The 141,060-nt window shown below is 47.3% G+C and overlaps 7 protein-coding genes and 1 non-coding gene across 8 annotated transcripts; 3 read left to right on the top strand and 5 right to left on the bottom strand.

Annotated features, from left to right (window-relative positions):
* Positions 1-8,057: 8,057 nt before the first annotated feature.
* ZCCHC3 (zinc finger CCHC-type containing 3) lies at positions 8,058-10,752 on the bottom strand. Its single transcript, XM_040981683.1, has one exon. The coding sequence runs from the start codon at positions 10,684-10,686 to the stop codon at positions 9,457-9,459; it is 1,230 nt and encodes a 409-aa protein (XP_040837617.1). The 5' UTR covers positions 10,687-10,752; the 3' UTR covers positions 8,058-9,456.
* An 8,518-nt stretch (positions 10,753-19,270) lies between these two features.
* Positions 19,271-25,652, top strand: CUNH20orf96 (chromosome unknown C20orf96 homolog). The gene is made up of 9 exons (XM_040981259.1): positions 19,271-19,277; positions 20,260-20,375; positions 21,233-21,391; positions 22,219-22,318; positions 22,985-23,142; positions 23,241-23,342; positions 23,493-23,579; positions 24,296-24,414; positions 25,574-25,652. The coding sequence occupies exons 1-9, from the start codon at positions 19,271-19,273 to the stop codon at positions 25,629-25,631; spliced, it is 906 nt and encodes a 301-aa protein (XP_040837193.1). The 3' UTR covers positions 25,632-25,652.
* A 23,481-nt stretch (positions 25,653-49,133) lies between these two features.
* On the top strand, positions 49,134-51,383 carry DEFB128 (defensin beta 128). The gene is made up of 2 exons (XM_040981258.1): positions 49,134-49,182; positions 51,145-51,383. Exons 1-2 carry the CDS (start codon positions 49,134-49,136, stop codon positions 51,381-51,383), a joined length of 288 nt encoding a protein of 95 aa, XP_040837192.1.
* Positions 51,384-55,482: 4,099 nt separating this feature from the next.
* Positions 55,483-58,158, bottom strand: DEFB127 (defensin beta 127). Its single transcript, XM_040981257.1, has 2 exons — positions 58,110-58,158; positions 55,483-55,742 (listed from the first exon to the last, which is right to left on the bottom strand). The coding sequence occupies exons 1-2, from the start codon at positions 58,156-58,158 to the stop codon at positions 55,483-55,485; spliced, it is 309 nt and encodes a 102-aa protein (XP_040837191.1).
* A 10,362-nt stretch (positions 58,159-68,520) lies between these two features.
* Positions 68,521-72,387, bottom strand: DEFB126 (defensin beta 126). Its single transcript, XM_040981255.1, has 2 exons — positions 72,299-72,387; positions 68,521-68,858 (listed from the first exon to the last, which is right to left on the bottom strand). Exons 1-2 carry the CDS (start codon positions 72,354-72,356, stop codon positions 68,521-68,523), a joined length of 396 nt encoding a protein of 131 aa, XP_040837189.1. The 5' UTR covers positions 72,357-72,387.
* A 3,636-nt stretch (positions 72,388-76,023) lies between these two features.
* DEFB125 (defensin beta 125) lies at positions 76,024-115,957 on the bottom strand. Its single transcript, XM_040981254.1, has 3 exons — positions 115,900-115,957; positions 110,967-111,231; positions 76,024-76,132 (listed from the first exon to the last, which is right to left on the bottom strand). Exons 1-3 carry the CDS (start codon positions 115,955-115,957, stop codon positions 76,024-76,026), a joined length of 432 nt encoding a protein of 143 aa, XP_040837188.1.
* A 4,712-nt stretch (positions 115,958-120,669) lies between these two features.
* LOC121157524 lies at positions 120,670-120,773 on the top strand. Its single transcript, XR_005884046.1, has one exon. It is a non-coding gene; the product is annotated as a U6 spliceosomal RNA (small nuclear RNA).
* A 2,172-nt stretch (positions 120,774-122,945) lies between these two features.
* Positions 122,946-125,425, bottom strand: DEFB115 (defensin beta 115). Its single transcript, XM_040981253.1, has 3 exons — positions 125,332-125,425; positions 123,225-123,377; positions 122,946-122,986 (listed from the first exon to the last, which is right to left on the bottom strand). Exons 1-3 carry the CDS (start codon positions 125,423-125,425, stop codon positions 122,946-122,948), a joined length of 288 nt encoding a protein of 95 aa, XP_040837187.1.
* Positions 125,426-141,060: the final 15,635 nt, after the last annotated feature.

Below are 141,060 nucleotides of genomic sequence, written 5' to 3'. Positions count from 1 at the left end.
TTTTAATCCCAGCGGCCCCACTTTCCATCCAGCTCCCTGCTTGTGGCCTGAGAAAGCAATGAAAGATGGCCCAAAGCCTTGGGACTTTGTACCTAGTGGGAGACCCAGAAGAAGCTCCTGGCTCCCAGCTTCAGATCAGCTCAACTCTGGTCATTGTGGTCACTTGGGGAGTGAATCAGTGGACAAAAGATCTTCCTCTATGTCTCTCCTCCTCTCTGTATATCTAACTTTGTTAAAAAAAAAAATAGATCTTAAAATAGTTTGGGGTATTGGGCTGGTAAGGGTTAAACAGGGATGGAGGTGGAAGAGGTCTCATTCCTGGGAGAGAGGAGTGGGAGGCAGGTGGGAGGGAAGCCAGGGAGAGGGGGAGCGGAGAAGGGGGCCCTGGAGGCCGGCTAGGCGCCAAGTAGGAGTCCAGTCTTTGAAGGTCTTGGAGCAGGGGAGGGAGGCGATCAGATTTCATTCTGGGTCGGATTCCTCTGTGTGGAAGGAGAAGCTGTGTGGAGAAGGGTGAGTTGCCTGCAGCGGGAGATCCTCAACTTCTTCCATCTAAGCTCCTGTTTTCATAGAAACCGTAAATAGACACCGGTCCTTGCAAAATAGACAGGGATGTCTGTCAAGTCTTGGGCTGTGTGTTGCCTTGCTTTCTGGTAAAAATGTTTGCTGTTGTTAGGGATGACACACGAAGTAGTTACTAATAAACAGACAGGCTGTATAGAGTGAAAAGCTGTTTTCCCTTTACCCCAAAGTGCAAATACCCGGCTCTCCGCGCCTATCATTAGGGGCGGTTTCAGGAGTGTCCTTGCAGGCTCACCAGCTTCTTAAGTGACCCCCATGTATGAACTTAGCCATCGCTTATCCCTGTCAGCCCACTGCAGACTTCGGGCCAGCAGCTACGATGCCGATGCCCATGTCCCAGGCGGGCAGGAGTTTCTGGATTCCACACTCAGTTTTGGCTCCCAGTGCAAGTTTCTCCCTAATGCCAACCCTGGGAAGTAGCAAGGATTGGGTTCTGGCCATCCACATGAAAAATCACTTCTGGGTTTGGGGAAGGTACCCTGGAAGGGAGTTCTCTTTTTGCCTGCCTTGCAAATAAATACAGATGCAATTTACTAAAGAAAATGTTAACTGAGGCAGGGTGTTGTGGCACAGCCCAATAAGGCTCTGGTTGTGACTCCAGCATTCCATGTAAGTCCATGCTGTTTCATAACCAGCTGTTCAGCTTCCATCGGTTCCCTGCTAATGTGCCTGGGAAGGCAGCAGTAAATGGCCTAACTACGTGAACACTTCTGACCCATGTAGGAAATCCACGTGGAGTTCCAGGCCTGGCCCAGCCCCAAGCCCTTGTGGCCATTTGGTGAGTCAATGGCTGGAAGATCTCTCTCTCTCTCTCTCTGTCCTTCAAAGAAACAAATACATATCTGAAAAATTTTATTTATTTTTATTGGAAAGATAGATTTACAGGGAGGGAAGAAAATACAGAGAAAGATCTTTCATTCTCTACCATAAATAAATAGATCTCTTTAAAAAAGGAGAAAGAAAATGTCAGGGCTGGTGCTATGATATGTGGGTAAAGCTGCAGCCTGCAGTGCCAACATCCCCTATGAGCATCAGTTTATGTTGTGACTGCTCCACATTTGATCCAGCTCCCTGTTAATGCGCCCGGGAAAGCAGGAGGACAGGTCAAACCTCTCAGTCCCTGAGCCATGTGGGAGAGCCAGCTGAAGCTCCTGGCTCCTGGCTTTGGATTACTTCAACTTTGGCCACTGTGGCTGTTTGGGGGAGCGAGTCAGAGGATTGAATCTTTGTCTCTCCTTCTCTCTGTAAAATCTTATAAAATACAAATAAATCTTATAAAAAAACATCAACTAGAGTGCCATGAATTGCTTTTCCCCTTTTGTGTATGACTTAGAGACATGTTTTCTCATGTTTTCTCTGTAGTAGCATCATTATCCCAGCATTTGGATGTGCCCCAGCCTCTGTACCTAACAGTTCCCCATGGACAGCTGATCCAGTGGGTGTCCAGGTCCTAGAACTCTGAGTGACCCTGCAATGAACTGCCTGGCACACATGTCTTTTTTTTTTGGCACACATGTTTTTGTACCGGAATATGAGTTATGCCACAGATTCATGTCCTGGAAAGCTGGAAATGATGCTGCTATGTTGAGCATTATATGAATTTTCCATCTTGGTAAGACTGCCAAACAAATTGTTTTCCAAAGTTGTTAGTCTGGCTTGATTTAGACACCCAGTAAAGTGTGCCTTCTCCTTCATTAGAATATCTATATTTATTTTCATATCATCTGTCCTCCCCCAGATCTTCTGAGTCACACTGACACCGCAGCAAGAGCTGCTTGCCCCAGGGAAGCAGCGACTTTCCGCATGCCCACCCATGCAGCTCCACCCTCCGCCTGCCACAGTCCGACCTCTGCTCACCCTGAGCAAGGCTCTGGGCCATCTTCCACTGCTTTCCCAGGCCACAAGGAGGGAGCTGGCTGGCAAGTGGAGCAGCTGGGACACAAACTGGAGTCCATATGGGATCCTGGCACTTGCAGGGAGAGGATTAGCCAACTGAGCCACTGTACTGGGCCCTTGGGTGTTTGTTACACAGCAGGAAGACAAGGCAGATTGCTCCTTTGTTTTGTGCCCCCACCTCTCTGTTTCTAAAAGTCCCTAGCAAACTGCAAATCACCCAACACAACAGGCTGTCTCAGTGCGGGACTCACAGATGTCTGTGATGGTTTTGTAGCCCTCAAGTCAGCTGTGACACACCCACACCCGTTGTGGCTGCCCCCTCCATGGATGGTGTGTCTATGCCTTCTCGCTTTCTTTCACCTTTCCTGCCTGTCCCTCAGTAGGTTGTCACCATATCCTTTTCCAGCTCCAGGAAACTGTCACATGTCAGAATGCTCCACAGGTAGGATGCAGGTTGGTGTATTCTTCTTCCCCTTTGCTTTCTCTTATGACTCATTAGGAGGTCCGTTGCACAGGTCACAAACACATTTACACAAGAATGAAGCGACAGACTCTATCAGAGTGTGTACTGGTATCTAAGTCTGCGGGTGTGGGCTGCCATGGAAAAGGTTTCAGGGGGTGGGTGGTGTTAAGATCTGAAAGCCACTTTTCTGCAGCTCTTCAAGTTCTGTATTTTGTTTATTTACTTGTTTTTATTGGAAAAGCTGATTCGATTTACAGAGTGAAGGAGAGACAATGGCCACTACAGCTGGAGCTGAGCTGATCCTAAGTCAGGAGCCAGGAGTTTCTTCTGGGTCTCCCACAGGGGTGCAGGGTCCCAAGCCTTTGGACCATCCTCTCCTGGCTTTCCAGGTTACAAGCAGGGAGCTGGAAGGAAAGTGGAGCAGCTGGGACATGAATTGGTGTCTATATGGGACCCTGGTGCTTATAAAGTAAGGATTTAACCATTGAACCATTGTGCCAGGCCCCATTTCTGTATTTTAAAAACATTTTTTTTTTTTAATGTTTGTAAGATTTTATTTTGACATTTTTTACAAAGTTAATTAGGGTAAGAAGGTTCAAGGGCTACATGAAAGTGGATAATACTAGTATGTTTTCCATATTGTTACCTTCATGTTTAAAGGGGGTTATTTAAGGGAGAAGGCCCACCCAATTTCCCACCCTCCCCAGGTCCCAGATGTAGGGCATGCTCTGAGGTTCTTGCTCAAGTGGTTTTGATATTGCCACAGTCATGAATCACTGTCAATCTTGCCACTCCAAGCACTATGAGATCTTTGAAAAATCAACTGATTGACATAGTCCATCATAGCTGAGATGGTTGGTTGACCTGTTCTGTCTTCTCTGTTTTCTTTGTTAGGGTTCTGAGTCCAGCATTTAGATTAGGAAGATCTCCAAAGAAACTTCTTGTATGTGCTAACAAGTACAGGGCCTGGCACCGTCCATCGCTCCAATCAGCTGGTGGTTGCAGTTGCTGGGTTGGTACTGTTTTCACTCCCGACTTCCACTGGAACCAATGGGTGTTGCAGTCCAGCCTGGTTCTGCCCAGCACATACTTGGCCCTCACATAAACCAGCGGGAGCTGCAGCCTAGGTTGGAGCGACCCACAATAACCCCCACCAGGCCCACTCCCTACCCTGGTTTGCCAGTAAGTGTAGCAGTAATCCAGTCTGTCCCACACCCCATTCCACCCCAGCCGCTATCTTATTTATCTTAGTTTTATGTCCTGTGAAAGTGGTAACCCAAGAGGGATGAGCCCACTATTTCCCTCCCAGGCCTCTCCCACTCCCAGATTCCGGTTGATGCTGCGTCTAAGCCCAAACAACCCTTGCCCACTTTAATTTTGCTTGCACCAGTAGGAATAATCCGCCCAGCCCGGCTTTTCCCTGATCTGGTCCGCATGAGGCGCACAGGTGTGGTAGCTCTGCCTAGTCTGGTCTGCCCCCATCCCAGCCCATGCTCTCCTGCGGAAGTAGCTGTCCTGCAAAGGAACCCTCCCTTATTCCCCTGCCGGCTCTGCCCACTTCCTTTCTTGTTCTCAGGCTGGTAGGGCGCTGCGGTCCCTTCCGGTACAGGCAACCTCACCTCGGCATTCCATAATGTGCACTAGTCTTTGTTGCGACCAACCCTAGGTCGACCCACACTGGTGCCTGGATTTGCCAGTGGATAATGTGGACAGATTCAGCCTGGTCTTGCCCCCACGTCAGCCAATTGTATGCCAGTGGGTAGGTTTCCATGGCCTTTTCTGGGCTGTTTCCTATCATGTTTCTTGCGTTTACCTGCCAGGTCTGTGTCCTGCCAGAGGAGTTGCCCAGGCTCCTCCATCAGAACCTCTCCCAATGCCAGGTTTCACGCTTACCAGTGGGTCCATGAGCCAACCCTACTCAGTCCACCTCCTGTAATAACAGGAACTGTGGCTTTTCCTGACTGGCCTTCCACCCAATCTGGTTCTTGCTGTTGGATGTTCCAGCCCAGCCATGGTTTGTCTATACCCACATATGGCTCACACATGGCTCAGTAGGGGTTTGAGACCCTGCCTGGTCCATCCCACATCTGCCCTGGTCCTCCAGAACACCAGGGGGAGTCGGGGTCCGGCCCGGTTTGGTGCATCCAATCCCAGTCCACACTTGTGCCAAGGGAGACTACAACTGCTTCCAGATCAGAACGCAGCTCCCCTTCCAGGCCATATGCCTCTTGGTGGGAACCTCAGCCCAGCTAGGGTTGTCCCCTTTGCTCCCCTAAAAACATTTTTTTTTATTTGAAAGAATGATAGGGAAAGAGAGAAAATGGGGGAGAGAGAGATCGTCTGTTAATTCATCCTACTTTACCCCCAAGTAGCTACAGCAGCCAGGGCTGGAGCAGGGAGAAGCCAGGAGCCAGGAGCTCTACCCAGGTTTCCTACTTGGGTGCAGGGGCCCAAGCACATGGGCCTTCTTACACTGCTTTCCCAGGCACATTAGCAGGGAGCTGGAGCAGAAGTGCAGTAGCTGGGGTTTGCACTAACACTAGGATATGCGATTCCGGTGTCCGAAACTCTAACTTGTTGCACCACAACTCTGGCCCCTCTATTTCTCCAGCCTAGAACTCTCCTGTGTACCCAAATGCCTGGTGCAAACTCTGCTTGGACATCTCCCTTGGAGATCTTTAACCTGACACCTTCAGAATTAACTTAAGACCCAGGCCCCAAACGTGGGTTTTCTCTTCCACTCTGCATTTCTGGGAAAGACCTCCTTGTCTATCCAGTTGCAGCTGCTGGGATCCTGGACATGGTGCTGGCCACTCACTCTGCTCTCAGTGGGTCAAACACAGCTCCACATCTTTTTTTTCTTAAGATTTATTTTATTATTTTTAAAAGATTTATTTATTTATTGGAAAGGCAGATATATAGAGAGGAGGAGATACAGAAAGATCTTCCATCCACTGGTTTACTTCCCAACTGGCTGCAAAGGTTGGAACTGAATTGATCTGAAGCCAGGAACCAGGAGCCAGGAGCTTCTTTTGGGTTTCCCACTCTTGAATGCAGAGTCCCAAGGTCTTGGGTCATCTCCACTGCTCTCCCAGATCACAAACGGGGAGCTGGATGGGAAGTGGAGTAGCTGGGACAAGAACCAGCACCCATATGGAATGCTGGCACATGCAAGGTGAGGAGTTCAGGCAGTAGGCTACCGTGCAGGGCCCTGAATTTTTGTTTTTAAAGCAGGGGTTCCACTGTGTAGCAGTGGTTTCTTTCACTGCCTTATCAAAACCTTCATTGCTATTTATGTCACTTTCTAACTTGAGTCTCAGGGACTTCTTTTGAAAGGCTGATGGTCTTCCATCCACTGGTTCACTCACCAAATGTCCCCAACAGCTGGGCCTGGACCAGGCTGAGCTGGAGCTGGGGGCTCAAGCGCTGGGGCCACCTTCTGCTGCCTCCAGGGTTTGCAGGGAGCTGGGGTGTGGGACGCTGCACCCCAAAGGCCAGGCTGAATGCCAGCACCATTCTCAATGTGGCTTTTAAGTTGGGTGTTTTCTTGTCCTTCCCCTGACCCCACAAACACTCTGTGCTCCAATATGTCCGCAGCTCCTCCTGGCGCTTACACTTGTGCCAAGTCATGTTCTTTTTCAAGAAATCTTGGGTCCGGCATGGTGGCGTAGTGGTTAAGGTCCTCGTCTTGCACACCCGGGATCCCATATGGGCGCCAGTTCTATCCCGGCAGCCCCGCTTCCCTTCCAGCTCCCTGCTTGTGGCCCGGGAAAGCAGTCGAGGACGGCCCAAAGCTTTGGGACCCTGCACCCACGTGGGAGACCCAGAAGAGGGTCCTGGCTTCAGATCAGCATAGCATCGGCTGTTGCGCTCACTTGGGGAGTGAATCATTGGACGGAAGATCTTCCTCTCTGTCTCTCCTCTCTGTATATCCGCCTTTCCAATTAAAAAAATAATAAAAATAAATCTTAAAAAAAAAGCAATCTTTTAAAAAAAGAAATCTTTCAGAATTTCAGACAATTTCTATTTAAGTGGAAATTTTTTTGAGGGGGTTGATATGAATTTTGTTATTACAAAGATAACTGTACTGGTACTTATCCAAGCACACTGCCTGGGACCCATGGTTACACCTGGAGGCTGGCACTCCTGCCACCCACGTGGGAGACCCCTCCATGGAGTTCCCTGCTCCTGGCTCCAGCCTGGCCCAGACCCGGGCCTCTTCGGCCATCTTGAGTGACCTCGCTTCTCAAAAAAAAAAAAAAAAAAAAGCAAACTTTTTTTCACGGCAGCCACTGTGCCTCACTCTAATGGCGCTCAGCTGAAGTGGTCTGCGCCTCTGCCAATCGGGTATCCTCCGCCTCCAGGCCCAGCAACAGCGTGCTTTTGTACCTTGGGAGCTGCTGGACCAGGAGAGGAAGCAGGGGTAGGTCTGTTCTGCGGCAGCTGGGGGCCAGAAGGGAGGCTCTGAGGCGGGGGATGGGCCTGGAGGCAGCCTCTTCCTTCTCTCCCTGCAGGAGAGTGGTGGGGAGGGGCGGAGACAGGCTCCCCTGCTTGGGGCCAGCTTGGCGGAAGGGGTGGGGGGGGCAGGAGAAGGCAGCCTGCCTTTCTCCGGCCCCGAGGGAAGGAAGGAGGGATGGGGGGAGGGCGCAGACTGCACGAGGCCAAGTGTCTGGCAGCTGGGGGAGGGGGAGCAGCCAGGAGGGGTTAGAGCAGGCTTTTTCCAGGAGCTCTGGCAATGGCTTCAGGCCCTGCCAGGGAAATCAAGAACCTTGGGAGCTTTATTCCCGCCTGGAGCTCTAGCCCTGAGGGGTCAGGAAGGCCTAAAAGTCCCTCCTATCAGGAAAAGATGTTTTCCTAAACTCAAGAACAATTTGTCTCCTGTTTATGGCCCCTAGAATGCCACTCTCAGGTCTGGTTTCTAACTTGCCTGTAGGCAGTTAGGCAGGCCAGCCAGGATCAACCTTGGCTGCCCACGGGAATGCTGGGGGCTGGGTAGGGGCCCTAAAGGCCTGGCCTGCTGCAGTAGGTGTGGAGTGCTGCCTGCAGGGAAGTGCCATGAACTCAACTGGCCCACTGTGTGACTGCGCCAGCATGGTAAGGAAACACTGCATGCAACGTGTCAGCAATACAAAAGATAAATATTTATTCAGAACAAAACTTTCAACCATTGATTTTACATTCTAAGCCACGAGAAAATAGCAAAACATGTAGCAAAGGATAAACAAAAATTAAAAAGCAGTGTACTGCCTTTTCTACTTGAACTTAATTAACACTTAGTTGACCATGCCCTCTGGCCTGTTTCCCAAGAACGGTTCAGTGTGAACTGTCCACTCATAATTCTGGGGGAAAGCGGCCTGTGTCCGGAGGCAGGAGGTCAGAGGTCGCTGTGGAGCTGCCGCTCAGGGTGCACGAGTGGACCTGGGCAGGGCAGGGCACCCCCATTTCTCACAGATGGCAATGAAATGAGCGGGAAAGGGGGAGGCCTCCAAGGGTCCCAGCCATACTTGAATCCACAGGTGGTACCTTGGGAAGCAAGCCGTGAGCCCTGGATATCACCTACACCCAGGCAGTGCAAAGCCCCTTCCGGATGACTTCTCAGCAACTCCGGGCACATTCTGGAGAGATGAGCCTGTTGGGCCCACAAAGGTTGAGGAAATTGTTGTGAAGTGTGAGAGGTAGTGGGATGAGCACCGGGCTTGGGGGCAGGGAACTCCACTAGAGGCTCACTCGGGCAATAGACAGCTGTGTGACTTCGAGCCAGCGCTGGCTACCTTCCCAGGGGACTACTGTGTTCTGGACCAAGGCTCAGGCCACAGAATCCTATGAAACACCGGCTTTGGAGCCACGCACAGAGCTGTCCCAAGTCCACCCATTTCTTATGCCATTAGAGAGGCCCTTGGCCACCATTCAGAGCTTATTGATTCAGAGAATATACACTTCTAACAACACTGATTTCACAGATTCTCAGACCACGGAAGCAGCAAGTGATAGGGGGATGGGGGAGGGAGCTGCGCAAGGCAGACACACTGACTGTTTTCAATTCAACAAACACTGATGGAGTGCCTACCACGTGCTGGGCTCCCTAACCTAGTGCGGGGCCTGGCAGCACAAGGGTTGAAAACAATCGGGGGAGAAGACAAGGCCTGGGCAGTTTGGTACCAAAAAAAAAAAATTAATAATAATAAAAATAATAAAAAATAATAAAGGAAACCCGAGATACAAAAACGAAAATAGAGTTTAAAAAAAAACGAGGGAGGGGACAACCGTGTCTGCACGCTCCTCCAACTTTCCGTAGTGGCTGCTGCTGACGGAAGTCACCAACTCAACAGCTCCGCAAATGCAGCAAACTCGGTGTTAAGAAGGCATAGAGATGTCTCTCGTAGGTTTTTAAAATATCTCCTTCAAAAATGATAAAAAACGGTTTGAAAAAAGGGTTTTGGCACTTAAGGGGGTGGGGTAAGCTGGCTTTAGTGTTCACGAGGGCGGGCGGGCGGGCGGACGGACCGACAGGCGGGCGTTCAATGTCCGGCCACGCCGGTGAGCTGCGCTGCAGCCACCGAATTGTGAACTGCTTTGGGACACTGGGCAAACGCGTGTCCCCGCTTCCCACAGAGGTTGCATACGATGCCCTTTCGGCAGTAAGGGCTCAGGTGCCCTTCCTCCCCACACCTGAAGCACCTGTCTTGCGTGCAGTTGCCGCTCATGTGGGTCCGGGAACCACATTTAAAGCACGTCTTGGGCTGCCCCTTGTACCAGCTGTAACCCCGCTCAGCCCCAAGGAAGAAAGCCCCCGGCAGGTGCCTAACACCGCCCTCCCCCTGGCGCAGCTCGATCTCGCATTTGTACTCCCCGGTCCAGATCCCAAACCTATCGGTCACTTTCACGGGCACGGCCAGCACGTCGCAGTGGCGCTTGAGCCAGGTCACGATGTCCTCCACGTCCACCGTCTCGTTCCGGAAGAGGATGAAGAGCGTCTTCAGGCTGGACTTGCTCCGCCCCAGCACCACAAAGTTCTCCCAGCAGTCCTCCTGCTCGCGCTTCTCCTCGTACACGCGGAGGAACAGGGCCAGCTTCTCCGCCGAGCGGAAACTCACGTCGAACTCGCGGCTGCCCGGGATCTGAATGACCGCGAAGATGTCGCTCGGGTCCATGCCGATGGAACGCAGGATGAGCGCGCCCACCACAAAGTCCCGGGTCGGGCAGGCGCCTTCGTCTCCCTGGAAACAGATACGCACCAGAAAGCGACCCTTGCCCGGGCCCCCAGCCGCCGCCGCCTGTTCCTCCTGGACCGATGGCTCCGCGTCGTCCTCGGCCGCGCCGAGCCTCGCCGGGGTCGCCATCATCGCCGCCGTCTCGGCTTTCTTCCTCCTGCCCGCCTCGGCGGCGCCCGCTTTTTTCTTGCGGGGGTCTACCCCCTCTCCGGAGGGGTCTCTCCGGTGGCCTTTCGGGTCGCCGCGGCCGGCCGGAGGGAAGTCGCCGAGGCTCGGTACCGCCAGGCCTGCGGGGGCGCTGAGCCCGCCACCCGCGCCGCACGCGCCGCCTTCTTCCTCCCGCCGCGGCGGCCGAGACTCGCGGAACTCGCCTTTTTTCTCGGCCAGGTTCTTCACCACCTGGGCCCAGCCCAGCTTCTCGCGGCCGCCGTCGGCCTCCTCACCTCGGGCCGCCGCTGGCCGCGCCAGAGGCAGGAGCTGGGGCCTTGCCCGCTTCCTCTCCTCTTCCGCGCTGCCGCCGCCGCCGCCGGTGGCCATGTTACCTCCTTCCCAGCATCCTCCACTCACTCCCGCAGCCGAAAGGCGCCCATCGCGCGCGCCCGCCCGCCCAGAGCTGACGGGGGGTTGGGGCTTTTTTTTTTTTTCTCTGCTTTTTAAAAAAAAATCGGACGCTTTTCTCCCCGCCCCCCGAAAGGTATTTCCTCGCGGCGCGGCGGGGTCAGCGCCGCCCCGAGCGCGTTGGAAGGTGCCGGGCGGGGTGGGCGCCGCGCCCGCCGCATCCCCAGCTCCTCTCCCCGGGCCGTCGGAGGCGCTCGGCCGCGTCCCTTCTCCCCCTGCGCCGACTTGGCAGCGTCGGGCCTCGCTCTCGAGGATTTGGGATTTCGCAACCGGCCCTCGAGGCGGCGGTACTCACGCCCTCACGGCCCGAGGGCGGGATGCAGTTGGACGCGAGTTGGCGGCGAGTCTCACCCATTTTGTTTTCTCTGCCTTTCTCTGTTTAAAAAGCAACGAGATTGGGTTCCCGCTTCCCTCGCAGCGTGCCGCGTGCAGCGATGGGTTAAGGATATTTTCAAGCGTAGTTAGAAAAGTACTGCAACGAACATTTCTACTTTTAACTTTTTCGAATTAAGTTTTTTAGTAGTTAAAACACAAATTAGATTGATTTATTTGAAAGGCACAATTACAGATATCAGGCCTGCGCAATGGCACAGTGGTTAAATCCTTGCTTTCCACGCGGCGGGGATCCTATATGGGTACTGATGCTTCATTTCCCACCCAGCTTCCAGCCTCTGGCCTGGGAAAGCAGTGGAGCACGGCCCAAAGCCTTGGGACCTGTAGCCGCGTGGATGACCTGGAAGAAGCTCCTGGTTTCTGGCTTTGGAGGGCTCAGCTCCAGCCGTTGCGGCCGATATGTCTCCTTTCTGTACATCTGGCTTTCCAATGACGATTTTTAGAATCTTTAAAGAAAATTACATTGTCCATGCCCACAATAATGGACATATGACTGTGTATGAAGAACTATACTATAGTAATGATATAGGGGAGCTCAGTGAGGGGGGGATTGGGATAAGGGAAATCCCAGGGCCTATGGAACTGTATCGTAAATAATAATAAGTAAATTTTTAAAAATAAACAATTTTTAAAAATTACAGATCTAACATCTGTAATGGCACTTGAAGGTGGAAGAACAGCGCATTGAAACACAGCATCAGCGAGGAAGGATGGCATTTAAAAAAATATACTTTATTTTAATTGGAAAGTCAGATATACAGAGAGGAGGAGAGACAGAGGAAGGTCTGTCCTTTTTTTTTTTAAAGATTTATTTTTGTTATTTTTTCATTGGAAAGGCGGATATACAGAGAGGAGAGACAGAGAGGAAGATCTTCCGTCCGATGATTCACTCCCCAAGTGAGCGCAACGGCCGATGTTATGCCAATCCGAAGCCAGGAGCCTCTTCCTCCAGGTCTCCCACGCGGGTGCAGGGTCCCAAAGCTTTGGGCCGTCCTCGACTGCTTTCCCAGGCCACAGGCAGGGAGCTGGAAGGGAAGCGGGGCTGCCTGGATTAGAACCGGCGCCCATATGGGATCCCGGGCGTGCAAGGTGAGGACCTTTAACCACTTGCGCCACCACGCTGGGCCCAGGTCTGTCCTTTGATTCACTCCCTAAGCAGCCAGCCATAACAGCTGAAGCTGTGCCGGTGTGAAGCCAGGAGCCAGGAACTTCTTTCTGGTCTTCCACATGGGTTTAGGGTCCCAAGGTTTAGGGCTGTACTCAACTGCTTTCCCAGGCCACAAGCAGGGAGCTGGATGGGAAGTGGGTCTGCAGGGATTGGAATTTGTGCCCCTATGGGATCCTGGTGCATGCAAGGCGAGGACTTCAGCTGCTAGGCCACGGTGCCGGGCCCCCTGAGCTGCTGCTTTCTAAGAGGAAACCACTCGATTTTCTCTGCAGGCATGAGGGTTGTGTTTTTGTGCAGAGACCCATGGGATGTGTATTTATAACGTCATTGCTGGGTCTCACAAGACTATTGTCTTAAAAATTCACCTGCCATGTACTCAATTTTGAGTCCTTGCTGCTGTTGCCTTCGCAGAGCCAGACTCAGTGCTTTGACAGTTCTTGGATATGCTCCCCGCCTCTAATGGGAAACCTTCCCTGATCAGTGTCTCCTCTTTGTTGGGATCCTTCAAGCAAAGTTTAAGACTACTGATTTACCAGAAACTATTTTTAAAATGTTATTTATTTTTATTAGGCAAACTTACAGAGAGGAGACACAGAGAGGAAGATCTTCCTTCTACTGGTTTATTCCCCAAGCAGCCACAATGGCTGGAGCTGAGCTGATTCAAAGCCAGAAGCTTCTTCCTGGTCTCCCACGCAGGTGCAGGGTCCCAAGGTCTTGGGCCGTCCTCAACTGCTTTCTCAGGCCATAAGCAGGGAGTTGGATGGGAACTGGGGCAACTGGGATCCGAGCCAGTACCCATATAGGATCCTGGCGCTTGCAAGGGGAGGACTTTAGCTACTAGGCTATCACGCTGGGTTCCAGAAACTATTTTATAGGATTGGAATTGGAATTGCATGGCATTTGTATGACCACCTGGTAAAGCAAAGTCTTCCCATCTATGATCCTACTTTCTCATTTATTTGGGTCTTGTGAATTTCAATAAAGTTGGTATAGAGTTGTATTTGTAAAGGTCTTGCATAATTTTGGTGACTTATTCCAAGAAAACCACATGGCTTGGTTGTATTATAAGTGTAGTGATTGTAAATGTAAAAAAAAAAAAAACAAAACACATTGATTTTCATTTTATTTTAAAGCGACAGGTCTTCTTTTAAAAAGCTTTAAAAAAATATCTTGATGCAGATATAGTTTCAAAATGCATTTGTAATGTGGAAGAGAGATCGTAGTCATGTTAGCTCACTCCCCAAACACCTGCCACGGCCAAGGGTGAGTTAAGTGCATCTTTGCTGCCTGTCAGGGCATGTGTGGGAGGGCAATGGAATAGATGGGACAAGAACAGGGCACTCCCCTGTGGGATTCAGGGTTGGGGTTGCCCCAAATGATGACTTGACTGTTGTGTCAATCCTTGTTGGTGTTTCAGAGGGAATGCAGTTGAGTTTTTAAAAACACTTACTTACTTACTTGTTTTGAAAGGCAGAAAAAGGTGTCTTCATCTGCTGGTTCATTACACTCCCCAAATGGCCACAATGGCTGTCCCCAGACACGCACTTGGGAGACCCAGGATAGAGCTCTTGGCTCCTGCTTTTGCCTGGCCCTAGCTCTGACTGTTGTAGCCATGTAGGGAGTGACCCAGCAAGTGGAAGGATCTCTGTTTTTGTGCCTGTCTCTCTGGCCACACTGCCTTTCAAGCAAACCAATCAACCATTCTTTAACAAAGTCAGTCTGGAGGTCGGTAGCTCAGAGCTGAGATTGTGACTTCTGCGTGTTAGGAACCAGGATTCTTCTGTTTGCTCTATCCTGTGTGTTCAACATTTCACGGTCCAAATGGATACTGAGCTTGTGCCATCCCCTCCCATTCTAGCAGGTGGAAGGAGGGATGGAGGGGAAAGACATGCCACTTCCCTTGAGGATACTTCCTGATGCATTACATGGACTTGAACTTGGCTGCATCCACCTGCACCTCAGTCCAAGTTCTTATTGGTGGAATTTTTGGGACTTGCACTAGTTTCTTCTGTTTTCCTGAAACAGAAAATGAAAGAAGGAAAGATGAAGGGAGGGAGATCCAAAGACTGAGACTGTGCACAGGAGACAGAGTGGGGAGAGAAGGAGGACACTAAGTTAGGCTAAAGCTGAGAATCAGGAACTTCATCCAGGTCTCACATAAGGTCACCTGCTGCCTCCCATGGTCTGGAGCCAAGACCGAGCCTGGGCACTCCCCACGGGGCCTTAACTGAGAGAAGGAGACACACAAGATCGGCTGGAATAGAACTGATCCAATCCAAAGCCAGGAGCCAGAAGCTTCTTCTGGGTCTCCCACGCAGGTGCAGGGTCCCAAGGCTTTGGGCCATTTTCTGCTGCTTTCCCAGGCCACAAGCATGGAGCTAGATGGGAAGCAGGGCTGCTGGGATTAGAACCGGCGCGGTCAATGTGAGGACTTTAGCTGCTAGGCTATCGCGCTGGGCACAAGTTATTTATTTTTATTGGAAAGTCAGTTTTACAGAGAGAAGAGACAGAAAGAGCTTCCGTCTGCTGGTTCACTCCCCAAATGGCTGCAATGGGAGCTAGGACAGAAGCGGCGCAGCCGGGACACAACTGGAGCTGACATGGGATCCCAGGCCTGCAAGGTGAGGATTCAGTTGTTGAATCATTGTCCTGGGAACCCACAATGATTTTCCTACTGAAAGGTTGAGTAAAGCCACCAGGGAGTGGACAAGCAAGTGGCGGAGAAATATGTGACTTTTTAGGATAACAGGCAGATCAAATTGAGGGGTATTTGAAAACAAGGTTGCAAAGACAGCAAGTGTGCAGCATGCTTTGCCTGGAGAGGTCAGTCCCTCCAGGCCATCCGTAGTGTCCTTGGATCGCGTTTCCTTGGAGACCGAGACGCGAGGCCAGTAGTGTGTCGAATTGGGAACTTTTAGAGTGGCCCGTTTATTACGAGATCCACGCCGAGATCCTTCTTCTTGTGGAGAAGCCGGTAGGAACTCCAGGAGCTCAGGGCCTCCCGGACTGACGCCTCTTCTTCCATCTTCCCTAATGGCGAACAGCATCCAGAAGTGAGTGAAAGGCGCCTTGCAGGGTGGCGGGGCGCATGCGTGGTCCTCTCCGCTAGCCTTTCCACTGCCCCGTCCTGGCCCCGCCCACAGCCCAGAGCCCCGCCCACTCGCCCTTTCCCGCTCGGGTCGGGATGCCGGGCCGCCTAAATGGCCATTTCCTATTCCAGACTCCACGCGGGTCTCAAAGTTGCTTCTCGCAGTAGCAGAGGCTGGCGATGATGGAAGTTCTTTCTCTTCCCGATTCTTTGCAGACCCAGCCACTCTGAGACGCACTCCACCTCCCGCAAATTGCAGGTTCTGGTGAGTGCTGGAGGGTTGGGAAGAAGGGGCTTGCTGACCCCCGCAGGCACCTGCTCTCCCGCCCGCGGTGGTTGTTGTGACAGCTCCTCCGCAATTCCAATTTGCAGTGGGATGCGAGCCTCGTTAGCATTTTCCTGCAGCTTCGTCAGAGTGTAGGAGTAAATGGTGCTGCTGTGTTACTTTCTGGTTTCCCAAGCGTGGGACTGGTCCCAAGGGCCGGTCTCTGGTTTCCCAAGGGTGGGGACTGGGTCTTTTCCGTTCCTTCTGCTTCTCATAACGCTTGGCACTTTGTTGCCTAGATGCGATCAGTAATTTCTAGCTATACTAAAAAGCAAAGCAAAACAAAACAACCCCCAAACCTCACAGTTTGTGGAGCGCCTACAACGTGTTTTGCAAATGTCATGTGTTGGAATTCTTTCGCAAGTCTTCAGGACTAGAGTTTATGATTAAATCCACCTCAGAGGTGAGAAAACCGAGGCTCAGGAAGGGTGTCGGTTGGTAGAGGTCCCAGATGTCTCTGAAAGGTGGGACTTGGATTGGAACTCCTTGCTTGGTGATGGATGGGTCATGTTCTGTTACAGTGGTCAAAGAAGAAAACCAAGCCCCCTCTTCTGCCTCCACTCCAACCACAAGCTGGCAGCGGTGGCCACAATAAAAGCAAAATCAAGACTTTCACCAAGTTCCAGCCAGGTGGGCAGAAGCCTTTGGGGGTTGGTGTGGGGGTCAGGGGCCCCGGTGTCACTGTTGCTGTGAGGTTAGGGTAACTAGCGACTTCCAGATTTGAGCATCGGTGCACCTCCCGCTTCTGTCCAGGGTCATTTCTGGGCCTGGGGGTGGGGCACCTGTCCAGGGTCCTTCGGGAATCAGCCCCTTTGGCCTCTGGCTCCCGCTGTGTCCTAATGCCCATCTTCTGCTGGAGAAGGGGCGTGGAGAGAGAACAGGGACCTGGGTGACCTCATGGGCAGTGACTTCTGTTCAGGTTGCAGGGGCTGTAACTCTGTCCCATGATTGCCTGCTGTGGCTCCAGGAAGTGGACATGTGGTTGGGTGAATTCACAGGATGGTCTCGGCTGTGTTGTGGTGGTCATGCTTTCCAGGGCATTTGGAGACCGCGGCTCAGGTGGACACAGGTTCAAATCTTGACCTCCCTATTCATCGCTTTGGAATCCATGTCTCTCTCCACCTCGGTCCTGGTGCTATGAGGAATTGGAAGGGCTGGAACATTCTTCAACAGGCCCCTTTCCTAACACGTGCTGTGTAGCACTCCTTTAGTGTTTGGGAGTGTACCTCACGGATTCTAGAACGTGTACACACAAGGTGCGCATGTCATTACATCCCTGGAGGCCCCGGGTAGAAGATGGTGCGGGGTGCAAGGACTGAATGGCAGAGCAGCTCCACTTCTCACCATTTGTTCTGCCTGGTAGAGGTTGGAGTTTAGCTCCCCTGGGGGGAAACCTCTGCTCAGCTCCTTGGGGGGAGGCCTGTACTCAGCTCCTTGGGGGACCCCTCTGCTCAGCTCCTTGGGGCAGGGGTGACCTCTGACAGCTGCTGGCAGGACCAGTGCAGGTGCGGGCAGGGGGACAGATTCTCCTTACACAGTCTCAGGCTCATTACCGCTGAGCGAAAGTGGAGATTGAGCTCACTGCCCAGTTGCACCAGTACTACCTGCCGGTTGGGGACTGGGAGATGCTCACCCAGCCTTGTGAGCCAAATCGCCAGCAAGGACCTGGAGAAGCACAGAGGCTGAGAATGGAAGATTAGCACGCCACCTCACCCTCTGTGCTACCCAGCAAGAAAAGGGAGCAAAGCCATACAAACAAGCCTGGCTGATTTAAAAAAAGAAAGATTTATTTATTTTTATTGGAAAGTCAGATATACAGAGAAGAGGAGAGACAGAGAGGAAGATCTTGCATCCATTGATTCACTCCCCAAATGGCCGCAACGGCCAATGCTGCGCCTATCCGAAGCCAGGAGCTAGGAGCTTCTTCCGGGTCTCCCATATCAGTTCAGGATCCCAAGGCTTTGGGCCATCCTGGACTGCTTCCCCAGGCCAAAAGCGGAACTGGATGGGAAGCAGGGCTGCCAGGACATAAAATGGCGCCCATATGGGATCCCCATGTGTGCAAGGCGAGGACTTTAGCCACAAGGCTGCTGTGCCCAGGTTCTAACTTTTTTTAAAAAAATATTTATTTATTTGAAAGGCAGACTTACAGAGAGGGAGAGATCTTCCACTCACTGGTTCACTCATACTCCCCAAATGGCTACTGCAGCCCAGAGCTTCTTCAGGGTCTCCCACATTGGTGCAGCAGTCCAAGTCCTTGGGCCACCCCTTGTTTCTTTCCCAGATGCCTTAGCAAGGAGCTGAAGCAGAAGTGGAGCAGCCAGGACTCCAACCAGCACCCCATGGGGTGTTGGGGTTGCAGGTGGATGGCCACAGTACCGACCCCAAAAGCAAATCTTGATTAAAGTCCCACAACTTACACAAATCAAAGGTGTCGGTGTTGTCCGGTAGGTAAGCTACTGCCTGTGACAGCAACATCTCAAATCTTAAAAAAAAAAAAGCAAAGAAACCCTGGTGCACCCCACTGTGGAATGCCACCCAGCACCCAATACGCGAGCGCTGTTGGCACACTGGGTGCGTCTCTGGAGAATGCTGCGCTGTGAACAGTGATCTGATTCTACTTCCGGGAGTGACAAAATGATGGAGAAGTGGAGCACAGTGACAGGTGCTGGGGGGAGGGGGACTGAAGGTGGGGGAGGGAGCAGGAGGCAGGACGGCCGTGGGGGCGCTGCACCTCTTGCCAGCACCCTGGCTGTGACACTGCACTGTCCATCAGCTGTGGTGCCTTGGGGAAATGGAGTGAACGGCACACACAGCCTCTCTGTCCGTGTCTCTGGACTTGGGCTAAAATAAAAACTTAATTACACAACAGGGCTACTCCCATGAGAGCAACACTATTTTTTTTTAAAGATTTACTTATTTTTATTGGAAAGTCAGATATACAGAGAGGATGAAAGACAGAGAAGATCTTCCGTCCGATAATTCACTCCCCAAGTGAGCGCAACGGCCGATGCTATGCTGATCCAAAGCCAGGATCCAGGAACTTCTGGGCATCCCACATGGGTGCAGGGTCCCAAAGCTTTGGGCCATCCTTGACTGCTTTCCCAGGCCACAAGCAGGGAGCTGGATGGGAAGTGGAGCTGCCAGGATTAGACCCAGCACCCATATGGGATCCCTGTGCATTCAAAGCGAGGACTTTAGCCGCTAGGCCACACTTCCGGGCACAACACTATTTTTTTTTTTTAAGATCTATTTTTAAAAAATTTTATTGGAAAGTTAGATATGCAGAGAGGAGGAGAGACAGAGAGGAAGATCTTCTGTCTGTTGATTCACTCCCCAAGTGGCCACAATGGCTGGAGCTGAGCTGATCCAAAGCCAGGAGCCTGCGTCTTCTTCTGGGTCTCTCACATGAGTACAGGGTCCCAAGGCTTTGGGCCATCCTTCACTGCTTCCCCAGGCCACAAGCAGGGAGCTGGATGGGAAGTGGAGCCGCCGGTATATGAATTGATGCACATATAGGATCCCGGAGATGGAAGGTGAGGTCTCTAGTCACTAGGCTACTGTGCTGGGCCCTGATACAGTTTTTTATATCTAAGAAAGAAACTTCCCAAATGTGGGGAGTCTTGTATTCTCTTAAAAGTTTGGGCCCAATGTTTGGGCTCAATTCGCTAATCCTCTCGCCTCAAGCATCAGGATCCCATATAGGTAGGTGTTGGTTTATGTCCTGGCTACTGCATTTCTGATCTAATCCAACTCTTTGCTTGTAGCCTGAGAAGGCAGAGGAGGATGGCCCAAAGCCTTGGGACCTTGCACCCGAGTGGGGGACCCGAAAGAAGCTCCTGGCTTCAGATCAGCTCAGCTCCGGCCGTTGTGGCCACTTGCCCGATGATCCACCGGATGGAGGATCTCTCTGTGTGTCTCTTTCTCTCTGTATATCTGCCTTTCACAAAAAAAAAAAAGCTTCAGTAATTTACACAGATGAATAATAATGCCTTAAATGGTTATCTTTCTAAAACACTTTTTAAAAGAAAAAGATTTATTTATTTTTATTGGAATGGTAATAAGGATTCCCCCATCCACTGACTGACTCCCTAAATGCCTGCAACAACCAGGGCTGGGCCAGGCTGAAGCCAGGTGCCTGCAGCTCCGTCTGGGTCTTCCCTGTGGATGGAGGGGGTGACTTCCCATTTCTCAGGGTGTGCATTAGTGGGAAACTGAAATCAGATGCTTAGCCAGGACTCGAACCTAGGAACCTCCTATGAGGATCCTGGGTGGCACTGCATCAAACGCCTGTCTCTCTGGATGCCCCTGTGCTCGGTCGCCTCCTTCGTATGTTCCCATCATCACTGCGTCCCCCCTGGGCTCGCCCTGCCCTCAGCCCAGGGCCCACCAGCCTGTTCCATTCTCTGGTGTCATGTCCTAAGGCTGTGACTGCACTGGGCTGGGGACCGGAGCCCCCTCTGGGCACAGCCTTCCCGGTGCCCTCACCTCTCCCTGTTCTTTCCCATCTGTCCTCAGTGTCACATCGCAAGCCCACTGTGGCGCCAACACGCCAGCCAAGGACCCACTCGGACCCATTTGCCAGGGAGACCACAGATGGAAGGAAGACCCAGGCCCAAATCCGGCTGACTAGGGTGCGTGTGGCATCTTTCCATGGGGCCCAGGGTCCGGGTGGGTGGTTCTGCCACAGGACCCATTGCGTTCTCCCAGCAGCTGGCGCCTCTGCCTGTCATCTCGGCTTAGAGCTGGGTTGCACAGCGCTGGGGCCAGAGCCGGTTGAATGAAGCATTGGCAGAAGAATCAGAATCTTGTTTTATCTTGCCTCTCAAGGAGCATCCTGACGGCCTGAAATTTCCAGGGAATGAACCTGCTGCCCAAATGGAACGCCTCAGTGCAAGGCTTATAGCCAGGCTTTGCATATCTGTTCACATGTGGAAAATCTCTCTGTCTCTCCACTTAACATCCAGGTCTTAACTCACTGCAGGGCTCAGCCACACCCTGCAGTTAGTTCTAAGCTTACACAAAATTCCAGTGTAGCAGACAGACAGATGCTGGGACTCAGAAGTGCCACCTTCCAATTCCAGCGCCAGCACTTGGTGGCTGTGTGACTCTGGATGTGCCCTTCAATCTTTCTGAGCTTCCTGCAGCTTCACCTGTCAGCAGGTAGAGTCTGCCCGCCAGGAGCAGGAGCTGACAGCGTGTGCCACCTGCACAGCCACTGTCAAGGTCTGCACCTCAGACTGCCACCGTCCCTCTTAGCAGGGGTGCCTGTTGCTACTTCTAGTTCTCACTGATCCGAAAGGACCATTTGATATATGAGGTGCATGCATCTTTGCTTTATTTACCCAGCTACCGGCCACCAGCAGACAATGGGGAATTGCCACTTCCGGAGGAGGCCTGCATGGGGCAGGCGTCCTGCGGCGTCCCCTGAGGCCTTGGCCAAACTCGACCTGACCCCGGTCCGACCGCCTCCTCCTCCCTCCACACGCAGACGATGCTCAGGAACCGACGGGCCGCACTGCAGGAGCTCAGCAACCAGGAGCACTTCCTGTCCAAGCTGAATGAGGAGCTGATGAGGACCATCCAGGACATGGAGGACAGCACGGCGCTGAGTGTGCGGGAGATGCTGCATCAGCAGGACACGCTCGCGGTGAGGCCCAGCCCGGCGCTCGGGCGCCCCCTGCTGCTCACTCGCGGCCGGCGCACCGCCGATTCACAGCTGTCCCAGCTTGGGACACACCCCGGAGTCCCCCTTCCCCGCGCGAATAGGCCCAGAGAGGCCCGAGCCGGCTGGCCAGGGGCACATGCGAGATTGGAACCCAAGATGTTGGGAAACGCGATCCCTGCTCTTTGCACCACGCCCCGCTGGCGCCTTTCGGTCAATGGGTGCAGAGGGCAGAGGGGTCTCCTGGCACCCAGGGCCAGCAAATGGGGCTCAGTGACACAGGCTGCCCAGCAGGGAGGGACTGAGCCTGGCCAGGGTCTGTTTACACTTGAGGTGTTCATCCCAAGCATCTCCTAATGGTCGCTAGAAAGCAGCTGTCAGTGAGACAGATGCTGGTTGTGGTGGGACTACAGACTGGAAGCTCTGTGTGTGTGTGCGCCTGTGACTCAAACATGGAGAATCATGAAGGCTGCTTGGGGAAAGGGCTACCTGGCCAGGAACCCATAGAGCAGGTCTTACCTGGCAGAGTCTGGGAAGGTTCCAGGTGGAGGAAAGGTGCCTGAAGACGAGAGAGGGCGTGGCTCCGAGAGCTCTTCGGTGACACCTGTGCACCATGGTGACATTTAAATGAGTGTGGCTAGTAGGGCCTGGCTCCTGGGTTGAGCCTGTGTGTTGGGTGTGTGACAAAGCTGTTAGCTGGGGAGGGGAAACAGTAAGAGAGGGGACAGTCCCACTGGACCTCAGCTCTCTGGGCTGGTTGCTGGGCCAGGGAGGCAGCAAGACTAGGGTGAGCTGTGCCTACCATCCTGCAGGGCGTTGTCAACATCCTGGAGTACTCCAACCAGAGGAGGCTGCAGCAGCTCAAGGCTGAGTTTCAGGAATGGCAAGACCAGGAAAAGCAAAAGATCAGCTGTGAGAATCCCACCCCTCTCCCCAGCCAAGGCCTCAGGCCCGTCCTCTCTGCTCTGGGCAGAGCTAATGGCTCACTCAGCACTCAGCGGGCCCTGGACAGGGTACACTCTCATTCTCTCCCATTTTACAGACAAGGAAACAGAGGCTAAGAGAGGTGAAGCAGCTGGCGGAGGGGAGCTCCAGCCTGGCTCTCATTCTTGTGGCTGGACCAAGGCTGGGTCTCCTGGTTCTGTCCTGCCCCCTTGACTTGTGGTTTCTTCACCAAGTGGATCAGATCCTCCTGGGTGGGGTGGGGCAGGGGAAACAGGCGGCCTCTGATTCTGGGGGTCCTGATCAGGGAAGGGGGTGTACTGACGCCAAGTTAGTCCTGCTGTGGGCAAGTCCTGGGAGCTGGCACTGCCCCCTCAGGCTGGTCTCCCTCCCCCAGGAGTGTGTGTGGAGGGGAGGGCTCCGGGTCCCGGCAAGGGCCAGCCACTGGCCAGAGGGATCTTACTCCCTGTTTACTTCCCTTCACAGTGTTGCCTGGCCTCCTGCAGGGGTCACCACTCCCAGCCTCAAGTGGGATGGACCCCAGGCCGTTGAGGATAACTTGGTCACTCCGGGACTCTCCTTGGGGGAAAATCCTGAGGGCAGATCCTGTTTCTGTCCTCCCTCCCCCTCTTCCAGGCCTGGAGCAGCAGGTGCGACATCTGGATGCACAAAACTGGAAGATCCAAGACCAGGTGCACTTCCTGAGCACATACACGGACCACGAGTATCCCGTCAAGCTGGTGCAGATCGCCGCCCTCGGGCGCCAGGTGCAGCAAGCCAAGGAACGCCAGCAGGTAGGGGCGCCCCTGCTCTGACCTCCGCCTGCCCCTGCAGTCCATCCCACTCCCAACTAGCCACAGGCCGTGCCGACAGCCCTGTGGCCTTCCCCTAGGACGAGTTGAATGACTTCAGCAAGATGCGCAGGCAGATCCTGACCTCTGTGTGGGCCAAGATCCGAGAGAAGCACCAAAGGTCTCTGAGGTTGCTGGTGGCGGTGAGTGGTTAAGTGGCAGGCTGCGTGGAGGGGTGGAGGGTCTGTCCCCTGTCTCTCTGTCCTCCCCGCCACCCCACCCCGCTGTCTTCTCTACCCTGCCTCCTGCCTCCTGGGTCACTCCGGGCACCAGATGGCTCCTTTGCTCTGCAGAAAACCCAACGTCCCCACGAAGAGGAGCTGTTGCGGAAGATGCTGGAGAACAGGTTCATGCAGAAGTGCTCCAGCAGGTTCCAAGAGGTGAGGTGGCTGCCGTTCCCGTGGGAGGGAGCTGTGGAGTGTGTGTGTGTGTGTGTCCAGGGGGAGTGTGTGTGGGGCATCACTAGGGGCTGTGGGTGGAGGCCTGGGGTGGCTTGGGGTGACTCCCCACCCACTCGCGTCATTCAGCACCCAGCTGGGGCCAAGGTGAATGCTGGCCAACAGCCCCTTGCCTGGGACCTGTTAGCAGCCCTGCCTTTTGCCTCCACGCACTCTGCCCTGACCTGGTGCTTCTCCTGGCCTGACCCTCTTGTGTGCCCTCACTGCGAGTGCCCCTTGCTGTTGCTGCCCTGTCTTGGAAGCCGGGTCTATCCTGTGAACAAGTCTATTCTATTCTCCTAGATGTCTTTTTTCTTTTTTTAAAGGCAGAATTAGAGAGATTCCATGCACTGTGTCTCTTCCCAGATGACTACAATAGCCAGGGCAGGGCTGAACTGGGCCAGGCCGAAGCCAGGAACTTTTTTTGGGTCTTCTGTGTGGGTTCCAGGGGCCCAATTACTTGGGCCGTCTTCTGCGACTTTCCCAGGCACGTTATCAGGGAGTTGGATGGGAAGAGGAGCAACCGGAACTTGAACTCGTGTCCTTATGGCATGCTGACACTGCAGGCGGCAGCTTTATCTGCTCTGCCACAGCATTGTCCCCTCTCTGGGTCGTCTTATTCTCTGGGCTTCTCACCTTCCAGCCATCCTCTGTCTCAGTTTATCGCAGAGTTCAAGAGACAGATACCTGCTCTGAGGACCGAGGTGAGGGCGTTGCAGGCCGAGATGTGGAACCCCCGGGAGATCGTATTTGAGGACATTCTGCTCCGGAGACCCAAGTAGGTGACCTGCTCCTGCTGTCGCTGTGGGTGCTCCGGGCTCTGGGAAGGAAGAGCTTGGAGCTGGGTGTGTGTGGGGGTGTGTGTGTGAGGAGGCCTGGCTTGCCACTGGTTTCTGCTCTGGGTCCTGTTTCTGGGCTTCCCTCCTGTACACAGCAGGTTGAGTCAGAAATGCTGGGTAAAGGCACTCCAAGTTTCTAGATTCCACATGCCAGCCGCGCAGGTGCAGCCCCCTCGCGTTTGGGTTGCAGATGGAGAGTTGAGGGCACGGACGGCTGAAGCAGCGAGTGGCCCAGAAGATGCACAGCAGGTCTCCCCGCCTTCCCTCCCTTAGAGGAGGCCCCACAGTGGGTTCTCCCAAGATACCAGGCACCATCGCAGCACTGGGGTCTGCTATTCATCCCCGCCCCCTCCCCCCACCCGTCCCATCTGTCCCTTCTCCTTTTCCTTCAAGGGAAAGATACTGTTGCATTGACCATCCACAGGGCCAGGCCCTGTGTGAGTGACTGACCCAGGCCCCTGGGGCGCCTTGGAGGGACCCAGCACAAAGTCCGGGTGGTGCTGTGGGTGGTGGGGTTGCGGGGAGGTGGTGGCGGGAACAGAGGCCCAGGAGAACAGGTCCTAGGACAGGCAGGGATGGGTTCCCTGGCAGTGTGGCATTCCACTCAGGGTCTGGAGCACGGGCACACGTTGACTGGCACAGGATGAGGAAGGACAAGCAGATGTAGCTGGTGATGCTGGCTCCCTCGACAGCAGGGACCCATTGTCCCGAACTCCCCGGGCTGGCTGGGCGGGGTGCGGCTGAGCCTTCCAGCTGAGCTTACAGAGTCTGGTGTGCTGGGGCATCCGCAGGGCGCTGAATCGGAAGAGGAGAGCCAGGACCCTGCCTGGTGCGCCTAGCTAGGATGTCGCTGCTGCAAACTGCAGCTTAGCATGCTGTGCCAGCATTCCCGTCCTTGTCCAGTTCAACATTTCGGTTATTTGTGTGCGTGGGTGTGCATGTGTGTGAGTGTGTGCAGAGGGGCTTCCCGGGCACAGGCTGCGTTTTGGGATGGGCTCCCCAGGAAGTTCTGAGCATGTTCTACAGAGCAGGGCTGCCCCGAGCCTGTGCTCACCCCTAACTCTGACACCCCCACACCTGATTGCTGTTTGCTGCCAGGTGTACCCCAGACATGGACATCATCATCAACATCCCCGTGGAGGAGCTGCCGTTCTAGACCTCAGCCTCGCCCCGCACCACCCCAGCCCTCCCTGCTCCTCTCCCTGCTCCCCTCCCCCCCTGCTGGCCGCCTGGTCTGTGGAGTCTTGAGTTGTTTCGCTCCCAGCCCAGCTGGTTCTTCATTCAGACCCTGGGCCGTGCAGTTCGCTCTTCTTTCCCTCCCTCCCTCAGTCCTGCCCTACCCGCCGTGTTCTCTCTGTCCCTGTCTCTCTCTCTCTGTCTCTCTCTCCCCCTCCCCACATCCTCTTCCTTTAGCACTGCTGCTGGGCTGGGCGAGTGGGGAAAATTATCAGTGCGACTTGCCATTCCCTTCTACTAATAAAGTTGGATTTGCACTTGCTGGGCGTGGACTCTGAGGATGTCATGGTAATAGACTTGATCCAAAGATAAGGGATCAAGCCGCTGGGCTCACCATATCGGGCTCCAGGCCTCTCCAGAGCCTGGGCCTGCGCCAGCCATCCACACAACCCGGTGTGCTCTCCACTCTGTGGAGGCCTGTGCCAGGCTGGAGGGCAGACCTGCTGACATGGACATACCCAGGCACTTGCTTGGCCTTCCCTGCTGGTGGTGTCTGGCCATCCAGAAAAATGCACGAGGTTGCGGTCACGGACTCACACAGACCAAGGCACAGGGTGGACCCCTCCCCACTGCACACTTTTGCATAGTAGCCTTTGAGATGCCCCGCCCAGACCCCTCTGCCATCTCAGCAAGGCCTCAAAGATGCCCTGGGCAGCAGTCAGCCTCCTCAAGGACTGCCTCAGGTATGTGAGGGCTGTGTACCCACTGCCCGATGGCTGCTTCACGGCCAGGTTTCGAAGGCCCAGATGGCTTGGCTGTACTGGGACACCCTCTGAGGGGCTGCGCTGGCTCCAGAGTTCCTTGTTCACTCAGCCGTGGCTGCCCTTGGCCTGCAGCAGGGCCCTTCTACTGCCGGTCCCAACCCCTCTCCTCCCTCGGCTGATGGCTCAGAGGACGCGCATTCCTAGACTGGGTCCCATGCTGCGCTGCACCTCTGGGGACCCAGTCGGCTAGGGCACCCGAGAGGTTTGGGTTGTGCTTGGGGCCGGGGTACCAGCCAGGAGGTCTGTTGACAGGTGGCAGAACAGCCTACTCAGATTGTCCTGGGCACCTCAACAGCCTGGGTGAGGCTTCCCCAGAAGGTCAGTGGTGGTATTGTCTGGCACCACATGACTGGTCTGCCTAGGCAACCTCTTCCCCAAACCAACACTTGTATGTCTCCAACATGCTACTTTTGCCGGGGGTTCTGTGCTGTTCCTGGTACCCAGCCTGTTGCACAGGGGGACAATGTCCCTGACTAGATTTTTCAGGCAAAGTTTGGACCCATGCTCGATCTGGGCTCAGAGGAGGAGGGTGCCTGTGGGCAAGGGAGAGGTGGGAGGGGGCAGCATGAGGTCTTGCTGAAGCCAAGAGGTCCTCCCAAAGCCAAGGGGTGCTCCAGCACCAGCCTGCAAACTCAAGCCAGTTAGACCCTATGTGAGGGCTTACATCCTTCAATTTATGAAATCATTATAACTCTTGGTGAGTTAAGTATTTTCCCCCCCACAGATGAAAAGACCAAGGGAGGAAAAAAATAACTTTTCCAAAGTTATCAGGTTAGTAAGTGATAGAAGCAGATTCTTTTTAAAAATGTATTGTTTTTGGACCTTACATATGCCACCATCCCACATGGGCACCTTTTTTGTGTCCTGGATGCCCCACTTCCCATCCAGCTCCCTGCTTGTGGCCTGGGAAAGCAGAGGATGGCCCAAAGCCTTGGGACCCTGCACCCAAGTGGGAGACCCAGGTTAGTTTTGGCTTAGTTCTGTCCGTTGATTCACTCTCCAAGTGGCCACAACGGCTAGAGCTGAGCCAATCTGAAGCCAGGAGCCCAGATCCTCTTCTGTGTCTCCCATGTGGATGCAGAGTCCCAAGGTCTTGGGCCATCCTCAACTGCTTTCCCAAGCCTCAAGCAAGGAGCTGGATGGGAAGCAGGGTTGCTGGGATTAGAACTGGCACCTATATGGGATCCTGGCACGTTCAAGGCTAGGTCTTTAGGTGCTAGGCCACCGTGCCAGGCCTTGGAAAGTTAGATTTTACAGAAAGAAGAAGAGACCCAGAGAAAGATCTTTCATCCACTGGTTCACTCCCCAAATGGCTGCAATGGTTGGAGTTTGAGCTGATTCGAAGCCAGGAGCCAGGAGCTTCTTCTGTGTCACCCACATGGGTGCAGGGTTCCAAGGATTAACCATTCTCTGCTGCTCTCCCAGGGCACAAGCAGGGAGCTGGATGGGAAGTGGAGCAGCTGGGACATGAACCTGTGTCCATATGGGATCCTGGTGCTTGGAGGTGAAGGAGAAGCCAGTGGAACCAGCAACCAGCCCCACAATTTGTTTTTAGATTACTGTTTATGAGGAGGGAGAGGGCAGGTACTTCCATTCACCCCTCCAAATGTCTGCACCAGGCAGCACTGAGCAGTGCTGAAGCTGGGAGCAGGGAGTGGAGAGACCCACTCTACCACCTGAGCCCTTAGCTGCCCCCTCCCCGGGGTCTGCATCAGCAGCTGAAATAGGCAGGAGCCCAAGCTGGGACGGGTACACAGGCCAGCGCATCGCAGGATGCAGGCATTTGTACCGCTAGGCAAGAGCTCAAGTGGGCTGACTGTCATTTGCCACTTACCAGGAAGTGATAGGGCTGGAATGTTGGTGTCCCTCCAGGAGTCCCTAATGAGATGAGTGGCGAGGTGGGCATTGGGGCTTTTTATGAAGGAGACAGGTTTTTAATTTCAGCTGGACCCAGTGAGTTTGTCCCTTTTCCCCCCCCCAGCTTTCAGGGAGTGAGCTGTGACAGACATCACACTTGCTGGCTTCTTAACTTTCAACTTGCTTTTCTGCAAAACAGCAACAAACAAATTTCTGTTGCTTAGAAATTAGCTGACCTGAGTATTTTGCTATGCTTGTAGCAGCCAGATGTGGATGTACCGAACAAGTCCAGGAGATGGCGGTAGAGGCCAATAGACACTCACCTGCTGCGAGCCTGACCAGGCACTGGCTGGCACACAGGAGCCAGGTTAAGGCCTCCTGAGGCAAGGTGTCTTTGGGGATTCCCGCAACTGGACCGCTGGAGTCAAAACTCCAACCACAGGGAAAGTCACAGGATCTGTGGTCTGACCGTGGAGTGCATGTGTCAGAACTGCAAAGTATATGCTTACAATGAAAGAATGAGGATTGGATTTGATCTGTAATACTGCAACAAGGTGGAGAAATCCACCATGGGGAAAGGGTACGGGGAGGGCCTGGGGGAATCCCAGAGCCTATGAAACTGTGTTATAAAATCAAATGTAATTAAACAAACAAACAAACAAACAAACCACTGGGCCTCCTCAGTTGCTGAAGCTTGGGCATGCCCAGATGCACATGTGACAGTCCATTGTGCCTGTATTTCTTTTTTTTTTTTTTTTTTTCTTCCCCATAACGTGCTTTAATAGTCATGCAAGTGTAATAGACATCATACGTATTTAGGAATGAAATGTGATGTTCAAAACTTTATTATTATTTTTAAAAGACTTTATTTTTATTAGATTTACAGAGAAGAGGAGAGACAGAGAGAAAGATCTTCTGTCCTCTGCTGGGCCATCCTCTACTGTTCTCCCAGGCCACAAGCAGTGAGCTGGGTGGGAAGTGAAGCATCTGGAACATGAACTGGTGCCCGTATGGGATCCCGGCACATGCAAGGTGAGAACTTTAACCACTAGACCAACCTGCTGGGCCTTAGTGCCTATTGAAAAAATCGTTTTGAAAGATTTAGAGAGAGGGAGAGAGAGAGAGAGAGAGAGTGAGAAAGAGACACACAGAGAGAGACAGGGACACAGAGAGAGATCCTTTATCTGCTCTTGCACTCCCACAAGGCTGTAATGGCTGGCACTGGGGCAGACAGAAGGCAGGAGCCAGGAGCTTCTTCTGGGTCTCCTTGTGGCTGCAGGCACCCAAACACTTGGACTGTCTTGCTGCTCTTTCCAGGCATGTTAGCAGGGACCTGAATTAGAACCAGCACTGTTCTAGGAATGCTGGCATTTCAGCGGGCAGCTTTCACTGGTATGCCACAATACTGGCTGTCTTGTCTACTTTAAAGAAAATAAAACTGCTTATTTATTTGAAAGGTAGAATGATAGAAAGAGATGAAGAGAGATCTTTCATACGCTGGTTCAATCCCCACTAGCAGAGCTGGGCCACACCAAAGCCAGGAGCTGGGCACGCGTACATGGGTGGCAAGGGCCCAAGTGCCTGGACTGCCACCTGCTGGCTGCCGGGTGCGTTAGCAAGAAGTTGAATTGGAAGAGCAGCCAGGACTCTAGCCAGCAGTGTGAGGGGGAATGCTGGCATCACAAGCAGCTTCTCAGCCTGCTTTGCTGCAGGGCCAGCCCCTCTTGCCTCTTCTTGATGAGTACTCCATCCGTGAGATGCATCTGGACCATCGGAGTGATGCCTCGGCGTCACTGCTGTGGAGTAGTGCAGCGGGTAATTGCACGGACCTCGTCCCTGTCCTGATGAGGGGCGAGCACGTGGCTCTCCTCTGGGGTTACTCTCATGCTCTGAGCATTTTGTATGCACTTTGTCTCTTAGTGCAGAACACATTTTCCCCCCTAAAAACATGTGCATTAACGCCTGCATGTGATTATTGAAAATGGTGGAAGTATTTTACTGTCCTAGGCTATCACACTAATTCTTTTCAAGTCGTTTCTCATAGTTCCTCTCTGTGGTTGTGCCACGAATTCAGAGGATGAGTTAAACAAGTGTCTTTGTTTGTGTGTTTGTTTTAGTGATTTCTTTGTGAAATTTTGATGTTTTGATAGTGAGTGAAAGGCTTCAAAACGATATAGCCAGAGAACTCACACCTGTCCACATCTGATTTCCTCCTCCAATAGACGTAAACATTTCCTTCCTTTTAAAAATAATGTATGCGTGTGTGAGATGCTTTTGTTTCTCTCTCTTTTCCCTTCTAACAGTCTCTTTCCACCGGAAGAGATTCCAGGTTACTCAAGGTCACTGAAACCAACAACAAGGGAGAAATACTAACCAGAGGCCAGAACTTCACGCCCGAAGGAAGGGAACACACCGTGAGAATGTAATGAGGCAGACGGGGCCAAAACGCCCTGCGCCACTGATTGGATTGCATATGAGATCAAAACCTGGGCAGCGATCCAGGCATGATTGGAAGTCTGTGTCGGGTCAAGTGGATGTGGAGCCCTGTTTGATTTGCTAAACACAGTGAGCGCTCAACAGGATACCCAGCACTCAGCACTTGAAACCACACTTTCTTCTCTCTCTCTCTTTTAAAGATTTATTTATTTTTATTGCAAAATCAAATATAGGGAGGAGAGACTGAGAGAAAGATCTTCCATCTGCTGGTTCACTCCTCAAATGGTCGCGATGGCCAGAGCTGGGAGCCAGAAGCTTCTTCTAAGAAGAATTAAGAGCTATCCATGTTTTCTTGTATACATTGCTTATCTACATCTATAAAGATGTGTTTGTTTTGATTTATCTCAAAATCCTTCTTATTTTTTTTGTGATTTCCTGCTTTACCTATAGATTATTTAGAAAGATATTATTCTATTTCCCAAATTTCTTTCTTTTGTTTTCTGATTTAATTACTTTGTGATCAGAAATCTACTTTGTATGATCTCATTCTTTTTGAGTTGTTAATATTTATTTTATGGCCGCGCTGTGGCCTAGCCTGGAGAATGTCCCATGTGTATTCCTTGATTGTTATGTGGAATGGTCTATGGATGTCAGCTGAACTTGACTGGCATTCTATGTTCAGGTTTCCTAGTTCCACAACGCTGTAGTAACCAACATCATAAAAACAGAATGGAGCCCAGAAATAAGTTCATGCATTTATGATCAACTTTTAAAATTAGTTAGCTGATATTTATTTGAAGAAGAGAGAGAGATTCCTTCTCCTGGTTCATTCGCTAAACCCATGGTTAGGCCAGGCCAAAGCCAGGGATCTGGAACTTACTCCAGGTTTCCCACATGGGTACATGGCAAAGACTCAAAGTGCTTGAACCATGATCTTCTTCTCAGGGTGCATATTCACAGGAAGCTGGAGAGAGGAAGGCTAGCTGGGGCTTGAATCTGGGCACTCCAGCATGGGATATGGGCATCCCAGATGGCATCTCAGCCACTGTGCCAGGTGCCGAGCTCTGTGGCCTCTTGTTTTTAGAGATTTATTTGTTTTGGGAGAATCAAGATGGCAGAATAGGGTGAGAACAGGTTTAAGCGGATGGAGAAAAATCAGCTGGGGTGAAGCAGAGAGGGCACATTCCAGGAAGTGGGAGAGGACAGGCCGACAGCAGAGGGACACCTGCAGACTGATGGACACAGAAAGCAGCGGAGACAATGTGTGGTGCTGCAGTGACCCCAAACGCCAGCGGCCTTCAGTGAGCAGTGATTTGAATTGCACCGGCAGCTAAAACTCCAGCAGCAAACAGGTGGCCGGGGGTGTTCACCAGGAACTCAGGAGGTGAACCCAGACACAGAACTACCTGTTCTGCTGGTTCGTTTGATTTGACCAGGAGCAGAGAGAGAGCAGAAGATCCCAAACAGGTGGTGCAGGAACAGGATGGTTATCACAGCCCAAAACCCCACTAGAGCCAATTGGGCGCCATCTTGTGTAGGGAGGCAATGGTTATGGGAAGGGACTGAGCCTGCACTGTGCTGGGAGTGAATCATTTTGGGCTCAGTGAATTGCAACAACGTGGCATCCTTAGGGTTTCACCCAAAAATAGGTCCAGGTGACTCTAAGACCTAATGGCCAGTAGATAAAGAACTACATGAGTTTCACACCAGGTACCAAATTATACAGTGTGGCAAAGATTTAGACAACTGTAAGCTGCACATGCTCTAGCATCCTGGGAACCGCCAGGAACTGGGAAAAACATTGTACAGACAATGGTGCAAAATAGTGTGGAATCACAGTATATACAGTGCTGAGGCAGGAGCTGGACTACACAGACCATGGTGGAAGCTTAACATAAGAGCCCAGATCTGAAACTCACTGGAGGAGTGGCACAAGTGGCTGCAAACAATGAGCTGTGTACCAATTACAATGAGTAAAATCAAACTGCAGACTCATGGGTGACACAGCTTGGAAACTTGCCCTAAGGAGAAGAATCTGCTATCCAGAAGTACAATAACCAAGAGCAAAAGAAGAGACAAAGGCACAATGAATATTATTGAAGACTCCCCTGCAAAGGAACAAAAGTCTTTGCCAACCTCAGAGTTAACTGAAGATACATCGAGAAAATGGGGGATGAAGATTTCAAAACACTTGTTATAAAGCTTCTTATCAACAATGAGAAGCATGTAAGGCAGGAGTTCAAGGAATTTAAGGAATATGTCACACAGGAAATGAATCAAGTGAAAGCTGGTATCTCAGAAATTATGAATATAGTGGAGTAAATAAAAAGTACAGTGGAGAGACTCCAAACTAGAATGAATGAAACAGAAGAAAGAATCTCAGAACTGGAAGATATTTCCTGTCACCAGGGGGAAACAAGCAAAAAGCTGGAAGCAGTGCCAAGTCAAGCTAAAAAAAATATTTAAGAACTGCAAGACACTATTAAAAGGCCAAATATAAAAGTTATGAGAGTTCCACAAGGTGCAATAAATGAATCTGGATATAAAAATGTATCTCATGAAATAATAAAGGAAAATTTCCATAATCTAGAGAAAGAATTGGGACACAACATCCAGGAAGGGCACAGAACTCCCAGCAGGGTTGACCTAAACTGATCTTCATCACAACACATGATAATCAAGCTCTCCTCAATTGAACATAAGGAAAAAAAAATCCCTATATGGGCTCATGAAAAAAAATCAATTGACATATAAAGGAATGGCCATTAAACTTATAGCTGCAAAAAAAAAAAAGAAAGAAAGAAAGAAAAAAAAGTCAACCCAGAATAACATACCCAGCAAAACTTTCCTTTGTCTTTGAAAATGAAATGAAATTCTTCCACAGTAAAAAAAAAGTTAAAAGAATATGTCTCTTCCAAACCTGCCCTACAAATGATACTCAAAGATATTCTCTTAACAGAGAAGAAAAACAGCACCCACCAAAACCAAAGGTAGGGCCCGGCATGGTGGCCTAGAGGCTAAAGTCCTCACCTTAAACATGCCAGAATCCATATGGGTGGTAGTTTTAATCCTGGTCGCCCACTTCCCACCCAGCTCCCCGGTTATGGCCTGGGAAAGCAGTTGAGGATGGCCCAAAGCCTTGGGTTCTTGCACCCATGTGGGAGCCCTGGAGAAAGTTCCTGGTTCCTGGCTTCGGATCAGTGCAGCACTGGACATTGCAATCATTTGGGGAGTGAATCATCGGACAGAAGATCTTCCTCTCTGTCTCTGCTTCTATTTGTATATCTGACTTGGCAATAAAAATAAATAAATCTTAAAAAACCCACAAAGGTAAATATGAAGAACATCCCAGTAAAATAACAGTAGAAGGTTAAGTCAATAAACAAACCGCTACTAAATGACAGGACCAAACTGCCACCCATCCGTATTAACCCTGGGTGTAAATGGCTTAAACTCATCAATCGAATGTCATAGATTAGTGGACTGGATTAAGAAACAAAATCCGGACCCAGTGGCCTGGCCTAGCAGCTAAAGTCCTCACCTTGAACACTCTGGGATCCCATATGGGCACCAGTTCTAAACCTGGCAGCTTCGATTCCCATCCAGCTCCCTGCCTGTGGCCCTGGGAAAGCAGGAGGAATATATGTACACACAATAAGATGCTGTTGGTCCCTAGCAATAGAGATTCAGTCATGGGTGACGCCATTGGTGAACGGGGGTGGGGGGCGGGGGGGCATGCTGTTCAGTGAAACAGGCCTGTCACAGAGGGTGTGACTCCAAGTGGTATTTTCAGTAACCAGTTGCACAGGTGTGGACAGTTGCACAGTGTGGTGGGTGGGATGCCTGGAGAGTTACTCAGCGGGCATGACACTGCAGGTATTCTAGAGGAGTAAATTATTCTTAAAAGAATTTATTTATTGTAAAGTCAGATATACAGAGAGCAGGAGAGACAGAGAAAAAGTTCTTTTGCTCTTATTCCCCAAGTGGCCATGACGGCTAGAGCTAAGCTGATCTGAAGCCAGAAGCTTCTTCTGGGTCTTCCACATGGGTGCAGAGTCCCAAGGCTTTGGGCTGTCCTCAGTTCCTTTCCCAGGCAAGCAGGGAGTTGAATGGGAAGTGGGGCAGTCAGGATTAGTACCAGCACCCATATGGGATTCTGGCACACGCAAGGTGAGAACTTAGCTGCTCGGTTACTGTGCCAGGCCCAGGAGTAAGTTTCAGGAGTAAGTTTTCATGACCTGCTGTACAACATAGCGTTCATAGTTAATGCTGCAGTTTTGTGCAATACAGCATTTGTTGAAGATAGATCTCAGGTTAACACTAAAAACATCCCCCTATCCAGCCAGAAAGCAAAAGCAACCATATATAAATAAACTGGGAGGTGATCAACTCTGTTAGCTTGAGTGTGTACTCTGTCTAACTCATTTGATTGTAGACACTAAATGTGCATCAGTAGCATTGTTTAAATAGTGGCATGCTGCTGTAGTATGACCAATAAAAGAAAGAGTGATCTGAGAATGATGAATTCTGAGATACAATAGGATGTTCATGGGACTGACATGATGGCTCAATTGTCTAATCCTCTCTCTGCAAGTACTGGCATTCCTTGTGCGTGCTGGTTTGTATCCTGACTGCACCGCCTCCCATCCAGTTCCCTGCTTGTGGCCTGGAAAGGCAGTAGAGGATGACCCCAAACCGTGGCATCCTGCACTCACATGGGGAGACTTAGAAGAAACTCCTGACTCCCAGCTTCAGTTCAGCTCAACTCTGGCTATTGCATCTATTTGGGGAGTGGACCAGTAGATGAAGGACCTCTCTCTCTTTTTATGTCTCTTTCTCTGTAAAATCTGCCTTTCAAATAAAAATAAAATCAATCTTTAAAATTGCTTGTGGCCCCAGGACTTCTCTGTGAGTATCATAGGGTCCCACACATAGGGCAAACTCAGTGTCATGGTCCCTAGACCCATGTGGTCACTGGTTTGGGTGCTAGCTTTCTCCTGGGTGCCTATGTGTGAAATCCTGTCCTTTTTGCACTATGCTGCCTCTGCCAGGCTCGCGTGAGAATGATAGCATCACACAGGCTGGAAGTGCTTAAGCAGTATTTATTGAATTTCTGATGTCAGAAGAAACACATCACATTTTACAGGCAGTGAAATAAGGGGATCTTGATGTGGTGGGGGGAAAGCTACATTTCTTCTCGTCTGTTTGCCCCGCTTCCGTGGTGGTGTTGGCAGTGTTTACGGTGGTGGTGGAGGCAAAGCATTGACAGATCTTACACTCTTTTTGGTGTCATTCTTGGCAGAAATAGGATAAGCTGTGATACTATGTGGAGTCATGGGCATGGTTTTTGGGGTGACGACAGCGTCGATACCAGCTGAAGGTTGGGTGCTGTTTCTTGTCGGAATGGGAAAGACATGTTTTGTTTTTATCTTAGCAAAACCTCTGTTAATTTTTAACATTTCTGGGATATCATCGCCGATGACATGGGGCACCTGATTTCTCAGGTAGCTTTTGAGAAACTGAACCACTCTGGCTTCAAGGCAACACCTTTTCTTCTTGCATTTCTGGATCTCTTTCTCCTCCGCGGTGCATACGTTCTTGCATCTCCCGAAACCCATGGCGCATTTTTTCAAGAAGAGAACTTCTGTATGAAGGAAAGAGAAAACCATTGTAGCACAAATAATGAGAGGACATTCCAGCTGCTGGAGGGAGAGAAGTGACATTAGGGGGAAACTTCTTTCTCCAAGTGGTCGGTGTTTGGGGAAGTTGGTGGCACCAACTGACTAAGCCATCACAGTCTTTATGTGTCTCTGGAATCCCAAACAAATTCCTGGCTTCATCTTGTTCCCTCCAATAACTTTAAAAGTCTGAGGACGTAAGATCACTAGGGATCCCAATTCTTTGCTCTTAGAAAAGTATCAGAGATCTCCAATGTAGCAGCTCACAGCTGGGCCAAGCATCACAGTTCCATCCTCGTAACTTTAGAAAATTCCAACCTGGGTAAAGTTGGTCATGATAATTCAGCCAGGAGAGTGGTGCCATGACATAGCAAGCTAATATCTGACTATGGCGCCGGCATTCCATATAGACACTGGTTTGTATCCCAGCTGCTCCACTTCCCATTCAGCTCTCTGCCGGTAGCCTGGGAAAGCAGTGGAGAATGGCCCAAGTGCTTGGGACGCTACAGCCAGGTGGCAGACCAGGAAGAAGCTTCTGGTCATAGATACAGATCAGCCCAGCTCTGGTCATTGTAACTGTGTGGGGAGTGAACCAACACATAGAAGATCTCTCTCTCTCTCTAACTGTAATGCTGACTTTCAAGTAAAATAAGTAAATATTTAGAAAAAGAAAAAAAAATCAAGGGGGGGTGCCCAACATAGTGGCTCAGTGGGTAAAGCTTTCCTCTTGCACGTGCTGGGATCCCATATGGGTGGTAGTTCTAATCCTGGCAGCCCTGCTTCCCAACCATCTCCCTGCCTGTGGTCTGGGAAAGGAATCGAGGACAGCCCAAAGCCTTGGGACCCTGCCCTGCATGGGAAATCTGGGAGAGCTCCTGGAACCTGGCTTTGGATCGGCTTAGCTCCAGCCATTGAGGCCACTTAGGGAGTAAACCTGTGGACAGAAGATCTTTTTCTCTGTCTCTCCTGCTCTCTGTATATCTGCCTTTCCAATAAAAATAGATATATTTTTAAAAAGATTTATTTTGTTTTTATTGCAAATATATATATGCAGAGAGAGAGAGAGAGAGAGAGAGAGAGAGAGAGGAGGAGAGACACCGAGATGAAGATCTTCCTTCTGATGGTTCACTGCCCAAGTAGTCGCAACAGCTGGAGCTGTGACAATCTGAAGCCAGGAGCCAGGAGCTCTTCCGGGTACCCCATGCGGTTGCAGGGTCCAAAGGCCTTGGACCATTCTCCATTGCTTTCCCTGGCCACAAGCAGGGAGCTGAGTGGGAGGCGGAGCTGCTGGGATTAGAACTGACACCCACATGGCATCCCGGAGCACTCAAGGTGAGGACTTTAGCTGCTAGGCCACTGCGTTGGGTCCCCAAATAAATAAATCTTAAATTAAAAAAAAAAAACCCTCACATGGGACAGCATTCGGAAGACGTTCTGAAACGCTGCGGCCTCCTTGCCAAGTGCAGGGATGTTCAGCCCCCTCCTTTCCTGGCAGTCGGCTGTGTGCCTGTGCCTGCTGGGGCATGGTGTTCTGTTCCTCTGAAGCCTGTGGACACTGTGTCCCTCCAGGGCCTCTCCTCATCGCAGCCCTGACCACATCTTTAACAGGACACTGAGCTGTGGTTTGCTGTGGCCCCACAGTCTCTGCCCAGCCCAGGACTTGCTGGTTTTTCCACTCCACTATTTCCTTTGTCCCCCTGACTCTAGAAAGGGCCTATTTCCATTCAACAACTCTTCAGAGATTACAAGAGGCTTAGTTGCATCAAATCATTTTAAAGCACCGCCACATGCATTCCTATATTGTTTCCAAATACAAAACAGAACAATCCTTGCAGTAGAAGTGGCTGTCTTAAGTCACCTCCTTGTGCTTGAGGTTTTGATGCTCTCCACATTAAAAACAATAGGGCCATATTTGTCTCTCCTGTGGTACCCCAATAAAAGTGTCAGAAGCATTGTTGGCTCTTGCACTTTCTTTTCTCTGACTTAATGCTAAGCCTGCCTCACATCTGGGTGATTCCGACATCCTCCTGAAGGAAGTCTCCATCCCTCCCCCGTCTTTTTCCAAACATCGCAGCCATTCTGCTGATGCAGCATTTCTTATTATCCATCCCTAGGGGCCTTGCAGGGCATTGGGGAGGCTCTAGGGAGACAAAAGCCGAGAGAAGGAGTAAGAGAAACATTCTGCAAGAGTTGGAATGGATAACTGAGGCCTGCCAACTGTATCCCGAAGGGAGACTCTTTATGAGTACCTGGATGAGGATCTCCTGGTTGCTACCTTGAGATACAAGCCACTAGGGATCTTTGTATTAAGGGGGGCTCAAGTGAGAGAGCTACATGCAGGGTCAGAAGACAGCATTGCGTGCTGGCTAGTTTCCCTGGGTGTCGGCACTGGCTTCATCTGAGGGAGACAGTGCGTGAATCATGCAAAAGGGGGACTCACCAGTTCCCTGAGTGCCTCATCTTTCAGCATGTCTTTGGCTGCCCCTTGTCCTAGGCAGCCCAATTTCTGCTTCCTTGCAACAACCACTCATCAGCATAGAGTCTCCATTACCTGTGTTCACTTGGTACTGCAGCATGAGACTGGCAAAGATGGGGAAGATGAGCTTCATGACTGTCAGCTGTGCAGCCGCAGGTCTGTCTGGGTGTGCTGGAGCACCTGCCTTTATCAGCCTCTTTATAGCCTTAGGCCACGAGCAGTGACGCTCAGGCCCCAGCTTGTTAGTGTGCCTCTGCAGTAGATGTGGTTCTCTCTGTTGCTGTCTGAGAACAGCATCTCTGAACAGCTTCATGCCTCAAGCTCTCTGCACCTGACCCTGGGGGCAGTCCTAGGACTTGAAGGCAGAAGGGGAGGAACAAACACTTTGGACCTGTCCTTCTTCATGACACAGCAGGACACTGTCTTGTCAGTATAGCGGTGGCTACTCCAGGGTCCTTCCCAAGCATTCTTAGCTTTGCTTTCCCACTGAGGGTATTTGCTAAAAAAAAAAAAAAAAGCTCCTCTTACCCAACTGACATGTATATTTTATGCCTATGATCAACAAAGCTTTTTTTTTTTATATAAGGCGTGCTGGCTGCCTGCTAGCAATAGATGCAGCTGCAACCCCATGGAATAGGTTAGGGCTGCACATCCGATTCTTGATGGTCTGTGTTTTCAGATGCATTAAAGTGACGTTACTCACTCCTCTCTTCTTCATCCAAAAGCTGTGACAGTATTGTGAGTAGCCGGAAGGAGAGAGCCACAGTAGCTATGGAACAAAAGTTTGAGTTGATAAAACATTTGGAATATAGGGACCAGTGCGATGGCTTAACTGGTTAATTCTATATAGATGCTGGTCCATGTCTCAGCTGCTCCCACTTTCCATCCAGCTCCCTGCTTGTGGCCTAGGAAAACAGAGGAGGATGGCCTAAAGCCTTGAGACACTTGTATCCATGTGGGAGACCTGAAAGAAGCTGCTGGTTCCTGGCTCCTCGCCTCAGCTCAGCTCAGCTCCAGCCTTTGTAGCCACTTTTGGAGTGAGCCAGCAGGTGCAAGATCTTTCTCTCTGTCTCTCCTTCTCTCTGTAAATCTACCTTTCCAATAAGAATTCCATGTGTACAATTCCCGGCATTTGTCCTGCTGCTCCTGCCTTCTGTTGTTTCCTGTAACGCCCTCCAGACTCTTCCATGAGGAGTCTCTCTCATTTTATAAGCAATCCCTATGGGCTTGCAAGGAACACAGGCCTGCAGGTGGAGGGGCCTTGTCGCAACCAGATTGTTAGAGCAAACTCGCCTCGTCTCTTCTGTCCTTGTTGACTTGTGCTTGCCTGAGGTTTCAGTTATGTGGTGAAACTTCCTACATGATGATGATCTTGTGCAGTTATCCTTGTATTTCTGTTGCATATTTTAAGGTTATATAATGAAGTAACACATTATTTAGAGTTATATTTTCCTTGCAATCATGTGAAGTGGTTATCAGAACTTTATATCTGATATTTGTTGCCTTCATATCTTTGTAATAGCTATAACTACTTTCTTTGAGCCATTATTACATGTCCCACATACATTTTTATTGGTTACAATAGTCTATGTTTTTATGTATTCTATATTTTTATATTTTAATTTATTTTGGTTAAACGGTTATGTTCTGGTTTTGAAAAAATATATTTGAAAGTCTTAATCTTTTTAGTCGTATGATTGACAGAACCTGTTATTTATTTACTTGATTTCTTCCATTCATTCTGTTTTTTTCTTTCCTTGTTTCCTTTTGACTGATTACCTATTTTTTTCTTCAGAATTTCCCCCATAACTGATTTGGAAGTCATGTGCTGTGTTTTTGTTGATTTGTTAACATTTTATAATACTCACATATTTAATTCTAAAGCTGATCAATATCTTCATCTTAGAGTATTATAAGTTCTACCTCTGTTGACGGAGTCATGATTACTTTTGTATATTTCAGTTGTATCATTTTAAAGCTAAAATATTGATACTATGGTTGCTTTATAAATTAATTTCCCCCTTGGTCAATTCTTGCAAACTTTAGTCATCTTTGTCTAACGTTAACACAGGAGCAGCCTCTCCAGTTTTCTTTTTTAAATTTCACTTTAAAATTTATTTTCATTTATTCGAAAGAGACACAGAGAGCGCTTCCACAGGCTGCTTCACCCCTCCTAACACCTGCAATAGCTGGGGTGGGCCAGGCAGAAGCTAGGAGCCAGGGGACATAACTCGGGTCACCCACAAGGGTGGCAGGAACACAGAGACTTGGCCCTCAGCCATCACGGTTTCCTCCCAGCATCCTCATGAGTAGGCAGCTGGAACCAGGAGGCAGAACCAGGAACTGAATTGCCTGTGCTACATGGAACAGCAGGTACCTTTACCGCTAGGTTGAGTGTCCTCTCCTGATCGAAAAAGATATGGATAGGGAAGTTCATGGTTGGGCAGATGCCAAGAAGGAAGGAGCGGTCTGTGGCAGAAGCTCTTGCCCCTTCCTGCCTTTCCCTTGGGTCTGGACGGTGAGCACAAGGTGGGCAGTGCTCAAGTCAGATGTGCTGTTTGGACTAAGTGGCGTCACAGTTCTTCCTGATGCTATCCGGGCTCCGAATCCCACGCGGCACGCTGCTCAGAGTAAGGAACGAGGAAGATCAGCAGAAAAAGACGAGGATGGTCCTCATGCTTGAGACATACACAACTCCAAAATCTCTCATGCATGGAAGACAAGTGATGACGGCCAAACTTGTTGTCATCATCTGTCACTCTTTTGTGGCTTCCGTAGGTTAGGAGTTCAGACAGGGTTCAGCAGATGGCTTGCCTCTGCATGATAATGTCTGTGACCTCGAAACCTGGTGCCTGGCATCATCTGGGGGTGCCACACAGAGAAGTTGCACAGTGGGTGCTGCCTGTGGCCAGTTGACTGACTTGTGACTTCTCCCAGGGACTTGGGAGGTGGCTGGGGACAGAGAGGACCTTCCAAAGGACTCACCAGAAGCAGTGCTGCTTTGGCGGGTCACTGGGAATCTCTGCTTCTGTGTCATGTTGGTGTGTCTGGGTTCTGGGGGAGGAGACATTGCCCTCCTCACTTCTTGAGGGACACATATCAATCACAGGCCATCAGAATGTTTGACACAGATGTAGCTGCTTCCTCTAAAATGACAAGTTCACCTTTGTCACTGACGTAAGTCTAAACAACTGGAGTTTGTCAGTCATACTTTTTTTTTTAAAGCATTTACAATTTTTAAAATTTTTATCAGAAAGGAAGATTTACAGAGAGAAGGAGAGATAGATAGGAAGAGCTTGCAATATCTGATTTATTCCCCAAATGGTCAAAATGGCCAGAGCTGATCTGAAGCCAGGAGTCAGGAGTCTCTTTTGGGTCTCCCACACGTGCACAGGGTCCCAAGGCTTTGGCCATAAGCAGGGAGCTGGATGGGAAGTGGAACAGCCAGGATATGAAGCAGTGTCCGTGTGGGATACTGATGTCACACACAGAGGCTTACCCTGCTACACTAAGGCACTGGCTCTCTTTGAAAGGATTTTTTAATGTCAGTGTAAATAGTCGTGAGAAGGAAGGGAACAAGATTCTGGAGTCACGAAGTGGGTTTAAATAAGCTTACACTTCTGATGCATTATTGAAACCCTGGAAAAATAATTTCCTAACTTCGAAGCTAAGTTTCCTGATTTAAAAGATGTTGGTTGGGCTGGCACAGTGGCTCAACAGACTAATCCTCCATCTGCTGGTGCTAGCATCTCATATAGGCAGCAGTACACGTCCCAACTGCTTCACTTCCCAACCAGCTCCCTGTTTGTGGCCTGGGAAGGCAGTAAAGGATAGCTCAAGTTTTTGGACCCCATGTGGGAGACCTGGAAGAAGCTCCAGGTTCCTGGTTTCAGATCAGTTTAGCTCCTGCCTTTGTGGCTATTTCACTAGTGAACCAGTGGACAGAAGATCTCTCCGTCTCCCCTTTTTTCTGTAAATCTGCCTTTTGAAGGATCTACAGGCCTTAGGTCACTGCCTCTGGATGGGTCCTTGCTTTCCTCTTCTATTCTCTCCCCTTTTCCTGCCATAGGAGAGCTTATTGTCTCCAGAAATAAAACAAGGATTAAAGGAGTTTGTTTTGACAAATACAAGTTATAGGGTTAGATGCTAGGAAAAAAAATAAAAACGAAACAAGCAAAAACAACCCTCAAGAAGGTCTTTGTGGCAAGATCAACTCCTTCCTCTAGGCTGTCTGAGTGTAGGATAACTCAGAGGTGAAGGTTGCTGGAATGGCAAAGGCAGTGAACCTGGCAGGGGGACTTGGCTGGGCATGACCCCTCTAGCTGGGCATGAGTCAAATTCCTTATGCCTGTGATTGGTCTCTTCTGGTCCTAGTCTAGGCACAGCCTGATCTGCAATCACTCATGTCTGGACACTTTAGCCATGGCCCAGAGAGCAAAGCTCCTGAGAGACTTTTGTTATTCCTCCAGCTATGCAGGTGCTGCTGATGGTGCCCGGGAGTAACTGCGGAGGACAGGGCACAGAATACACTCCCACACTTCCCCCTGTTCCTCGGAGGAGTGAATCCCACGCCCAAGTGTCAGACACAAAATGGGGAACGATTTTACAAGTTTGTAATAGCAGCATGACATGAAAGGAAAAGTTCTTTGTTTTTCAGGACAATGACCTCTTCTGTTGCTTTGGCAATTATAAAGACAGGATAACTGCTTAGTTCAGTATCCTACACCCTGACACTTCCATTGTGTAATCTCAAATCAGTCCGAGTCCTGGTAACCTACAGGTACCATTGCTTGTCATATAGATGCTTGAATTACTTTGGGTCTGTGAAAAGCCAGGAGCCAGGAGTTTCTGCTGGGTCCCCCACACCAGTGCAGGGTCCCAAGGCTTTGGACCATCCTCCTCTGCTTTCCCAGTCCATAAACAAAGAGCTGGATGGCAAATGGAGCAGCTGGGACACGAACTGGCACCCACATGGAATGCCAGTGCCACAGGGAGGAGGATTGGCCTGCTCCTAGTCTTATTCTTGCATTTGGCACCTGAGACCTTTGGCAGCAGACTTCTCTCATTTTCTTTTGCTCAGATTCTTTCAGTGCCTTACTGTATGTGTAGAATTCTACACTTGTGGCAGAGATGACTCACTGCTACCTTTTCAAATTTTAAACATTTTCTTAAAAGTCAAATTTACAGAGAGAAGGAAGGGCAGAGAGAGATCTTCCATCCTCTGCTGTTTGCCAGGTTGTAAGCCTGGAGCATGATGGGAAGTGAAGCAGCTGGAACAAGAACCAGTGCACATGTGGGATGCTGCTGATAGCAGGTAGAGGATTAGCTTGCCATGTCACTGTGTGGACCTCAATTTAGCCTTATTATTATTTTTTTAATCTGAGGTCATGTAGCTTTTTGTCTTTTTTTTTAAAAAATATTTATTTATTTTTATTGAAAAGGTGGATTTACAGAGAGGAGGAGAGACAGAGAGGAAGATCTTCTGTCCAATGGTTCATTTTCCAAGTGGCCACAACAACTAGAACTGTGCTGATCCGAAGCCAAGAGCCCAGAGCCTCTTCCAGGTCTCCCATGTGGGTGCAGGGTCCCAAGCCATCCTTGACTGCTTTCCCAGACCACAAACAGGGAGCTGGTTAGGAAGCAGGGCTGCCGGAATTAGAACTGGCACCCACATGGGATCCCAGCGTGTTCAAGGCAAGGACTTTAGGCGCTAGGCTATTGCGTCAGGCCCAACGTGTTTTGTCTTTTTCAAAAAAGCAAAGCAAATGATATATGAAACTATTTGTAGTGTTGGTGAGAAAAGCCGCATGTGCATATTGGTCCTACTTTTGTTAAAAACAAGCCTCCCCATGTCTGTGATACAGAATGTCTGATGATGGTTCCTTTTGTATGTTAACTTGACTTTACCAGAAGATGCCCATATTGAATGCTTCTGGGAGTGTCTCCAAGGGTGTTTTGGGAGGAGGTTGGCATTTGAATTGGTAGAAACCAACCGGGTCGCCCTCCCCTGCCCCACTCTGGTTGCTCATGAATGCATCACCTCATCTGTTGAGGGCTTGAACAGAACACAAAGGCAGTGGAGGAGGAGGAATCCGTCGCTGCCTTGTTCCACCTGCCTGCCTGCATGGACTGGGACGTGGGGCTCTGCTCTGGACTGGAGCCGCACCACAGGCTTTCCTGAGTCTCCAGCCTGGGGATTGTGGGTGCTCTCCATAACCACGTGAGCCAACTCTTCATAACTTAGCCCTGTCTATCTGTCTATCTATCTATCTATCTATCTATCTATCTATCTATCTCCTCTTAGTTTGTTTTTCTGGGGAATACTGACTAAAACATACACAAGAAAGTACACTCATGCGAATGTTAACTAATTCCAGGTGATTCTAAAATTTGAAAAATTTGTCTGGAAATTATTTTGTATAGAGAAAAATCAAGCTCATTATGGGTAAGCTCAAGATTTGTTAAGCATGATTTGCTCTATACTTAAATCTTTTTCTCTACCAAAAAAAAAAAAAAAAAAAAGAGTTGCGGGGCGGAATAGATCTTTCATTTGAGAATAACAGTTGTGGGAAGAAAACTTGAAAAGTGCCAGATTATCATTCTTTATCTTGAGGAAATACCGTTGCGTGTCCTCCTTCCTGCCTCAAAATAAAATGATTGGTCATCAGATATTATTGGTATAATCACTGCAAATCTCATACACTAAAGCAGCACAATCACTTTGAAAAGAGTTTTCCATTTCCTAAAAATTAAACTGAAAGCGATTCAATTATTTGACGGTGTAATGGTTAATTTACTGCTAGTTATTCACTTTAAAAAAAAGAAAAGAAAGTTCATGTCATTTACAAATAGGGATAATTTCAATTCCTCATATCTGATTTGAATTCCTTTAATTTCGTTCTTTATTCTTTTTTTTTTTTTTTTGCTTAATAGCTCTTGTGAGGATTTCCAATACTATATTGAACAGTAACGGTAAAGTGGACATCCTGTCTTGTTCCAGACCTTAGTGGAAAAGCTTCCAATCTTTCCCCATTTAGCATGATGCTGGTGTTGGGTTTTCCATATATTACTCTGATTGTGTTACAGAATGTTCCTTCTATGCCTATCTTGCTTAAGGTTTTCAGCATGAAGTGATGTTGGATTTTATCAAATGCCTTCTCTGCGTCTATTGAGATGACTGTATGATTTCAATGTGTTGATGTGGTGTATCACATTTATTGATTTGCGATCGTTGAACCATCCCTGCATGCCAAGGATGAATCCCACCTGGTACTGGTGAATGATTTGCCTGATGTACTGTTGGATCCTGTTGGCTAGTATTTTGTTAAGGATCTTTACGTCTATGATCATCAAGGATATTGGTCTGTAGCTCTCCTTTTTCTGCTGTGTCTCTATCTGGCTTTGATATTAATGTAATATTGGCTTCATAGAAAGGAAATATTTTCCAATTCTGAAATTCTTTGTTCTGCTTCATTCATTCTATTATTAAGACTTTCCACTGAATTTTCAGGTTGCTCTATTGTTTCCTTCATTTCAAGTAATTTTGCTTTGTTTCATTTTAGTGTTGCTATTTCCTGTGTGACATATTTCTTAAATTCCTTGAACTCAGGTCTGGTGCAGTGGCCTAGTGGGTTAAGTTTTTGCCTTGTAGGTGCCAGGATACCACATGGGCACTGGTTCTAATCCTGGCAGCCCTGCTTCCCATCCAGCTCCCTGCTTGTGGCCTGGGGAAGCCGTCGAGGACAGCCCAAAGCCTTGGGATCCTGCACTTGTGTGGGAGACCTGGAAGAAGTTCCTGGCTCCTGGCTTCTGATCGGCTCACCTCCAACTATAATGTCACTTGGGGAGTGAATTGTCGGATGGAAGATCTTCCTCTCTGTCTCTCCTTCTCTCTGTATATCTGACTTTCCAATAAAAATAAATAAATCTTTAAAAAAATTCCTTGAACTCCTATATGCGTTTCTCACTGCTGTTTAGAAGATTTATAATGAGTTTTCCGAGCTCTCCTTTTTCTCACTGTATTCCTCTCTTAACTCGGAGGACGACAGAAGCTTTTGCTCCTTTGTAGGGGGAGTCATGTTCAATGTGCCACTCTTTCTCTTCTTTTACTTTTGGTCATTGCAATTCTGGTTAGCAGGTTCTTCTTAGGGCAGGTTTCTAAGCTGTGCTACCCACAGGCCCTGGAGGAGGGAGACAAGCTGTCCTAAGTAACTAGGTTGTCAGAGATGCTGATTTTGCCGACACCTAATGGCTGTTAGGTCTGAGGGCCACCTGGACCTGTTTTCGGTGGAACCTATAGAATGCCATGTAGAAACTATTTTCTCTGGGGGACCAGTGAAATGCACTAAGCGGGAAGTGATTTTGCTTCTGGTTTAGTGCTTCTGCAGCTTGCTGCTGTCCTTCCAGTCCCACAGCGTCTGGTCCTGTGAAAATGGCACCTGATTGCTCCTGTTTTAGAGCATGCATAGCTAGGAGCATGCATGCTCCTCTCATCCTCTAAGCCCTTGCCCCCCTATGCAAAATGGTAGCTCATGTGGCGCTGATGAAGATCCGGGGTTGCTGGCTCTCAGAAACCACACAGAGCCACTGTGTGTGCAACCTGCAGTGTGTGAAGCTGGTACTGCTTTCCCTGTGGGATCAGCGCAGTGTGCTGAACTAGAAATGAGCCCACTCTAAGCCATTCCTTTAAATCCATACTCTCTGTCCCACTACACAAGATGGTGCCTGATGGGCACTAGTGGGAGCCTGTGCTGTGAGATCTACCCTGTTCCTGCACTGCCGCTTGGAGTCTGCTATTCCTTCTCTGCTTGTGTTTAGGTCAAGCAAATCAGCAGAATGGGTAGTTCTTCACCTCCAAAGCTCACGGTGAACTCTCATTCTCATCTGGCTGCTGCGGGTGTTCTGTTTGTCACTGGATCTCTGGCTGTCACTGGAGCTCTAATCACTGCTTGCCACCTGCTGCTAAGTTATCTGCTCACTGCAACATTGCCCTGCAGTCGCCACTGCTTCCAGTGTCCAGGGTTCTCCAAGTACCCCTCTGCTGACTGCTTGACTTCTAACCTTTCCTGGACTCTCACTTGTGCTTCACCCTGACTGATGATTCTCTGTGAGTGCAAATTTGTCTGCACCCTATACTGTCATCTTGTCTGTAGATGCTTTAATCTTAAATCTAGTATATTTGGTTTGTAAGACAATTGGTGAATTCAAAGTACAAGATGAATTTTCCTTTAGAACTATTCTCTTGAAGTGAGTATGTTTCTGACACCAAGAAGAGGACTTGTGGCTTGGTGTTGCTGGGCCAGGAAGAGGTCTGAAGATATGAAAATGATTGAACTTGAATTTGAACAAAGATTAGGAGATTACTAGTCTTCATTAGGTAGAAGGAATGCACACAGCAATATATTTTGTGAAGAGGGACTTGAATGTGAAAAGAAGCAGGTTATAGAAGCACCTTGCTTGTGACATCTGAAACCAGTTTGGCAGAATCCTATGTGATTCTACAAAATGTCCTTGGATAGAACAGGTCAGACTTACAATGTGTTGAAGATGGTCTGGAGAGATTTTGTCTTTTGAAAGATCTCAACTGCAGACTCATGGGTAAGGGTTTTGGGAAACTTTTACTTAGCTAACTCAAAAGCTGTTTTATTTCTAGATTGAATGCCTAGAGGTTTCATACACTAATATATCTCTATCTTATCTCTATCAGTCAATCTCTATCTATCTATCTATCTATCTATCTATCTATCTATCTATCCATCTATCTATCTATACTGGATGTCCTCTGCATTTACCTTGACTCATGATTTAATTTATGAGCCCAAATGGGTTACTTTTATGACCTGAAGGTGGCATTAGCTGAATGGACATTAGAATAATAGGAATAAACCAGGATGATCTCATGCAAACCAGAGTCTATGATCAACAGGTCCTGATCCAAATGGACTGGCAGCCCAGGTAGAGAGAATGTGGATTATTCTTCCACACTCTGAGAACTGGGAAGTGGGTATGTTAGACTGGAACGTTCTGTGACCGTGAAGTCCATATTTAGGGATGGAGGTGGGAGTGGACTTGGATTTCCTATCCCCGTGGGTTAAGATGAGAGCTTAAATGCTGATGGCATTCAGCATTCCAGATCATCTTGCAAAGCTGGGTGACACGGATCACTGGGTAAAGACGTTCTGCTGCCTCTTTCTCTTGGGATGTCTGCAAACATGAAGCTGTGCATGGTTTTCATTCTCCTGCTGTTTGAGGTACCCAAAGGTAACTTGTCCAAATGTACCATAATCAGGAAATATCAGTGATCGTAGGAGTGGGGACAGAATCTTTAAGACTGTTGATATCTACCCAACATCACCTGAACTCCCCATTCCTCTGGGGACTGGTGGAATCTGGGTCTTAGAGCAATCAGGGGAGGGAGAGGATTGCGTTCTCACGAGTTTTCCCCAAGGGTAGCAATGAACTCCAAGTCTAAAATTGGCTTCCTAATCCTAACATGGCTTTTTCCAGAGAACCCTCCAAACATTCTTCCTATTCAAATTCACTTGCCACCTGTTGTACAACCCATTGCTTGGGGTCCCACCAATGTGAAGTGAAAAGAGGCCTCCATCCTTGGCCAAGTGTGTGTATTGAGTGGGTTATTCCTTTGGAAGCTCTTTTTTTCTCAATTGTCCATTGTATGTACTCGCTCTGTTTCCTAACCCTTCTACTTGGCATGCGTGGATGTGGATCACCATCTTCATGGTGGTGGTCCTGGCCGTAGGTTCTCTTCCCCTCTCTGCTGCAAGGCAAAAGGCATAGAGCATAGATGTAAATGAGGATTAGAAACAGAGGCTTCTGTGTACTGGCTGAAGGGATGCCAATTTGAATTTTGAGGAGTATGGGTAATTGTGGAATGAGTTTAATTACTGAGTGATGTGTTTCTCTGAGGTCAGGAAGAGAGTGGAGCGTGAGAGGGCAAGAAAGTGCTGGGTTATGGAGAAGTGAGGCTGAATAAAGGCAGGAGTACTTTTCACTTTTTTTAAATTGAAAAGGCAGATTTATGGAAAGAAGGAGAGCCAGAGAGAAAGATCTTCTATCTGTTGGTTCACTCCCCAGATGGCCACAATGGCTAGAGCTGTGCCAATCCAAAGCCAGGAGCCAGGAACTTCTTCCAATCTCCACACAGGTGCAGGAGCCCAAAGCATTGGGCTACACTTTACTGCTTTCCCAGGCCATAAACATGGAATTGGATGTGAAGTGGAGCAGCTGAGGCATGAATTGACACTCCCATGGGATGCCATACTTGGCGATGGAGGATTAGTCAGTTGAACCATGCTTAAATGACCAATGTGCTTAAATGGCACCACTGGCACCACTTTTTGATCTTCCTCTCCTGGAGCACCAGGAAGAAGTTCTTAAAGATGTTTCTTGCTAAGACCCATGAGACAGGAAAGAAAACTGCTGCTGCTAGATCAGTGAATGTAAATTACCTTAATTACCCTGTGAAGTTGAAACAGAATTCTGTCTGTGATGTTCCAAAGTCCTGAGCTGTGCCAGTGGTGACCCGTTAATGCTTTCTGGGGACATGGGACTGAGGTAGGGCTCAGAGGGTGCTGACATTGGAGCAGAGAGAAGAATGTTTGCTTCTCCAGGGCCCTAGGAAATGCTAGGAATTAAACTTGCTCTGCACTTTTGTCCTTTCTGTTCTAATGGTCTCATAGCCAACCGGGCATTAGATTGGCTTTTTTTTTTTTTTTAAGGAAATATTTATTAAAGACAGAAACCTCCTGCTATAGCAGTCAGGGGAGGAGGGGCACTCCAAGAGAGGAAGACCCAAAAAGTGGTGCCAGTGGTGTCATTTAAGCACAGTTGGAGTGAGCAGAGTGAAACTAACAGTCAACAAGGGGGCAGGGACAAAGCCCATCAGAAGTTCAGAATTGCTAACATTGTGTGGCTTGCTGGGAACACAACAAAAAAGCCAACAGAAGGATGTGATGAGTAACTTCTTGAGTTCTCCTTGATCAAACTAGGATTCAGCAGGGTGGGCGGGCCCCTTCTGTCTGGTTAAAAGCACCTCAGGGCAAAGGGACTGGGAGGTTGAAGGTTCTTTCTAGGGGAGTGATTTTCCAGAAAGTTCAGTTTTCTCTTTGTCAGTGAAACACACACTGAAGGAATCGCCCACAGTGGCTCATGACTTTTTGTTCTCAGAAACTTACCTGACTTGGAGCTATTTCTTACCCACAGATGAGGCACGGACCAAGAAGTGTTTTAACAATATATCAGGCTTCTGCAGGAAAAGGTGCCAAATGGGAGAGATTTCTGAAACAGGATGCCTTGGTGGGAAATTATGTTGTGTGAAAGAAGGGGAAAACCAACGGTACCAGGACGCTCACAAGCCGGCATTGCCGAGCAAGGACGAGTCCAGTGGCCCGCAGGACTACGTCGTGCTGCCCACCATCACACTGCTCACCACCCAGCCGTGACTCAGGCCCTCGTCTCTGGGTCTCTCTTGGGTCTGTAAGGGAAGGGCCACCCAAAGCAGTGGCAAGAAATGCATGTACTTTCTCTTGTGAATTTCATCCCCACATAATAAAAGCCAGTGTTGATCCTTGGATTTCTTTACTGATGTACTCATTTATTTAAAACAATTTAAACATTTTATTTATCTTGCTTGAAAGGCAAGGACACACACATACACATTCTTTCCATCTACCTGTTCACTGCTCAAATGAAAAGTAAATGCATTAGGAAAGTGGAAATTCGCCCCTCCGCTTTTTGTGCAAGACAGCATTTCACAGTATTTCAAGTGTTTCTACCCTGCCTTTAAAAAATGAAATCAGTTTCCCATCCTTCTTTTTTTCCTTCCTTCCTTTCTGCCTTTCAAAAAGATTAATCAATTTATTTGAAAGGGTTATAGAGATAGAGGGAGAAGAGAAGGAGAAGAGATTGAGTTCATCCACTGGTTCACTCTGCAGATGTTCTCAGTGGCTGGACCTGGGCTGATCCAACTCCAGGAGCTTCTTCTAGAACTCCCACGTGGGTACAGAAGCCTAAGGATTTGGGCTATCTTTTTGCTTTCCCAGGAACATTAGTAGGGACCTGGATCCAAAGTCGGGCAGCCAGGACTCCATCCAGCACCCTATATGGGCTGCTGGCACTGCAGATAGAGGCTTAACATACTATGCCATGGCACCAGTCCCACTTTTTTCTTTCTAATTCTACTCCACAAGGCTATCTACTATCTATGTGGAATTTTGTGTGTATGAATTGGACACTGATTCAGAAACAAATTGATATAGTTAGTTTTTCTCATGAACTATACATTAGCTACAGACATTCTTAATTTTAATGGATTGCAATTGCCTTGAGTAAGTATATATAACATTTATATTTTGAATAATTTCTTATTAACTGAGAAATTTCTCCCAGAATTTAAATGACAGTTCTGCGTTTTCTAAAATTATAGCCATATTAGATATTGGTGTTGTTAATCATTGATAATGCATTCTAACAAATTTCTTTTCTCTACTACAGATGCTAAATGAGATATTTTCACATAGCCATAACCTCTTTGTTATGATTTCCATGCAATCACTTATGGTGAAGCATAAAAATATTTTATTATGTATCAAAGAAGAGACAATGTTTTCCTTTTTTATTTTACTGTCTTGTTTTTTGTTCATAAAAAATTAATGTATTGGAAATACAACTATGTCCAGCTATGGCAAAAATAAAGAAATGAAAATAGAAAGAGAGCTGGCATTGTCTCTTTCTAGCTCTCTTTCTCTCTGTTCATCTGAATTTCAAATAATAATAAGTACATCTAAAAAAAAACCTTAAGTAGCAGAAGTATCAGATTCCATGAAATTCTGTTTCCTCTGAATGTACCTGTGATGGGTGCTAATTACCCATGCCTGCACTTGACAGTCAGCACCAAGACACAGTGCTTGCAATTCCCTATCCAGAGCTGCCCTGGGCAGCGAGATTTTGTCCAGTGGTGGTCATGAAAGCCCTCATCACATCTAGCGACAATTCTCTTCAGCAGTACCTGTGAGATGACTTCTCAAAGTGAGATTGCTCTGCACAGCTGTTCTGATGGTGAGGAGTGTCCCCCTGCAGTATACACACATACAGGGAAAAACTGGGCCCCAGGAAGACAATGGGTTGCTTCTGGTGGAGTTGGGGATAAGCTACCTCCAGGAGTTCCTGCTTGACTAGCACACTCACACCACCCAGGGGATATTCCTGTGCGAAAGTTCTTTTAAAAATTTCATTACTTTCTTTACATTGAGAAAGACACACACACACACACACACACACACACACACACACACACACACACACAGATTTCCTACCTATAGGTTCGTTTCCCAGAGGTCTGCAGTGGCTAGAGTTGGGCCGGTCTGAAGCCTGGAACTGAAGACTTAATTTAAGTATCCCGTGTCCACCTGCTCCCTACAGACACAAGCTCTAGGTTGGTAACTGGGTGGTTTCCAAGCCCATCATAGAGACTGGTATACAGTTTCAGATTCCAGGCTCAACCGGTGAATTCCAAGCCTGCCCAGAACCAGGCAAGCCTCAGCAGTGCCATCTCTCTGGGTAGGCACCACTACTACCAGGCTTTGTCTTGGGTCCCTGGGTTCGCCATGGCCTCAGCACTGGCCTGGTCTCAGTGGTCTCAGGCTTTGGGTCACCCCAGCAACAGGCTGATGGCTGAAGATCCTGTCATCAACCTGACACCCATAGCTCACCCCTCAGACCAGTCCCTGAGGGACAAAGGTGCCAAACATGCCAAATACACGGCCAGTTTCTACTACCCAGCATCCTCATGCTCCAGCAGCCTGAGTCCAGGTGCATTCTGGGGGATTTCAGTGCCAGAACAATCCCCACCAATCCCTGCTGCTGCAGGACTGGCCTCCCCTGCGGAGCCAGTGCCAAAGCCCAACCCAAAGCCCCAGGACCTATGACATCCCTTGTGGATCTAGCCTCCAGGTAGATTTTCATGGCCCCAGGCCAGCATCTGTGCTTCCAGACTTGTCTAGCCTCTGTGGGCAAAGGTTTCACACTTGTCATAGCACTGGGCCAGCTTCAGTCGCCAAACAGATCTCTGTGGCATCGGGATCCAAGCTTACCCACATGGACTCAGCTCCCAAGCCAGTCCCAGTGTCAGGCCAGGCCTTGTGGATTCAGGCTCTATATCTATCACAGGGAATCTGGGTACCAGGACTGTCCCAGTGCCTAGTCTGCCCTGTTAGATTGGGATTCAAAGATCACTGCAATGTAGGGGTGGCTCCTGTCACTCAGGCTTCAGGCCTGTCCTGGGCATCGGCTTCGGGCCCCAGTCTCTCTTGGAGCGGTTCAGGCTCCAGACTCACACTGGGCCACAGCAGGTGGCCTGCCCAGGGTCTCTGTAAGGACTGATGACTGAAAGGCTTTCCCAGGACTGCCTGCACTGCCTTGCCTGGCCAGCACTGATCCAATTTGTGGTTGAGATGGTCTGATCTCATTTTATGGAGCACAGAACATTGGTCCTAACTACATGAGGAGGCATTGTCCAACAACCTGGCACTCTTGTTTTGAGCAAAAAGGGGAGACGGTCTCTCATGTCACAGTTCTGAGTACAGATTGTCTTTCTCAGGTCTGGGGACGATGACTCTGAATGTGGGCACGATAAAGGGGAAGGAAAGCAACCGGGGTACGGAATGGTAGTGATGTCAGGGGCTTTTGGAAAGAGGGAAGGAGAAGCTGGTTGACCAGATGGAAGAAAGTAAGAGTTGGCACCATTGCAGGAAGGATTTAATTTCTATTTCATTAGAGAGATTCTGTACACCAGTTCCTGGATGTTGGTAGCTTCATGCACTGTTGGCTTCTCACCGGGCACCTGATCATCAGTTCTGACTGTATCGCAAGTTTAGTTCAATAGTCTCTAACTCCCTCTGATGGAATTATTTATTTATGTCTCCTTTACCTTATGCAGCTCTGCCCTACTGAAATCCTACTCATCTTGTGCAGGATTATTCATGAGAGGTCAGGAAATCAGAATTGTCCACGCTTCAGCTTTGAGTGTACCGAGAGCTTCTGGAAGGATTCTGTCTCTTGCTTGTTGTTGTCACTCTGTTCACTCGCATTGCCTTCCTTACTGTCATCTGTTGAAATGCTACATATTGGACCCAATACGATGATTCAACTGGCTAATCCTCCACCTCCAAGCACTGGCATCCCACGTGGGCACTGTTTTGTGTCCCAGCTGCCTCACGTCCAATCCAGCTCTCCTGAATTTCACTCATTTTTTTTTTTCTGGGTTTCTTATTCCACTGGCTCTACAACACAGCTTCTTCCCCACCCCCATCCTGAGCATTGGCTATACCCCCTTTCCAAGGACATTGTCTTTCTCTACTCATTACCTGGCAGATAGTGAGTTGAGTGCTCAAGCTCTGATTAAAGAACAAATGAGTCAGAGAACAAGCAATGAGCTTTATTGGGATCTGTTTCAGGGTCATTCTGAGGCTCAAGAAACCAGAAAGAAGATGGGAATTTTGTCAACCTTAGTTTATTGGGATAGGCTGGAATGTTGCACTTGCTTTATGTGCTAGAATTTGTAGTGGGAATGAGAGCATTTTCCTCTATTGGGTATTCTTCTTGAGAAACAGTATATGAGGGGGTTTTGGGCTTTGGTCTGGGTGGCACTGTGATTATCTTCCGCGCTTTCACATCCTTGATATTCAGGCAACAGTATCTGCCATTTTCGCAAAGGACCTCGCGTATCTCAGTCACCTTGCAGATCTTCCTGCAGTATCCCTGGACGTATTCATCCCAGCATTTCTTCGGTTTCTGTTTTGTTTCTGTACTCAGGAAAAAAAAAAAGCATATCTATCTGTGGGGGGATACTGACTTCTTATTTGTGGGATTGAGGATATCAGGTATCTACAGGGCTCATTTCTCTACGATCCCAAAGAGAATTTTCCAACAAAGTGGACCTCAGGTGTTTAACTGAAGGACTCACACTGTGGCTCTTCCTAGATTTTAGGCCAGCTCCCACCATCAGCTGGACCCTGCCAAGAATATCAGCCTTTGTCTGAGACAACAGAGGAGCTGAATCTTTCACTCTGGGATGTGCAAATGTGCTCCAGTTGGAGCCTCACCCAACAAGTTGGCCTCCATCCTGTCACCAGGGCTGAATTTCCTGACTACCAACTTGCCTCTGATGCCCAGATGGCATTACAGTTTTACTGTGTCTTTAAGATTGGGTCAAGCTATGCTCTTGGGTTCATCATACCCATGCTCACAATCTCAAACGGCTTTTCTTGGAGTGGGTACTGGGCACACTGGTTAAGATGTTGATTGGGATGCCCACATCTCAGCATTCCTGGGGGTTCAGTGCCAGCTCCACTTCTGATTGCAGCTTTCAGCCAATGTGCTCCCTGGGGGTGGGGTGGGCATCACCAGTCTCAAGAACTCAGATCCCTGTCACCTATGTGGGCGAGTCGCCTTGAGTTCTGACTTTCCAGTCTCTATATAGATCATCTCTGGCTGTTGCAGGCATTTGAAGAATAAACCAGCAGGTGGAAGATTCTTTTTCCTCCCACCCCCGTTGATCAAGCAAATAAAAATAAATAATTAAAAAAAGAATTATTTACTTGTTATCTAGTCATGTCTTTTCCCCTTCAGTAATCCTCCTCCCTGCCTATTCCCAACATTGGGCTCTTCTGCCAATGTATAACTTTCTTTGGCTCCTGGGTGTCCTTGTCATTCTGGAAACTGTTTTATCTCTCTGTAACTTCTCACTCTCCCACTACCCCTGGAAGCAAGAATTTCTATAAGGCCAGTCTGTGACTTTTTCTTATCTTATTCTATGTTTTTCCCTCACTGATCCTTAATACTTTCAGCCACCTAAGAATTCAGATGTTCAGTTTTTGGCTTCTGATTTTGTAAGCTATTGCACTAGGCCCCAGAAGATGAAAATCAAAAACAAAGATGATTCTTGGGCCCGGTGTGGTAACTTAGTGGCTAAAGTCTTAGCCTTGCACGTGCCAGGATCCCATATGGGCACTGGTTCTAATCCTGGCGGCCCCATTTCCCATCCAGCTCTCTGCTTGTGGCCTGGGAAAGCAGTCGAGAATGGTTCAAAGCCTTGGGACCCTGCACCTGCGTGGTAGACCCAGAAAGAATCTCTAGGTTCCTGGCTTTGGATTGTCTCAGCTCCAGCTATTGCGGCCACTTGGGGAGTGAATCATCATATGGAAGATCTTCCTTTTTGTCTCTCCTCCTTTCTGTATATCTGCCTTTCCAATAAAAATGGATAAATCTTTCAACAAAGAAAGAAAGATGATCCTTCCAGGCCCAGTGCGATGGCTTAGTGGCTAAAATCTTCAGTTTCATATGGGCATCTGTTCATGTCCTGGCTGCTCCACTTCCCATCCAGTGCCCTGCTTTTGGCCTGGGAAAGCACCAGAGGATGGCTTAAGTTCACAAACATGGGAGACCTAGAAGAAGCTCCTTGCTCTTGGCTTCAGATTGGCTCAGCTCTAGCCATTGTGGCCATTTGGGGAGTGAGCCAGTGGATGGAAGATTTCTCTCTGTCTCTGTCTTCTCTCTGTAAATCTGACTTTTAAATAAATGTATATTTTATAAAAAAGATAGTGGAGAAGGTGAAGGATGAAGGGAGAGATAGATATAGAGATAGAGGGGAGAGATTGTGTGTGTGTGTGTGTGTGTGAGAGAGAGAGAGAGAGAGAGAGAGAGAGAGAGAGAAGTCTTCCATCTACTGATCTACTCCCCAGTTGCCTACAACAATAGGGCTAGAACCAGGATGAAGCCAGAAGCCTGGAACTTCAAGTAGGTCTCACATGTGAGTGGCAGAAACTCAGGTGCTTAGGCCATACTTTGCTGCCATTCCAGGTGCATTCTCAGGAAGTTGAATTGGAAGCAGGATAATTGGGACTTGAATGGACCCTGCAATATGGCATGCAGGTTCCAAGCAGCAGCTTAACTGCCTGTGCTACAGCGCATGTCCCCTTGAGTACTTATATGTAAAAGATACCATCATGACAGAAAGCCTTGGAAAGAGGGAATTCTGATGAATTTGGATAGACGTCAGCTATTCCTAGGTCTCTGTCTTTCCCTGCTTTGGATCAGGAGATTCTCTGGGTTCTTGGAAGTACTCCATCCCATTGCCAATGTGAGTGAGCCCTTAGAAAGCTCTTGGTTACCTGTGGGGTTCTGGAACAGCAGAATTGCAATGATCAGGAAGAGGTTCATAGCCAAAGGCAGTGGCAGCCAAGGCTCTTGGTCCAATGAGCAACACGCTGTGTCGCTTTCTTCAGATACTTGGAGTTTTATGCACTCAACCGCAACAGGTGGCATGATGTGAAGTGTGCCCCCAGACTTCTGAATTATGGGCTTTTCCTCAAGTGGGCGGACACGGGAAATTGGAGGTCACCTGCTTTACCCCCACTGGGAATTCACAGACACAGCATGTACCATTCCATTGCCACTGACGGCATTTCCGAGGTCGCAAACTGCTGGTCAGAAGACTGTGCTGCTGGTAGACATGAGCTCACCTCTTGGGTTGAATAATGCAATTTGAAAACACAAACCCCCAAATCCAACAAGAGGAATTCCTAGAAAAGTAACCAAGTGGTTCTATTTTATGTTTGGGAAGAAAGATATCATTTAGGTAGATCTGATCCAAGTGCTCAAATTTGAAAAGGTTGAAAATTCTTTACAATGAAGCATGGCTTGAGTATAAAGTCTACGCTGTTTAGGCTTCATTCAATGTTCATGTTTATGGGGCCAGGGGAACTTAGGCAAAAGTTGCTTCCTATTTGCATGCGATTTTGTTTGGAGTCTTATTACAATTTTATTCTCTCTTTCAGATATTAACCACTAGAAGACAATAACAACCGAAGTACTAAAACATACTTCATGGATGAGGGATTTTTCTCATGTCTTCCAAAATTTTGACTCATGGATATCATTTGATATACATTCAGTATCAAGCTCATGTTAACACAGGTTGTGTTCATGTATATCCACCAGAGGGATGAGAGGATTAATTTGAAAATATTTATTTCTATTGGAAAGGCAAATTTACAGAGAGAAGGAGAGACAGAGAGAAAGACCTTCCATATGATGATTCACTCTTTAAGTGGTCATAAGGCCAGAGCTGAGCCAATCTGAAGTCAGGAACCAGGAGCTTCTTTTGGGTCTTCCATGCAGATGCAGGGTCCCAAAATTTTGGGCCATCCTCTACTGCTTTCCCAGGCCACAAGCAGGGAGCTGGATGGGAAGTGGAGCAGCCAGGACACGAACTGGTGCATGTGATCCAAGTGCAGTGCTTGTAAAGTGAGGATTTAGCCATTGAGCCATCATGCTGGGCCCAAGAATTCTGCACTAGGGCAGTCATTTGGCCTAGCAGTTAATAATGCCATGTTTAGATGCCTGCATCCCATACTAGAGTGCCTGGTTTTGATTTCTGGCTCTGTTTCCAATTCTAGCTTCCTGCTAACATGCATCCTGGGAGGCAGCAGGGAATGCCTCAGGAACTTGAATTCCTGACCCCTATGCGGGAGACCCAGATGGAGCTGTACTAGATTGTTGGCTTCGATCAATCACCATAAACACTGGGGAGAGTGAACCAGCAGGTGGAAGATCTCAATGTTTGTCTGTGTACTTGTTTCAGTCTCAATTTCTGTCATTCTGACTTTAAAATATAAATAGGTAAATTAAAAAAAGTAATCCAACAACTGTGCTTGGGCAGAAGTCTTTTGGGGGAGGTTCAAGGTTCGGGTGGAGGGCGTGAAGTTCAAGAGAAGCCGAGTTGTAGGATGGTGATTTTGAGGGTGGATTCAGTTGACAGATCTGCTAATTTGTTAAAGGTCCTCCTGGGTTCTGACTTAGGAACACTCTGTTCCCGGGGGAGGTTTGGCTGCAGCCCTCCTTGGCTTTGAGCCTGCCATTTGTAGTAAAATAGATGGACCTGCAAGATAGTATGCTAAGTGAACTTAGGCAGATTCAGAACTAAAAACATCATGAGCTCTCCCTCTTGTGGAATCTAAAAAAAAGGAGCTTAATCTGAATTCAGAATAGTGATGATAGAGGCTGGGGGAATGGGGTGCTCAGAGGGATTTTGGATATCAGATATCAAATTAGTTAGATCGAAGGAGAATATTTCTAGTGTTACTATGGTGTCATGTGGATGCCAGTTCATGTCCCAGCTGCCCTACTTTCTATCCAACTTCCTGTTTGTGGCCTTAGAAAGCAGCAGAGGATGGCCCAAAGCTTTGGGACTCTATACCCATGTGGCAGACCTGGAAGAAGCTGCTGGCTGCTGGCTTCAGATTGGCTCAACTCTAGCCATTGCAGCCATTTGTTGAGTTAACCAGCAGATGGAAGACCTCTCTCTCTGTAAATCTGCCTTTCAAATACAAATTTTAAAAATGTAAAAAAATAAAAGGATAAACAAGATATGGCATAGGTATATAATGCAATACTACTCAGCAATGGAAAGGAGTGAAGTTACATGCTATAAAATGATTTACAATACACCAAACATAAAGAATCAATATTGTTTGAGTCTACTGATGTGAAATAACCTTGAACAGACCAGTTTAGGAAGACAGAAAGGGATTAGCCAGCCACATGGCTGTGGCTGGGAGTATCTGTTCCAGGCCAGGCTTCGTGCTGGGGATCCTAGATCCCCACCTACTGTTGCTAGGCAGGGGGACAGTCCTGGGCTTATCCAAGCCTGAGGTCTGAGAATTTCTTCCCCGCTATGGACAGATCTCGGCCGGCTCTGGCCATGCTCAGAATCATGGCTCTGCCCACTGCTGCCATGTTGATGGACGGAATCCAGGTAAGTCTGAGCAGCAGTGGGCAGTGGTCTGGACCCCCCAGGCTCGTGGCTGTGGCTGTGGCTGTGGCTGGGAGTACCAGTGCCAGGTCAGGGTTCCTGCTGGGGATGCTAGCTCACCATCCACTGCCACCAGGCAGTGGGGGAACCCTGCACTTGTGGGAGGCTAGAGTGACAACAGAGCCAGGCTTGGGCCACTGGCTACCTTGCGTCAAGCTCTGAGGTCTTAGGAGTATGGAATTACTGCCCAGGGACATCCATGGATAAGGCCACTGTACGTGTAGGAGAGGAATTCTGAGAGACACCCAATGACAGGGCCACTGTACTTGCAGGTAAGCGAGGGAACTGAGATCTGGTGGTATGGAGGGGAGAGATTGGAAGATCTTTATGGGTCAGAATGATACACCAGTCCACATGGAAGTCCTGGTTTGGGCTTTTTAGCATTGAATGTGGCTGCCTATCACACACCAGCTCACACACAAGCTAGGGCTAGGGATCTGTCTGGCAAGGCTAGATCTCAGTACCTGACAGTGAGTGTCGGATCAGGGGATGGATCACATTAGATTGGGCCATGATACCAACCAGTACACACGAGAACCAGGTCCGGGGTTGGATTCTGTGGGGGATATAAGGGTCCAATCCTATGGAACTACAAGTCCTGTTGGTTAGCTTGAGAATTGGGATGGTGATGGTCTGAGCTAAGTGTGACCATGGAACTCACCAATGCGCATCAGCAAGTGTGTGAGTTGGTAGTGGAAGAGGGCGGACTGGTGGGACAGAGCAGACCTTAGCCCGCTGGCAACTGCAGAAACCAGACTTGAGTGCAGGTCATGCCAGGCTAGGCTGTCAAAATTACTGGTTTGCATGAACTAAGGATGAGAGCAGACTGAGCAGGGCCAGGTTGCAACACCCACCAGCGAGAGTTGGGAGGTGGGGCCAGATGGCCAGGCCAGGCTACAGCATCCAAAGGCAAAGGCCAAGATAGGGGAGAGGCTATGCCAAGCTGGGTCAGAACAACCACTAGCACATGCGAGATCTGTGGCTGGGATTAGGCCTGGTTGGGGAGCAAAGGGGATGCCTGGCTGGGTTTTGGGTCCCACTGGTGAGTGTGGGGTCAATGTCAGGGCTGTGGTCTGGTCTGGATGTGGATGCAGTCTCCCTTGGCATGGGTGTTGACTGGGTCTGGGGTATGCAAGACTGGAGTAGACTCAGCACCCACTGGAGATTGTGAGAATCAGGGTGGGTGTAGGATGGGCTAGGCTAGGTCTCTGTCCCTGCTGAGTCATGTGTGAGCTTTGTGTGGGTATGGACCAGATTGGTTGGGCTGTAGCACCAACAGTAAGAACCAGAATGGGTGAGGGCAGGTCAGAAAAAGCCATTATTCTGGCTAGAACAGGAGGTGGACTATGTAGGATTGTCCCACGGACCCACTGTGTGAGCAAGATCTGGCATTGGGAGAGGTTCTGATGGAGGAGCTTGGCAACTCCTCTGTCAGGGTACAGTCTCTGCAGGTGAATGCAAGAACCAAGATAGGAAGCAGTCCAGACCAGGCCAAGTAATGGTACCCACTAGCATACATTTGGCATGGATCTGGTCAACAAATGTTGTAGCCCTGCCCAGCCTGGTCTGCCCCCAATCCCAGCTCTCACGCTCACCAGTGGGAATAGTAGCCCAGTAAGGGAGGTCCCTGTAGCCCCACTACCGGGTTCTCCCACTTTCCCCCAGGTCTCACTTGTGCTTAGTCTGGCATGGCCTGCCTCACTTTGTCATTTGCCAGTGGGTGCTGTAGCCTGGCCCAGGCTGGCTCACTCCCAGTTCCAGCTCATACTGATGGGGACTACAGCCTAGCCCAGCCCAGGACCGGTTCATGTCCTGGCTGCTCCATTCCCTATCCAGCTCCCTGCTAACATCTCTTATTTCTTGAACACTTTTCTTCTTCTTCTTCTTCTTTTTTTTTTTTTTAGCTTGACCTAGCTCTGCTTCCAGCTTTCTGATGGTTTCCCCATTGTGACAAGAAGTATCTTCCAATTCTGAGATTCTTTCTTTTGCCTCATTCATTCTATTATTGAGATTTTCCACTGAATTTTAAATTTGCTCTATTGCATCCTTCGTTTCCAATAATTCTGCTTGATTTTGTTTCAGTGTTGCTATTTCCCGTGTAACATAGTCCTTAAATTCCTTAAACTCCTGCTTTATGTGTTTCTCGTTATTGATAAGAAGCTTTACAATGAGCTTTCTGAATTCTGTAGCCCCCATTTTCTCGATGTCTTCCTCAGTTAACTCTGAGGATGGCAAAGACTTTTGCTCCTTTGTGGGGGAGTCTTCAGTAATATTTATTGTGCCTCTGCCTGTTCTTTTGCTCTTGGTCATTATACTTCTGGGTAACAAATTCTTCTCCTTAAGGACAGGTTTCTAAGCTGTTTCGCCCACAGATCTACAGTTCAATTTTACTTATTGCTATTAGGACCCAGTTCTCTGTTTGCAGTCACTTGTGTCACTCCCTCTAGTGAGTTTCAGGTCTGGATTCTTGTGTTAGACTTTCACCACAGTCTCTGTAGCCCCAAATCACGAATCACTGCTCTCTGCCTCCTGTGATCCTCTGCTAAGGCTGTATCGCTGTCTGTACAATGTTTCTCCCTCTTCCAGTTCTTGCAGTTACCAGGATAGGGAGACATCAGGTGTCCTAAATAACTAGGCTGTTGGTGGTGTTGATCTTGCCAGAACCTACTGGCTTTTAGGTTGGAGGGCCACATGGACCTATTTCAACCCATAGGATGCCAAAGTCAGTATTATTTTTTCCTGTGGGACCAGTGCAATGCACTGAGCTGGAAGCGAGTTTGCTCCCATTACAAGCACATGTGCAGGTCACTGTTGTCCCTGATGTCTCATAACCTTTGTCACATTGTATAAAATTGTGCCTGATTTTCCACTCATGGAGTTGTGGATCTGCTGGTTGTTAAGGCTGGCGGCTACCCAGATCTATTTTGGGCAGAATCTGTTGGATGCCATGTCAGTGCAATGCACTGATACAGAAATGAGTTTGCCTTCAGCTTAGCGCATGTGCAGTCCTGCCCCATAGCATTTGCCTCCCTACACAAAATGATGCCCCACGTGGCTCTGGTGGGATCTGGGCTATGAAATCCACCCTGTTCCCACACTGCCTGCTTGGGATCTGTGGGCTCTGTCTCTCTCTCTCTGCTCCTAATTGAATCGAACATATCAGCAGTATCGGCAGTTCTTTGCTTGGGTTCATCTACTGAACTCAAGATGAACTCCCCTTCCTACCTGGCTGCTGGTGGATCAGATCGCTGCTCACTGAATGCTACTGGGGTATCTTGTCACTGCAATGCCACACATTGTGCCAGCTGCTTTCCTGTGTCCATTAGTCTCCAGGTGCCCCTTTGCTGTCAGCCTGTCCTCTCCTATTTCCTATAATGTACCCTCTCTGCTTCACTCTGGCTAATGATTCTCCATCTGTTTAAACGTGTCTTTACCCTATTCTGCCATCTTGATTCTAACCACAAAATTTATCTTATAGCTATATTTTATAACAATTAAAACAGCAGGCAGGAGAGTATTTTTTTCAACAGTTGTACCTTTATTTGTGAATATTAGTTTGACATTTCAATTTTTCTTTGGCATAGTTAGCATTCCTTTATCTTTTTAAGTTATTTATTCCATTACTTAAATGTGTATGTGTGAGAGGGATCTGTGAGTTTCTGCGTAACAGACAGAGAGGTAACCCATACCTGGGGCTGGGAACTCAACCCATGGCCTCCATAAGTGGAGCCAGAAACCAGTGTTGGGCCATCACGTGCTGCTTGCCAGGTGCGCTGCATTCTCAGAATGTTGGCATGAGAAACACAACCCCAAATCAAGTCCAGTCTCCTTGACAGGGAATGTGTCCCCCAGCTAGGCCAATGATGTCACTGAACATTTAAGCATCTACCACTAGGGGGCAGTGTTCACCATCATTGCCGTCAGACGCTTGCTCACATTTAAAGAAAGATTTCAGCCTATGCTGAAATTTCTTTTTTTTTTAAAGATTTCTTTATTTTTACTGAAACGTCAGATATACAGAAAGGAGGAGAGACAGAGAGGAAGATCTTCCATCCAATGGTTCACTCCCCAAGTGACCACAAGGGCTGGAGCTGAGCCAATCCGAAGCCAGGAGCCTGGAACTCTTCCGGGTCTCCCATGCGGGTGCAGGGTCCCAAGGCTTTGGGCAACCCTCAACTGTCTTCCCATGCCACAAGCAGGGAGCTGAAAACCATAACCATAACCAAAACCATAACCATAACCAAAGTGATAGTATCTCTCAGATGTTTTCGAGCTAGTGTCTGAGATGACCCCTGATGATGCAGCACAGCCAGTTCTACGAGCAGGTGTTAATGCCTTATCTGGTCATTCAGAGAGAACTCATGACCCTCAGCCCTGGGTCATGCATTGCAATATCTGCCTTCAGGTCAGGAGTAGCATAGCCTCCGTGCACAGCTACAAGTCTCCCTTCAGGTCAAACAGGAGCTGCAATGCCCCAGCCCCTGCAGAGAGGCCATGGTCTCCTGTGCTGGGCTGCAGAGACATGCCTTCTCTGGCTCCTCAGCCTGCAATCAGCAACTTGCCATAGCTACTTTTGACATATACATGTATATATATATATTTAATGATTTATTTTTATTGTAAAGTCAGAAATACAGAGAGGAGGAGAGACAGAGAGGAAGATCTTCCGTCCATTGATTCACTCCCCAAGTGGCTGCAATGGCTGGAGCTGTGCTGATCAGAAGCCAGGAGCCCAGAGCCTCTTCTGGGTCTCCTACATAAGTTCAGGGTCCAAAAGCTCTGGGTTGTCCTCGACTGCTTTCCCAGGCCACAAGCAGGGAGCTGAATGGGTAGTGGAGCCTTTGGGATTAGAACTGGCACCCATATGGGATCCTGGCACATGCAGGGTGAGGACTGTAACTGCTATTGTACTGGCCATACGTTTAATATATTTTGACATATTTGCTTTGCACCTGAGTGACAGTAAATCCTTGTCATCAAGTTTACAAATATGGACTTAGAGCTGGAAAATCTGATTCCTAGTCAGATTGAGGTGATGGTGAGATCATGACTGACCCCAGATACATCAAATCCTAAAGCAGTGTGTGTGTGTGTGTGTGTGTGTGTGTGTGTGTGTGTGTGTGTGGTTTCTGTTTCCTCCTGTTGTTCTCTGCTGACACAATCTGCTTCTATGTTGCCCCTTTGCTGTCCCCAACCATGGTCATGCTTTGGACATGGTGTTTGCACCAATGTCCAAGCAGTTGGAACAATCCACTGCTCAAGTATCCTCTACTGTGTGTGAGACAGGTGATGGATAGGTCTTTGGAGAGAGGCACATCCACAATAACTTAAGGAAAGAGGCCAGTAACACCCCAAATCCTCTTCTGCCCCGCCAAGGACCCCTTTTATGGACTGATATATAGACTCAACTGACTGATCCTCCATCTCCAAGCACTGCATCCAATACAGGCGCCAGTTTGTGTCCCAGCTGCTCCACTTTCTGTCCAACTCCCTGCTTGTGGCCCCGGGAAAGCAGTGGAGGATGAAAGAGAAAGAAAAAGAGAACACGGTTCCTATTATGGTCAAATGTCCAGTCTGGAAGAAGCCACTGTAAATACCTACACTGTAGCATGTGGGACGCGTGAGCCGTGATAAGGGAATGCAAGAAGTGACAGCAGTTCTATTTTTGGAAAGAGCAATGTGGCCATCAAGGTCCTCCAGAAGAAAAGATTTTTTTTTTCCAGAGAAGAGTAAGTGGAGGCCAAAGTCAGACTACTGGGGGAGACTTCAAATCAACCCCAAATAACTGTGTGAGGCTGAAGTGCAAAGTATCCTGTGGGACAGTGACAGGAGGGGCTTGGGGGACTAAAGCCATCCACTGAGGTCTTAATGCAAAGAACAAGGAAGGTTGGACTGAGATGCCACCTGCCAAGATGCCAGCATGTAGCTTAATGGTTATAGTTGGGTTTCAGCATGTGATTGACTGTCATTGCCAAGCATGGAAATGGAATGCAGAAGGACCAAGGAGCAGGCTAGTGAATTCATCCTGCAGCAAGTCGGCAGGGCAGAATTTGTGCCCTAGCAGTGCAGGTGGGAGGCACCGATTAGTGGTGATAAGAGGAACGTGGATCTAGGATCAAGGGAAGAAGGACAAAGATTCCTTCTTGATGCCTATGAACTTGTCTGTTGTGCAGAAAACACGTCCACCTGTGTTTTCTGCATTCAATCTTTGGCCTTTCAGGAGCCCAAAGGCATCTCCCAGGGTGCAGGTCACACTGTACAGCTCTTGGCACTGCTTCCGTCCTAGCTAAAGGTAGGCGTTGTGAGCGAGGGTTTCCAGAGAGCGGACACATTGGACAACATCAAAGTAGAGCATAATTCAATTTAGTTTGTTCTGGTTTTCTAATGCTTGGAAATTAGGTTCCATATTTCAGAAAGTTAGGTCATTATGCTTGCATTCTAAGGCTTATGCTGCAAGTTTAGTAAGAAAATGACTATAGAGGGCACAGTACCATTGTTTAATTGGCTAATCCTCCACTTCCAAGTGCTGGAACGACACATGGATGCCAGTTCATGACCCTGCTGTTCCACCTCCCATCCAGCTCCCTGCTAGTGGCCTGGGAAACCAGTAGAGGACAGCCTATGGCCTTGGGATCCTGTGCCCACATGGCAGTCCTGGAAGAGCAAGCTTGTTACTGGCTTCTGATTGGCTCAGCTCCAGTCATTGTAGCCACTTGCGGAGTGAACCAGTGGATGGAAGCTCTTTCTGCAAATCTGCCTTCCTCCCCCTCCCCCGCCCTGCCCAAAAATGTATTTTAAGAAACTAAAGTAGGGCCCGGCGCGGTGGCGCAAGTGGTTAAGTCCTCGCCTTGCACGCCCGGGATCCCATATGGGCGCCGGTTCTAATCCCGGCAGCCCCGCTTCCCTTCCAGCTCCCTGCCTGTGGCCTGGGAAGGCAGTTGAGGACGGCCCAAAGCTTTGGGACCCTGCACCCGCGTGGGAGACCCGGAAGAGGCTCCTGGCTTCGGATCGGCATAGTATCGACCCGTTGCGGCTCACTTGGGGAGTGAATCATCGGATGGAAGATCTTCCTCTCTGTATCTCCTCTCTGTATATCCGCCTTTCCAATGAAAAAATAATAAAAATAAATCTTTAAAAAAAAAAAAAAAAAAAAAAAAGAAACTAAAGTAAAAGAAAAAAAAAAAGAAAGAAAGAAAAGAAAAGTACTATGGGAACCTTTCATGGGACGGGTTCACAAAATAACTATGGAGGCCTTCCATGGGATGCATTTGCATCACACACAACTGCAAAAACAACTAGAAAAATGCAGCCTTCCATCTGTGGCCAAACCAAAAGTAGAGGAGAACTTGCTATCAGAGACCAGACTTAGCAATCTCTCTTGTGTCTAGCAAGCTCCACTGTGACAATTGCTGTGCAGGGCGAGTGTGGGCCTGCCCCTGGCTTCAGGCACAGCACGGCTTGCTTCTCCCTCTCAGTGCTGACTTGGGTGCTTGCAGTACCTGCTACTGGTGCGGAGCCTCCCTCTTATCTGCATCCCTGACCTGGAACATCTTGTGCGATGGAGACCTGATGTCCTGGCCAGCAACACGAAATGGGAGGAGGAAGGTGGCACTGAGGGACAGTGGGACAGAGGCCATAGAGAGCGACAGCAGGTTGAACAAGTTGTCTTTAATGAATCAGGACTAGAGCAGAGGTTGAAATGATCAATGCTAACCGCCAGTGGTGGTAGTGGCTACGGTGGCTGTGGTGGCGGCAGAGGAAGATGCTGCCCCAGTACTTGTGGTTGTCTCCCCATCAGCCGGGACTGTGCCCTCGGGAACATGACTGTCTTCCTCTTCAAAAGAGTCTGCATCCCCATGAGATTCTGAAGTGTCCTCTGAGGGTTTCTTGGTTTCGTCACAGGTCAGAGGAGCGTCAGCATCTATCCTAACACAGCATCGTTTTCTGCCTTTGCACGTCTGGAATGAAGGCTGGTTCTTCTCTGTGGCTCGGCACACGGACCTGCAGCGTCCTGACTTGTTGGCACACTTCTTCACATACCAGTTACCTGCAAAAAGAAGAGGTGAAACATTCACCATGAGGTGTTGGTCATAAAAAGGAAAAAGCAATCATTTTGTGGACAAGGGTGGTTTGAATCTTGTACCGGTCAGTTTGTTATGTTTGTCCTAATCAGAAAAGCTGTTCTGAGCAGATAGAAATCTTTAGAAATGAACCAACATGGAGGTGTGTATAAAGGGATGAGACACACATTTCTGAAGTCAGGGTTCAGCACACACTCACCAGGTGCCTGCTATTCTAAGTGGCACAAATACACGCTGACACTGCACACGAAACCCCAGTCAAGTCCCCAAAATGCAGCTGCACCCACACAGTCAGAACAATCATTTGAAAATGACATATGTTCAAATCATGGCTGACCTCCACACCCTAACTGAAGCACATACTGCCTGTTGCTGAAACTCGGTGAGGTTTTTGATGTCTCTACAAATTGTGCTTAGAATGTGACTCTAGACTTGCCTTACACTATCTTTGAAAAAAGATGTCAGGTTATGGTACCGGCATTGTGGTGTAAGGGGTTCACCTGCTGCCTGTGGGACTGGTGCAATGATGCAGCACCACTGACCCCAACCTGAGGGCCTGGCATCCTATGTGGGCAGCAGTTGGTGTCCTGGCTGCTAAACTTCTTCCTTCCCCCCTCCCCATTTCCTTTAAATTTATTTTATAGTAATGTATAACAAATCTAGATTAATTCATTACAAAGAGGCAATTTTCCCAAACAGTACAATAATAGCTTTCCCCTGACGGATCTTGGGACTTTACATAATAAAGAATATTACTAATAATTGGTGAAGAATGTAGAAGAATAGGTGAAAAAAATCCTTGGTTGGCCATGCTAATTAGTAGTTTTCATGTCTTTGAAAATTTACATTAAAGGCACCATTTTGTTATATAATTATGCAGATTGAAGTAAAAATACAACAAAGTTCTACAAGGTATGGTTCTCCCCGTCTACCATTTTGAAAGCTGTGTGCAGTGATACTTTGCAAAATATGAGAAATATTTGAAAAAAATTCACTGTGAATAGTTAAAAAGCATCATATTCCTAGAAGTCCTTTTAAGGAAATCTGTTTTATTTAAAGTAATTTTTTGGTATAAAGTAAATGCACATGTTTGTAAACATTTTTGCTCTTTTTTTGTTTGTTTTGTTTTTGTCTTTTTTTTGGTTAAGAAGTAGTGTTATTGTTTTTTCTGATTTTTTAAAAAATTATTTTAAATTTTAGATGATGTTAATGTAGTTGTTCACAGTTGGATGGATCAAGAGTTAAGGAGAAGTTGGCTACTCTACTTCTGGTTCAGCTTACTGTTTATGGCCTATGAAGCAGCAAGAAGATGGCTCAGGTTCTTGGGCCCCTCCACCCATTTGGGAGGTCCAGAAGAAGCTGTTGGCTTTTGATTGGCTCATATCTGGCTGTTGTGGGTACTTGGAAAGTGAACTTGAGAATGGAAATTCTTCCCTTCTCTCTCATTGTAACTCAGCCACACAAATTAAAATAAAAAAAAAATAAATGTATATAATCCCCCAACACTGCTGCCTGTGAGAACAGCATCCCATTAGGGTGCTGGATCATGTTCCAACTGCTCCATTTTTGAAGCAGCCCCCTAGTAATGGTCTAGGAAAGCAGAAGATGGCCCACTTGTTTTGGCCGCTGCACCCAAGTGAGTGGGCTAAAAGAAATGCCTGGCGTTGGTGTGGCCCTAGGGGTGACCGCTGAAGCCATCTCTGAGTGATCCAGCAACAAATGACTCTCTGTCACACTTTCTTAATTCAGACTCATATAATTGAATCTTTAAATAAAAAAAACAACGTATCAACTTTTGGTATTACTAGCACAATTTTTTTTCTCATATGTGTCTCTCCATTGATATCTATCTGTAGGACACTGACATGTAAATATTCAATAAAACTTTTGGGTGAAAACAACAAAAAGCTATTAATTAAGGATAACAGTAAATACGATGCCGTCATTCTTTGAGAAGTGCGATGTTAATGCCCGTACCGTACACCTACGTAAAATAACACACTTTCCAACACTGAAAGCCATAAAGAGAGGGTGGAATTCTGTCTTGTCGTGTGTGCTAAGTGCCTTTTTTCTAGTCTCTCCACACTTAAACACCAGCTACTATCTGAGTCAAGTACTCTACCGGGCATAAAATGGTGACCAAGGTCTAAGAAGGTCTTAGTTTGGAAAGGGGAAGAAAAGAAACAAGTGAATCATTGGGGGGATTCATAACCAAAGAAACAAGAGAATCACAGAAGAATACACTGTGGGGAGAGCAGTAAAATAAATTTAAAAAATTACAGAATCTTGTTAAATTTACCTGGGTCATTAGAAACTCCCACAAATTGTCTCATTAGCTTTACAATATTCATGCAGAGAAAAATCATTCAAATGACACAACAGGTTAATATTGCTACAACAATCTGACAGAATAATGAGCGTCTTCTGCTAATGATATTTTCAGGGACCACTTGAAGATTTGTAAGACTTCTCCTGATACATTGTTCCATGTCAAGAAGGCAGGTGGCATGATCAGCTGTCAGTTGAACCAAATAGAAAAAGCATAAACACTAACAAGATTGTGTCCGGTTTCTTGATTCCTAAAGCACATCCAGGATTCTTGTCTAGGCTGTGTAAATACAAATCATAGAAAACAGTGAGGAGAAGTAAGTCATGGTATTATTTTGAAGTGGAGTGGCCAAACGTCACAAGAGTATGTTGTGCATTTCAAAATAACTAGAAGAGAAGGTTTTGGGTGTTCCCCTTACAAGTAAATAGCTGACATTCATTAGTGAAGGATACGCGATCACACCATGTGTGTATGTGTCAAAGCAGCATGTTCTACTGCATCAACACAGGCAGCCATTCCTGGCCAAGAAGACACAAAACATCACAGAAGAAATGCTCACACAATATGCTGAAATATCAACTGTGCATAGTCCCCCACGTCCACCTAAAATATTGCTCTAGCCATTCTCACTTTGTAGTTCTGTAGGACACCTTTCATGCCAAGAGCACCCAAGAGCAGACAAACCAGGGAGTTTCTTGGTTAGATGCAGAACACAGAGGGAGGTCATGTGTTGGGATTCTTAGCTCAGGGGACAGTGAGAGCGAAGTGAGGCAGGACTTTTCTGGGACCAGGAGAGAGAAGGGGTACATAGGGCAAACATAGGACACAGAGGAGGTGGGTCTCAGAGACATCTCTACTCCCACACAGGCTGAAAGAAGAGGTGTCACCATCTGTATCTCCTTCCCAGCTCCCATTAGAGAAACGTGGGGCAGAGTTGTTCTGGAACAATAGAACCCCACTCCTCCCCACTTCTTGCCAGGGAGAACTCCACCCCTGCCACCACAGAGCAGGGGAACTCAAATCCAGGGCCAGGAACAAGTTTTAGACCACATTTCTTCTTCTCCAAGGTCCTGTTACCTGAGGTCAACTGGACCAGGAACATCAAGACTGCAAGGCTCAACACCAGCGACTTCATGGCTCCTCAGACGTTGGCCAGTTGGCTCTCCAGAGTCTAGAAGTGTCCCTCCTTCAGGATCACTTTGAGAAGAGAGCGTTGTTGTCCTTCTTGGGTTGGGGTGTGCTCAGCCGGGAGCTTGGAGGCTGTGGGGACCTGTGCCAACCTCAGCTTGTGACTATTGGCCAGCAGCCGTGACTGAGACAGTGCAGTGCGGGATCTGTGTGGCAGCACAGTTGGGGGAGGAGAGAAGCTGGGAAGAGCAGGTGCAAGTCCTTGTTGAAGTGCATGGTAATTTAGAGAGAAGGAAGCCTTTGTGCTGGTTCTCCAGGCCTGGGTACCCCTGCCTGGTTGCTCACCCTGTGCTACGTTCCTTCTTTCAGAGTATGTGTTATTCTGCTCTGTCACACTATTTTCTTTATGATGTGTCCCTTAAAATCAATGTTCTGCTGCATAGTTAATACATATGTTCCTGTGTGGCATATACATTCTGTACAGATACACAATTCTCTCCATGGAGGCTCTAATGAACTGAGAGTTGAACAAGTGAATAATACTTTGTTGATATCCTGGGGATTGAGAGAGTCATTTTCAAAAACTGAGTAAGTTAAAGTTAAAGGATGAGGGCACAAAGATGTCTTTAATGCCACACCTGAAACATGAATGCCTCATGATTCCATGAGGGGCATTCAGGTATTGTGTCTGGTTTCTGTAATGGGAGGACCCTCCAGCAGCGTCTGCATGCCCAGCACAGCGTGAAGTACGGTTTGCAGAGGGGGTGACACTTAAGGAGGAAAGAAGACACAAGTGTTTCAAAGCTTCTGAGCAGAGGGTTCTAGAGAGAAAGGAGTGACCCAGTGCCTGTCCCAGGGGCTTTCTTCTCTGGGGACCCATCACCATGGTTTATGTGATTCTGATGCACCTGTGTGCTTTTGTTGCCTGATGCACATTGGCCTAACTAGGAGGCCCTCAGGTGGATTCTCAAAGGTCCTGCGAGGGGAGGAGAGTAGAGCATGGGGCAAAATCCCATTGGAGTATGTGCCTCCTTGGGCTCTGGCCTTGCCCACTATGCAACTTTGTGAGCACAATCTCCTTGCTTAGAGCATCCATCTCAGACACCTGCCCTGGCCTGACCCGACCCAGCCTTCTCTGGCTCTACCATCTCTCCATTGCAACCTTTGCCATATCTACAGAGCCACACTTGCATTCTGAAAACTTTGTCTTTTGGCCAACAGCTACCTTTTAAAAGATTCATTTATTTTTACTTGTGATTGAGAGTTAGATTGAGAGAAAGAGAGAGAAAGAGAGACAGAAATAGAGTGATTTTCCATGCACAAGTTGACTCCCCAAATGGCAGCCCTGGGGCAGAGCTACAGTGATGTGCAAGTGGGAGCCAGGAGGTTCTTCCGGGTCTGCTCTGTGGGTGCAGAGACCTGATGCCTTGGGCCATCCTCTGCTGCTTTGCCAGGTTCTAAGCAGAAAGCTGAATCAGAAGTAGAGCAGCTAAGATGTAAACCAGCACCCTTACGGAATGCTTGTGCCACAGTCAGAGGTTTAGCCACTGTGTCTCCCTACTGTGGGGCCACTTGTACGTTTTCTAATGAGGAATGTCTGAAAGTCTGCAATTTGATGAGTTTGACAAATGGACTTGTGAAAGCATAGTGCAATCTACATAGTATCTATCTATGTACCAGTCATATCCCCATCCTTAAAATATTTTTTCCTCTCTGTTTGGTAAATATTTCTTTTTCTTCCCTTATTTCTTCAATTTCATGATGGTTAGAATCTGTTTCTTTTTTATGGCGTTTTGTGTTTGGCCTCTTGGAATGTTGTATAAGTGAAGTAACTGCCCATTTTTCTACCTTAATTGATATATCATTGGCTGTATATATGTATGTATAAAATGACACTTTCTGTATCATAATGTTGAAGAAAACATTCCCCATGATTTTTCGGTACTTTGGGAAAACTTGTGTTTGTGAATAAAGCACCTTCCCCTCATCTGGTTCCCCTGAGACGCAGACGAGCTTTTCTGAAGCTTCTTTGGGTTTCTATTTGGCAATGTGATTGTTCGTATGAGTTCAGCTAGAATTTGTCTTTGTTATAGCAGGAATCTCGCTTTGTTTACTGACATTGCCTACATGAAAGCAGTGTGAGGCAAAAACTAAGGTAACTTTTATAAATTCCTGCAATTCAAAAGCCTGTCTGCTTTGATTGTCAGCTTAGCTTTACAAGTTGATTAGCAGTCGAGCAACAAACTACAATGCATCTATTTTGAGATTGTAAATCTGCCCCTTGCTTTTCGCTTTGCTAACCATCTGGACAATAAGACGCTGAACTTTATGCTAGGCATGTGTTTGCAAGCAATGAATCTCAACTGAACTTGAACTATGGTTATGCAACAAGGTGGAGGAATCCACCATGGGGGGAGGGGTATGGGAGGGGTGGGGGAAATCCCCAGCGCCTATAAAACTGTACTACATAATACAATGTAAACAACAATAAAAAAAAAAAAAAGAAAGAAAGTTTTCTGGGTCTGATGTTGTATGGTAGTCAATTATCTGTACTATACTTACGGGAGCAATCAGTTATGTATCTTCTTAGACTGTAAGACTGTTCATTGTTTTAGGGGCACAAACTTGACTTACAGGCTTTAATATGTGTCTTCTATTTGAGCTCTGTGTCTGTTGCCTATTAGAATTATACAGAAGTTGAGTTCCTAGCAAGGTAATGGTGGCCTAGCACTTTCAGATGGCAACACATATCTACAGAATAGATGGCAGTAAGCCTTATGGGAGGTTGGAATAGAGATCAATCCTTTTAAAACCTCTTTATGGTCAAATGTGGCTTCCACGGCTATTTGACACTCACTAACTCCTGTTGTCATATATTTCCTTCCTGATATGAGACTGGATCAGCAACCAGATCAAATTCAACCTGGCAATAAAGGACAACTGATTTTGTGAATGGATCCTCGCTGCAAGGAGGGCATGAAAATCAAGACCGAGTTACCAGTGTCAACCCTAAAGAACCTTACCCGGTGATTCTGACAATACCTCTAAGGCTGTGGAGGTGGGAGCAATCAACCCCCGGATCCACCACTCCCAACTGAAGAATGCCACTTCAGAATTGGAAGATAAATGGACTTTCCGGCACACTGGAGATGCCATAAAGATAAGACTCATTCTCTGTCACAATTCTTTTACCTGGTATGAGTGGAACTCCAGGATACAGATATGGAAAACTGGGATGAATTCTACAAACCAGATATGATGTCCCTGGATGTGAGACTGAGTCAACGACCATAACTTACGCTTTAGGGTGTAGGGCTCCTGGAGTGTAGCAGGAGCTGCTGTCACAAAGTTGGGAAAAGAAAGATTTCTACTTCAACTCTACACTCACGTCCTGCATGATCACTCTCTCCATAACAAAAGGTGTGGCGACTGGAGCAGAAATCCAGCACCCTTAGGGACCTGTGTGCAAAGCAGCTGTTCAGGCTCCCCTACAGAGTAAGGACTTGCCAAGCAGGCCCAGCTCACCTGCCTCAGCAGTCTCTGTCCGTGTGTCTAGCAAACATCACTGTGTGACAGTTGCGGTGCAGGCCAAGTGTGTGGGCCTGCCCCTGGCTTCAGGCACAGCACGGCTTGCTTCTCCCTCTCAGTGCTGACTTGGGTGCTTGCAGTACCTGCTACTGGTGCGGAAACTCCCTCTTATCTGCATCCCTGACCTGGAACATCTTGTGCGATGGAGACCTGATGTCCTGGCCAGCAACACGAAACGGGAGGAGGAAGGTGGCACTGAGGGACAGTGGGACAGAGGCCATAGAGAGCGACAGCAGGTTGAACAAGTTGTCTTTAATGAATCAGGACCAGAGCAGAGGTTGAAATGATCAATGTTAACCGCCACTGGCGGTAGTGGCTATGGTGGCTGTGGTGGCGGCAGAGGAAGATGCTGCGCTGCCTGTTGCACCAGTACTTAGGGCTGTCTCCGTAGTAGCCATGGTTGCGACGTCGGGAATCTGACTGTCTTCCGTAGAAGGAGTGCCCATATCCCAAATAAATGCTGCACTAGTCTTTGTAGGTTTGGTGGTTTCAAGACAGTTCAGAATAGCCTCAATATTTTTGTAAACACAGCATCGTCTGCTGCCTTTGCATGTCTGGAATGAAGGCTGGGCCTCAACCTCTGTGTCTCGGCACTTGTTCCTGCATCTTCCCGACTTGTAGAAACACCGCTTCCCAGACCAGTTACCTACAAAAAGTGGGTGGAAGTATTTACCATGAGGTGTTGGTCATAAAAAGAGAAACATAATCATTTTTTGTGGACAGGATGGCTTGAATCTTGTACAGGCTGATCTGAGCACTTAGAAATCTTGAGAAATGAACCAAGATGGAGGTGTGTATAAAGGGATGAGACGCACGTTTCTGAAGTCAGGGTTCAAAACACACTCAACAGGTGCCTGCTATTCTAAGTGGCACAAATACACACTTAGAAGACACATGAGACCCCAGTTAAGTCACTAAAATGCAGCTGTATCCACACAAACCTCTAGGGGGCAGTCAGAACGATCATTTGAAAGATTGAAAAAATACATGTTAAAATCATGGCGGACCCCTAACCCTAACTGAAGCACATACTGCCTATTGCTGAAACTTGGTGAGATGTTTGATGTCTCTACAAATTGTACTTAGAATGTGACTCTAGACTTGCCTTACACTATCTTTGAAAAAAGATGTCAGGTTATGGTACCAGCATTGTGGTGTAAGGGGTTCACCTGCTGCCTGTGGGACTGGTGCAATGATGCAGCACCACCGACCCCAACCTGAGGACCTGACATCCTATGTGGGCAGCAGTTGGTGTCCTGACTGCCCACTTCTGATTCAACTCCCTGTTTATGATGTGGGAAAGCAGCAGAGGATGGCTCATGTCCTTCGACTCCTGCACCCACATAGGAGGCCAAGGAGAAGTTGCTGGCCTTTGATTGGTTCAGCTCTAGCTGTTGTGGCTACTTGGGCAGTGAAGTTGAGAATGGAAGCTGTCTCTCTACCAAGATTGTGGCCGGTTTCTTGATTCCTAAGGCTCTTCCAGGAACCTTGTCTAGGCTGTAGAAGTGATAGAGTTCCAACGAGGAAAAGTAAGTTCGGGTGTTCTTTGAGGTGGAGTGGCCACAGTTCAGAAGAGTGTATCATGCATTTCAAAACAACAACAACAAGAGAGGATTTTTGTTGTTTCTACCAAAAATACATGACAGATGTGCAAGGTTGACAGTATTACACTGTGTGTATGTGTCAAAGCAGCATGTTCTACTGCATCAACACAGGCAGCCATTCCTGGCCAAGAAGACACAAAACATCAAAGAAGAAATGCTCACACAATATGCTGAAATATCAACTGTGCATAGTCCCCCACGTCCACCTAAAATATTGCTCTGGCCTTTCTCACTTTGTAATTCTGTAGGACACCTTTCATGCCAAGAGCACCCAAGAGCAGACAAACCAGGGAGTTTCTTGGTTAGATGCAGAACACAGAGGGAGGTCATGTGTTGGGATTGTTAGCTCAGGGGACACTGAGAGTGGAGTGAGGCAGGACTTTTCCGGGACCAGCAGAGCAACAGGGCAAACAGGACACAGAGGAGGTGGGTCTCAGGGACATCTCTACTCCCACACAGGCTGAAAGAAGAGGTTGTGGCACAGGTGCTGCCTCCCCATTTCTCTCCTCCCCAGCTCCCATTAGAGAAACGTGGGGCAGAGTTGTTCTGGAACAATAGAACCTCACTCCCTCCCCTCTTCTTGCCAGGGAGAACTCCACCCCTGCCACCACAGAGCAGGGGAACTCAAATCCAGGGCCAGGAACAAGTTTTAGACCACATTTCTTCTTCTCCAAGGTCCTGTTTACCTGAGGTTAACTGGACCAGGAACATCAAGACTGCAAGGCTCAACACCAGCGACTTCATGGCTCCTCAGACGTTGGCCAGTTGGCTCTCCAGAGTCTAGAAGTGTCCCTTCAGGATCACTTTGAGAAGAGAGCGTTGTTGTCCTTCTTGGGTTGGGGTGTGCTCAGCCGGGAGCTTGGAGGCTGTGGGGACCTGTGCCAACCTCAGCTTGCGTCTATTGGCCAGCAGCCATGATTGAGACAGTGCAGTGCGGGATCTGTGTGGCAGCACAGTTGGGGGAGGAGAGAAGCTGGGAAGAGCAGGTGCAAGTCCTTGTTGAAGTGCATGGTAATTTAGAGAGAAGGAAGCCTTTGTGCTGGTTCTCCAGGCCTGGGTACCCCTGCCTGGTTGCTCACCCTGTGCTAGGTTCCTTCTTTCAGAGTATGTGTTATTCTGCTCTGTCACACTGTTTTCTTTATGATGTGTCCCTTAAAATCAATGTTCTGCTGCATAGTTAATACATATGTTCCCGTGTGGCATATACATTCTGTACAGATACACAATTCTCTCCTTGGAGGCTCTAATGAACTGAGAGTTGAACAAGTGAATAATACTTTGTTGATAACCTGGGACTTAGAAAGTCTTTTTGGAAATAGAGTAAATCATAGTTAAAGGATGAGGGCACATAGATGTCTTTAATGCCACACCTGAAACATGAATGCCTCATGATTCCATGAGGGGCATTCAGGTATTGTGTCTGGTTTCTGTAATGGGAGGACCCTCCAGCAGCGTCTGCATGCCCAGCACAGCATGAAGTATGGTTTGCAGAGGGGGTGACACTTAAGGAGGAAAGAAGACACAAGTGTTTGAAAGCATCAGAGCAGAGGGTTCTAGAGAGAAAGGAGTGACCCAGTGCCTGTCCCAGGGACTTTCTTCTCTGGGGACCCATCACCATGGTTTATGTGATTCTGATGCACCTGTGTGCTTTTGTTGCCTGATGCACACTGGCCTAACTAGGAGGCCCTCAGGTGGATTCTCAAAGGTCCCGCGAGGGGAGGAGAGTAGAGCATGGGGCAAAATCCCATTGGAGTATGTGCCTCCTTGGGCTCTGGCCTTGCCCACTATGCAACTTTGTGAGCACAATCTCCTTGCTTAGAGCATCCATCTCAGACACCTGCCCTGGCCTGACCCGACCCAGCCTTCTCTGGCTCTACCATCTCTCCATTGCAACCTTTGCCATATCTACAGAGCCACACTTGCATTCTGAAAACTTTGTCTTTTGGCCAACAGCTACCTTTTAAAAGATTCATTTATTTTTACTTGTGATTGAGAGTTAGATTGAGAGAAAGAGAGAGACAGAAATAGAGTGATTTTCCATGCACAAGTTGACTCCCCAAATGGCAGCCCTGGGGCAGAGCTAAAGAGATGTGTAGGTGGGAGCCAGGAGGTTCTTCCGGGTCTGCTCTGTGGGTGCAGAGACCTGATGCCTTGGGCCATCCTCTGCTGCTCTGCCAGGTCCTAAGCAGAAAGCTGAATCAGAAGTAGATGGAATGTTTGTGCCATAGTTAGAGGTTTCGCCAGTTAGAGGTTTGTGTCAGCTCTACTCTGGGTCACTTATAGGTCTTCTATTGAAGACTGCCTAGACAGACTTTTATCTGCAATTCTGAAAGCCTACAATTTGATGATCCATTCCTTTGTGAAAGCCTAGTGCAATCAATATAACCTCTCTCTCTCTTATCATATCTCTAATGCTCAAAATGTATTTTCTGCCTCTTTGGTCAATATTTCTTTTTCTCCCCTCTCTCCCCACTTTCATGATTTCATGCACCTGTTCTTTGTTTCTGTATTTTGGTTTGCATCCTCTTAGATGTTGTATAAATGAAGTAATAATTTGCCCCTTTTTCTACCTAAATGGAAATTGTTCTCTGATTCTCACCTTGATTCCCTCGAGCTGCTAGATGCCAACTTTTTCAGTGGAAGGGGATTCCTAAAGCCAGACCCTCCAGTTTTTCTCTTGTTTTCAATCCCCCTCAGTGATTGGATTAATTTTTCATTTTTTTTCCCCATTAAAAAATCACTGACAAAGCTAATTTATTTCACTGCTAATCCTTTTCGTAAATTGATGCAGCTTCCTGTTTGTTATGTGTATGTGAAACAATATTTTTATTACAGAAGTGAAGATCAGCAGGAATGTTCCTTCCAGCTTCTCTTTTTAAAATATATCTTAATCACATAAGTAGATAGAAGGGAAATATAGAGGATAAAGCATGATACGGATGAGTTAATGCTGGATACAGAGGTAATGGTTCAAAGGACACTTTCTGCCTTTTAAAAGACTTAATTTTTCACTTGAAAGGCAGATTTATAGAGAGGAGACAGAGAGAAACAACTTTCGTCAGTGGTTTATTCCCCAAATGACCAAGCTGGCTGGAATTGAGCCAATTCGATGCTAGGAGCCTCCTGTGGGTTCTGCTCTGTCATCCCCCCAAATACAGAGTTCTTTTAAGGTCCTCCTACTTATTTCCCAAAAATCCCATAGCAAGCTAAAATCATGAAAGGTTATTTTGAAGGATCTATGAACCATCAATGTGAATCATACTTCCATCATTTTTTCAAGCTTTTATTTTTGATGATGTTTACATAGTTGATCAGGGTGGAAAGGATCCAGAGTTAGAGGAAAGTGGGTGTGATCATTGTTTCCAAGTTTTCTACTTCCTCCTCCAGTTTCTGGGGGAAATGGAGTAAATAAGAGCCTGAGCCATGCCCAGCCTTCCAACTGCCTCAGGACCCAGGGATAGGGAACGGCAATCTGATATCAACCCAGGGTCCCCAATGTGGAGCATGCTCCGAGGCTCCTGCCCAGGTGTTTAGATCTGAAGTACTTTTCGATCTCGCCAATCCAAGGAGGAGGAAACCCTTCTCATGGTCATTGGCTGACATAGTCAACCTTACAGTCTCTATTCGACCAAATTTGTGCTGTCATTGTTGTGCTGGGGTAGTTGTCCAATTTGTTCTGTTATTCCTCTGCTATGGTACCAGATGTCCTCTACAGGTTCTAATGGGCTGTGATATTGTGGATCAGGGCCTGCCATCCATTGCTCTATTTTTTCCACTGATAAGAACTTGCAGGTAGACCCGATGGCCTGGGCCACCCCTCCTAACACCCCACACCTGGGGACCACAAACTCAGCACACACTGCAAAGGTGGGTCCAAGGACCCAGGCCCTGCTGGACATCCTGCCCCTAGGGTTCACTGACTGGCACTAGCATGCCTCACCTCACCTTGCATCCACCAGTGGGTGAAGCAGCCTGGCTCAGTCCAGCCTGATCACATTTCCAGCTCCTGCTAGTGGGTGATACAGCCTAGCCTGGCCCAGCCAGTGCTCATTCCAAGCCCTAATGTGGACTGGCTGGAGTTGCAGTTTGACCCAGCCAATCCCATAACCCATACTAGTTCCTAGAACTGTCATTGGAGGTTATAAACTGGCTCAGCTTGGCCCAGACCCAGACCTGATTCACATGTGTGCTGGTGGGTACAGTAACCTGGCACAGTCTAGGCTTTTCCTTGCCTTGGTTCTTGAGCTCACCAGAGGGATTGCATCCTGACAGAGGAGTTCCTCAAGCTCCTCTATCAGGTCTCCTCCCAGCAGCAGACATCATACACATTGGTGGGTCCTTGGTCCAGGTTAACTTAGTCCACCTCTTGTTCTGGCAGGTACAGCATCATTGCCCAGCTGGCCCACACCTATTCCGGTTGTTGCTCTCATATGGTTCAGCAGGAGCCAAGACCTAGCCCAGCCTATTCTACATCCACCCTGCCTCTGATAAGTATCAGTGTGTGTTAGAATCTGGTGCAGTCTGGCACTCCCCAGATCCAATCTACACCCATGCCGAGGGAGACTACGGCCATGTCCACCTAACCACTGCCCCCATTCTGGCCCCCATGCTTATCAGTGGGAACCCCAAACAAGTCGAAGCATCCTTGTAGCTCCCCAGCCACAGGCCTTGTGTGTGCCAGCTAAGATTACAGTTTCATAGGAGTGAGTCCACATACCCCACCCCCTGCCCCAGGTCTAACTCTCTCACATGCTAGTTAGTGTTATGGGCCAGCCTAACATAACTGTCCCCTGTTCTGAATCTCACTGGTGGGTACTGTGATCTAACCCCACCAGCTAAGACCCAGCCTTAGCTTTAGTGTGTGCCAGTGAGTGGTATTCAGTGGTGGTCAATGTTAACTACCCCAGCTCATGTCTCCCATGCATGCTAGTACTTCACTCTGACTTAAAAGCTTTTCCTGTTTCTTTCAAACTGCTCCATCTCGGCACCTCACTTACCTGCAAATACATTGGCTTTGTCTACAAAATTCCTTCAGTATTCATTCCTCACCTGGAGATGTGTCCTTAGGTCCCCACTCACACCAACCTGTGCCATCCCACAGAGCCTCTATAGGTTCACTCGCCAAGTCACCAAAGGGTGCCATCTGGTGGCCCCAGGACTTCACCTGACATCATTGATTCCTGGGCAGTCCAAGGACTCCCCTCACCCATGGAGTTATGCTGCTCAGCTGGCTGTACCCATGCCCCATCATTGGTTTTATGAACAAACAAAAAAGTTAAAAATATTTTGTAATTTCTAAAAAATTTTGATGTGATGTGCGTGACTATTTACCTTCTTAAACTCAGCACCCAAATTCCAAATGTTCCTTGATTTGGCGTCTGTAAGCACTCAGGACAACCCATGACAAGCAGATGAAAGATGAGTTGGAATTCAATGCTCTTTCCGTGTGGAGGAAGAAAAGTTGCAAAATTGGGGATAGAAAACTATTTCAGTAGAACTAGAAGAGTATGAGGTTTCCTAATACGTAACTAAGGCTTGATGCTATGTATGTGCTAGTTACTAGTTATGGTTTGATGATTTAACAGGATACATACATTGAATCAGCATAGGATACCCTGTAAATATACTGAAAAATTATGTGTTCTCTAAATTTTTTTAAAGATAAGTTTGATTCCATTTAAAATGGAGATTTACAGAGAAAAGTGGGTGTGACCATTGTTTCTAAATTTTCAGTTTCTTCTGATTTCTTGGGGAAGTGTGGAGGAAAGTGGAGAAGCCATGCCTAGCATCCCAACTGTCCCAGTACCCAGGGATGGGGGATGGACACTTGATATCTAACCAGGGTCCCAAAGTGGTACAATCTTTGAGGGTTCTGTCCAAGTGGTTTGGATAGTTCTAACACGCTGTAGAACTCAGAGCCAGGAATATCTTCCAGGTTTCTCATGTGGGTGAAGGGTCTCAATGTTTTGGGCTGTCCTCTACTGCAGCCTTCCATCTGTGGCCAAACCACATGTACAGGAGACCTTTGCTAACAAAAACCAAACTCATGGTGTGGTGCCTGGGGCAGAAACCCCAGCAATCCATTGAGAACCTGTGCACAGTGCAGCTATTCAGGCTCCCCTACAGAGTAAGGACTTGTATGACAGGCCCAGCTCACCTGCCTCAGCAGTCTCTCTTGTTGTGTCTAGCAAACACCAATGTGTGATGGTATCTGTGCAGGCCAAGTGTGTGGGCCTGCCCCTGGCTTCAGGCACAGCACGGCTTGCTTCTCCCTCTCAGTGCTGACTTGGGTGCTTGCAGTACCTGCTACTGGTGCGGAAACTCCCTCTTATCTACATCCCTGACCTGGAATATCTTGTGCGATGGAGACCTGATGTCCTGGCCAGCAACACGAAATGGGAGGAGGAAGGTGGCACTGAGGGACAGTGGGACAGAGGCCATAGAGAGCGACAGCAGCTTGAACAAGTTGTCTTTAATGAATCAGGACCAGAACAGAGGTTGAAATGATCAAGGTTAACTGCCATTAGCGGTAGTGGCTATGGTGGCTGTGGTGGCAGCTGTGCTGGTAGACGGGGGCCCTGCGCTGTCCAATGCCCCAGTGCTTGTGGTTGTCTCCATAGTAGTTGTGGTCTCGGCACCCTCAACATTGCCCATATAACCAGTGCTCACCTCCCAAAAAAACCCTTTAGTGATCTTTGTAGCTTTGGTGCTTTCATGACAGGTCAGATAAGCCTCAACAATTCTGTTAACACAGCACCGTTTGTTTCCCTTGCATATCTGATATGGAGCCTGGGCCCGTTTCTCCGAGTCTTGGCACTTCCTCCTGCAGCGTCCTTGTTGGTGGAAACATGCTTTGCCAGACCAGTTACCTGCAAAAAGCGGATTGAAGTAATTACCATGAGGTATTGATCATAAAAAGAGAAACAACCATTCTTGTTGATATGATTTTTAGGACCAACCCCCTACCGGTCAGTTAGTTACGAGTTTCCTAACCAGAAAAGTTGTTCTGAGCACTTATAAATCTTGAGAAATGAACCAACATGGAGGTGTGTATACAGGGACAAGACACACATTTCTTTCTTTTTTTCTTAATATAGGGTATACATCTCTCAGGAAGATTTAATCATGTTTTTTCTTTTCTCTCTTTTAAAAAAAAAGATTTAGTTCTTTTTATTGCAAAGTCAGATATGCAGAGAGCAGGAGAGACAGAGATGAAGCTCTTCCTTCCAATGATTCACTCCCCAAGTGACCTCAACGGCCAGTGCTGCGCCAATCTGAAGCCTGGAACTTCCTCCAGATCTCCCAAGTGGCTGCAGGGTCCCAAGGCTTTGGGCCATCCTCAAAAATTTCCCAGGCCACAAGCAGGGAGCTGGATGGGAAGTGCAGTTACTGGGATTAGAATCGGCCCCCATATATATCCCAGCGAGTTTGAGGCGATGATTTTAGTCACTATGAAACCATGTTGGGCCAGAGAAACATTTCTGAAGTCAGGGTTCAACACACACTCCCCACGTGCCCATGGCTGTAAGTGGCACAGATACCCATTTACATGCACACGAGACCCCAGTTAAGTCAGAATGATCATTTGTAAGTGATACATGTTCAAATTACGGCTGTCCTCCTCACCCTAACTGAAGCACATACTGCCTATTGCTGAAACTTGGGGAGATGTTTGATGTCTCTACAAATCGTGCTTAGAATGTGACTCTAGACTTGCCTTACACTATCTTGGAAAAAAGATGTCAGGTTATGGTACCGGCATTGTGGTGTAAGGGGTTCACCTGCTGCCTGTGGGACTGGTGTAATGATGCAGCACCACCGACCCCAACCTGAGGGCCTGACATCCTATGTGGGCAGCAGTTGGTGTCCTGACTCCCCACTTCTGATTCAACTCCCTGTTTATGATATGGGAAAGCAGCAGAGGATGGCTCATGTCCTTCGACTCCTGCACCCACATAGGAGGCCAAGGAGAAGTTGCTGGCCTTTGATTGGTTCAGCTCTGGCTGTTGTGGCTACTTGGGCAGTGAAGTTGAGAATGGAAGCTGTCTCTCTACCAAGATTGTGGCTGGTTTCTTCATTCCTAAGGCTCTTCCAGGAACCTTGCCAAGGCTGTAGAAGTACAAGTGATAGAGTTTCAATGAGGAAAAGTAAGTTCGGGTGTTCTTTGAGGTGGAGTGGCCACAGTTCAGAAGAGTGTATCATGAATTTCAAAACAACAAGAAGAGAGGATTTTTGTTGTTTCTACCAAAAATACATGACAGATGTGCAAGGTTGACAGTATTACACTGTGTGTATGTGTCAAAGCAGCATGTTCTACTGCATCAACACAGGCAGCCATTCCTGGCCAAGAAGACACAAAACATCACAGAAGAAATGCTCACACAATATGCTGAAATATCAACTGTGCATAGTCCCCCACATCCACCTAAAATATTGCTCTGGCCTTTCTCACTTTGTAGTTCTGTAGGACACCTTTCATGCCAAGAGCACCCAAGAGCAGACAAACCAGGGAGTTTCTTGGTTAGACGCAGAACACAGAGGGAGGTCATGTGCTGGGATTGTTAGCTCAGGGGACACTGAGAGTGGAGTGAGGCAGGACTTTTCTGGGACCAGCAGAGCAACAGGGCAAACAGGACACAGAGGAGGTGGGTCTCAGGGACATCTCTACTCCCACACAGGCTGAAAGAAGGGGTTGTGGCACAGGTGCTGCCTCCCCATTTCTCTCCTCCCCAGCTCCCATTAGAGAAACATGGGGCAGAGTTGTTCTGGAACAATAGAACCTCACTCCCTCCCCACTTCTTGCCAGGGAGAACTCCACCCCTGCCACCACAGAGCAGGGGAACTCAAATCCAGGGCCAGGAACAAGTTTTAGACCACATTTCTTCTTCTCCAAGGTCCTGTTACCTGAGGTCAACTGGACCAGGAACATCAAGACTGCAAGGCTCAACACCAGCGACTTCATGGCTCCTCAGACGTTGGCCAGTTGGCTCTCCAGAGTCTAGAAGTGTCTCTTCAGGATCACTTTGAGAAGAGAGCGTTGTTGTCCTTCTTGGGTTGGGGTGTGCTCAGCCGGGAGCTTGGAGGCTGTGGGGACCTGTGCCAACCTCAGCTTGCGTCTATTGGCCAGCAGCCATGATTGATACAGTGCAGTGCGGGATCTGTGTGGCAGCACAGTTGGGGGAGGAGAGAAGCTGGGAAGAGCAGGTGCAAGTCCTTGTTGAAGTGCATGGTAATTTAGAGAGAAGGAAGCCTTTGTGCTGGTTCTCCAGGCCTGGGTACCCCTGCCTGGTTGTTCACCCTGTGCTACGTTCCTTCTATCAGAGTATGTATTTTGCACTCTGTAACACTATTTTCGATACCATGTGTTCCCCTAAAATCAATGTTCTGCTGAATACGCAATACGTATGTTCCCGAGTGGGATATACATTCTGTACACATACAGTTCTTTGCTGGGAAGTCTCTAAAGAATGAGAATGGAGCAAGTAAATCATTCTTGTTGATAATCTTGAAATTTAGAAAGTCTTTTGGAAAAAGAGGTAAGTCATAGTTGAAGGAATAGGGCACACAGATGTCTCTAATACCACATTAGAGTCCTGGCTAGTTGACAATTCCATGACGGGCATTCAGGTATTGTCTCTGGGGTTTGCAATGGGAGGGCCCTTCAACGTGTCTCATGCCCAGCACAGCATGAAGTATGGTTTGCAGAGGAGATGACACTTAATGAGAAAAGAAGACACAAGTGTTTGAAAGTGTCAGAGCAGAGGGTTCTATAGAAAGAGGAGTTAACCAGTGCCTGTCCCGTGGCCTTTTCTTCCTTGGGGTACCCATCACCATGGTTTATCTCAACCTGAAGCACTTGTGTGCTTTTGTTGCTTGACTCATCCTGGTCCACCTAGCTGACTTTCAGGTGTGTCCTTACAGTTTTTGAGATGGTAGGAGAGCAGAGCAAGGGGCCAATTCTTGTAGGATTGTGTGCTGCCTGGTGCTCAGGCTTTGCCTACCATGGACCTCTGCATCTTAACCTCATTGCTTAGAGCGTCCATCTCAGACACCTGCCCTGGCCTGACCCAGCCTTCTCTGGCTGGTTCTGTATTTCCCTTGTGACCTCTGCCATATCTCCTGATTCGTACTTGCATCTGTGGGCCTGGACTCTACCCTGACTCTTACATGTGAAAATATTTATTTATTTTTGCTTGCTATTCAGAATCAAATTCAGAAAGATGAAAAAAGGGAAAGAGAGTAATCTTTCATCACTGCTTGATTCTCCTAATGACTGCATTACACAGAGACAAAATGAGGTGTAGCTGGGAGCCAGGAGCTTCTTCGTGGTGTCCTATATGGGTGTGGAGGTCTGAAGCCTTGTGCCCATCCTCTGCTGCTTTACTAGGTCATAAACAGAGCGCTTGATCAGAAGTAGAACAGCTAAGATGTAAACCAGCACCTTTTTTGATTGCTGGTGTCACAGTCAGAGGATTAGCCAGTGTGTCAGCTCCAATATGGGCCTTTAGTAGGTCTTCTATTGAAGACTGTCTGCCTAGACAGACTTTTATCTGCAATTCTGAAAGCCTACAATTTGATGATCCATTCCTTTGTGAAAGCCTAGTGCAATCAATATAACCTCTCTCTCTCTCTTTATCTCTACCAGTCATATCCCTAATGTTCAAAATGTATTTTCTGCCTCTTTGGTCAAATTTTCTTTTTCTCCCCTCTCTCCCCACTTCCATGATTTCATGTATCTGTTCTTTGTTTCTGTATTTTGGTTTGCATCCTCTTAAATGTTGTATAAATGAAATAATAATTTGCCCCTTTTTCTACCTAAATTCTTTCATCCAAGGTCATTTTGTTGAGATGCTTGCCAGTTGTATACATCAATAGTTCCTGTCTTTTCATTATTGGGAGTGTTCTCTATGCTCATATGACAATTTGCTCATTCCCTATTGAAGGAATATTTTGATTGTTTCCAGTTATTGGTGATTACCAATCAAGGTACAACTGGATATTTGTGTGCACATCTTTGTGTGTATACATGCCTTGGGTTGATAACTGGTGGTGGAATGACTAAGGCACAACAAGTAGGTGTCAGTTTTGCTCAGTAAGCATCTGTGTCCTGTTTTTCTTTGAAAGAATTCATAAGTAAATCATAAGTAAATTCATAAGTAAATCTCCATGTAAAATGCAGATGTAGTGCCCCCTTATGGCTCCTAGCTTGTATAAATATGACAAAGACTTAAAATGTTTTGATACATGGACTTAAAAGATAAAATGAAAACGCATCAGCAGTAATTATCCATAGAGCATCTAATCAACTTTCGCTAAACAAGGAGGCCTGCCGTGTCATCCACCTGAAAAGAATGAGGGACCTGGGAATTCAACCATGTCAGTGCAGTCTTTGTTCACATTGTGAACAGAAGGAAATGTGTGTCCTTCAAAGTTTGTTTTCCTTTGTTTTGATTAGGAAAGGGATACAAGCCAGAATGGGTACATGAGGACTGTGAGGTTGGTAGCAGATGGCTGTTTCTTTGGCCAGAGGGTCAACAAGTAAAAAGCCTTGATCATAAACAACAGACAAAGTAATAAAACCTTTTTGCCTTGCTGTTTATCCTGCCTGGTGCACTTGTGCTTTGGCTAGTTCCTCCCACCTCCCATAGCTGTGGCTTTGATTATGCTTTGTCTTCAGGTAAAGCCACAGTTCATCTTCTGTTACAGTTAATCAAAGAAACGTTTGTGGTTTTGGCCTCTACTTGCTGAACATTTCCATTGAAAGCTCTGGTCTTGCCCCCAGATGATAGAGGGCACCCATCAAGTCGTAAGTTTGTTCTACACTCATTACCTAGTGCAGCTTGCTGAAGCTAAGGCAACTGAGCTGTTTGAGTTGTTGGTTACTTTTTCTGTTGTCAATCCTTCTTGCTTTCCAGTTAGGACAGAGACACATTTAGTTGTTTTCCTCAAAAGTGGATGTGAATGTTCTGTGCCCACAGACTTCAGGTTTACATTGCTTCACCCCTTCTTAACCTGAGTTACTTGTTTGTTAGTTACAGGATTCTTGGGGTCATGGTCCCTGCAGGGTTTCTAGAAAGTAATGTTTTTCATTCTCTCCCTCCCCTTGTTCTATCTGAAGACACAGAGGTTGTTCTCTGATCCTCATCTTGAGTCCCTGGACGAACTGCTGTCTCATCAACTTGTTCAGTGTAAGGGGATTGCTAAAGCCAGGTTCTCAGGTATTTTTCTCTCATTCTCAATCTTCATCAATAACCTCCTCGTTTAAAAAAATCACTAACAGTCAGGCAGTTGTCAGGTGGCCACTGGCCACCATGGAGAGTAGATGGATGAGGCATCATCCCCCACCCGGCAGGCAGCCATTCGGGGGTCCCCCAGCTGCCATAGATGGCGGTGAGATGAGGCATCTCCCACTCACCCAGGCAGGCAGTGGCTCAGATGGCCCTTGGCCACCACTGTGGGTAGGAGTGGAGGCATCATCCCTCATCCAGGTCAGGCAGACATTCAGAGACTTGGGAGAATCTTGGGTCACCTGGTGGTCTGGGGACGTGGGTTTATGGATTTGCAGAAGGACGGTTGGATTGCACAGGTGAGGGTGAGTAATGATCTGTGGATTCATGCTTAGGTGAGGAATTACTTCTGAGGGACATCCTTGGAAAAGGCCACTTCATGTGTAGATGAGGAATGACTCCAGAAGAACTCCCAATGACAAGACCACTGTACTTGTAGGTAAGCAAGAGGACTGAGGCCTGGTGGTTTGAAGGGGAGAGACCTGGATATCTTTATGGGTCCTACTGATGCACCAGCCCACATGAGAGTTCTAAGTTGGGCATGGAGCATTGTTGACCACCACATGCCAGCCCACACAAGAGCTAGGGCTGGGGGCCTGTCTGGCAGGGCAGTACCTGACAGTGTTGGAACACTGGACAGGTCACATTAAGCAGGGCCATGACACTAACCAGCATGCAAGAGAACCAGGTTCAGAAATAGATTCTGTGGTGGGGGTGGGCGATATATGGGTCTCACCCTGTGGAAATACAACTCCTGCTTGTTAGCTTAAGGGTAGGGGTGCTGAGGAACTGAGCTAGGCATGACCATGTAATCTGCCAACACTCAGAGGTACTGGGGCTGGAAACAGGCTGTGCAGGTCCAGGCTTCAGCACCCGCATGAGCACCCTAAAACAGGGTGTGTGGCAAGCCAGGCAGCGACAGCTCATACAAAGATCAAGATGGATGGGGCAGGCCATGTCAGGTAAGGGCCAAGTACCTGCTGGCATGCATGAGATCTGGGACTGAGAGTGAGCAAAGTGGGGGAACCTGAGTTAACTCCCCCATTAGGTCATGGCTACTGCTGGTAAGTACATGGTTCAGGTCTGAATCTTGGGCAGGTAGCTTAATCGATTGGCAAGTGTGTGGGTTGGCTTTGGAAGAGGGCAGACTGGGTGGGACAGAGCCAACCTTAGCCTACTGGCAACTGTAGAAACCAGGCTTGAGTGCAGATCATGTAGTGCTAGGCTACCACATCTAATGGTTTGCATGCACCAAGGATGGGAGCAGATGGAACAGGGCTAGGTTGCAGCACCCACCAGCGAGAGTTGGGAGGTGGGGCTGGCTGAGTCAAGCCAAGCTACAGAATCTGAAGGCAAAGGCCAAGATAGGGGAGAGGCTATGCCAAGCTGGGTCAGAGCAACCACTAGCACATGCGAGATCTGTGGCTGGGATCAGGTCTGGTTGGGGAACAAAGGGGATGCCCTGGCTGGGTTTTGGGTCCCACTGGTGAGTGTGGGGGCCAAAGTTAGGGCTGTGGTCTGGTCTGGACGTGGATGCAGTCTCCCTTGGCATGGGTGTTGACTGGGTCTGGGGTGTGCCAGACTAGGCTAGACTCCAGCACCCACTGGAGATTGTGAGAATCAGGGTGGGTGTAGGATGAGCTAGGCTAGGTCTCTGTCCCTGCTGAGTCATGTGTGAGCTTTGTGTGGGTATGGACCAGATTGGTTGGGCTGTAGCACCAACAGTAAGAACCAGAATGGGTGAGGGCAGGTCAGAAAAGGTAGGATGCAAAGTGGAGCAAGTAGGTCTGGTCCATGGACCCATCGATGGGCATGAGATCTGGCATTGGGAGAGGTTCTGAATGGAGGAGCTTGGCAACTCCTCTGTCAGGACACAAACTGCTCTGTCAGGACACAGTCTCTGCAGCTGAGTGCAAGAATTAATATAGGAAGTAGCCCAAACTAGGCCAGGTAACAGTACCCACCAATATACATTTGGCTCAGGTCTGGGGCAAGCCAGGTTCGGCCAGTTCATATTACCTGCTGGCAAATCCAAGAACCAGAATGGTGTGTCGGTCATGCTGGGTCAGGCTGCAATACTAGTCAATTTACATTAGGGTCAAGACTGGGGATTGGATGGGCTGGGCTGGGCTGTAGCTCCACTAACGTGATCTAGACTGGGGGTGAGTGGCTGCACCAAACCAGAGCAAAACCACTTGTGCAGTGGAGCATTCCCCACATCAGGGACCCTGGGATGGTTGGGCAGCTGGAAATGGCTTCTCTCTTTATCTCTCCTCTTCCTCCAGATACAGGAAAGAAAAAAACAAATGTGGAAACAATGGTCTTACCCATTCCTTTAGCCCTGATTCTTATCACCCTAATCAACTATGTAAAAATCATCAAAAATAAAATTTTAAAAATCACTAACAAAATAAATTTATTTTTACCACAAATCCCTTTAGTAAATAGATGGTACTTCTTGTTATGTATATGTGGAAAATATTATTTTATGCAGAAGAGATTAGCATTAATTTTCCTCACAGTATCTATTGTTCAAACTATAGATATTTTGTCTCTTTTTGTTTTGTTTTGTTTTGTTTTGTTTTTTTCCACCTATTTAATTTTTATTTCTGATGATGTTTACATAGTTGATCTGGGTGAGGATTGAGGACTAGGGGAAATGAGTGTGACCATTGTTTCTAAATTTTCAGTTTCTTCTGATTTCTTGGGGAAGTGTGGAGAAAAGTGGAGAAGCCATACCTAGCATCACAACTGTCCCAGTACCCAGGGATGGGGGATGGACACTTGATATCTAACCAGGGTCCCAAAGTGGTACAATCTTTGAGGGTTCTGTCCAAGTGGTTTGGATAGTTCTAACACGCTGTAGAACTCAGAGCCAGGAATATCTTCCAGGTTTCCCATGTGGGTGAAGGGTCTCAATGTTTTGGGCCATCCTCTACTGCTTCCCTTTCCACACACAGGAAGCTGGATGGGAAGTGGAGCAGCCAGGACACAAACCAGTGCCCGTATGCAGCTGGTGCTTACAATGGGAGGATTAGTTAATGGAGCCATCACATTGGGCTCCACTAAGCATTTTAAGAGTGCTCACATCATCATAAAAAACATGGAAGTTGAGGGTCTGAAACTTGATGCCTTTTACATCCAATGTCAATGGTTTGGAAAAACCTTTTTGTGATCAGTATAGATTGTAGATTGTGATGGGGTGCGAGCCACTCACTTGATAGCAAATAGGAAGCAGAAAGAGAGTTCCTGCACACCACCCTTCCTACCCTCTCCTGCACCAGTCAAGTTGATTGGAAAAGCGCACCCTGTCCCTTCTTGTCCTCACCATTCAGAACAAATGACAGCATGGAAATTACTCCAGAGGCTCCACACACCTGGCCCCTCTTGCCTCCTATTGAGCTAGGTTAGGTTAATTAACTATAAGGAGAACATTGGGTTCTTGTAAACCCTCCCTGCCTGAAACATTGTTTTGTACTGCATGGCTCTCAACCTGATTGGGTGGTGAGTGCTTAAAAACTCCTGATATTGGCAGCTGGGTGCAGTGGCTCCTGGAGTGTACCGAGGGAGCTGCTGTCACCAAGCCTGGGCAGTAAAGACTCCTAAAATCCTACACTTGGGTCCAGAGTGATTTCTCTTGCATTCAGTAACAGATAACAACTGTATTTTGTGTAACTTTCTCATTTTTGTTGAAATAGCTGCATGAAAAACTTGTTCTCCAAATTTTATGGAGCTTGTGTCATATGGAAGGCACTGACTTTGTACTGAGACACAGTAATGGGTAAGACAGCAAGACATGCTCCATATGTGCACTAGGGAGGAGGTGACAGGTCATTAACAAGCAACTCATTGGGAAGGAGAGCAAACGAATCTTCAGTATAAGCGCTTAAGTTAAAGAAAGAAGATGACATAGTCTAGGGCAGTGAGCGTTGGCAGGTGAAAGGGTGTCTCTACAAAGGTCATCTGAAGGGATACATGAAGAAGTCCCTCAAAACTGAGGGACATAATGATCCTAAAAGATCTTTATGGCTTATGGCTGAAGGTACTTTTATGAGGAGTCAACTTAGGGGACAGGTACGATGACTCAATTGGGTAAAACCCTCCCCTTTCAGGCACTGCGATGCCCTGTGGGCAGGAGTTTGTATTTTGGCTGTTCTACTTGCCATCCAGTTCCCTGCTTGTGGCCTGGGAAGGTAGTGGAGGATGGTCCAGGTCTTTTGGACCCTGTACCCACATGAGCGATAGGGATGAAGCTCTTGGCTTCAGTTCTGCTTAGCTGTAGCTGTTGTGGCCACTTGGGGGAATAAACTAAACCAGCTTATAAGATCTTTGTCTCTGTCTCTCATTCTCTCTGTAAATCTACCTGTTCAATAATAAAAAGTAAATAATTGCTTTTTAAAAAATAATTAAAATGCAGCCTTCCATCTAGACAAACCACATGCACAGGAGGTCTTTGCTATCAGATACCAGACTCATGTGTGATGGGGTGCAGCCACTGATGGCTCACACTCAATTGTTAGGTTAATTAACAGCAGACAGTGCCAGGGGATGGGAGGACAAGAGGTTTTAATGGGGGTCAGGGTGGCAAAACAAAGCTTCTCTTACTTCTTCTCCTGCTATTCAAGTTAATTGACAGTGTGGATATGGCTCCAGAGGCTCTGTGTACCTGAGCCATTCTGCCTGCCACATCATTCAGGCAGAAATGCCAACAAAGGTCTGAGCACCTGGTCTCTCCTGCCTCCTATGTTACTAGGCTAGGTTAATGAAGTACAGGAAAACTTTGGGTTCTGGTAGCTAACTTCCTGCCTCCTGTACATGGAAACTTTGTCCTGTGTGGCTCTCAATCAGATTGGAGGATGAAAGCTTAAAAACCCTAACTGCTGCTGTGTGGTACAGGGCCGCTGGTGTGCATCAGTGTTGCCTAGCTTGGACAATAAAGAATTCAACTTTATACTGTTGTCCAGCATCATCTCTCTTGTTCTCCATAACAAAAGGTGTGGTGCCTAGGACATCAAGCACAGCAAACCCTGGGAACCTGTGCAGTACAGATGCTCAGGCTCACACACAGAGTGAGGACTTGTATGACAGGCCCAGCTCACCTGCCTCAGCAGTCTCTCTTGTTGTGTCTTGTTGTGTCGACCAATGTGTGATGGTCGCTGTGCAGGCCAAGTGTGTTGGACCTGCCCCTGGCTTCAGGCACAGCACGGCTTGCTTCTCCCTCTCAGTGCTGACTTGGGTGCTTGCAGTACCTGCTACTGGTGCGGAAACTCCCTCTTATTTGCATCCCTGACCTGGAATATCTTGTGCGATGGAGACCTGATGTCCTGGCCAGCAACACGAAATGGGAGGAGGAAGGTGGCACTGAGGGACAGTGGGACAGAGGCCATAGAGAGCGACAGCAGGTTGAACAAGTTGTCTTTAATGAATCAGGACCAGAGCAGAGGTTGAAATAATCAATGTTAAGCATCACTGGTGGCAGTGGCTGTTGAGGCTGTGCTGGCAGACATGGAGACCATGATGCCCATTGCAGCAGCACTTGTAACTCTCCCTGTAGCAGCCACAGCTGCGACTGAAGCATCCGGAGTGCTGGGCACATAAGGAGTATCCGTATCCTGCTGAGATCCTGCAGTGGTTGTTGTGGGTTTGGTACTGTCACGACAAGTCACAGGAATGTTGGGATCTATCCTAATACAGCATTGTTTACCACTTCGGCATGTCTGGTGTGTACGCTCAGCCTGCTTCTCTTTGTCTCGGCACTTTTGCCTGCAAGTTCCTTTGTTTTCGGCACACTTTTTCACAAAGAAGTTACCTATAAAATGAGCAAATGAAGCATTCATCATTAGGTGTTGATCATAAAAAGGGAAACATAATCATTTTGTGGACAAGAGTGGTTTGAATCTTGTACCGGTCAGTCTGTTATGTTTGTCATCATCAGGAAAGCTGTTCTGAGCACTTACAAAACATTAGAAATATATACAGGGATGAGACACACATTTCTGAAGTCAGGGTTCAGCACACACTCACCAGGTGCCTGCTATTCTAAGTGGCACAAATACACGCTGACACTGCACACGAAACCCCAGTCAAGTCCCCAAAATGCAGCTGCACCCACACAGTCAGAACAATCATTTGAAAATGACATATGTTCAAATCATGGCTGACCTCCACACCCTAACTGAAGCACATACTGCCTGTTGCTGAAACTTGGTGAGATTTTTGATGTCCCTACAAATTGTGCTTAGAATGTGACTCTAGACTTGCCTTTCACACTATCTTGGAAAAAGATGTCAGGTTATGGTACCAGCATTGTGGTGTAAGGGGTTCACCTGCTGCCTGTGGGGCTGGTGCAATGATGCAGCACCTTGACCCCAACCTGAGGGCCTGACATCCTATGTGGGCAGCAGTTGGTGTCCTGACAGGTCCACTTCTGATTCAACTCCCTGTTTATGATGTGGGAAAGCAGCAGAGGATGGCTCATGTCCTTGGAATCCTGCACCCACATGGGAAATATGTAAGAAGCTGCTGGCTGTTGATTGGCTCAGTTCTGGTTGTTGTGACAAATTGAGGAGAGAACTTGAGGAAGGAAGCACTCTCCTGTGAGATTGTAGCCAGTTTCTCTATTCCTAAAGTACTTCCAGGATTCTTGCCAAGGCTGTATAAGTACAAGTGATAGTTTCAATGAGGAAAAGTAAGTTCGGGTGTTCTTTTAAAGTGGAGTGGCCACAGTTCAGAGGAGTGTATCATGCATTTCAGAACAACTGAAAAAGAGAGGTTTTTCATATTTCCACGACAAATACATGACAGATGTGCAAGGTTGACAGTATTACACTGTGTGTATGTGTCAAAGCAGCATGTTCTACTGCATCAACACAGGCAGCCATTCCTGGCCAAGAAGACACAAAACATCAAAGAAGAAATGCTCACACAATATGCTGAAATATCAACTGTGCATAGTCCCCCACATCCACCTAAAATATTGCTCTGGCCTTTCTCACTTTGTAGTTCTGTAGGACACCTTTCATGCCAAGAGCACCCAAGAGCAGACAAACCAGGGAGTTTCTTGGTTAGACGCAGAACACAGAGGGAGGTCATGTGCTGGGATTGCTAGCTCAGGGGGCACTGAGAGTGGAGTGAGGCAGGACTTTTCTGGGAGCAGCAGAGCGACAGTGCAGGGGAGGTGGACCTTGGACCTTCTTACTTGAACAGTCTGCCAAAACAGGTGTTGCCTTCTGCTACATTTCCCCAGCTCCCACTAGAGAAACGTGGGGCAGAGTTGTTCTGAAGCAATAGAACCCCACTCCCTGCCAAGGAGAAATCCAACTCTGATGTCACAGGAAAGTGGAATTGATTCCAGGACCAGAACCTGGTTCTAAACCATGTGTTTTCTTCTTCCCCCAGGTCCTGTTTACCTGAGGTCAACTGGACCAGGAACATCAAGACTGCAAGGCTCAACACCAGCGACTTCATGGCTCCTCAGACGTTGGCCAGTTGGCTCTCCAGAGTCTAGAAGTGTCCCTCCTTCAGGATCACTTTGAGAAGAGAGCGTTGTTGTCCTTCTTGAGTTGGGGTGTGCTCAGCCGGGAGCTTGGAGGCTGTGGGGACCTGTGCCAACCTCAGCTTGCGTCTATTGGCCAGCAGCCATGATTGAGACAGTGCAGTGCGGGATCTGTGTGGCAGCACAGTTGGGGGAGGAGAGAAGCTGGGAAGAGCAGGTGCAAGTCCTTGTTGAAGTGCATGGTAATTTAGAGAGAAGGAAGCCTTTGTGCTGGTTCTCCAGGCCTGGGTACCCCTGCCTGGTTGTTCACCCTGTGCTACGTTCCTTCTTTCAGAGTATTTTGCACTCTGTAACACTATTTTCGATACCATGTGTTCCCCTAAAATCAATGTTCTGTTGAATACTTAATACATATGTTCCCATGTGACCTATACATTCTGTACATATACACAGTTCTCTCCATGGAGGTTCTAATGAACTGAGAGTTGGACAAGTGAATAATACTTTGTTGATAACCTGGGACTTAGAACGTTTTTTTTGGAAAAAGAGGTTTACATAGGCCAGGATGGAAGGGGCAGTCTGTGACCAATAATAGCACCCGCTAGTACATGTGAGATCTGGTTCTGGGGATGGGTCTGATAGGGGGGTTTGGGAAACTCCCCTGGTTGACCTTATCCCCTGCTGGTGAGCATGTGATTCAGTCTGGGTGTTGGTCAGACTGGGAAGGGTAACTCTACCTTCTGGCAAGGGTGTGGGTTGGTTTTGAAGGGGTTGGACTGGGCAGGGCCAGACCAACCAAAGCTCATTGGCAAAAACAGGAGCCAGGATTGTATGTGGGCACACAGGGCTAGGCTACTACACTTACTGATTTCTGTGAGTCAGGGGTGGGTGCACACTGGGCAGGGCAAGGCTTTACCATTCACCAGAGACAGTTGGGACTGAGGGCAGGCTGTGTCTGTCCAGGTGCAGTATCTAGTGACAGAGGTTGACAAGGGATGGGCTATGTTGAGTTAGGTCAGAGCAACCACTGGCATATGCAAAATCTATGGCTGGCAACAGGTCTGGTTGGGGAGCTAAGGGGACGCCCTGGCTGGGTTGGGGTTCCCACTGGTGAGTGCAAGAGCTGGAATGAGGGTGGTGGTCAGGGCTGGACATAGCTGCAGTGTCCCTTGGAATGGGTTTGGACAGTCTGGGGAGCACCAGACTAGAATAGACTCTGACACACTCTGGTACTCATGAGAACCAGAATGGTTATAGAACATGCTGGGCAGGGTTTTGGCTCCCACTGGACCTTTGAGATCTGTGTCAAGGTGTGGAGTAGATGTGGTTGGGCTGTAACAGGGCAATAATAAGAACTGAATTAGATAGGGGCCAGTTGGGCAAGCCTATTGTTCCTGCCAGGACAGGAAGTGGACTAAGTCCAGGCCAAGGACCCACTGGTGTGCATGATATCTGCCACTGGGAGAAACTGGGGAAACTCCTTTGTCAGAGTGCAGTCCCTGTAGTTGAGCACAAATTCCAAGGCAAGGAGTAGCCTAGACCAGACCAGGTTAATGGTACCTGCCAGCATACATGTGGCTCAGGTCTGGGAGCAGGCCAGGCTGTGCCAGTCTATAACACTACAGGCAGATGAGAACCAGGATGGGATGCAGGACAGGTTGGGTCTGGCCGCATCACCAACCAGTTTCACATTAGGACTGGGACTGAGGCTGATTGTGCTGGATTGGGTGGCAGCACTCACCAGCGTGAACTGGAATGGGGCAGACCCAGCCAGGTCAGCCTATGGCACCCTCCAACAAATGCTGAGGTGAAGTGGGCTATGCCAGACTGGGCTGCAGCACCTATAAGCACATGTGAGTGGGGGGAGGTGTGTCAGCCCAGAAGGAGAGTCATGGGGACTCATCTACTGGGCCACTGCTCCTGTTGGTGAGCATGAGAGCTAGGACTGGAGGCAGACCAGATTAAGCAAGGCTACAAAACCTGTTGGCCTACATGTGAATTGGGTTAGGGGGCAGAGCAAGGCTGGGCCAACTGATTATATCCACTAGTACAGGCATGAGCTGGAGTAAGAGCAGGCCGGTTGGGCTTTGCTGCTGCAGCAGCAGGTAAGTGCTGGGATTGGGGGGCAAGTCCTGTTGAGTTAGACTGCAAAGCCACCTGGAGTGTGCAAGATCTTGGGCAGGGAATTGGCCCATTGGGGAGGCTATAGACACCTCTCCGATGGGCTGCAGTTCCCACTGGTGAGCATGAGAAACAGAGCTGGGGGTGGGCCTGGCTGGATGGGCGGTGGCACCCACTGGCATGAGTGTGGGGTAGAGGATAGAGTTGGTTGGGTTGAGTTGGGTTTCAACATCCAATGATGTGTACGAGAGCTGAATGGGCTGTGGGACAGACCGGACCAGTTCACTGCACATGTCAGCAGGCACAGGAACCAGAGCCGGGGGCTGATCCAGCGAGGGTTACTGGGGGGTGCTCTGACTGGGCTTTTGCTCCCCCTGGTGTATGTGAGGGCTGATTATGTGGTGGGCAGGGTTGGGTTGGGCCGCAGCACCCATTGGTTCTGGGTGAAGGGAGACTCTAAGATGGACTATATCAGCCTATTGACCTTGGAAGGATTTTCTCATCCCGGGAGCTGCAATATCAATAGCATCTCAGAACTATAGAAATATCTTGAGTGGGACCCTCAGAACATGCTCCGCAGTGGGGACCCTGAGATGACATCAGGTACTAGGGAGGCTGGGCATGGTCTCTCCCATTGTATCCTCCCCTTCCCCAGATACAGGAAGAAGAGAAAATGTATAAACAATGGTCTTGCCTACTTTCTCTGATCCTTGACCCTTCCCACCCTGATGAACTATGTAAACATCATAAAAAATAAAATTAAAAAAATCCTTATTAAAAGAAGCCACTTAGAAAATAAATTTATTTTACTGCAAATTCTTTTGGTTAAGTGGTTTGGATAGTTCTGAAATGCCATCTATCTCACCGATCCAAGGATGAGAAAACCCTTCCAATGTCCATTGGCTGACATTGTCCATCTTAGAGTCCCCATCACCCAGATATTTGCTGTCATTACTTGGTTTGGGTAGTTAATGATTTGTTCTTCCCTTCTTCCTTTGCTATGGCACCAGATGTCCTACCCAGGCCCTAATGGACTGTTATATCCCCCGTTTGCATCTGGAAGCCCTCAGGACAACCCATGACTAACAGATAAAAGTATGAGTTGAAATTCAATGTTCTTTCAGCATGGGGGAAGAAAAGTTACAAAGTTCAAGACAGAATACTATTTCAGTAGAGCTAGAAGAGTGTGAGGTTTCCTAATACATAACTAATAGGTTTGATACCATAGAAGTGCTAGTTATTATGGTTTGATGACTACACAGTACATATAAATTAAATCAGCATATGATGCCATATAAATATACTAAAAAATTGTGTGTTATTTATTGTTATTTAAAAGATTTTTTTAAGATTTATTTTATTCCATTTGAGAGACAAATTTACAGAGAGGAGAGACAGAGAAAGATCTTCCATCCCAGTTGATTCATTCCTCAAATGGTCCTACCCACCAACGCTGAGTTGATCTAAAGCCAGGTGCCAGGAATTTCTTTCTTTTTTAAAAAAGTATTTTATTTTGATAATCTTTACACAGTTGATTAGAGCACAAAGGGTCAAGGGCTACAGGGAAGTGAGTAATACCATTGTTTCCACATTGCTATTTTTTTTTCTGTATCTGGGTTTAGAGGGGATATAAAGGGAGAAGCCCCACCCAGCTTCCCACCCATCCTAGGTCCCCGATGAGGGGCATGCTCTGAGGGTCCTGTTCAAGTGGTTTTGATAGTTCAACAGTTCTGAATTGCTGCCGATCTCGCCATCCCAATCATGATGAAATCTCTCCAGAATCAACTAGTTGACATAATTCACCTTAGAGTCTCTGCCCAGATTTTCACTACCAACACATGGCTGAGATAGTTGATTGATTATTTGTTCTGTCTTCCATCTTCTGTTGTGGTATGAAGTGTCCTCTGTAGGTTCCGGTGGACTGCCATATCTTCCATGTGCACCTGAGTATGCTGTCTACTGCTCTGTCTGAGCCCCTGAGGGGACTCAGCTTTGACACTTACACTCCATGGCAGACCATGGAACCTGCACTTCTCTTCATGATTGGGGGTTCTGAGATAAGCAGTTCCGTTGAGGGTCCGGCAAAGTCTGTTGCTCCAATCAGCTTTTGCTCATGTTGGTTGCAAATGCTGGCTCAGTTCTGTTTCCAGCTCTGTCTTCTACACAAACCAATGGGTGTTGTAGTCCAGCCCAATCCTGCCCACCACACATTTGGCTACATAAACCAGTGGGAGCTGAAGCTTAGTTGGGGCAACTCCCAATAATCCTCACCAGGCCTGTACCCTGCCCTGGCCCAGGTGCTTGCCAGTGTGTACAACAGACTGGTCCAGTCTGTCCCACATCCCATTCAGCTCTCATGCCAATGGGCATTGAAGCCTAGTTCATCCCAAGCAACCCAACTATCCAGGCTACACATATGCTGACAGGTGCCGTTTCGTCCAGTCACCCCTGCCCCAGTCCTTGTTTTCATGCTCTCCAGTGGGGATGGTAACCCAAGAGGGAGGAACCCACTATTTCCCTACTGGGCCCACTCCCAGATCAGGTACTCTTCAGGTGGTTCTGCAGTTTAATTCAACAGAATTAGCTCCCTGTGCCAGCATCTGCCGGCTGATGCTGCATCAAAGCCCAAACAACCCTCACCTACTCTGATTTATACTTGCACCAGCAGGAACAGTCAGCCCAGCCTGGCTTTTCCCTGATCTAGTCCACATGAGACCCACAGGTGTTGTAGCCCGGCCTGGCCTGGTCTGCCCCCACCCCAACCCATGCTCTCCAGGGGAATGGTTGTCCAGCAGGGGAGCCAACATTCCCCCTGCCGGCTCTGCCCCCTCCCTCCCTGGTTCTCAAATGTGCTATTTGGGTGCTGCGGCCACATCTGGTATGGGTCACCTCACCTTGGCATTCTGTAATGTGCACTGGTTTGTGTCGCGACCGAACCTTGCCCCACCCACACTCTGCTCCGGTGCTCAGATTCAGGAGGGGGTGATGTGAACCAGTTCGGCCTGGTCTGCCCCTGACCTATGCCAAATGTATGCTGGTAGGTACCTTTCCACAGCCTGTCAGGGGAACTCTCCACATTCTCCCTACCGGTTTTGGCCCCTCTCCCCTGCTGGTTCTCACGTGTGCTGGTTGGGTGCTGAGGTCCATTCTGGCATGCCTTTCTCACCTTGGCATTTGCTAGTGGGTGTTATAGCCTGGCCCAGCCTGGCTCACCCCCAATTCCAGCTGATGCTGGTGAGGGTTACAGCTCAGCCCAGCCCAGCTGGCATCCAATCCCAGCCATAATGTGTATTGGTATGTGTTGCAACCGAACGTGGACCGACCTACACTCTTTTTTGGTGTTCTGATTCGCTAATGGCGATGTGAATTGGTTTAGCCTGGTCTGCCCCTGACCTGTGCTGAATGTATGCTGGTGGGTACCTTTCCATGACCTATTCTGGGCTGTTCCCTATTGTGCTTCTTGTGCTCACCTGCAGGGTCTGTGTCCTGACAGAGGAGTTTCCCAAGCTACTCCATCAGAACCTCTCCCAGTGCTAGATCTCGTGCATACCGGTGGGTCCATGGGCCAGCCCTACTTAGTCCAACTCCTGTCCTGGCAGGAACAGTGGCCTTTCCTGACAGGCCTTCAACTCAATCTGGGTTCTTATTTTTGGATGTTTCAGCCCAGCCATGACTCATCCATACCCAGACACAGCTCACACATGTTTCAGTAGGGGCAGAGACATAGCCTAGTCTGTCCTACATCTACCCAGGTTCTCCAGAGCACCAGATGGTGCTGGAGTCTAGCCCGGCTCAGAGCTCTCAGTCTCAGTCCACACTTGTGCCAAGGGACACTATAGCAATATTCAGACCAGAATGCAGCCTCCAGGAGTTCATTTTTAAAAAAATTCAATTAAAATTGTAAGATCTATTAACCAATCTGAAATGCTGTCAATCTCGGAGCCAGGTGCTTCTTCCAGGTTTCCTGCATGGTTGTGTGGTCCCAGGCTTTGGGCCATCCTGCAGTGCTTCCATATTTACAAACATGGAGATAGATGGGGAGTGGAGCAGACAGGACATAAACCAGTGCCCATGTGCAGCTGGCACTTGCAATGGGAGGATTAGCTAATGGAGCCATCACATAGGGACCCACTAAGCATTTTTTAGAGAATTCTGACATCATCACAAGAAAGGACATAGAGAGCTATAGCAGACTGTACAACTTGGCTTTAATGAGTCAGGACGGATCAGAGTACAGAGGCTGACATGATCCATGTTAGACACCACCGGTGGTGGTGGTTGGGGAGGCGGCTGAGGAAGCTGTGCTGGCAGCTGTGGGCGTCATGGTGCCTGCTGTGCCAGCACTTGTGGTTGTTTCCATGGCAGGTGAGATCGTGGCATCGGGATAATCAACAGTGAACCTAAAAATTATTTGTGGCTTTCGAGTCGTAGGTTTGGTGGTTTCACGACAGAAAAGAAGAGGATTGACATACTCTTTAACACAGCAATGTGTCTTGGCACGACATGTCTGGAATGAAGGCTGGGCCTTCCACTCTGTGACTCGGCACCTGGTCCTACAGCGTCCTGTCCTTTTGGCACACTTTGGCGTATACAAGTTACCTGGAAAAAGAAGGGGTGAAACATTCACCATGAGGTGTTGATCATAAAAAGGGAAACATAATCATTTTGTGGACAAGAGTGGTTTGAATCTTGTACCGGTCAGTTTGTTATGTTTGTCCTAATCAGAAAAGCTGTTCTGAGCAGATAGAAATCTTTAGAAATGAACCAACATGGAGGTGTGTATAAAGGGATGAGACACACATTTCTGAAGTCAGGGTTCAGCACACACTCACCAGGTGCCTGCTATTCTAAGTGGCACAAATACACGCTGACACTGCACACGAAACCCCAGTCAAGTCCCCAAAATGCAGCTGCACCCACACAGTCAGAACAATCATTTGAAAATGACATAGGTTCAAATCATGGCTGACCTCCACACCCTAACTGAAGCACATACTGCCTGTTGCTGAAACTTGGGGAGGTTTTTGATGTCTCTACAAATTGTGCTTAGAATGTGACTCTAGACTTGCCTTTCACACTATCTTGGAAAAAAGATGTCAGGTTATGGTACCGGCATTGTGGTGTAAGGGGTTCACCTGCTGCCTGTGGGACTGGTGCAATGGTGCAGCATCACCAACCCCAACCTGAGGGCCTGACATCCTATGTGGGCAGCAGTTGGTGTCCTGACTCTCCACTTCTGATTCAACTCCCTGTTTATGATGTGGGAAAGCAGCAGAGGATGGCTCATGTCCGTGACTCCTGCACCCACGTGGGAAGCATGTAAGAATCTGCTAGCTGTTGATTGGCTCAGCTCTGGCTGTTGTGGCTACTTGGGGTGTGTACTTGAGAATGGAAGCTTTTTCTTTCTCTCTCTTCCTCTTTATAAAGGACACCTAAATAAAAATAAAAATAAATAAATCTTTTAAAAATCTAACACTGCTGTTTGTGACAACGGCATTTTCTTAGGGCACTGGATCATGTTTTTAGCTGCTCCATTTTTGAACCAGCTCCCTAGTAACAGTCTACGAAAGCAGCAAAAGATGGACCACGTTTTTTGGCTCTGCACCCATGTGAGTGATTTAAAAAACTAGAGATTGTGCTTAGTGCAATTGTATAATTTCTTAAGAAATTGATGAAATCTTAAATTTACGTGTGTCCTCAGAGAATCTCATAAGATTGCCTCACGTTTACATTACTCACACAAGAAGAGAAATCATTCAAATTACACAAGTTAATATGGCTACAACAATCTGACAGAAAAAAACGGCATCTTCTGCTAAGATTGTTTTCAAGGACCACTTAAAGATCTGTAAGACTTTTCCTGACACAAGCTTCGATGTAAAAAAGGCAGGTTGGTGTGATTATTTTTCAGTTGAACAACATAAACAGTTTAAACACTAATGATTGTGGCCAGTTTCTTAATCCCTAAAGCACTTCCAGTATTTTTTTCAATGCTTTATAAATATAAATGGTAGAGTTCCAACGAGGAGAAGTAAGTACTGGTGTTCTTTTAAGGTGGAGTGGCATCTCAAAACAACCAAAAAGAAAACATTTTTAGTGTTTCTACCACAAGTAAATAGCTGACATTCATTAGTGAAGGATACGCGATTACACTGTGTGGATGTGTCAAAGCAGCATGTTCTACTGCATCAACACAGGCAGCCATTCCTGGCCAAGAAGACACAAAACATCAAAGAAGAAATGCTCACACAATATGCTGAAATATCAACTGTGCATAGTCCCCCACATCCACCTAAAATATTGCTCTGGCCTTTCTCATTTTGTAGTCCTGTAGTAAGTTAGAAACAGCCTTTCATGCCAAGAGCACCCAAGAGCAGACAAACCAGGGAGTTTCTTGGTTAGATGCAGAACACAGAGGGAGGTCATGTGTTGGGATTGCTAGCTCAGGGGACACTGAGAGAGGTGTGAGGCAGGACTTCTCCTAAACCAGGAAAGTGACAATGCACACAGGGCCAACATAGAACACAGAGGAGGTGGGTCTCAGAGCCGCCTCTGCTCCCACACACTCTACAAGAAGAGGTGTCATGCTCTACCTCTCCTCCCCAGGTCCCATTAGAGAAACATGGGGCAGAGTTGTTCTGGAACAATAGAAACCCACTCCCTCCCCACTTCTTGCCAGGGAGAACTCCACCCCTGCCACCACAGAGCAGGGGAACTCAAATCCAGGGCCAGGAACAAGTTTTAGACCACATTTCTTCTTCTCCAAGGTCCTGTTACCTGAGGTCAACTGGACCAGGAACATCAAGACTGCAAGGCTCAACACCAGCGACTTCATGGCTCCTCAGACGTTGGCCAGTTGGCTCTCCAGAGTCTAGAAGTGTCTCTTCAGGATCACTTTGAGAAGAGAGCGTTGTTGTCCTTCTTGGGTTGGGGTGTGCTCAGCCGGGAGCTTGGAGGCTGTGGGGACCTGTGCCAACCTCAGCTTGCGTCTATTGGCCAGCAGCCGTGACTGAGACAGTGCAGTGCGGGATCTGTGTGGCAGCACAGTTGGGGGAGGAGAGACGCTGGGAAGAGCAGGTGCAAGTCCTTGTTGAAGTGCACGGTGATTTAGAGAAGGAAGCCTTTGTGCTGGTTCTCCAGGCCTGGGTACCCCTGCCTGGTTGTTCACCCTGTGCTACGTTCCTTCTTTCAGAGTATGTGTTATTCTGCTCTGTCACACTGTTTTCTTTACTATGTGTTCCCCTAAAATCAATGTTCTGTTGAATACTTAATACATATGATCCCATGTGACATATACATTCTGTACATATACATAGTTCTCTCCATGGAGGCTCTAATGAACTGAGAGTTGGACAAGTGAATAATACTTTGTTGATAACCTGGGACTTAGAAAGTCTTTTTGGAAAAAGAGTAAATCATAGTTAAAGGATGACGGCACATAGATGTCTTTAATGCCACACCTGAAACATGAATGCCTCATGATTCCATGAGGGGCATTCAGGTATTGTGTCTGGTTTCTGTAATGGGAGGACCCTCCAGCAGCGTCTGCATGCCCTGCACAGCGTGAAGTACGGTTTGCAGAGGGGGTGACACTTAAGGAGGAAAGAAGACACAAGTGTTTGAAAGCATCAGAGCAGAGGGTTCTAGAGAGAAAGGAGTGACCCAGTGCCTTTCCCATGGGCTTTTCTTCCCTGGGCGATCCAGAATCATCCTTTATCTCAACCTGAAGCACTAGTGGGCTTTTGTTGCCTGGCTCATCCCAGCCCCAGTCAGGAGGCCCTCAGATGGATCCTCAGAGGCTGCAGGGACAAGGAAAGTAGAGCATGGGGCCAAATCCCATTGGAGCATTTGTGTCCTGTGCTCTGGATTGTCCACTATGTACCTTGTCAGCAGAGCTCCTTGCTTAGAGCATCCATCTCAGACTCCTGCCCTGGCCTGACCCAGCCTTCTCTGGCTCTACCATCTCTCCATCGCAACCTCTGCCACATCTCCTGATCAGCACTTGCATCTGATGGCTTTGTCTTTTGGCCAGCTACTACCTTGTAAAAGAATCATTTATTTTTCCTCTTAGTTCAGTGTTACAGATAGTGAGCAAGCGAGAGAGAGAGAGAGAGAAAGTGTGTGTAGATAGAGAGAGAGATAGGGAGTGATCCACTACTTGAATCCTTGATGATTGTATTGGGCAGGTCTGAGCCCATGTGTAGCTGAGAGCCAGGAGTTTCTTCCTGGTCTGCTATGTGTGTGCAGAGGCTTGAATCCTTGGCTCACATCTGCTGCTTTGTCAGGTCATAAGCAGAGAGTTGGATCAGAAGTTGATGGTTGCTGTTGCCACAGACAGAGGATTTGCCACTGTTCCATCCCTGCTGTGTGCCACTTCTAGGTCTTCTCTTTGATAATGTCTACTTAGATAGACTGAACTGCGGTACCAAAAGCCAAGAATTTGATGAGTTTGACAAACCATGCACTTGTGAAAGCATAGTGCAATCAACATAGTATCTATCTATCTATCTATCTATCTATCTATCTATCTATCTATCTACCTACCAGTCATATACCCAACCCTTTAATGTTTCTCCTGCCTCTTTGATCACTACTGCTCTTTCTTCTCTTATCTGCACTTCCACGATGCCAAGAATCAGCTACTTTTTTGTGCTGGTATGTTTCTGGCCTTTTGGATGTTGTATAAATGGAGTCACAGTTTGCCCCTTTTTCTACCTGAATTCTTTCATCCAAGGCCATTATGTTGAATCTTGCTTGTTTATATGCCAACAGTTTGTTTTTTTATTAATATAACAATGAAAATGAATATGTCATAATATAATAGTCTTTTCATTAACGGGAATTTTCTGCATGCTCCTATAATAATTAACTCATTCACTGTTGAATGAATATTTTGTTTTTGTTTCCAAAATCAAAAACAAAAACCAAGCAAACTATAACTAGACATTTGTGTTCAGATCTTTGTGTGTATACATGCCTTGGGTTGATAATTGGTGGTGGAATGACTAAGGCACAACAAGTAGGTGTCAGTTTTGCTCAGTAAGCATCTGTGTCCTGTTTTTCTTTGAAAGAATTCATAAGTAAATTCATAGGTAAATCTCCATGTAAAATGCAGATATAGTGCCCCCTTATGGCTCCTAGCTTGTATAAATATGATAAAGACTTAAAATGTCTTGGTAAATGGACTTAAAAGATAAAATGAAAACGCATCAGCAGTAATTATCCATAGAGCATCTAATCAACTTTTGCTAAACAAGGAGGCCTGCCGTGTCATCCACCTGAAAAGAATGAGGGACCTGGGAATTCAACCATGTCAGTGCAGTCTTTGTTCACATTGTGAACAGAAGGAAATGTGTGTCCTTCAAAGTTTGTTTTCCTTTGTTTTGATTAGGAAAGGGATACAAGCCAGAATGGGTACATGAGGACTGTGAGGTTGGTAGCAGATGGCTGTTTCTTTGGCCAGAGGGTCAACAAGTAAAATGCCTTGATCATAAACAACAGACAAAGTAATAAAACCTTTTTGCCTTGCTGTTTATCCTGCCTGGTGCACTTGTGCTTTGGCTAGTTCCTCCCACCTCCCATAGCTGTGGCTTTGATTATGCTTTGTCTTCAGGTAAAGTCACAGTTCATCTTCTGTTACAGCTAATCAAAGAAACGTTTGTGGTTTTGGCCTCTACTTGCTGAACATTTCCATTGAAAGCTCTGGTCTTGCCCCCAGATGATAGAGGGCACCCATCAAGTCGTAAGTTTGTTCTACACTCATTACCTAGTGCAGCTTGCTGAAGCTAAGGCAACTGAGCTGTTTGAGTTGTTGGTTACTTTTTCTGTTGTCAATCCTTCTTGCTTTCCAGTTAGGACAGAGACATGTTTCATTGTTTTCCTCAAAAGTGGATGTGAATAGTCTGTCCCCCAGGCTTCATCGTTACATTGTTTCACCCCTTCTTTAAATGAGTTACTACTCTTTGAGCATAATCCCTGCAGGGTTTCTAGAATGTTACTAGAAATTATGAAAAAATTATTTTATCATTTTCCCACTGAGGCTTCACTATGAGCTTGGTGTTGGCTTCTCTATTGTGTTGTGAAGAGCTTTTCTCACTGCTGTCTCATCCCTCCAAGGCATCCAGCTAGACTGCATGGAGACCTGCTGTAACATGCATTAGAGGTTCATTTTGGCACCAGAGAATTGTGAAGGCCAAGGCTAGTTCCTTCTTTGCACATACATTGAATTAGCTTATGATGCCTTAAAAACACACTCAAATATTATATGTTCACTAGAAATTTTTACAAAAATGGTCATGTCATCATAAGAAACACTCAAGTTGAGGGTCTGAAATTTGATGTCTTTGTGTCCAATGGAAATATCCTGTAAAACCTTTTTGTAACCAGCATCATAATCTGTAAATAACAACTGTATTTTGTGTCATTTTCTCGTATTTGTTGATAGCTGTGTGAAAAACTTGTTCTCCAAATTTTATTTGGCATGTATCATGTAGAAGGCATTGACCTTGCTACTTGAGACACAGTAATGGACAAGATACAAGACATGCTCCATATGTGCACTAGGGCGGGGGTGTTAGGCCATTTTAAGCAACTCATTGGTAATGAGAACAAATCTTCAACATAAGCACTTAAGTTGAAAGAAGAAGATAACCAAGTCTAGGGGAGCGAGCATTGCCAGGTGGAAGGTCATCTCTACAAAGGTTAAATTTGAGGTAGGGATATGGAAAGAAATGCCTTAAAAGTGAGCACTCTTTATGCATGGAAGTACATTACAGTAAAGAGTACTTTTATGAAGAGTCAACCTATGAGCTTGTCATCTGACATAGACATGAGAAGGAAAAAAATATTTATATTGGCCTAACTATATTTATTTCAATTTATTCCACTTGATGAAACTTAGATGTGCTTGTGCTAGATAAAGACTTCATTTCTAACTCAAGCTGATGGTTACTGGTCAGAAACTTCAACAAAAGTTGACATGGTATAGAAAGTACTTAAGATCAGAATCTGTAACACCAGGTGTAGGGGTTGTGGGTAAGGAAGCGCTGATCTGGAATTGGCTCTTTATGTGCATTTTTGTGTGTGTGGGAAGAGCAGGCCAGGGATGACCAAAGTTGAGATCCTTGTCTCAATCATAATCAGCAGATCCAAACAGTGGTTCTTGACTTTTTCTTTCTTTCTTTCTTTCTTTTTTAATATAAAAAGACACACAAATGTTCACTTGAGACCAAAATGAGCTCTGCCTTTTAATAAATCAGAAAAGCATTGAGGCCCAATAATGAGTATTTCTGTATCATATATTTCTCCTGACACAGTCAGATACAAGATGACTGTTTGGGCTCTCATCGAGGTGGTGGTGACTCCATCATTCATCTGTCTGATCATTTGTTCTCAAGTGGGATGTATCAGGTAAAATTTGACTGGTAGAATTAGTTTCCTGAAGAGCATTTGCAGTAGGATTTGTAGGGTGTCCTAATATCTGTGGTGTTGTGGCTGGGAAAAAAATGTCCTGAACAGCAGACGTGGTTTCTGGATTTCCAAAAAATGTCACCTCATCATTGATCACGGACACTGGGAAATCAGATTGATCCAAATCAATGATATCTGTGATATCTTCTATGTTGATTGTGGCAGGTGGTGGCCTTCGAGTGACGTCATATGAGAATTTTAAGGAAATGCAGCATGATAGCTTGTTCTTACAGAGACGTATATACCTTTCATCATCTAGACACCTTCTTCGGCAGAATCCCACATCATTCTTCCAGCAGTTTTTGACTCCCCAGCCAGCTGCAGGGGATGAAAAGTAGGTCAGATTTTTTTTTTAGATCTGTTTTTTATCTTTATCGGAAAGTCAGATACACAGAGAGGAGGAAAAACAGAGAGGGAGATCTGTCCGTTGATTCATTCTCCAAGTGATCACAATGGCTGGAGCTGTGCCAATCTGAATGCAGGATCCAGGAGCCTTTTCCGGGTCTTCCACGTGGGTGCAGGGTCCAAAGGCTTTGAGGCATTCTCGACTGTTTTCCCAGACCACAAATAGGGAGGTGGATGGGAAGCAGGGTCGCCAGGATTAGAACTGGCATCTATATGGGATCTCAGGTCATGCAAGTTGAAGGTTTAGCTGCTAGACTACTGCGCTGGGCCCTAGGTCAGATTTTTAACCCCAGCAGCATAATTTTAAAGTCTAGCATCATGCATTCATTCAAAAATTGCCACAATTCCCCTCTTGGCAATGACAGGTACTAATAGCCATTGTGAGAGGGACAACCAAGAAAAACAGTCTGTGTTAAAAATTGTGCCATGTGTCACCTAAGGATGAGAGGGAAGGAAGAAACAAGAGGAAAACAAGAGGAAAGTCATCCATGCATAGGGCTGATAGGCAAGACTAGACGAGATGGATGAAGATGAGCCATCCGGGGACACAGGAGGCAAAGGCAGTTTCAACGAAGAAGTAGCAATGCCAGGTGTTGGTGTTGGGCAACTGTTGAGTGTACTTAAGGAGAATGACAGGTCTGAAGAGTAATGTGGAAAGAACAAAGCACCAGAAGGTGTCATGAACTTGATGTGGCAGGGCCAGTGTTCCTAGCACCTCTTGGTGAGTCTTAAATGTCCTTCTATCATTTCAGGACATTACGTGACTTTGTGGATTATAGTTTCAGTTTTGTCAGAATTCAAAATCAAGGTTAGATCGAGGTTAGAAGGGATGTTTTGGAAAGGCATAGTGGTGCTTGTGCTGGGCTGTGAGTTATAGACAGGACAGGACAGGTTTTTGACAACAGCTCTTTTGAACTTAAGGTAAGTGGGAGATAGAAAAAAATGAAATTCAAGTTCTAGGTTGCAGAATTGAAGTAGGAATGATTATAGGTACTCGCCATTCACAGAACAGCAAAATTAAGAAATGAGCAGGACTTGGAGAAAGAGGAAGCAGCAGGCTTAGGTATTTGCTTTGGGGCATACAACATGATATTCTGAAGATGTCAAGAAGGCAGGCATACACACCTGCAAACTCTCAGAAGACAGGTTTGCAGCATAGATATAAATCTTGAAATCATAGATGACATATAGTATTTAAAGCCATAGGAATTGATAAGCCAGGGGGTTTGGAATGAGAAAAATGGGAGTCAGAATTAAATTCTGGCAATGTTAAGCAATCAGGTGGGAGGCAAATACCCAAAAAGAACAACCTGACAAATCATAATAAATCAGGAGAATGAGACTCTGGAGAGTTAACTGAGACCCACTCCAAGCAGTCCCTGAGCAAACATTTGAGCATACTAGTTTAGCTGACAGGAAATCACCTCCTTAAAAGACTTGGTTGGAGGTGCTGGTGTAGTGGCTTAACAGGCTAATCCTCTCCCAACTCCCACAAGTGCCATGATCCCATATGGGTGCTGGTTCAAATCCTTGCTGCTTCACTTTCAATCCAGCTCTCTGCTTGTGGCCTGGAAAAGCAGCAGAGAATGGCCCAAGGCCTTGAGATAGTGCACCCACATGGGAGACCTAGAAGAACCTACCGGCTCTGGCTTCGGATTGGCTCAGCTCTGGCCATTGCAGCTATTTGGGGAGTGAACCAGTGGATGGAAGATCTGTTTCTGTCTTTTGTCTTTCTCTTTAAATCTGACTCTCAAATAAAAAATAAAATCTTTAAGAAACTTAATTGGAAAATGGGAAATTCAGGAAAGCAAGAAGAAAAAATTTAAAAATGGCAAATTTTCACATGAGTTGCCACTGCAGTTGGCCAGAACACAGCATCCTGGGGAGTCATAGGTGTCAGGTCACAAGCATACATGCAGGTATCTTTCTCAGGGGTCAGAAGGACTGGACTCTATCCACTTTCCCGCCAGCCAGTGGTTCATGGGTGACCTCAGAAGGACTTCTGGCTTGCCCAGTGCAGGGTTATTTCACAGTCCTGGGCTGAGCACTGGGGATTCTGGTGCGCACGAAAATGGTGTATGCCAGAGGATACAGGAAGAGTCCATTGGATTCATATGGATGGAGCAAGAGAGGAGGATACTTCTCAAGGGATGGAGTTGTGGCTGGATGCCACTGAGAAGCTAAGAAAGACAAAGGCAACTAAGGGTCTGGAGTTTCCAGCAGCATCAGAGAGGCTGAATTTCAGAGCAGAAGAAACCCGAAAGTGAAATCAGTTGACATGTGAATGAGGGGAAAGTAGACGCACAAATTTCAGCTGTGAAGACCAGCATACACACAGAGGATCTGTTGGCAGGCACTACGGGATCCCGGGATTGCTTGCCATGCTGGTTGTGCAAGACAGAATCCACCAGAGCATATAGTTTGATTAGAAAGGGGCAATCGTGAAGGAAGAGATTAATACAGGCCAGGGGGACCAGATGATCAACAGGGACAGTTCTCAGGGACAACACAGAGTGGATACACAGAAGATAGACGATCTTTTGGATGGAGAAAACACACTTCCTCTGTGTGGCAAGAGGGATGGAAGACAGGGATAAAGCAGCAGCTGTGACAATTGCTGGCAATGTGTAAGTGCAAAGGTTGCAATTTGACTCTGATCCATCAAGTGTAGGCTGACATCTTTAACTGACAGGGAGAGCCACATAGAGCAGGAGCTCAAAGAAGGCAAGGTAGAAAAAGGAGTAATCCTTCAAACACAAAACTTGTTTGGTTTAAGGTGATAATGTAGGGCAAGTTTTGCACAGATGGGCCTGGGTTAAGATCATAATAATTCCGTTCATATGAAATGTTGCCTCCTGGGAAATGTTAGTTCTAGTCCTACTTCTCAAGTTATTTGCTTCTTCTTGGAAAAATTTTATTTACTTAATTGAAAGGTGCAGTGAAACAGAGGAAAGGAGAAACATGGAGAGAGAGCTTCCTGCTGCCACTGGTTCTCTCCCAGTGTGGCCTCAATAGTCAGGGTGGAAACAGGCTGAAGCCAGGAGCCTAGAAATCCATCTGGGTTTCCCACGTGGGTGCCAGGGACTCAAATACTTGAGTCATCTTCCACTGCCTTGCCAGGAACATCAGCAGGGAGTCATAACTGAAGCTGAGTAGTTGGGACTCCTCTATGGTGGGTAGCACCCCAAGCACCAGTTTAACCTGCTATGTGGCAGCGCCAGCCCCAAATTTATTTTATCTTTGCTGTTTTACTACCTCTGCTTTACTTTGCATTTTGAGAAGGCATTTCGTGTAAGTTTCAAATCTAGACAAATTCTCACCTTGTTCTTGCATTTCTCGTATCTACAAAGATAGTATCTTGCTTTTTTTTCTCAGTATATCCAAACTGAAGATCCAAGTCATCTGAACTCTTCCCTTCTCAAGCTCCTTCTGTCAGTCCTTCCAAATTGATTCTCACTGGCATTCCTACCTTAAACTCTTCCCTTAAAATTGAAACTGCAGCCACACACTATGGTAACAATGACATTTTTAGCCCTCGAGGGATGTCAGTCAGCAAAACAGACAAAAATCACACACAACTTACTATAACGCAGAAAGACAGTAAGAGGTAAGCACATCATTCTGTATACAAGAAGGTAATAAATGGTTTGCATAAAAGAGGGATAATAGACTTAAAGGCAATTGGAGTGTCAGGGGAGCAGATTATAGCTTATCCACAAGGAGTTAGCATGAATCCACGTGACAGCCACAACGGTGTCTGGCACAAACGCCTCTGGAGATTGTTGGGCTGAGCAAGGAACAGCATTCATTCAGTGGGGAGAACAAGGACATAAAACCAGGAGTTACAAGGTCATGATCACGAGAGGACCATCAGAGCATCACAGGATTCTGAACAGAAGTGCGTGATCTGATTCCATCCTATGTCACTCCATTCCCCAAACTGAGTGTACTGACAGCTTGGTTAGTGGTTTCACAAGACATCAGGTGCTATCTCACGTCAAAACATACAAAATGCAGTTCAGAGAATTTCTAAGTTAATTTTTAAGACCGAATCCCTAAAGGAAAAATACTTATCCTCATTTCTACCTCCAACTTGTGCGTTGTGTCTGCCCCATGACAGCTCTGCCGAATCATCAGTACCAATGGGCTTGCGTATCCCATCTAACTAAGGACATGAAAATGTAAAGTACCATCAGGTCAAAGGATTCAAGAAGTTAGAGTTTAATGGGTAGGACACAACAGTGCAATATGGAAACAAAGTGAGGCCAGGCTAATACAGAATGATGAGAGAGAGAGAGACAGAAAGAGAAAGAGAGAGAGGAGAGAGAGAACAGCTTAGAGCACTTAGGGACTTCTTGCCTTTGGGAAGAAGACTCAGAGGACACCCATGTTGGCTGGATGCCTGGCACAGGAAGAGGCTCAGGTGTGGATCGGCACAAACTGAAAGCTTCTGCTGTTCTTTTTGACCCCGTAAGCTGTTCTTACAGGCTCTTCCCATCCCTCCTTCCTCAACACATCCGGGGAGCCAAGCACTACAACTCGTCCTAGTCCCATCAGCTTTGCTTTACAGGGTTCCATTACCTTGGGCCATCTGGCTTAGCAGTGCACAGAGAGTGCAGGTCAACACTGGGAGATTCATAGTGCTCAGGAGAAAGGAGCTCTAGGTCCCCAGGAAGCCAGAACGGTTTGCAGGTAGGGCTCTAAATGGGCTTCTTGGCTGGCCCATCATGGGTGACGAACCAGAGAGGGAGAGAATGCCATGCTGCTCTGCTCTCCAAGTCATTCCCTGCATCACTGAGTGTGCATAACACCACAATGCCTGGTTCTCAAAATGACTACAGGAAACAGACACCTTCCTGGATGATACCATAGGACATGGGACTCCTTCAAGAAATCTTTCTGGGCCTTAGGTGGAATCCACTGTTTCTCTTCTATCCAAGTGCAGTATCTTGTACACACCCACTGGAAGCAGCACACGGGAAGATCCCACTTGTGACAGATTAGCAGGTGACGACCTCCACTAGAGGTGTTTCCTTTTCATTGGCATCATTGCCCCAGTCTGAATTCCTTTGAAAAAAGGAAGACAGCTTTTCAACTGTCGAGTTCATGTGAATTCACTGATTATGAGAATTGGAATAGGAAGAAAATAGGAAACAGATTTTATTGCTGGTTCCTCTGCTTCATTTTCCCATCAATTATCTCTCCCAATCACCATAGCCAATGACAAAAAAAGATATTTAGAAATAAATTTAATGAAATAAGTGGAAGATGAGGAATGCTGGCATTACAAATAGTGTGTGGCCTTCAAGCTGTTCCAAACCGCAATGCCATTCCCAATGAGCTGAAAAATTAAATTATCTAGGAGTAAATTTATCCAGAGAAGTGAAAGATTTCTATGATGGTAATTATTGAATGTCAACCAATGAAATAATAAAGGAAATTAATAAAAGGAAATATATTCCATGTTCATAGATGGGAAAAACAATGTAGTTCAAATGTCCATATTATCCAAAGAAATACACAGATTCAATGAAATTCCCATAAAATACCAATGATATGCCTCATAGAATAAAAAAGACCAATGTTGAAATTCACCAAGAACCATAGAAAACCTATAATAGTCAAAGTAACCTTGAGCAAAAACTGTAAGTAAGTAAAGCTGGAGGAGGTATTTACAGTACCTAGCACCAAGTATACTGTAAAACTGTAGTAATAAGACAGCATGTCCTGGCATAAGCATTGACACTTGGATCAGTGAAACTGAATAGAGAACCCAGAAATTAATCCAAGTACAATCAACTGATTTTGACAAAGATGTTAAGAGCATACATTGGAGAGAAGATAGTCTTTTAATTACACGGTGCTGGCAAAATATATACATAAATAGAGAAACGAAATTAGCTTCCTACTTCTTACCATAAAAAATAAGCTCAATATAAATGGAAGACCTAAATTTTTAAAAACTATTTTCTCCACCAGTCTTCCATTGTAATTTCCTTCATTTTAACAGCAAAAGTAAAGGAAATTAAAAATAAGAAAGAAACTTCTATCTTTTACAAATGATAATTTTCAAAAAGATTTACTTGTTTCATTGGAAAGGCAGATCAGATTTACAGACAGAGGGAAGAGACCGAAAGGTCTTCCATCTGCTGGCTTATTCCTCAGATGGCTACAACAGCTGAAGCTGAGCTGATCTGAAGCCAGGATCCCGAAGTTTCTTCTGTGTCTCCCACACAAGTACCGATTCTTAAGGCTTTTGAGCCACACTCTACTGCTTTCCTAGGCTATAAGCAGGGAGCTGGATGTGAAGTAGAGCAAACAGGATATGAACCAGTGCCCATATGGGTTCCCGGCACTTGAGATGAGAATTTGCCATTGAGCCATCATGCCTGGCCCACAAATGAAATTTTTATTCTTTCCTTCTGTCATATGAACAAGAGATGATGTATCAGCTTCCTACAGTATCAGGTACAGGCAACTTCCACCATTATATTATTCCTAGTTGTATCCTTTTGCCCAGCAGTTATCGGTGGGTTACATTGTCTCCAACATGAGCCTGGTTCATACAGAAGGAAGTGGAATTGGCCAAAAGTGGGATGGTGAGATGCCTCTTGAAACTTTGCTCTCTTTCTTTTAAGGATGTCACCTCCGAAGGATGACATGTTTTCCATCTTTGGCCACTCCTGCACCAAGGTTTGGGACAACTGTCTATACGGGAGCATTGTTGTACCCAGGCGATTGCTCAGACAGAGCCGAGGATAAGAAGAAAGCAATGAGAATGCCAGGATTGTGTTCAGACCTCCGCAGGTCTCACATAACAGACGGCCCTCTGTGCAAAAGGCAGCCCGCGCCGTAGGGCCAGGTTAATGAAGCCTTGCTTAGAACATCACGGTCCAATCGTGTGGACACAGTTTGTGCTCTGGGCACTGTCCCATAGAGTCTAGAAAGGAACGGAACATCCTTACCATGTCCAAAAAACCAGTAGGTACGATGTACTAGATAGGAGGGGTTCAGTGCTTCTAGGGCTGAAGAATTATGAGAGATGATATCAATTTATAATCCCTGAGATACACAGGGACTTGTCAGAAATTCCGCCATCCCAGAGCACAGTCTATGGTTATGAGTCCCAGAGAGACCCCCCTTCAAGGTTCAAATGCTTTCATGTAGGATGCCAGTTGCCCAATTAATTGTTTTGGCCCCAGTTATCTACCTGGTGAATGCCATTTGTTTGCTTTTGATTTAACAAATAGGGGAACACAGGTGAACTCCAAAGCTTACCAATTGGAAGTGATAGCTTGCTATGGTGAGGCAGCTAGTCAATAAAGGAAGGCATTTGTAGTAAAACACTGAATAATTTTTTTGATAAGAAGTCAATGATCTAATTAGAGATATACAGTACCCAGAGGGGTTCCTTCCTGAAGCAGATGAAAATGGGCACTATCTCTTTGACCCTGTCAGGCCTCCTCACAAGCTGGCATCACAGTGCCGGAAGAGCTTGCTGCCTCTCCTTAGGAGAAACGGGCCATGGAGTAGAGCAAACACCGTCTCCTGCCATCCCGGCATGTTCCCCAAGGGGGTTCTTTCCTGTCTCACTTCACATAGAACACGGAAAGTGCTGGCCTTGCCAGGCTGCTTGGAACTGGCAGCAGGACAGACGCCATGCTGTCATTCCTACATGTTCATGAGACTTGAAGAAGTCAGAAGACGGAAGCCTCTCCCCCGGGAGAGCAGGCACCCCAATTGGCATCCTAACAACTAAGTCGAATACCTGCCTAAGAAGCCTATTATTTTTAAGTTTACTATTATTTTAATTTTTCATTTTCTTTTTATTATTGTCTACACAGCTGAGAGGGATGCATGCCTGTGTGAACCTCTGATTAAGGTGGAGAGAATCTGATACTCAGGAAGGTGGTGTGGGGGCATGTTTCAGTCTTTTTTCTCCTATGACCGCAGGGGAGGAGGAGGAGTGAGTTGCTCCTTGCTGTCAAACTACATCAGCACCTAGATATGGGGGACGGTTCTTTGGTGCCTTAGAGACCCAGTGAGGGGAAGAGCACTCCAACGGTGCCACCTGAGTGGTTTTGATAATTTTGAGAAGTCATTGGTTTTGTTGCTCTGGGTTTGAGAAAATCTTTCCAAGGTTCTGCTGATTGACAGAGTTCACCTGTCACCTGCAAATCTAGGAACATGCTGCTACATTGACCAGCAGAACTCTCCAATCTATTCTGCTTTCCATCCTCGAATGAGGCAGTTAGTGTCCCCTCCTGGCCTAGATGAACTGGATGTTATGTCCACAGTGTGTATGTATCTGGACATGCTGTCTACTGCACAGGTGCTAGAAATTGAGGAGGTCCAGTCCCAATACATGTACCCCTAGGTTGGATCACATGTCCCATGATTTTCCAGGGTGGCCAGGGTATGAATCTAGCAAGTCTAGTTGGGAAGTCTCCAAGGAACCTAACCTGGGGTGACCTCAAATGTGACCTTTTACATGTGCCAGCCAGTGCAGGGTCAGGCTCTATCTGTCACCTGCTCCAGCCAACATACATACCACTGGATGCAGCTGCCAGCTCAGTTCTTGTCCCAGCCCCATCTCTCACACAAACCAACAGGTGCTACAGCTCATCCCAGCCAGCCCATGAAAGACCCGGACCTCACGCTTACCAGCCTATTTGGCATGTGCCAGCTGGTGCTGTAGTCTGGCATAGCCCAGCATTCTCCCAACCTCAGTTCCTGCAAGTGTCAAGGGGTTTCCTGTCAGGTGAGTTCTGTGGTCCAGCCTGGCTTGTCCCATCACCACACCCAGCTCTCTGTGCGAACAGGTGGGTGCTGCAGTCCCACAGAGGTGAGCCACAAGTCCCCTACAGAAAATGCTCCCAGATCTGGTTGTCTTGCAATTCTAGTGGGTTCTGTGGCCCAGCCAGATGTGGCCCACCTCCTGCTCTATCATTCACAGGTAGGTACTGCTGCCTAGGCCAGCCAGGCATTCCTCCCAGCTCCAGCTTTTGCATTTGTGGGTGACAGGCAATATTATTTCATCCAGCCCAGGTCTTCCAAATGGTCTGCAGTGGCCCAGACAAGCCCTCTGGCTTTCCCCTTGGCTTGGATGTGAGGGACTGAGCAGAAGGTACAGATTTTTAGGGTGAATCAAGGAATGCCTGTGCAGATGGGAGCATGAATGGGGTGCAAGGAGGACAGGATCTTTGCACTAGGCTGGTAGTAGAAAATCTAATGGAGTAGGCCAGGAGGGAGGCAACCATGGAATTAGGCTGACCCAATGTTTTGCAAGAGATTTGGTCGAGCAATGCCTTTGTGGTTGATTGTACCTGAAAGCAAAATTAGTTGACCAGTGCTCACTTGGCAGTGCATATAATGAAATTGGAATAATACAGAGAAGATTAACATGGTTCCTGCACAAGGATGACACACACATTTGTGAAGCATTCCATATTTTAATATCTATTTATTTTAATAAAATAAAATTATTCTTGGAATAGAAAATTAGTTGAATATTGGAATTGGAGTGAGGAGAGGTTGGACATGAGCTAATTGTTGGGTTTTGAAGCTGGGTGTTTGTTTTAGGGAGCTTGATTAATGTTGTTTATCTTGAAACCAGGGCTTGGATGGGAATAGGTTGGAGGTAGGATTTGGAAAGGCAGGGTAGTCTGAAAAACCCTCCAGACAGAAGGAACAGCCTCTAAAAAAACAAGTCAAAAAATTAGATTAATGGTTTGCCAAGATCAAAAGTTGTTTATGAGGCCCATGTTGGGACATGGGAGGAGCAGCTATAAATGAGATGACCAAGGCGAGAAGATGCTTAGAATGGACTTGTATAATGGTTGTTGAGGTCATGGAAAATGTTTACTTATTAGTGAGACAGGGAGAAAGAGCTCTTCCTCCCACTGGTCCATTCCCAGATGTCTCAGTGGCCAGACCTCCCATGTAAGTGACAGAGTCCCCAGTACTTCCTGAGTGTGCACATGTTGCCTCCTGTGTTTACATTAGCAGGAAGAATCAGGAGGTGGGGCCCATCATTTGAAGCAAGGGTAGAACAGGATGCACAGTGCAGGATTGCCTTCGTTCACGAGGGCTGCCGTCACAAAGGACCACAGACTGGGTGATTTCAGTGACAGAAATTTATTGTCTCACAGTGCTGGTGGCTGAAGGTCCAAAAACAAGGCAGCGCTGGTCTTGGTTTCTTCTGAGACCTTTGGCCTTGGCTGTGGACAGTCCTCATCTTCTGGGTCTCAACATGTTTTTTCTGTGTGTCATAACCATTTGCAAAATAATTACATCCTAATGTATTTTAATAGGCAAATCAATCATGGAATCAGGCACCACCCCAAAATGACCTTATTTTGTTTTAATTACTCCTTAAGAGACTCTATTTCCAAAGTTAGTCACATTCTGAGGTTCGGGACTTTAGTACTTGAGCGTATAGGTTTTGAGAGGAGGGTGACAAGATGTACTCCATATAACAACAGCAAGGAAAGACTATGGCTACGTTGGAACAGCAGAGGAGGGGCTGGGAGCAGGTGCCACAGAGGTTGACTTGGAAGGTCTGTGTGGTTGGCATGTGTGTAAGAGACAGTGGGCAACAAATGGGCATCTGTGATGTATTTTAGGGGTGTGTCATGAGTACTTGGATTGAGAGCTACTTTCCTGATTCCCAGGCTCACTCCCATTTTAGAGAGTCAGGCTGAGGCCAAGAGTGGGAAGACGACTTAAACAACATCCTGTGAGTGCATCAGAATCTCCTCCGCACCTTTCTCACTCCTTTGTGTCTATAGGTCTGACTCTCTAAGACTATTCAATCCAACTGTGACCATCATTTCTCTTGCTAAAGATATATACAAACACCAGCTCTGCGCGTGGCTTTGAAGGGCTTTCTGCAGCCATCCATGTGATGTGGGCTAGGGATCATTGTCTTTCACTGGACTCTGAACTGAGACGATCTTCAAAGTGGGACCCAGGATAATTTGTCTGTGTCTGGGGATATCAACTAGGACTAGGTTCAATGCGTGTTTGAACTACAAGGGGAGTGCAAAGATCTTTTCACTGCACTTTCTGCATGAAGGAAGTTGCTCTGGATAGTAAGATTTGAGTAAAGCTCCTCTTACAGCCACGGATAATCTTCCACTCTCACAAAGCACAGGGTCTGAATGCAGGCACTGTGAGCTTATGGTCCCACTGCTGAACCTGTTATCTGTGCCGTTTTTGGCAAGTCCTTGAAACTGCCTTCATTTTCTCTTCAGGCAAAGAGACCCGGCGTTGGTTCCTATCTCATGAGGCCTTTGTTGACACAAAGTAAGGTTATGTATGGAAAGGGTCTAGGTTGAAGCCTTATAGGTGCTAAATTATCGGTGCTCACTGAACTTTCAAAAGCCATTTCTCCTTCCCTTGGTTGGGTCAGGAACGGTGGCCTTCTGTTCTGTTGGGTATGTCAATCTTTGGTTATTAAGTGTGATTAGCATCTTGGGCTAAGAGACAAATTAGAAGAATGAGACCAACAAAAGAGTCTAGAGTTAAATTAATAGAGGAGCAACCTCGGGCCCACACTGCCCATGCATGTAAACTCACCAGGAGGAGATGTCATATGAGAATCTGTGGCCCAGGTACACCTGCCATTAGCCTGCAGTAAGTCCGATATTAAGGTTACTGGAAGCACCTAGACAGAGATTCAGGAGTCAGGTCCAGCTCTTATAAAGTCTTTCAGAGCAACTTAGAGTTGTTGCGCTGTGGCAGGGTAAAAGCCTAGCTATCCTGACAGCTGTAATGGCATTTTCAGAGAATGGAGGACCCACAGGAATCTCAGAAGCAGGCAGGTGCCTCAGATAGATGTCTCACTGACTCACTAGAGTGGCTATGAGCTCATAAAGCTTAAACAGTTATGTAGGTAGCCTCACTTTTGTCTTTGTTCTCATATCGTGACAGGTGAGCCTTTTCTTTGTCGATGCAACAGGACCGTTTCCCCATACATATTCCTTTCTTCTTCTCATTGTCTCTGCATGACTTTCTGCACTTTCCAAGTCCGTAATAGCACTTTCTGAGCCATCCTTCTATCAAAATAGACAAAGACATAAGTTACAGGAAAAAATACAACCTTACTACGTTGAAGATGCTGTCTATCACAGTAATAACAGAACACTGACCTTGACAGGAGAAAGCCATTTTGGAACGCTGTCCAGCTGTGTGTGTAGAGCGCTTCCTGCCAGTCTCAATGTCCAGCTGACACAACTCGGTGCCTGCCTTTCTCCAACCAGCCCCACTGAATTTTATTTACATGGTCTCCATCTTTCTAAGTAAGCCACTTTCCCTCTCTCAGTCTTCCCTCCACTGTAAAGCTAAGGGCTTGCCAAGCAATGGATCCAAGCCTTGAGGGATTGTTTATTTTCTGTATTCACACACTCAACAACAATTTGTGCGGTTGCATGTAAGATACCACAGTCTGTGTAACAGATTCTGGGGCTGGCATTGTGGCATAGCAGGTAAAACTGGCACCTGTAATGCTGGCATCCAAGTTCCCTGCGAAAGTGCCTGGGAAAGCAGCAGAGGACACCTTAAATGTTTGGGCCCTTGCACCCACGTGGGAGACCCAGAAGAAGTTTCTGATTACTGGCTTTAGTTTTGCCCAGATCCAACTGTTGTGGTCATTTGGATAGTGAACTACCAGACAGAAGATCTTTCTCTAACTTTGCCTTTCAAATAAAAAAAATAAATCCTCAAAAAATCAGAGTGTCACAGAAATTAAAAAAAAAAAAATTAACAGAGGGTCCAGCACAATGGCTTAATTTGCTAATCCTCCCATTGCATGTGTTGGGGTCTTATTTGAGTCCCAGTTTGTGTCCCAGCTATCCCATTTCCCATCCAACTTCCTGCTTGTGGCCTGGGAAAGCAGTGGAGAATGGCCCAAAGTCTTGGGCCTGCACTTGTGTGAAGACCCAGAGAAGGTTCTTGGCTCCTGGATTTGCTCTGGCCATTGCAGCCATTTGGAGAGTGAACCAGCAGATGAAAAATCTTTCTCTCTGTCTCTCCTTCTCTCTGTAATCTGATCTGCCTTTCCAATAAAAATAAATAAATATTTAAAAAATAAAAATAACAGATCCCACGCACATATCTTTCCCCCAAACTCCCTGACTGGGACAGAGTTTCCTATTCTGTCTTTCTCACCAGTGTGTTCTTACTGGAAACATTAGCATGCTATTGGTTCTTACTTATCCATTCTAATACTTTTTATGTCGCTATGCTTGTTCTTTTTCCAAAATGTCCATTACATCTGCAACTTTACTCATTTATTCCAACTACCCTCACCAACTTTTAAGGCAGGCTACCAGTACCCCAAGGATTCTCCTTGAAACACATCCTTTGACCATTAGAACAACAACTGAGTTATTGGCAAAGACCTTGAAATGCTGATTTTATAAAGGACAGTTAATAGTGAACATCCACAGGTAGTACATGGTAGTATTCCCTATCTGGTGGCAAGCCAGTCAAATCATTAGTTTTGACCCTAATTATTCCATCTGTAATCCGGAATCTTCTACTCTAACCACAGCTCCACACTTGGAACCCGTTTTTTCGTATCTGTAGACATCAACTTTAGCCTCCACAGCTGTCATCACATGTTCTAAGACAGGGGTAGGATGCTTCTTCCCCACCTGCTTTACAGGCAATAGTGATGGGCTGACTTGTAAGACTGGTTCCCGCCAGAGGTGGTACAATCTGGGAGTGGGACTGAAGTGAGAGCTTTCTGGGGAGGGGCTCTGTAGTTGGCATTTGAGGTAGAGACATCAGGGTACAAGCATTGCTTCAGTGTGTGGAAGAGCCTGAATGTGACACACCCCGGTCTCTGCAGGTGCACTCCAGTTGCCTGGGAAGGAGTATTCATTTTGAGCCATCCCGGTGGGCTCTCCACACTCCCATGCACACTCTATTTCCTAATGACTGTTCCCACCCTTCCCCCCCCCCCCGCCCCAAACCACCACTCCCTTCACCCCTACACAGTTCTAATACCTGGGGCAGTCTGAGCTACCACCACAAGGACAGCCAAGGTCAGGAGCAAGAGTTGCAGGTGTCCTGACAAATGCGAGGAGCGACCTGGCAGCATGCTGGAGGACAGCGCAGGCTGGGTCCACACTCAGCACTTTATTGCTCTGGGTAGAGATGAGTCATGGGCAATAAATTAGAGACAGAGAGGCCCAGCACTGAGAACACAGCACCAGCTTGAAGGGCAGTGCCACACACTGATTAACTCGTGTTAACCATCCTACACAAAATATGCCCTGGGAAGGCAGTGGCATTCATGCAGGGAGAGCACTTACACAGGTCTCTGGTCTTGAGGAAAGAACTGACCCTACCTCTAAGAGACTCACCTGGCCTTTTTCTTTGGAGAGTTCCATTATCTCTGTTTTCTGCTGCCTTTTCTGCATTATACTTATCACAATGTATCGGAACTACTTGCTCTTCTAGCTCATCCTTCTGAAGAGACTGAAGTCCTCCAGGTTAGTGGTCCACCAACAGGGACAGCCTGTCATGTCTGGTTGCCCCGTGTGCAGCAAGCACCTGCTGAGAACCCCCAACAAAGGAACACACCCATGGCAGTGACTTGTGTTCTGATAGGCCTTGAAATCAGCGTAACTTTTAAAAAAAGAAAATCTTCTCATTGATTTATTTTCATCTTCTTTGAAAGGCAGAAAGAGACAGATGGTTCATTCATTCCTCCAAATTTCCACAACAGCCATGGTGGGCCGAGCTAAAGCCTGAAACCCAGAACTCAATCCAGGTCTGCCACCTGGGAGACCGGGATCCCAGCACTGAAGCTGCTGCTCCCACTTGTCTCAGGGTGTGCATGAGCAGGAATGGAAAGCAGAGTCAGCACTCGAATCAGACCATGTTTTTGGATGTGTGGGTGTCCCACAGGCTGCCTTCCCTGTCACACCAAATGCCCACCTAGTCCCAGAGTTGCTATCTCCCCTCAAAGAAAACGCAAGGCCATACAGTACAAGGGAATTACCCAAAGCTACACTGTGAGTGAGAAAGAAACAGAGGGGCTGGAGGCCACACAGCCCACCTTGTGATCTGGTTTTACTCAGTTCTGCATCTTTTTTTTAATTGATTACATTGCATTATGTGACACAGTTTTATAGGCACTGGGATTCCCCCGACCCTTCTGCAAACCCTCCCCCCATGGTGGACTCCTCCACCTTGTTGCATTACCACAGTTCAGATTCAGTTGAGATTCTTTCATTGCAAGCATTTACCAAGCATAAAGTCCAGCATCTTATTGTCCAGATAAGTTCAACGGTTTCTTGGGGAGACCATCTCTGGTCTGAAGGTAGAGCTGGTAGAGTATCATCCCGATCAATTAACAGCCCCGACATTACATCAGTAACTATTTATAACGGTATGGAATTAGTTGACATGGTATTGAGTAACCAATACGTTTGAAAAAAAAAAAAGAATGCAAGTTCTGAACCACATCCTATGACTACTTCATTGACATTTCAATTATTAGTTTATATACAACTGGTTTCTATACACCTTAGAATGGCTATAAATTACTATTCAGCTGTCTCGTGTCTATTTTAATTTTAGTATTTAGCAGTTTATAGTGTTGAAGCATGATTTTGCTGAACCTGGCTGTTTTTCAGGTAGTCTAACTCTATAACTCTAACAAGACACGTGTCAACAGTTTAGGTGAACAGTTTTAAGAGGGGTGTACAGAGAAATCTTCAATACCCTAGTGAGGAGTAACTAATCTTTTTCTTTTGCTTAAGGTAAGTGGAGAAGGTGGGAAAACCTGGGCTGGGACACACCACCCTGGCCCCCAGGTTGGGGGATTGCAGATTGCCCGGGGAAGGGGGCGGGGGGAGTCTGGGGATGTATTGGAGTGGGAACACCTGAAGACATATTTGAGAAGGGAGAATGACTTCTGGAGTCATCCATGGTTTGAGCCAAGTAGGCAAGGAAGCTGAGATGGAGTAGTTTAGAGGGGAAAAATATGGGGCATGTCTGGGTCAGGTCAAGGCACCCACCCACCCACATGGGACCTGGGCTAGATAATAGCATTGCCCACCACCTGCTAGTGCTCACAGAAGTCGTGGCTGGAGGGTACACCAGCTGGACTAGGTTTCAGTGTCAAAGTAAGGGATGGGCCATGTCAGGCTGGACCGTAGCACCTGCCAGAATGTGAGATACCCAGATCTGGGGATCCCCTGACACTTGTGGGAGCTGGAATGGGATAGGCCAGATAGGACCAGAATGCAGTAGCCACCAGCACATGCAAGGACCAGGACTGAGGGCAGATCATGTCAAGCAGGCATCCACTGGCATGTGTAGGATCCGGGGTTAGGAGCAGGCCTGGTAAGAGAACTTGGAGAAATCTCCCACTAGGCAGCAGCTCCCCCGCTCCCCCGGGGAGCACAATAACTGGGGTTGGAAGCATGCAAGGCAAGGCTGTAGCTGCATCAGTGTTTATGTGGGTTGGGCCTGGGGTGCAGGTCAGGCTGGTCCAGGCCTCAGCACCCACTGGCAGGCACAAGAGCCAAGATAGGGTGTGGGCCATGTAAAGCTGGGCTAGGCTGCAACACCTGTCAGCAAGGGCTCAGACAAAGGGTGAGCAATGCCAGTTGGGTTGGCACAAGACCCAGGGCTGGAAATAGGCTTCATAGCAAATCGCTGGGAACTCCCCTGTTGGGCTGCAGCTCCCACTGGTGATGGCTATAGGTGGGGTTGTGAGCAGATCAGGATGGACCAGGCTGCAGCACCCACTGCCTTGCACGTGGGTGGGAAACTCAATTCAGCTAGGCTTCAGCACTTTAGTGATTGCAAAACCAGAATGGATATGAGACAGGCCAGGCTAGGCCATGGCCTCTGGTAGGTCACTTGAGAACCAGGTATGGGAGTGGGCCAGACTGTACTAGGCTGTAGCATTCACTGTTAAGAACTGTAGTGTACTGGGGCCGGTCGGGCTAGGTCCCAGTATCTACCACTAAGTGTCAGGACTTGGGGCCAACCATGTCAGTCTGGGTAGCAGTGTTACTGGGAAAAGATATAAGTAGGGGAATTGCTTACTATAACTCCAGCTGTGAGCACAAGAATTGGGGTTGAAAACAGGCTAGACCAGGCAGGGCTGCAGCACCCACTGGCATACATGTGAGCTGGATCGGAGGGTAGACCAGGTATTCCTCCCTCTCAATTTTGTAAACATCATTAAAAATAAAATGAAATTACTGTTAAAATTACAATTTTAAGATTTACTTTATTTTTATTGGAAAGTCAGATATACAGAGAGAAGGAGAGACAAAGAGGAAGATCTTCCATCTGTTGATTTACTCCCCAAGCGGCCGCAACAGCAGGAGCTGCACCGATCCAAAGCCAGGAGTCAGAAGCCTTTTCCGGGTCTCCCATGTGGGCGCAGGGTCCCAAGGCTTTGGGCCATCCTCAACTGCTTTCCCAGGCCACAAGCAGGGAGCTGGATGGGAAGTGGAGCAGCTGGGACACAATCTGGCACCCATATGGGATGGTGCTTGCAAGGCCAGGATTTAGCTACTAGGGTAACTTGCCGAGCCTGGCAAATGAGTTAGACAAAGCTTCTGCCATCCGAAGGTAAGAACATTGCTGAGTGTGTTGTCTGGAAGGCCAGAGTTTGTGCCAGAAGTCTGAATTATGATCCAGGTTTTGCTGAATGGTATCACGCCAATCTTTGGAATTTCCAAACATCTAGATTTTGATGCGAGAAATCTTTTTTTTTTTTCGACTGCAAATCAAGGGCTCTATAAAATTCTACAGATGCCAGCGACTTATCATATTCCTTGTTATACCCATATCTGCCTTATCAACTTACCACTCCTTATCTTATCCATATTGAATTCTTTATCCTCTGGAGCACATGAACCTTACTCCAAAGGATGATTTGACTAAATTCAATCAAGCTACTGGCTCCCAGGGGCTTGGAGCCTCGCCATTGGTCTTATGAAGATCAAGGTTAACTCACACACGCCATTTCTCCCTTTCAGTCAGTTTTGGAAAGTGTTCTGCTCTGTTCTCATACAATGGAAAAACGCAAGATCTGCTAGAGGAGCTCTGCCTAGTTACCTAGGGTTATTACGCCCCCTTGTGTTCATATATGGAATAAGATGCTAGGAAGGTGTGTCGCTGGAACAGACTGGGTGAAGCACCTGTTTTCCAGGGTCATGTTGCCTTTCTATGTCACCATTAACTTTCTATATCACCACTTGGGTCCCACTTTTACATTTTAAATCATATTTTATATTATAAATATTGGCTTTATTATGTAAACATCCTTAGGCTTGGTTGTTGGAGATATAGAGTAGCCAACCAAAGAGACAGGAACACCATGTGCAAATTTTGCTGAGAATCTGTCATTGTAGAGTAGTATAGCACAAGAGAAAAAAGCAACAGACATCTCACATCAGAATACACGGATTGGATTCGATTCCTGACTGTGGTTCTTGACTCTAACTCCCTGCTAGAATGAACTAGCTGTGAACTATTTTATCAAAATGTATAAACCGGCCCTGGTGTGATGGCTCGATTGGGTATATCCTTGCCATGCATGTGCCGAGATCCCATTTGGGGGAGCTGATTCATGTCCAGGTTGCTCCACTTCCCATCCTGCATCCCTGCTTGTGGCCTGGGAAAGCAGTAGAGGATGGCCTAAAGCCTTGAAACTCTGCACCCACATGTGAGACCTGGAAGAAGCTCCTGACTCCTGGCTTTAGATCAGCTCAGCTCCGGCCATTGCAGCCACTTGGAGAGTAAAATCAGCACACAGAAGATCTGTCAGTCCCTCTCGCTTATAAATCTGCCTTTCCAATATAAATAAATTAATATCTTTAAATGCATAAGCCACCTTTACAAAAGTGTGCAAACCAATATTTCCAGAACCGAAATTAGCCCAAGTCACAACCATCACTCAGGGCTAGACATAATTGTGATTTCCCACTAAAAGTAATTTCCATGTCCTTCATGACCTGTGAGGTTGCCGTCTCTCGTATTTCTTGATCATTTACTTGTGCTTCTCAATACTTTGGCTTCTGAGTCCTTGGGGGTGTGTTTGAATTTGTCCCAATAATTTGTAAAAAGTCTTCCACGTGTCTGAGAAGCAAGATCCCGCCTGGTGAAGTGCTTTGAGGATAGTTTCCACAATTTCAGGACTTCCTGATGTCTTGTCTCTCATATGACCCCATTTCTTCTTCAACAGGTGCCTCCAATTTTATTTGTTTTTTTCAAGATTTATTTCTTTTTGTTGGAATGTCAGATTTATAGAGAGAAGGAGAGACAGAAGAAAGACCTTCCATCTGCTGGTTCACTCCCCAAGCGGGAGTCTTCTTCTGGGTATCCCATGTAGGGTGCAGGGTCCCAAGGCTTTGGGTCATCCTCCACTGCTTTCCCAGGCCACAAGCAGAGTGCTGGATGGGGAGTGGAACAGCCAGGACACGAACTGGTGCTATATGGGATCCCATGCTTGCAATGCAAGGACTTAAGCTACTAGACCATCGCACGGGGCCGATGCCACCAATTTTAATGAGGTTCAATGTCTCAGTCTCTTCTTTGGAACTCCTGTACTCCATCATGTGTAAGAATTCTTCACTTACGCCAGCATCATAAGCATATGCTCCCAAGTTCTATCTGAAACTTTATTTTTTACTAATTAATTAATTAATTGCCTTTACCATTAAAATCTGCACTCCACATGGAACCGGCTCTAGGTGTGAGGGAAAGAGCAGCTGATAAAGAACCAACCCTGTGATAAGCCACCGTCCTCCCCCTGTTAACACCCTGCTGGCATGTGGGTCATGTCATCCCATATGACTTGTTCTACTTTTACTCTATTTTGTTCACTGTATTTCTTTATCTTTGCATCTTAACGTATCTCCCTACTTACCATACCTTTATCATAAATTTCAATACCCAGTCATTGAAATTCTATGAGTCACATCTTCAAAATCGGCCTGGCTATTCATTACTCATTTATTTCCAGAACTGTTTGAATCAGCTTGTCAAATTTCCACAAGTTGCCAGCTAGCTTCTCTTTTGCAACCCTTGTTTTTGTTTGTTTGTTTGTTTTGTTTTGTTTTGTTTTCCCTAATAGCACAGGCCAGGTCCTCAACTGTTGTAATCAGTGTTTGCATTATTAGCAGGAAACCTGTTTCCTTTGTCATTGTAAAGGTGATACATCTAAATGTCCTTGAATATCTGTCATGTTTATTGCAGATCTGGGCGTTAAATCTGTCGCATGCTCCCTGAGATGCTCTGCAGTAACTGGTTTTTGTCACGTGTGAAATACTTTGTCCTCTTGGAGGTCATCACATTTGTTAGGCCTCCTGGTTCGGAGTCAGAATCAGGGCTATCCCACTGAACTGTGGCATATTTGCTAACACTATGACCTAGCATTTGACCTGGGAGTTTGGCACACATGTCCAGCAGAGATACGGGCTATTGTTTATTCTTTGTTCTCATCTACGTTTGAGATTCTGGAGCAACTGGGCCTAATGCGTCAGTCATCGGTCCTTCAGAATTTGCTGGCATTAAGACCTGTCATTTCTATAATGAGGACACTTTGAGAACATTGCGGGGTAGTGATTATTAGCAATTGTGCCTGGGCAGAATAGCGTGAAGGAGGACTAGTCTAAGCAAAACGAACTAGAACTTGATGTTACTACTTCAGGACCAGGGGCCTGGTAGGAGGGAGGGCCGTGCAGTGCCTTTCCTCTATCTTCATGCTTGACAGGTTCCTGGAGGTTCAAGTTTCCTTCGGGGTTGTTGCTGATGGCCTGTGTTTCTTTGAAGTGTTTTTGCACTTATTAGGCATATTTATTCATCATGGAATGTTACTGTTGTTCAGCTCCCTGATGCCTGTACATATTTCTACCTTTTTCATTCCTTTTTCCTTTTTTTCCTTAATAAGACTATCTTTAGCAAAAAATAAGAGTTGGATATTTTTGTGTGTCTGTTCTCTGATATTTGTTATTATTGTGGTCTATTTCTCAAGCACCAATCTGGCTTGAATTCAATTCAGGCTGCTAAGTTTAACTCCATTGTCTTTTACTCTGTGGAGTTTCCTGTGAGAGGTCTCCTGTGAACTGACTTGCCATTCCTTTCTTTTTGTCAATTGACTTTTTTCACGTGCACATTTAAGAATCTTTCCCTTAAGTTCTAGTGAAGAGTTTGATTATCACATGTTGTGGTGAAGATCGCTTTTGGTCAACCCTGTGGGGAGTTCTGTGCCCCTCTTGGATGTTGTTTCCAATTCTTTCTCTACATTAGGGAAATTTTCCTTATTGTTTCATTAAATACACCTTTAATCCCAGCTTCTCTTTCTGCTCCTTCTGCGTCTCCCATAACTCTTATGTTTGGTCTTTTAATAGTGTCTTTCCATTCTTGAATATTTGTTTAAACTTGATCCAGCTCTGCTTCCAGCTTTTGTTTGTTTCCCCCTGGTGACAGGAAATATCTTCCAATTCTGAGATTCTTCTGCTTCCTTCGTTCTGTTTTGGAGGCTCTCCACTGTACTTTTAATGTGCTCCACTATATTCTTAAGTTCTGATATATCAGCTTTCATTTGATTTATTTCCTGTGTCACATGTTTCTGTCATGTCCTGAACTCCTGTATTACATGGAACATCCCCCCACTGCTTTCCCAAGCCACCAGCAGGGTGTTGGATGGGAAGTGGAGCAGACAGGACTTGACCCTGGCACCCATATGGAATTTGGAGGTGGAGGATTAGCTGATTGAGCCAAAGTGCCTGCCCCTCAAGGTGATGGTTGCCACCTGTGGTGGCTTTTTCAGAATGCATACACAGATCGAACTTCAATATGTAAGTTTTTATGTGTCAATAATCCTTGCATAAACCTGAAAAACACAGTTCATTGTCACTCATAAAAAGCCATTTGTTTCTTCTGCAAAATGATGCAAAATCTGTGTGTGGGAAATACATGAAATATCTTCACCCTATATAAATAAGAAATGTGCTACAAACAAATGGAAAGTTTTGTTTTGAAGGAACGTATATCTAGGATGCTAAGCTGCCTTGGTCGTCCTGTGGTGGAAGTGTCGTGGAGCCCTCCTACACCAGGCACCTGTGAAGCAGGCACAGAAAGAAGGGAGGGAGGACACCACATGTCCACTCGTGTTCCAAATACCCGCCGTGACCTTCTTACAGACCCATATTCCCACCGGAAACTCAGAGGGGAGCTCTTGCTTTCCTTACAGATAAAGACTGAGGACAGGTTTTTATCCCAGAGAGTGGACAAAGCACGCTGGCTTCCCAGAGCAGAATGACATAATGCAGCCTGATAACACTCTCCCCATCTTTTCTAAATAATCAATCCTATTTTAAATATTTCCGTTTTGGGATTCAGATAAGAAGCCTCTGCAAACGTTTCATTTGTTTGCTCTGCTGGCGGGATCTTTGCAACAGCTGTTAGTCTCTCTTCCGGCTTTTTATCTTCGAGAAGCGATACAACATGATGCGATCAGCAGGTCGGAATGACAGGGCACGCCAAGGTGAAGATTAAATTCAGTGGGCATCAGCATCGCTGGCGTCAATTGGCATTTCTCTTCTGGGAACTGAATGTTATCGCTGGGCCAGCAGGTTGCTTGCCTGGCAGGAGGGACCATTATCTCCTTGTTGAAATTTCATTTCACCAACAGGGAGGAGGACTTGCCATTTCAAGGGCGCGTGTTGGAAATTTAATGACTAAGCGAGACAGTGACACAGCATTTTAAGGTTGTAACACAGAAAGCAACAAGGGGATTTTTAACAAATAGGATTTATGTCAGGTCGTGTTTTCCATCACGGTGCTTCAGCCTCTTTTTCCAGAATTCATTTTTCCTTAATACCCAAGTGAGAACTTGGAAACCAGGAAAAGCTGTAACTTATGCAAGATTTCCTAAGTGTCCCTGCTAAATGCAAGTGGCTGCTTTCTGTACCATTGCCATGTTGTGTATTATACAAACAGAAAAGCACAAGCTAGATAATCCTTTTTTGCTTTTTGTCTCCAAAAAGCTCAGACTCCATCTACGCACATTGGCTTTCCACGAGGCCTCCTGCGTCAGGGCCCTTAACACTTTGCTTTGTATTTTCTACTCTCCCTTTTCTATGTTCAAGCTTTATGGAAAATGCCCTTGTCTCTTAGGACAACCATAGCGGATCTCTCACTTCCATGTGAGCACAGACAGGAGACCGCTTGGTCATCCAGTGTAAAACCTTGCTCTTTCGGTTGAGGGTTGCATAACTGAGCCTGATCTCGCAAGCTTGACATCTTCTCAGTCAAGCCAACGGATTGCTCCTTGGGAGACCGTCACCAGCACTCAAAAAGCAAACTGTGGAGTCTAAGCTTTGAGAGTTGGTTTCTGCCCTAATCTTCTTTGTCTCACGGTCAGCACAAATCATGGCCACTCCACAATTAAGGGTGTCCATCAGATTAAGCAGTCCACAGCAAGACACTTTCAGAAAGGTCTGAAGAGACACAGCTCCACTCTGACTGCTTCCACCCCTACCACACACACACACAAACATACACACTTGTACACCAAAGCCCCTTAAGTTCTGAAGGCTTCACCACCCACCCACCCCCGCCCCGCCGTCACCCCTGGCGCAGCTGCCTGACTCTGGGAACTGCCCTCTGCTGAAGGAAATTGCCTCATCCACAATTTTAACCTTTTCCCAGGAAGAGCACGTCTGCCGAAGGGCAGTCCAGGGGGATTTGCAGGGTCCTCGTCTCGTTCCTTTCAGGTGAACTCAAGTGGTCAGTGTCTGCCACCAGGCCTGTCCCATTTGCCTTCCCCCTCTGTCCAGCCCTGCCCCTTCATTGCTCATATTAATAATGCTGTAAAGAGCAATTACAAGTCTAAGATAAAGTAAAACTTGCATGCTTGGATTTTTACTTTCAATTGAGCATATTCAGAGAGAACAGTCTAGACTTTCTCTTTTTAAAAAACAATTTCTCTTTATTGAGAAGGCAGTTACAGGGAGAGGAGAGTCAGAGAGAGAGATCTTCCATCCACTGGTTCACTCCCCAAATGGTGCGATGGCCAGAGCTGAGCTGATCCAAAACCAGGAGCCAGGAGCTTCTTCCGGGTCTCCCACATGGATGCTTGTGACATCATCTACTGTTTTCCCAGCTCATTATCAGGGAGCTGGATGGGAACTAGAGCAGCTAAGACCCAAACCAGCGCCCACAATGGGATGTTGGCACTACAGAGAGAGGATTAGCTTGCTACACTGTGGTGCTGGACGCTAGGATTTTTTTAACCTCCCAAATCAGAATGTTTCCTCTGCTTGGACGTATTAATAGAAACTGGACATGACTACAAAATCCACCCCATCCCCATGCCTCTCTCAACCAAGTGACACTAAAACTTCATAGGCCTGTTGTGGTTGCTCATTTTAAAGCTGAAGTTAATCTGCCTATCTTCTCTGTTCTCCAATTTTATGCAACAGGAACATAAGGTCATTGTACTAAAACTGGAATTCCCTTCAATGAACAGCTCAGTTTTTCAAGTGTTTCCCACTATCTGCAGTTTTTCGTAATTTTTTTTTGTTAAGATTTATTTATTGGACCTGGCACGGTAGCCTAGTGGCTAAAATACTTGCCTTGCACATGCTGGGATCCCATTTGGACACTGATTAGTATCCCGGTAGCCCCACTTCCTATCCAGCTCCTTGCCTGTGGCCTGGGAAAGCAGCTGAGGATGGCCCAGAGCTTTGAGACCCTACACTCATGTGGGAGACCTGGAAGAAGCTCCTGGCTCCTGGCTTCAGATCAACTCAGCTCTGGCTGTTGCGACCACTTGGGGAGTGACTCGCATAGCATGGATAATTTGGGGAGGCAGCCTGATCTTTAGTGTCTGCACACAGATGCAGGTGAACTCCAATCCTCCATTGTCATGGTGTTCAGGAACTTGTCTGTGTCTCCATTACATAGTGAACAAAGCAACAGTACCCTTGGCCATCTCTTGAGCATTTACTGGGATTAAGCCTTGCAATAACACCAATATGTTTATCTTTCCTTTCCTTTCCAGAAGAGGAAACTGGTTCCATAAGGAAGTGACTGACTAAATGTCACACAGCATTCAGTTATCCATAATTCCTCAGAGGCTGGGCCAGAACAATGACAAGAGGGCCACTGGCAGTAGAAAGTTTGGTAGGGAGAAGGTTGTTGAAAGCAAAACATGGGAAGAGCTGATTCATGGTCCAAGTCTCAAGCAAATGATGCTGGTGTCAAGAGCTTAGGGGTCAATATGGCCTAAGACCAAAAGAAGACTTCTTTTTTTTAAGATTTATTTTATTTATTTTTATTGGAAAGGCAGATATACAGAGAGGAGAGACAGAGAGGAAGATCTTCCGTCCGATGATTCACTCCCCAAGTGAGCGCAATGGCCGATGCTATGCCAATCCGAAGCCAGGAGCCTCTTCCGGGTCTCCCACGAGGGTGCAGGGTCCCAAAGCCTTGGGCCGTCCTCCACTGCTTTCCCGAGCCACAGGCAGGGAGCCGGATGGGAAGCAGGGCTGCCAGGATTAGAATCAGCGCCCATATGGGATCCCGGGCATGCAAGGCGAGGACCTTTAACCACTGTGCCACTGCGCCGGGCCCAAAAGAAGACTTCTTGAAAGAGGGTGTTTAACAGAAGGGACCACAAAATGATTAAGCGCAAAAGCTCAGGTGTCCAGCACTCTTGGGTCTGAACCCTGGCCCTGCTGGTTAGTCATAGAGGGGCAGTGGTGGTCACCCAAGACTAAGTAGCAGAGCCGCCCTGCTCCCTGAGGGCAGGGAAGCCACGGGTCCGTGTCTTAACCCGTCTCGAGTGACAGAGTGGGGTCTCCAATCTCAATGTTTTCTCTGCTCATGGTGCCAACTTTAAGGTCAGGTCCAGGGCAGTTCCTGAGCCCTCACCAGCAGTTACAGAGTTCCGGTCCTGTTATTTGCCTCACCAAGGCCGATCCGCCAGGGGTCAGGGAGTACAGACAAAAACGATTACTCCCACATCCTCTTTGAAGTGAAACTTTTGGAGGAATCAGACAGAAATTTGCACTTGGGGACATGAGGAAAACTTTCAAGGCGGTCAAAAAGTACCATCAAAGGTCTTGTAGGACTAAAAAGTAGTAAGATTGGTTTAAAATTGCATTACAGGAAGTAAGCAAAGAATAGTTACAATAGCAACTAACCTGGTGATGTGTGACATTAAATAGAAGTGATATGGAGTGATGGAAAATTAAATACAACAGAATGAACTTTGTTGGCAGTGTGTGTTTGTGTTTGTGTGTGTATGTGTGTGTGTGTGTGTGTGTACGTATGTGTGTGTGTGTGTGTGCTTCCTACACTTTCTTCAAGTTTCACCAAGAACATTCCTGCTACATACACGCTGCAAGAGAGACAAGGACACTCCCATGCCACCCCTCCAAATAATGAGCTCAAGATTGAGGAAGGGAACAAGCAGATGTAATGATGAGTGATGTATTAGACGGACAGTTCTCACAAGGAAGAAAAATGAGAGCTTTGAGATTGAAAGGTTTTATCCAGTGTCCAGGCCTATCCCCAAGAAAGCTAGAAAATCCACATTTCCAGGATAAAACGGCACAGCGGGAGCTTCCAAGCAGAAGGGACAAGATGCTAACAATCAAGACTCGAGCTAACCCCAGACTTCTCCTCGCAGCCTGGGACCGGGAGGTGCAGTGCAATCATTCCTACAAACTGTTGCATGAGTTGTACAGCGCAGAATCAGATCCACAGCCAGAGAACAGTCCCAGTGTTCACACAAAAAGATACAAGTTGAATTTAGGCCTAGAACAAAGAGGATGGATGGGTAAAGGGAAGCATCGCAGGCCCAGGGAAGCAGGAACAATCAAGAAACTGACATACTGCAGAGTGAGCATATCTCACAAGAACTCTAGTAGGAGCTTTTTAGGAGAATTTGATTACATGCTTAATCACCCTTGGAGAATTTTAATACAATTCTTACCGTTCAAGTCAACACAAAATAAGTAAGAATGTGAGAATTTGATTAGGAAAGTGGAAAAGCTTCACAGAGGACTTTGTCCCAGATTATATATATATATTATGTGTATTATATATATAAACAAATTCATTGGCAAAAGAAAATCATTGCTAAATTCCCTAAACTGCATCTTAGCTTCTTTTCATTGTCCATTAAAACTAGAAGTTAACCACAAGAAAAGGGGACCCAAAGAAACACACCACAGTATCAGGTGCCTCCTCTCACGCTGTGTGAGGACTTCCATGGCCAAGCAGGTGTGAGGGTAGACAGTTCTAGGATTGATTCCATGAGGGCTGAGGCAGAGTGAAACCCATGCCTGAGAGGAATGAGGCTGCCATGAATCCAGAGAACAGCAAAATCCAAAATCAGCCCTGAGCACCTCGTGTTCACAGAAGTCCTGTGACCTTTCCCTGGAACCATGCCGCATCACCTGTCACCTGCTCTGGGAAGAGTGCATTTCTGACCCTCTCAGCCTCATTAACAAGGGTCCCCTCCCCAGGACTCCCACCTGCCTGTTACTTTCCCCCTCTGTAATCAGTGGAGCAAAGCCACTTGGTTCCGTAGGTCCTGTCCTGAGTGTGAAGATGGCCAGGGTATTAGGCACTGTATAAAAACGTGCAGATTTGCTTTGGTAAAATGTCCTTTCCTGGGTTCCCTGTGTTGAAGACCCTGGTTCTGGAAACACAGGAGAGAGAATTTTTGCGTGAGAGGAATTTTCAGGTGGTCCCAATGTAGCAGGAGAAGTGTTAGGATAGAGAAGGAAGATCTGTGAACAAACACATCCCAATTTTCCCAAGGGGGAAGTGAGAGCTGGGGACAAGGACACCTCCTCGTGTCTCCACAGTAGCTTCACCTTCTCTTCCGTTCCCCTCGAAGTACCTAGACCCCTCTGAGTACAGGGAGCAAAATGCTAACACCTCTGGCCAAATGACCAGTGTCCTTTATGGCTCTTGGCATCATGAGCTGTGACTCACTCTCTGGCCACCATCCCACAAAAGCAAATAAAAACCCACATGCCAAGCGCCACGGCTGAGGTTTGCGAGGTTTGCACCTGCCTTCTCTGTGTCTCTCACAGACCATGAAAATCTCACTCCTGACTCTCACTGCAGTTTTGATGCTGTTCCAGATGTTTTCAGGTAAAAATAGAAGCAAGGAAGAAAAAAGAGATGAGGGCGGGCAGTGGAGACTGTCCATGTCTCCTTTGCTTCCATGGAGACAGGGTGTTCTTGGGCAGCTGAAATTTGCTTGACCAGAACAACCCTGAGGCCTTCCTAACTGAGCATGCGTCTGTCTAAGCCAGGATCCCTGGAGCCATAGGGGTTGGAGGGGGGAAGTGACACTCCACTCATACCCGGCTAGAGCCTAGGCATCCAGAACTGTCCTTGGTCCTCAGAACCCAACTCAGCATCCCGGCCACCCAGCCAAGGAGCTGACGGCTTTCTGTTGGCTTTTCCACCTCTACCAGGAGCCTGCCTGTGTGTCCTGAAGCCTGCCTAGGCACTGGAGCCGAGCAGGCCTGGCACTGTCTCTGCTTTCCTAATCCAGCCCAAAAGTTGCCGCAGAGTTGTGAGGAAGCAGCTACAGAACTTTCATTTCCTTCCCAACCTTGAAATCCGTGGCTTTGTCACCGGTTAAAATCGGGTTTCTCGAGTGGGCAGAGATGGGGAGCCACGGTTTGTGAAGGCCTGGATGATGTTTAAACAAGGGGTCACTCTCTGTGTCTGACACTGAAACTCCTTTTCTAAGCATACACATCCGTATGAATGTATAGGCACCTGTTCTCTGTCTAACCCCACCAGTTAACTATACATGCTTTAATTTTTTTTTAATGCAACAATACAAGGGTACTTCAAAAAGTCCATGGAAATACATAGTTTGAGAAAATCTATGCATTCATTTCAAGTATTTTGTACCCAAATCAATTTATTTCCAAATTCCATTTGTTTGTGAATTTTTAGAAATGTTCTTTTGTATATTGGATACTTTTTCTCTCAGTACATTAGAAATCACCTTCATTTCTTCTGGAAGTCCCAGACTATTCCAGGATATAGATAAGCCATCATTTGTGCATCTAGCCGCTATTGAGGATATGAGATATTTACATATGCATTTTTACTTATACAAGAAGTACCAAGTAAATTCCCAGAAGACAGCGTGCCAGGAAAATAGTAGTTAAAAAAAAAAACTTACAAAAATTGGGAAGCAGAAACAGAGGTAGGCCATATTCTCTGGTTTACTCTCCCAGAATGCCCACAATAGCTTGCACTGGGGCTAAATTGGGGTCTGCCACACAGGAAGCAGGGTTCCAACAACCTGAGCCATCACCCCTGCATTGCCAGGAAGCTACAACCAGGCATCTGGACAGGGAATTGAGTCCAGATACCCTAGCATTGGAAACAAGCATCTTAGCTTGCATCCTAAGAAATAGACCAAATCCTCACCCTGGAAAACAATAATTGGGTTGTTTTATTTTCATGAGCATTTGTCTGGGTCTCCTTTGCATTACACGTAGCTGAAAGCAATCACTAACATTGCAAAGCAAAAGAACCTTAGAAAACCCAACTGAACATTTTTTATGCAAACCCAGAAAAATCTGAACTATGGAACCCCTCACCGATTAGTGGGAAAGGAAAATTAACAATTTAAGTAATGAAAGAAAAGAATTTTAAGCCTGTAATTTCATTTCTATCTATTGTTATTTGAATATAGGGCATAAC

This window comes from Ochotona curzoniae, unplaced genomic scaffold (assembly GCF_017591425.1).
Source record: "Ochotona curzoniae isolate NIBS_2020 unplaced genomic scaffold, NIBS_Ocur_1.0 contig_3520, whole genome shotgun sequence".
Taxonomy (NCBI): Eukaryota; Metazoa; Chordata; class Mammalia; order Lagomorpha; family Ochotonidae; genus Ochotona; species Ochotona curzoniae.
The sequence above is the reverse complement of the archived record's forward strand: the minus strand, read 5'-3'. Positions and strand labels throughout refer to the sequence as shown.

What these genes read in the sequence shown, in the direction of transcription:
- ZCCHC3 (XM_040981683.1), bottom strand. Translation starts at nt 10,686, where the DNA reads ATGGCCACCGGCGGCGGCGGCGGCAGCGCGGAAGAGGAGAGGAAGCGG.
- CUNH20orf96 (XM_040981259.1), top strand. An exon ending in ATCAGCAGGACACGCTCGCG is followed by an intron (nt 21,392 to 22,218) that starts GTGAGGCCCAGC and finishes ACCATCCTGCAG; the next exon opens with GGCGTTGTCAACATCCTGGA. An exon ending in GCTCCAGCAGGTTCCAAGAG is followed by an intron (nt 23,580 to 24,295) that starts GTGAGGTGGCTG and finishes CCTCTGTCTCAG; the next exon opens with TTTATCGCAGAGTTCAAGAG.
- DEFB128 (XM_040981258.1), top strand. Translation starts at nt 49,134, where the DNA reads ATGAAGCTGTGCATGGTTTTCATTCTCCTGCTGTTTGAGGTACCCAAA. An exon ending in GCTGTTTGAGGTACCCAAAG is followed by an intron (nt 49,183 to 51,144) that starts GTAACTTGTCCA and finishes TCTTACCCACAG; the next exon opens with ATGAGGCACGGACCAAGAAG.
- DEFB127 (XM_040981257.1), bottom strand. Translation starts at nt 58,158, where the DNA reads ATGAACCTCTTCCTGATCATTGCAATTCTGCTGTTCCAGAACCCCACA. An exon ending in GCTGTTCCAGAACCCCACAG is followed by an intron (nt 55,743 to 58,109) that starts GTAACCAAGAGC and finishes TCCTGAGTACAG; the next exon opens with AAACAAAACAGAAACCGAAG.
- DEFB126 (XM_040981255.1), bottom strand. Translation starts at nt 72,356, where the DNA reads ATGAAGTCGCTGGTGTTGAGCCTTGCAGTCTTGATGTTCCTGGTCCAG. An exon ending in CCTGGTCCAGTTGACCTCAG is followed by an intron (nt 68,859 to 72,298) that starts GTAACAGGACCT and finishes TTCTTTTTGCAG; the next exon opens with GTAACTGGTATGTGAAGAAG.
- DEFB125 (XM_040981254.1), bottom strand. Translation starts at nt 115,957, where the DNA reads ATGAATCTCCCAGTGTTGACCTGCACTCTCTGTGCACTGCTAAGCCAG. An exon ending in GCTAAGCCAGATGGCCCAAG is followed by an intron (nt 111,232 to 115,899) that starts GTAATGGAACCC and finishes CATCCCCTGCAG; the next exon opens with CTGGCTGGGGAGTCAAAAAC. An exon ending in TTTGGAAATCCAGAAACCAC is followed by an intron (nt 76,133 to 110,966) that starts GTCTGCTGTTCA and finishes ACTGTCCCTCAG; the next exon opens with TGCCACCTTCCTCCTCCCGT.
- DEFB115 (XM_040981253.1), bottom strand. Translation starts at nt 125,425, where the DNA reads ATGCTGCCAGGTCGCTCCTCGCATTTGTCAGGACACCTGCAACTCTTG. An exon ending in GGTAGCTCAGACTGCCCCAG is followed by an intron (nt 123,378 to 125,331) that starts GTATTAGAACTG and finishes CTATTTTGATAG; the next exon opens with AAGGATGGCTCAGAAAGTGC. An exon ending in ATATGAGAACAAAGACAAAA is followed by an intron (nt 122,987 to 123,224) that starts GTGAGGCTACCT and finishes ATCTCTGTCTAG; the next exon opens with GTGCTTCCAGTAACCTTAAT.